Source organism: Carex rostrata, chromosome 29 (assembly GCF_964058835.1).
Source record: "Carex rostrata chromosome 29, lpCarRost1.2, whole genome shotgun sequence".
Taxonomy (NCBI): Eukaryota; Viridiplantae; Streptophyta; class Magnoliopsida; order Poales; family Cyperaceae; genus Carex; species Carex rostrata.
In genome coordinates, this window is record NC_135946.1 from 3,379,522 (window position 1) to 3,523,700 (window position 144,179).

The 144,179-nt window shown below is 33.3% G+C and overlaps 6 protein-coding genes across 15 annotated transcripts; all 6 read left to right on the forward strand.

Annotated features, from left to right (window-relative positions):
• The first annotated feature begins 5,259 nt into the window (after positions 1-5,259).
• On the forward strand, positions 5,260-13,762 carry LOC144546362 (small RNA degrading nuclease 1-like). Of its 7 annotated transcripts, XM_078294902.1 has the most exons (22): positions 5,260-5,585; positions 5,995-6,081; positions 6,447-6,515; positions 6,654-6,794; positions 6,880-6,996; positions 7,474-7,543; positions 7,901-8,001; positions 8,265-8,408; positions 8,960-9,064; positions 9,165-9,269; positions 9,378-9,563; positions 9,898-10,077; positions 10,156-10,245; positions 10,926-10,994; positions 11,103-11,243; positions 11,340-11,456; positions 11,557-11,626; positions 11,724-11,824; positions 12,050-12,178; positions 12,574-12,675; positions 12,798-12,908; positions 13,393-13,762. In XM_078294902.1, exons 1-22 carry the CDS (start codon positions 5,277-5,279, stop codon positions 13,483-13,485), a joined length of 2,637 nt encoding a protein of 878 aa, XP_078151028.1. In that variant the 5' UTR covers positions 5,260-5,276; the 3' UTR covers positions 13,486-13,762. The 7 variants fall into 7 exon arrangements, 6 of the variants coding, with proteins under 6 accessions (XP_078151028.1, XP_078151031.1, XP_078151030.1 ...); XR_013508752.1 differs by lacking the exon at positions 11,724-11,824; XM_078294905.1 differs by lacking the exon at positions 12,798-12,908.
• Positions 13,763-24,748: 10,986 nt separating this feature from the next.
• LOC144546220 (putative beta-1,4-xylosyltransferase IRX14) lies at positions 24,749-28,015 on the forward strand. The gene is made up of 4 exons (XM_078294763.1): positions 24,749-25,864; positions 26,128-26,583; positions 27,099-27,188; positions 27,769-28,015. Exons 1-3 carry the CDS (start codon positions 25,113-25,115, stop codon positions 27,160-27,162), a joined length of 1,272 nt encoding a protein of 423 aa, XP_078150889.1. The 5' UTR covers positions 24,749-25,112; the 3' UTR covers positions 27,163-27,188; positions 27,769-28,015.
• A 7,618-nt stretch (positions 28,016-35,633) lies between these two features.
• LOC144546202 (protein ROOT HAIR DEFECTIVE 3-like) lies at positions 35,634-48,229 on the forward strand. Of its 3 annotated transcripts, none has more exons than XM_078294724.1 (16): positions 35,634-35,885; positions 39,922-39,988; positions 40,156-40,255; positions 40,676-40,746; positions 40,924-40,987; positions 41,332-41,397; positions 41,504-41,548; positions 41,636-41,686; positions 41,916-41,984; positions 43,513-43,641; positions 43,754-43,819; positions 43,909-44,000; positions 44,680-44,758; positions 45,746-45,962; positions 46,292-46,389; positions 47,607-48,229. In XM_078294724.1, exons 1-16 carry the CDS (start codon positions 35,747-35,749, stop codon positions 47,955-47,957), a joined length of 1,704 nt encoding a protein of 567 aa, XP_078150850.1. In that variant the 5' UTR covers positions 35,634-35,746; the 3' UTR covers positions 47,958-48,229. The 3 variants fall into 3 exon arrangements, with proteins under 3 accessions (XP_078150850.1, XP_078150851.1, XP_078150852.1); XM_078294725.1 differs by having other exon boundaries at positions 43,912-44,000; XM_078294726.1 differs by lacking the exon at positions 47,607-48,229 and having other exon boundaries at positions 46,332-46,389.
• A 4,189-nt stretch (positions 48,230-52,418) lies between these two features.
• On the forward strand, positions 52,419-88,772 carry LOC144546203 (protein ROOT HAIR DEFECTIVE 3-like). 2 transcript variants are annotated; one of them, XM_078294729.1, is made up of 16 exons: positions 52,419-52,665; positions 54,223-54,289; positions 54,458-54,557; positions 54,981-55,051; positions 55,229-55,292; positions 55,637-55,702; positions 55,809-55,853; positions 55,940-55,990; positions 56,352-56,420; positions 57,892-58,020; positions 58,133-58,201; positions 58,291-58,382; positions 59,059-59,137; positions 60,107-60,323; positions 60,637-60,731; positions 88,640-88,772. In XM_078294729.1, the coding sequence occupies exons 1-16, from the start codon at positions 52,527-52,529 to the stop codon at positions 88,646-88,648; spliced, it is 1,362 nt and encodes a 453-aa protein (XP_078150855.1). In that variant the 5' UTR covers positions 52,419-52,526; the 3' UTR covers positions 88,649-88,772. The 2 variants fall into 2 exon arrangements, with proteins under 2 accessions (XP_078150855.1, XP_078150853.1); XM_078294727.1 differs by lacking the exon at positions 88,640-88,772 and adding an exon at positions 61,948-62,394.
• LOC144546204 (protein ROOT HAIR DEFECTIVE 3-like) lies at positions 67,507-83,074 on the forward strand. Its single transcript, XM_078294730.1, has 16 exons — positions 67,507-67,719; positions 69,052-69,118; positions 69,274-69,373; positions 69,775-69,845; positions 70,022-70,085; positions 70,430-70,495; positions 70,602-70,646; positions 70,733-70,783; positions 71,009-71,077; positions 77,714-77,842; positions 77,956-78,024; positions 78,114-78,205; positions 78,894-78,972; positions 79,924-80,134; positions 80,586-80,683; positions 82,814-83,074. Exons 1-16 carry the CDS (start codon positions 67,581-67,583, stop codon positions 82,916-82,918), a joined length of 1,455 nt encoding a protein of 484 aa, XP_078150856.1. The 5' UTR covers positions 67,507-67,580; the 3' UTR covers positions 82,919-83,074.
• A 5,024-nt stretch (positions 88,773-93,796) lies between the features above and the next one.
• LOC144546200 (protein ROOT HAIR DEFECTIVE 3-like) lies at positions 93,797-103,883 on the forward strand. The gene is made up of 16 exons (XM_078294723.1): positions 93,797-94,048; positions 95,719-95,785; positions 95,963-96,062; positions 96,485-96,555; positions 96,777-96,840; positions 97,136-97,201; positions 97,300-97,344; positions 97,431-97,481; positions 97,896-97,964; positions 99,554-99,682; positions 99,795-99,863; positions 99,953-100,047; positions 100,583-100,661; positions 101,287-101,503; positions 101,794-101,891; positions 103,123-103,883. The coding sequence occupies exons 1-16, from the start codon at positions 93,910-93,912 to the stop codon at positions 103,513-103,515; spliced, it is 1,752 nt and encodes a 583-aa protein (XP_078150849.1). The 5' UTR covers positions 93,797-93,909; the 3' UTR covers positions 103,516-103,883.
• Positions 103,884-144,179: the final 40,296 nt, after the last annotated feature.

A 144,179-nucleotide genomic window follows, 5' to 3' on the forward strand; every position in this document is an offset into this window, starting at 1 on the left:
TGCATGTTTAATTTTTATTGTTTGAATTGGTTCTAATTTAGTTGTATTAGTTGAATTGTTGCTTTGAAATGGTTTAAAATTGTTTTGAATTGTTAAATTGGTGAATTTCAACTAGTTTAATTTGTTTGAATTGCATGACTTGATTGAATTGTGTTATTTGGAATTTGGTGTGGATATGTATGAGATGTAGATGTTCTTAATTGTGATGTATGAATTGCTAACTTGTTAGGGGGTATATTGCAAAATTGCAAAATTGGTTGAATATGTCCAATTGGATATATTGGAGCCTTGACAAGTTGTATTAAATTGCTTGGATTGTATGAATCGAAATGTCTTATATGCATGGTTTATGCATATTGATATATATAAGTTGATATGGTGAATTGAAATTGAATTGTATTGCATGTTAAAGCTATGCCCTCAACTTTATTTTTTATTTTTTATTTTTTTTATTTTATTTTTTATTTTCTAAATTATTGTTGCTATATTACTAAATTAAGGGGGAGTGCATAGTTTGAGGGGGAGCACTTTAAATTAGTGCTAATTTTTCACCCTTTCGTCGATTTCCAAATGGGGGAGAAATTGGTACAAATGGATTGAAATGCAAAATCAAAATTGGATTAACTAATCTTTGAAAATTTTCGATTTATGCACTTACTCACATTGTATGTTTTTGCAAATCGCCAAAAGGGGGAGATTGTTGTTCGTACAATAATCTTTTACGTCTATTTGACTAATTTGCAAAAACATACAATTATTGAATTTTACGATTTCTTCTATTTTTGAGAATATGTAGGTCCAAGAAGAGTAAGAACTGCTGTATAATATGCTTGGACTGAAGAAATCGGGAAGACTTTTATCAAGAATACTAATTGTAAAATCAAAAGCTTGGTAAAGTATATATGAGGTTGATTAAATTGAGATAAAACGTTATGAACGTTTTATAATGATCAGAAGCTTCAAAAGAATCAAGTTATAACGTTATAACGATTATACAACCGTTGTAACATTTTTACAAACGTTATAACGGTTCACAAACGTTGTAACGTTTAACAGATACAGAACAACTGAAGAACTGCTGTTCAGTTCAAGTTATAACGTTATAACGATTATAGAACCGTTGTAACGTTTTACAAACGTTATAACGGTTCACAAACGTTGTAACGTTTAACAGATACAGAACAACTAAAGAACTGCTGTTCAGTACAAACTATAAACGGTGTAACGTTTATAAATCGTTATAACATTTTGGAAACGTTGTAACGATTATAAAACGTTATGTAACGTTTTACTAAGCTGTCAGAGAATTAAAACCCTAAAACGCATTTGAATAAAACGTTAGTAACGTTTTACAAAACGTTGGTAACGTTTTACAAAACGTTGGTAACGTTTTATATCAAACAGCTCATTTGAATAAAACGTTGGTAACGTTTTACAAAACGTTGGTAACGTTTTATATCAAACAGCTCATTTTTGAGCTGCCACTATAAATAGACTGAGGGGATCACTTTTCAAACCACCTCAGCCGACCCTAATTAATTCAAAAGTGATTTTCTGAGAGCTTAGCATACTCCATTGTTGTGAGAGCCTAAAACTTCAAAATCTCTCAAGCAACCTCAAACCTACTTCACTAATCTTGATATAGATTAGGTTAGAGTGATCTATTGAGTGTTTCTCTTATGTTTCTAGACAATCGAGACCTTGTTCTCACCTTTTTGAGTTGGCCGTTTGATTTCCCACTTGGTGTGTAAGGGCTCAACGGTTCACAAGTTGTAATCCTTTCGTATTGGGTAATAGGAAGGCGCACCTCACAAGGTTGCGAAGCCCCGGAGACGTAGGCCTTTGTTTTGCCGAACTCCGTTATCACCCCGCGTGTCAAATTTCTCTAAACTCATCTCTTTACTTTCAATTGCAATTTAATTTCAGTTTTTGAGCAATTAAAGGTGCCCCTAAGTGCAACAAGTCCATCTCTCTCTCTCTCTTTTGAAAAATACTTGGTAGAGGCTACCAAGCTCTCTCTCTCTCTCTATAGACACTTATTATAATATAACTTTACGCTTATGAAATTGATTTCAAAGAAATTTATTTAACCTTTTTATAAATAAACCCTTAAGTTTTCTAAATTGATAAATAAATCCAAAATTATTTAAAAAAATATATATTAAATTTTCGGATGTTACAAAATTACTTGATCTAATAATTATAGACTATTCAAATGTAGCGATTTTATATCAATTTTTTAAAAATACTAAAAAAAGATTTAAAAAATTAAAAAAATTGGTTTTGGTAACATTTTCATATAAATATTATGTTTAACGGTTCAGGTTGACTAGCTAGTTGAACTTTAAAAATGAAATAAAATTTTATAGCACGATTTGATCCATAATATATGCATATTACTGTAACTTCACTTGAGATTCAAAACCATTTTAATTTGTCAATATGTCCAAAAATATCAATAGAGATTCAGAACCAGCTATCAGTAACATTTTAATTTGTCAATCAAACAATTGATTGGATAATTATCTTGAAAGTGATTTAAACATGTATAGGTTGAACATTTGGTCCCCTGAATCTTTATCATTTCAAATTTTACAAGTTTAAATTGTAAATTGCATCATTTTAGTGATTTAAAATTCCATGTGCCTTATACTCCAACGAAGTGAATCCGGATCCTCTGGAGTAACTCAAATTAATCTTGATAATCTGATTATAATCCAGATCAATTTAGCCTTAGGTGAAATATACAAGGTCTTTTTAATATTCGTGTCAAGGAAGATCTAACGGTCTGAATCTAAATTCCAAATTTACGAGTGTCAAAGGGTACGATACGGGTAGGGTGGAAGCATTTTCATACTCATACCCATTAAGAATGACCTTACCTATACTCTATTCTTACCCATTAAGAATTGACCTTACCCTACTCTACTCTTACCTGTTAAAATTATCGGGTAACGAAACGGTAACGGATGAATAACGAATAATACTAGTATAATAATTAGTTTTATTATATTTTTACAAATAGAACATCAAACTCATTTATTTCACACATATATATGCAATGACATTATTAATAAAAATAAATGGACAATTAATTTTAACTAAATTATATTTTTTACAAAATGAGAGAATTCAAAAACAATAATATATCTTCCAACAAATTATAATTATTTAATTAAAGAATAAAATATGTAAATAAAAATAATATGTTCAATATTTTTATTACAACAAAAACAATACACTGTTGATAACAAAAGTACTCGCTAATTATTGCTCAAACATTATTATATTATTATATTTTATATAATTACCCTACCCTATAGGTACGAAATAGCCTTTACCCGTACCCTTACCCATTTAGCTAATGAAAAAAAATCCTTACTCAGACCCATATCCAATAAGCTAATGAAAAAAAAGAAATCTTACTTAGCCTTATCGAATACGATATGGATCGGGTAAATGATTAAAAGGGTATCATTGACACCCCTATCCAAATTTGAGTTACTTCAATTGGTATGAATTCCAATGAAGTTGGCTAACTATCAAAAGTTTATTACTACAACATATCTACTTTTGGGTGTTATGGACTTGAGGACCATCCGATCCGCTTTAAAATCTGTGCATGTGTACAAAAATTAATTCGAGAACTCATAAATATTAAAGAGCAGTGCACGGATTTTAAAGTTGATCAGATGGTCCTAGGATAGGGGTGTAAACGGAGTGGATAATGCTGATACCATATCCATGTCTATCTTTCAATGATTGGATATGAATACAGATACGGATAGTGAACAGATATCAAAATTTAAAACCAAATTAAACGGATATGAATACGAAACGAATAATAATGAATACGAATTTAAATATAGATACGAACGAATAATTATCGAATAATTGAATCATATGAACTTTAGGATAGATACAAAAATCATTGGATGTAGATTTTTGTTGTTCTATATTTCAATCTAGTTTATACTATTTAAGTAATTATATGATTTTTCATTTAATGCAAAGTTTGCACTGCAAATACCAAACGGGCAAATGAGAAAAGCAAATTTAAAGCCGATAAAGCAAGGCCCATTTTAAGATCGATGATTTGGGCCTGGAATAACCCACTCGATTAACAATTTATATTTGTATATGCATTATGTATGACAGGTTCACTTCAGTCTGAGAATTGCGCACATTTAGCCCACAATCCTTTGCGCACATTTAATCTGAGAATTGCGCACATTTAAAAATATGTAAAATTTGATCTCTAGTTTCTTTTTAAATGAAGATCATGTTTAACTGCTCGAACTTTATAAATAGAGATTTGAATATATAGCTCACTTCGATCCGTAAAATGCAAATTGCCATAACCTCACTAAAAAAAAAAAAGAATATAAAAAATGATTCATAATTTTAATAGAAATAAAATCTTAAGGATATTGGAAATTTATAGTTTTGATATATGCACCTAGTCGTACGATGAACTCTTAATTTTTGTACAACCAGGAGAAGTGTCTTGACAATCGGGCCCCACACGTCAGTATCCAGCTTTGAAAATCCGTACAGTAATTTGGAGCGATCCCATCTTCTGAAGTAACTCAATTTTGAGATTAGATCCAGATCGTCTGATCAGAACCTGGGCCGATCCGATTCAACTTGGAACGCACAGGGTTCCTTTAATATTCGTGCTGAACATATCTGGCCGTCCAGATTCTTCAAATTCCCAAATTTGGGTTATTTGAGTAAATATATTAACAGAGCAAATTTAGCTTCAAGCAGAGCATAGAACCTATGCAGCGTTCCTTTGATTCATAGTCCGTCCGCTGCGTGAAGACAAAACTCCTCTGTTAAATTATTTACCCGCTATTTACGATTTCCATCATCTGAGATAACTCATATTTTGCGTGACTTATTGGAAAATCTCAACCGTTCAAATACGCTCTGCACGAATCTCGATGATAAAATAAGTCCCTTGCGCTATCCCCGAATAGGCACCGGTCGGTCTATCAAAAAATGAGATATCTCAGAGGATCCGCACTCGTGAATTCATATCCTCTGCATTAACTCAAAAGGGAATCTTTTGAGTTAATGGAATATTGACCATCCGATATACTTTAAGATTCGTGTAGAATAAATCCGCACTAATATTAAAGGACCCCCTATATCATAAGCAGTGGTCGGATTGGCTCCGTTTAAGATCAGACGATTGAGATTCATTAACTTTTGAGTTAATACAGAGGATATGCATTCCGCACTCGTTTAGGATCCGAATTCGTTTTAATAAAATGCAAGAAATCTCTCAGCCGCCTTCTCTTCTAAACCCTTCCACCTCCACCTCCGCCACCAACAACCAAAAACCGGACCGGACACCTCCAGTCGGAATGGGGAAGCTCCTAAACGGTGCCGACAAAGAGGTGCTAGTAGACATTGTGAGGTTCACACAAAAGCAAAATTTGAAAGGAGCCGAAGGAGGTTGGAAGGATTATTTGGCGCGCCATGACAAGAAATTGGGAAGTACCGTTGGTGACCCTGCTAGAAAACCCAAGGATTTCTTACTTGCCTTTCTCCTTACCTTCCCTGCAAATTTTGTAAAGGTAACTTTTATACATGTCTTGTTTTTGAAGGTGGGTTTAAGGTTTAATGCTTAGATTAAGCTTAGTTTTAAGGTATTTTCTGAATCTAAGTGTTTTTCAGGTAATTTTTGGTTTGCTGGTAATTTCTGGTATTTACTGGTATTTCTGGGTATCTATGCTTAGATTAATCTTAGTTTTAGGTTATTTTCTATTGACTTTTAGTTTAATGAATTACCTATGGGATTGAAATAAAAATAAAAAGTTGGGTTTTCTTAAATAAGTAGCCCCCGAGAAGTTGTTTGTCATGATTCCAAATTTTTAGAAAAATTTATAGTTGTTAAGATGGTATCCTTCAATTGGTGAAAAGAAATCTTTATTGGGTGTCTGATGAATCTTTTTTGTATGGTTTATTTATTTTATTTTTTTGTAGTATTTTGTGAAGATGATAAAAAGATATAATGACTGTAAAATGTTTCTGCACTTTAACAAGTCGCACAATTTGGAGCCTCCCCAGATGGTAACAATTTATATTTTGATAGTTATTTGTATTTCCTTGATCTGTGTCTACCTTAGGTTCAGCCAAAAGCACCCAGTATTGCATAGCCTGGTACTGGTACTGCTACATATTAAAAGCGGTACATATAAAACCAAACAATTAGGTGACGTATGGGTTTATAGCAAAACTGGTACTGGTACTGGTACTGGTACATCTAGGACCAAATTTTGAGGTGACATATGGGTTTATAGCAAAACTACAAGGACAATTTCTCTTTGTAACTAGAAGTGTGAGGTCTCTCTTTTTTTTTTTTTAATTTAGATTTAGCTAAAAGTGCTATATTTAAGACTTATATTTTTGAATGAAAATTTACTTTGTAAATGTAGAGGTTGGTCCGTTTAACAGCAGAGCACCCAGATTACACAAGGAATTATGTATTTCCATCCTATAAGGAGGTTCCTCTCTCTCTCTCTCTCTCTCTATTTATTTGTTCGTTGGCTTTTGATTTCAATTTTCATTTTTTGTATAGAATCCAGAAAAAATGTTAATTTTTGTTGCTAATAAATGTATTTCCTTTGTATGTGTATGTGTAGGGGTGGGAATTCATAACACTGGAAAAACTACCTGAAAAAATGGACTCAAAATCCATGATTGCTATTCATTGTGAAACAGTACTTTGTACAGACGGTACCGAAGAACTGGTACGGGTTTGTGCTGTTGACCAAAAATTGGAGGTTTGTCGTTTTATTTAACTAGCAATCATTTTTAATATTGTTTATACATGGTTCAAAATTCTTAATCTGACTGTTATTTTTGTAGGTCATAATGGATAGACTAGTAAACCCTAGTAAATCAGTTAAAAACTACAGAACATCCATTACTGGTATTTCTGCTGAAAACTTGGATGGAGTTACATGCTCCTTAAGTAATGTACAGGTATACACTATTTGTTTTTCTTAGTAAAATTTTTGTTGTAATTGTTAGTACCAGATTCTTCTTCTCCAAACCAGAAGATAAAACTATCCATTGAGCATAAAGTACCCATTTTACCCTTTTTTAAAAAAAAAATTAAAAATATGTAGCCTGTTTAAGAAAAATTTCAATCTTGTAATTAGTCGGTTTCGGAGGGCAAATGATTCATTTGTCTTCTTTTGTGAGTTTTTGAAATTTGCAAGGGTTTATATGATATTATGAAGTTTAGAGGGGAAATATGTAATTTCAAAGTTTTTCAGGGGTATATATGAAATTTGCCCAAACTATTTAATAAAGTCCAGAACAAAGGGAAGATACAGTGATCAAGTTGAGCTTTGTCTGGTACTAAGTGGTGATATTATTTTGTTTTTGTTCATCACAAGGTAAATATACCTTGTATTTTTTTTTCCTTTTTTTTAATTTGTTGTTACTCCTGCTCAGAAATCCTTGAAAAAGATTTTGAAGAAGGGCCCCGTTTTAATCGGGCATGGACTATTCAATGATTTGAAAGGTAATAATTGCAACAATTTACTGTAACATTTATACTGAATTTATTTCATATGTGCCATGCCTTATTGCTTTACTCTGTAGATTGTGTGACCTTTCCTTTTCTTTATTGTTCTTTTACTTTTTGGAGCAAGATACAGGTTTCTGTAATATTTGCTGCTAATACCTTAGATGTTTTGAGAAAATTGTAATGATGGGATAGTTGAACTGTCTAATGGGAAATTTCTTCATTAAATGTGATAAATTTGACCTCAAAATTGAACCCATTGATGAAGTAATCCAATTGGTTAATATGAAAATTCAAGGTGAATTTAGCTTATTTTGTTCTTGATTAAAATATCTTTTTATTGATTTAATGCAGCTTTGAAAATCGATTATTCATTGGTAGTTGACACAGCTAGCATTTTTAGTTACGCTAATTTAGCAACCGGATGCACCCCTTTGTTGAACAAGTTAGGCTTGGTACGTATCAGTTCCCATCCTTCTCTCTTTTGCAAAATTGCAAAATAACCCTTCTATTATCTTAATTCTTAATACCAGACATCTCTGGGTAGGCAGTTCTGGATGGTCAAAAAGCAGTGATTTTATACCTATCTAAAAAAAATTTCCAAAAAATTTTAAATTTGGTCTCCATGCACATTTTAATATGGAGATCAGCTCTTCTATTATCTTATTCTTAATACCAGACTTCTTTTGCTCATTTCTTTTTTTATATTCTCTGGTAGGTGGTTTTGGGAGAAGTGATAGCACGCAACTGTTTAGAAGAAGCAAAAGCCGCAATGAGACTTGTTCATGCTAAACTAGAACATGGTTTTGATCATCCCATTAACATTTCATCTGATTCTACAAGTGACCACTCAAAAGTCTCGGTACTGTTCTCTTATAACTGTGATAGAACTTGTTCATGCTCTTACCAACTGGTAACAAAAGTATTCATGCATGAGTGAGGCTATGGTACTATGCATAGTGCGGGTTTTGCCATACTATGGATCAATATCTCCGTTTTTAAAGTCCAAACAATTGATCTGAGCCGTTCAACATAATCACCATATAATTTTGTACATGTAAATCAAAGTTCACAATTTTTAGAATTTTCATAGTATATTTTTAGATAGGTAGAAAATCACTTGATCTAAAGATTTAAGACCATTCAAAAGTAATGATTTTCTACATATCTTAAAAATAGTAAAACAATTATAAAAATTATAAAATTTAATATTCAAGTACATTTTCAATGGAGATCTTGTTGAACAGTTCAGATCGACTCTTTGGATTTTGAAAACAGAGATTAATTTCTACTATGCTAGCTTGTTGAACAGTTCAGATCGCATAGTACCATAGCCTCATTCTTCATGCATTATTATTTAATTTTTCTTTTGTTTTTTGAGAATCTTCACCAATGCTCTTAATAAATACTCAGGCATTGCCTGACTTGAGCTCTAAGGACCTACTTGTACATCGTGTACCAGTTTCCGTGCCTTACCTAGAGTTAACTCGCATATTTCCAGGAACTCCTGAAATTCATGTAAGTTTTTATTGCTATTATAATAACTACTCTCTTCCAACAAACCAAGTAGTTGATTGTTTCTTAACTTGTTTTTAACTCTAGCCTTTTACTTTGTCAGGACCGTATAAAAGTAAAAGGTGATTTGTATTCTACATTTGTGAAATTTAAAAATTCAAAAGAAGCAGATGGTGCATATGAAGCATTAAATGGCATGATCTCCCAGGTACGGAAATATATTATTTTGGTTATGATTTATGCTATATATATATAAATATATATATATACTTATTCAGCACACCTGTTTTATTTCTTTTTCTTTTTTTGAAAAAAGGATAATTTTGGAAGGCAGCAAAAGGTAGTTGTATTCAGACGGGAGAATGGAGAGGTTGTGAAAGTCTCAGTAGGTAAATTGGTGACAAAAAGGCTACGGGAGGATGCAAATGGAGTTGAAGAAGAGAGAAAAGATAATTCAAAGAAGCTTAAAATTTCTCATGATCCCTGCTTATCTGAAAAGGAGGTTAAAAGAATTTTTCTTTTCAATTGTAATTACTTCTTATATTCACATTATTGCAAATAATAGCCTCCTGTTTCTAATAGCAAAGCAAGTTTGAACTATTTGATGCCCATCTGTTAGAATAAGTTAGGGTTATGGGGTTTCATTTGTTTAATTTAGTGATGTTTACCTCTGGATGTTCTTTGCAAACATCCCAAAAAAGATATTAGGTTTGGTGAAATTTTCTCAACTTATATTGCAAAAGGGAGAATTATATCTATTTTTATATTGAAGATACTGTAAATGTCAATTGACTTTTACTTAAATCCATTTTTTTTATATATTTTATCAATACCAGGCCCTGGCGGAGATTGTAAGGAAGACCCAAAGGCGAGGTCTAGCGGGTAGCAAAGGAAATTGGAAAGAATTTCTGACAAGTCATGATAAAAAACTTGGTAGTAGCCTCTCTGACCCCGCAAAAAGAGACGAGAAAACTCTTACAGCTTTTCTCAGTACCTTTTCTTCCCATCTCCAAAAGGTATTTTTCATCTATAATTCTGATAATTTAATACATGCTACCTCTTACAGCTTATTTCCTTGTCATGTGCTTGTATAGTATTTTGATAAAATGAGGAAAAGACACACTCAGCTTGTGGCTTTAGAGCAGCATATCAGCAAATTTCCGGAATCAGAGTCCTCTGAACTGGTAAGTAAATTGTATCTTAGTACCAGAACCGACTGTTATGTATGACCAGTACTGTTATGCTCCCTCTTTCCGGAATTTTTTTATCTAACTCTATTTGATTCTAAATTTCATTTAGAATTAATAAGCCATATTAGGGACAGGAACAGTGTTCCCTATTTTTTTTTTCTTTTGACATCAGCAATCTTACAAAAAAAAAAATAAGGGGAATTACATGTATGCCCCTAACTTTTGAAACTACATATTTCCCCATCTATAGTTCATAACATCATACTTCGAAATATCATAATAAAAAATATGATATTATGATTTTAGAGGAGGAAATACGTAATGTTGAAAGTTTTGAGTATACATAGGCACATCTGGTGCATGTAGGTGTTAGATCAGTAAATTTTTCTTTTTTTTTTCTCTGGTCTATGCTGGCATCAGAGAAAAATAGGAGGAATAGCAATGTCCTGGTCCTTCCTAATTTCTAATGTAGGTTGATTATTCCTACAAATGGAATTGTGAAATGAAAATTTATTAAATTAATGAATTTCGCCCTAACCATACCTGTTGCATTTCAGTTGGGTTGGGTCAATCCATGTATGAAGTTCGGTCAAAATGAGAATCTGTTCAAATAAAATATGGCATGATTTAGATTTCTATATGTTTATTGAAAAAACTATCTTTTAAATAAGCAGAAGTTAGCCCGTTTGACAGCAGAGTACCCAGATTATAGAAGAAATTATGACTTCCCGTCTTATAATGAGGTTTCTTCTGTTGCTCTCTCATTTTGTATCTTTTCCTTCCCAAAAAATGTGCTATTTATTAATTCATAAATTCTTATTATGTAATACCAGCAATTCTTATTTCCTTAGGATTGGAAGGTGATGAAAGTAGGTTCAGTATCTAATATAATAGAATCAAAATCCATTGTTGCTATTGATTGTGAGATGGTTCTTTGTGAAGATGGTACTGAAGCACCGGTACGAGTTTGTGCTGTAGACCAAAATTTGATGGTATGAACCTCTCTCTCTCTCTCTCTTTCTTACTATACATTGATCATTTATCTATCTGCGGTTAAAAATTTAGAAGGAGATTTTGTTTTTTTATAGGTACTGATAGATAAATATATATGTCCTGGTAAGCCGGTTAAAGACTACCGAACACACATAACAGGTATATCAGCCGAAGATTTGGATGGAGTAACATGCACATTAGCTAAAATACAGGTATGAATTTGCCATTGTTTACATTTTATATGGTTATCTTAAGCATTTAACATTACTGTATATTTTGTTGATCATAATTGGTACTTTTTTTTTTGCTCAGAAATCATTTAGAAAGATCTTGAAGAAGGGGACTATATTAATAGGCCATAGTTTGTTTTTTGATTTACGAGGTAAAAATAAACAAATTGCTTTAACTCTGACATATCTATTATATTTCAATTAAGTAGTGTTGGCTCTGACAATTCATTATTGGGTCACTTCATGCAGCTCTGAAAATCGATTATCCACTGGTAATTGACACGACATGTATATTTAAACATGCTGATTTACCACCTGGAGTATCTCCTTCTTTGAATAATTTGTGCAAGGTACATATTTCAAACCCCCCCCCCCCCCCCCCCCCCGCCCCCCCCCTCTCGGCAAGTTGTGACTGTTCCAATTTGGGTTTAAAATTATTGTTTAAGATTAACTGTTCTAAAATGGTAGAGTTGGTTGGCTATGTGATAAAGTTGCGATGAGGTATTTTGGGAATATGGAAAGCATAATAATCAGTTTTTCATTCCGTTTGTGTTGGTATTGTTATAATTTGGCAGGCTGTGTTGAGTAGAGCAGTGAGAGAAGAAGGTGAAACACATGACTGCTTAAATGATGCAAAAGCAACAATGGAAATTGTTCTTGCAAAACTGAAACACGGTTTCAACCAACCAATTAAAGTTTCCTATGTAAGTTACAGTATTTTTACTACAAGGGAATTTCATTTATACCCCTCAAAAACCTTGAAATTACGTATTTCCCATCTAAAATTTCAAAAACTCACAAACTTACCCAATTTATTGACTTTTTTTATTAAAGCTCATTTTAAATTTACAAAGTACCCATTTTACCCTTTATTAAAAGAATAAAAAAATATGTAACCATGTTTAAGAGAAATGTTTTGTCCTTCACTATAGTCTTTGTATGTTAAGCCTTTATGTGAGACCTGTTTGTGTTGATACTCTGGCATGTATTAAACATGCCATGAAATAAGATAAATCACATAATGAGCAAATTTCATGAAATGAGATAATACCTGATATCTGACAAAACAATTTTTAACCTGATATGATGTGATAATCAGGTGTCTGAATCTGACTTGGCCAAGCTTAAGGTGCATAAGGTACCAGTAAAGGTATCTTGTGAAGAATTGAGTAGATTACTACCAGGGAAACCAAATGTTGATGTAAGTAGTTCACTTCCCTTTGTCTTAATTAATCTCTCTTTAACATTTTGTTTGAAATGCAATTGTGTAAAATTCATTTCTGCATTTGATTTCTTTCCTTTTCTTGCTAATTAAATTAACAGAAGGATGTACGAGTAAGTGGTAGTGGTAATGTATATGCTACATTAGTAGAATTTAGAAATGCAAAGGAAGCAGAGAAGGCTTTTGAAGATTTAGATGGAGATTTAAACCAGGTACTATTATAGTTCTATCATGGACTCACCTATATTATTAGGGTTTAATTGGGGGTGTTAATGGTACCTGTTTATCCGTTTACCTGACCCGTATCATATTCGATTAGATGGGTTAGGGTAAAATTTCTTTTGTTAACATAATGGGTAAGGGTACACATACAGACTATTTTGTACCAGCTACCATGTACGGTAATTATTAAAAATGAAATTATATATACTTATATGGGGATGACCCATATATATCTATTTAAAGGCACCCTTTTATCCGTTTACTCGACCCATAATGGGTAAGGCTCAAGTTACTTTTTTCGCTAACATAATGGATAAGGGTATGAAAATGCTTCCACGTGACCCATTTTGTACCCATTAACATCCCTAGGTTTAACTTGTACTGATTTCTGGTATGGCATCTGTCAAGTGGATACCTATTTATCTCCCTTACATTTTTGTCGGTGAAGAAATTTACTCTACATATTTAAAATAGGATTTATGTGGAAGATTGCAAAAACGAGTTTCGTTGAGGCTTGGAAATGGTGAGATGGTGACCTTTAATATACGCAAAATGTCACATAACTAATCGAGTTAAAGGTTTCCACCTGTCACAAACGGCTGCACCGATAACTTAAAAAGACCGCAAATTTCATTCAGGAGAAGATGAGATCTTTAATTTGTAAAAGAAACACAGGTTACTCATGGAATAGTTGTGTTTTGGATTTAAAAGCAGTAGTTTTGTGAAGAAATTTTGTTAGGAATCATTGTTGTATCCTTATTTGTTTAATGTTGAATCTGTAAAGGACGAGATTACTTATTTTTTTATATATTTATTTTGAAAGAAACCCAATATTGTTTTTTTTATATATATCCTCCATAAATTAAAAAATTCCAAACATGCCCTTTATTTATTTATTTTTAAATTCCCCCACCCATCAGAATTCCTGACTGTTGTTATGGAATTCTAATGGTTCTGGGTTTATAAACCGCTAGGAATCCTGATGGTTTGCTAGAAAAACGGCTGTTAGGCGGGAACCGAAATGAGTTTGGGTTTGAATTTAATTTGAATGGTTGAAACATTGTGCATATGAGAAAAAAAAATTCACTCAAAGTGAATTTTTTTTTTTCCCACAGAAACAGTAACAAGTCCTGTGTAGACATGTTTTTCTTTTCAACCCAAACAGAAGAGAAAAGAGTGAGTGGAAGCATTTTCCTAGCAATCCGCCTGGATTTCTGGAATTTTTTAATTTATGGAGGATATAAAAAAAAAAAAAAAAATCGGTGCTCTGCTCACTTGATCTTTTTGGTGTTGAACAAATTGACAAGTGAGGTAAACATTTGGTACAACAAATCAATATTCTTTGAATAATCATTAGTTTTACTTTATTAGATGGAATCTTGAGTCAAATATTTCTTGGCCAATTATTAGAAGGTAGAACTAGTTGTTGTTACGTCTAATTATTAAAGAAAAAGTAATATATTTGTTGAAACTTCCTAGTTTTACTTATTAGTTAAAAAATTTCTTTGTTGATACTTAAATTGGAAAGATGGAACTCCATCTCCATGTCAACTATGTATCTAAATTTGTTTTTTAATACATGAGTTCAACATATTAGTATACAATTTAAGTATTTTTGTTGCCATTTACTTTATTTAATTACAGTAAATTTGGTAAAATATCACATGCCTGGAGTCTTTAGACCCTTAATCAACAATTTATGATACATTAGAGAAACTAACGAGGCCATCTTTTGTAAATCATAAAAAATAATTAAAAAATTTGAAAAATGATAAAAATCGGTATTCTATATTTTATTATATAACAAATTTATTGAGATATTTAGATTGATATTCCTAATATGAAATATTAAAATTTGACCTGTAAGCACTTCGATCGAAAAGCATTTTAGCCAAATTATATATATATATATATATATATATATATATAGAGAGAGAGAGAGAGAGAGAGAGAGAGAGAGAGATGGGCTATGGTGCATTGCAATGCATGGAGGGGTTTGTGCATTGTACCATAAATCTAAAATTCAAAATCCAAATGACCGATCCAAACCGTTCATCTTGTTCTCCATATTAATATGTGCTCGGAGACCAAATTTTACATTTTTCTGAATTTTTTTACTATTTATTAAGTATTTTACAAAATTGTTGATCCAATTGTAACTTAACAAAACAGTAAAATCAGCAGCCACCGTTGGATCAACAATTTTGTAAAATACTTAATAAATAGTAAAAAACATTTAGAAAAATGTAAAATTTGGTCTCCAAGCATATATTAATATGGAGAACAAGATGAATGGTTTGGATCGGCCATTTGGATTTTGAATTTTAGATTTATGGTCCAATGCACAAACCCCTCCATGCATTGCAATGCACCATAGCCCATATATATATATATAGATAATGGTTAAGATCAAACTGGTAGTTCAAAGTCTGTGGAGCTATCAATTTGGTTTTTATATTTTCAAAGTCCAATTTAAACCGTTCAACAAGATTTATAAATTATGAAGATCAAATTTTTTTTTTTTTATTTTTAAATTTTTTTTTTTTTTATTAAATATTTTATAAAACTGTCATTTTCGGAACCACTTAAAAATAACAGTACCAATTAATAATTGTTATATATAAATCTAAATATGATAAGACAACTGTAATGTCATGTTAGGTAAAAGGTACGACATGATAGACAAAAAATGACAAACAGGAATAAAAACAAAAATGACCGCATGCAGGTGCCACAGAGAATCCGGAGTCAAAAGGTTGCATGGATCCTAAGCTAAGGTCTAAATTATAAGAGATAGCTGTCTCAAATTTTTGCATGAGAGGTGAGCGGTGCAATTATAAAATTAATATATTATGGATTGATGGTGTCATCCATTGACTACTAACCACGTTTTCATTCACTTGCCACCTGTTTTGCATATTGTGTGCACACTTCTAACGCGTAGCACCGACGCTTTTTCTTTTGTTTTTGTTCTCATTTTTTGTTTTAAAAATCAGAAGGAAACATATCAAAAGAAAATAGTTGAAATTGAAATATGAGCATTTGACTATACAAGTTAATTTAATTTTAAACATATAATTATTCATAGTTGAAATACACATTATTAAAATTTAAATATTTCACTATACAAATTTAAATCAGGAGCGGATGTGTCTTGGATTTTGAATTTTTATAAATAATTATAGGTCTGGATAGACTTTGTTCTCCCCGAAATTTTTTTATCCTTTTCTGAAATTTTGATTTGTAATTTGGATTAAATTATGGATTAAAATACCTACTATCTGATTAGTTAATGGGTTTGAACTCAATTAATTAATTAAATCTGATTCGCTATTTTTGTGCCCCTAACGAAAATCCTAAGTATTCAATTAGCTAATGAGTTTGAACTCAATTAACTACTTAAATAAGATTTGCTATTTTTGTACCTCTCTGACAAAATCCCGAGTATTCGATTAGCAAATGAATTTAAATCCAGTTAACTATTTATATCTGATTCGTTATTTTTGAGCTGCCTGACGAAAATTTTAAATCCGTCTCTAAATTTAAACAACAACAACAACAAAAAAAAAAATCAGGTTTAAGTATCAGACAATATAAATTTAAGCATCTAGGAATAGAGTTACAACAATAAAAAAAAAATATTAATAGTTGTTACTTGTCATTGTCCTGTGTCATTATCCTACCTTTTGCATGGTTAAAGAAAACGAAAGGTGTCAGAATCTTTCAAACAATCTAGTATTTTTCTAATAAATTTAGGCATTAAGTCAGAAAAATAACTATTCATCAGCAATCAATTTGCTCTTAATTGGAATTAAATGAACTTAAATGTGGTCTAGGCATTAAATAATTATAATATGTATGTGTTTAAAGTTTGGACCGATTCAAAATTATTTACTCTTTCATCTAACAAAAAAAAAATAGAGTTTTAATTTCTTTAAGATAAATGACTGATCAAATCAAATTGACTTAAATTTAATACGTACTTTAATCTAAATAACCGATAACGAATCCAGCTAATACGGCATCAGTATCATTTCAGCCTATATAACACTAACTCCTAAACTTATCGAATTGACTTCAAATGGTGAATCCAAATCGTTCAAACCGATATACTTTATTATAAGTTATGTGTTTACAATTTACATACAAGATTTATAATTTTTGGAATTCATTTAGTATCAAGTCAAAGTCAAATATGAGAGTTTTTATGTTAATATTAATTCATTCATTTTCAATGTTTTTGACCGCTTGACTTGATATTAAAATAGTTCGAATTTTTTTTTTTTTTTTTTGCATGTAAACACATCACACAAAAAATAAATCAATTTGAACGGTTTAAATTTGTCTTTTAAAACCTATCTAATAAGTTTTGGTGTTAGTGTCATATAACACTAATATTATACTAGTCGGAATTATGCTAATTTTTTTATAATACCATTATGTGAAGAAAATATTCCATGAATTTCTTTAATTGATAGTTTGTTTTAAAACTTGCATTCTTTTGTGCTTCAAAAAACATCATTAAATGCTTTGTTAGAGAATTTAACATGGCTTCAACTTGGCTTAGTCTGAATTCTTGAACCAACTCTTAAACCATCCATCACCTCTTACTCAAGGAAACGATATAAACAACAAAAAAGAACAATTCTTTTCTTGTCTTCTAGCGGTGCTTCAATTCGGATTCGGTTTGCCTTCAAATCCAATTGCAAATATTAATCTGTTAAAAATTAAAATCATCTTATGAACAGTAATACATTCAATAAATATCATTTTTTTTTTCAAGACATGAGATCTTAAATGTTAAACACAAAATTTAATTATATTATTGTCAATTTATCATGATTGTTAACATAAATAGTTTCACATGTAATCTAGCATTCCGTGCAGACTGCGGAGTAGGTCCGATGGCTCCAGAACCGTTTGATCTGTTTTAAGATCCGTACGCTCCGCTTTAATATTTATGCGCACAGATCTTAAAGCAGATTGGACGGTCCTGAAATACATCGGACCTACTCCGCTCTCTTAGGCACAATGTGAATAGGTAAATCTTGTTAGTGTAATAATCTAGAAGTCAATAATACGATAATTTATCACAAAGCTTTGTTCATGAATTGAATGATTAATATCATTTTGTTGCCTTGAGTATTATTGAATTTATGGATCATTTCGAGTTCATGACTGAAATTGTGAAACTCCATAATATAGATAATATATACTCTTAAAAGGTCACTGACCAAGGTAATTAGCAGGAACACTAATTACCGCGATAAGGTTAGTATGTGGATTAAAAGATTGTTAAGTTTTACAAACCACCTGACACGAGATGTCATTTTAATCACATAGATACATGTTCTAGAAACATGGTATTTGACAGACCCCGAATGAAACATTAAATAGAATTGTGTTCGTGTCATTTATGTTTTCATTCAGTGTCACGTTCTACAGTATGAGGTATTTATCGTTCCCACTGAGAAATATGTATGTGTGATTGTTATCCACCGTTGTCCGTAAAAAGCAGTCATAACGGTAGCTTTTTCATATGTATAGCTTAGCTGAGGAAGTGATAGTTTACCAAGAATACTATTTGTCCTTCGTATCTCTATACGAGCTATAGCATCACTGGGCCCCTTGATAGAGTAAGATTATCTACTAGCGGTATAATTACAAAAGTAATTATATTTGATAATCTGCTCAAGATCAAGAAAAGATTCAGTTAGCAAGGATGACACACATCTACCTTGAAACTGATCTGATAGCTATGAGACAGAAGAACAGACACAAGTAAATTGTTTACTGGATCGTGATATTGTACAGTACAGCATCATCTGTGTAATTGGATGGTCATGATGTGTTGCCAGATGCCACCCATGATTATAGAAGTTAAAACAATTTTAACTCTATTTACCAACATAACACAGATCCTATTGGGTCACACCATATAGGAGTTAATCGGAGAATCTTATTGTGATTGATTATAAATTGGTTATGATCAATAGTAAGATGGTTATAATTAATTATACGTGTTATAATTAAATTATAAATGTTATGTAAAAATAACAAGCAAAAACATTGGTTAATTTATAAACGTGTGTGACACGTTGTATAAAAGTTAACCGGTTAATTTATAAATGTGCATGACACATTGTATAAATTACCGAAACAACAACCGCAAGAAAAATATATATAATTGTTCAGAATAATTATACGAATATTATTTGTATTCGGGCCGAGGGCATTCGGGTCTTTTCAGATTCGTCTTATCCGCATGACATGTCATCGATCCTATCCAGATGACACGTCATCGATACCGAAACAAACAACCGCAGAAAAATATATATAATTGTTCAGAATAATTATACAAATATTATTTGTGTTCGGGCCGAGGGCATTCGGGTCTTTTCAGATTCGTGCTTATCCGCATGACGTGTCATCGATCCTATCTAGATGACACGTCATCGATCTTATCCACATGTCATCATCCTTATCCATTCGATGGCATATCTTGTAAATAGGCCGAACTTGGAGGGCATTTTGGTCATTTGGCAACCGACCCTAAACCCTATAAATAGGGGTGGAGGGGTAGAGAGAAAAATCGCGAATTCACTCATACCGTTTCGTGTCGAAACGGATCGGTATTTTCTCTCTTTCTCGGTTTCTCTCCCAAATAGTATTTCGGTTGAGAAAAGAAAGTTATACGTACTTGACGTATAATCTTGCGGGTTGTTGTGGAGTATATTTACGGAATCGATGAATAGTGTTTTACCGAATTTAGCGGTATGTCAGTTTTGCATATTGATGAAACTGAGTAACCGAAAATTCGTGTTTACGGGTTTTCGTCTTTTCCCCGTGAATAGTGTTTTTGCAGAATTCTGCGGTTTACAGTATTTCTGGCAGAAGAAATAAATCGCTCTCCGGTTAGTCCTGGTGGATAACCGATAGAGGCATCAGACGTCTGATGCTCCGTTCCTAGTCGATTCCTTTCCTGGTGAGGCTCTACTCGCTCGGTCTGCATTCCAACTGTGATTTGGAAACAATGTATAAATATGTTATATTAATCTATTTAATTTGTAAGTAGATTAAAGTTTTATAAATCAATCATGGAGTAGATCTGTAAAAAGGATTAAATTGGGTTTTGATGCCAAAGGAATACTGAAGGTGGACCGCCTTGGAAAGTTTCCTGACATACCCCGTTTAATCCTGAGCTTAAGTTGACCGTAGAAATTTTTGTTCTACGGTCATTCCGCAACTTAAGCCTAAAAGAGGTTTTGGTTAGCACCGCGAAACCCCAACAAATCTAAATACATAAATATCATTTGAAAGAAAACAATTTCTCAGAATCAAATGATAATTTTGAACGGCTAATTGAGTCAGAGTATTGGATCAAATTAAAAAAAAAAAACCCTCAAAATTTCCAAATTATGTTGTTGTTTTATTCTCTTGTTATATTTCCATTGCAAAAAAAAAAAAAAGGTGCCACAAATTCATATATAGTTTAAAATAGCGTGATATAAACACAACCAACCAAAAACAAAAACAAAAATGTTTTAGTGGTGGGTCTTTAGGACCATATAACAAGTTATCATGATTGTTAATGTAAATACAAATTTTAATTCTATTATTGCAATTTATCATGATTGTTAATATAAATACAAATTTTAATTCTATTATTGCAATTTATCATGATTGTTAATATAAATACAAATTTTAATTCTATTATTGCAATTTATCATGATTGTTAATATAAATACAAATTTTAATTCTATTATTGCAATTTATCATGATTGTTAATATAAATACAAATTTTAATTCTATTATTGCAATTTATCATTATTGTTAATATAAATACAAATTTTAATTCTATTATTGCAATTTATCATTATTGTTAATATAAATACAAATTTTAATTCTATTATTGCAATTTATCATGATTGTTAATATAAATACAAATTTTAATTCTATTATTGCAATTTATCATTATTGTTAATATAAATACAAATTTTAATTCTATTATTGCAATTTATCATGATTGTTAATATAAATACAAATTTTAATTCTATTATTGCAATTTATCATGATTGTTATTATAAATACAAATTTTAATTCTATTATTGTCAATTTATCATGATTGTTAATATAAATACAAATTTTAATTCTATTATTGCAATTTATCATTATTGTTAATATAAATACAAATTTTAATTCTATTATTGCAATTTATCATGATTGTTAATATAAATACAAATTTTAATTCTATTATTGCAATTTATCATTATTGTTAATATAAATACAAATTTTAATTCTATTATTGCAATTTATCATTATTGTTAATATAAATACAAATTTTAATTCTATTATTGTCAATTTATCATGATTGTTATTATAAATACAAATTTTAATTCTATTATTGTCAATTTATCATTATTGTTAATATAAATACAAATATTAATTATATTATTGTCAAGTTATCATGATTGTTAATATAAATAGTTTAAAGTAACTCTTCATGTAATCTAAATAAATAAAACAATTTTTCAGAATCAAATAATTATTTTAAACGGCTAATTGATTCAGAGACTCAGAGTATTGGATTAAATTAAAAAAAAAAAACTCAAAATTCCCAAATTATGTTCATGTTGTATTCTCTTGTTATATTTCCATTGCCAAAAAAAAAAAAAAGTGCCACAAATTAATAGGTTAAAATAGCAATGATATAAACACAAAGAACCAAAAACAAAAATGTTTGAATGGTGGGTCTTTATATTAGAAGCATAAAGCCAAGTGTGAAGTGTGTATAAGTGTTGTATTTTGTGTGTTGGCAGGGCAACAGATGTGTTCCTCATGTCTTATTTTTGGTTGGTAGAATTAGAAATCTGTCTCTTTCACTTTAGACCGTCCGATTAAAATTAAAATTAATTATTGGTCCCAACCTTTGCATGTGATCAAAACCGTCCAAGTTTAATTTGACATCTCTCTACCTATATCGACACTGCAAACGAATTCATTGTAGAAAACAGTTGTATGGAATGAAACTAATTCAATGTAGTTTTGTATTTCAATTATGTTTTATGTATTTTTTTTTAAAAGTTTAAATAGTCGATCTGTACTGCTCAATATGATCTTTAAATTAAAATGGAGTATGGCTAGTATGACATCAGTGTCATTCAGCTTATATATATAGCACCAACTTTAAAACCTATCGAATCGACTTAAAATGGTGAATTCAAACTGTTCAAACCAATCTGCTTCATTAGTTGTACGTTTACATATAACATTTGTAAATTTTCAAATTTATTTAGTTTAAGTCAAGCGGTCAAATGTGGGAGTTTATACGTTAATAATATATTCATTTTTCAATATTTTTGACCGTTTGACTTCATACTAAAATAACTTGAAAAAAATAAAAATTTTGCATGTAAATGCATCACTCATAAAATAAATTAGTTTGAACGGTTTCGATTAATCGTTTAAAATCTTTTTAATAAATTATTAAGTTGGTGTAATATAACACCGATATCATAATAGCTGGACTCAATAAAATTTATTTGGAGGCCAAATTTTTTAATTTTTTTTTATTTCTTTAGATAGATATAAAATTATATTTTTTTGTGATCTAGAATCATCTGAAAATAAAAATGATTCTGAAAATAAAAACAGATACAAAATAATCTGAAAACAGTGATTTGATCTCTGTAGCTGTGCCGACAGTAGGGATGAGTAAATTGCTCATAACTCGTGAGCCGCTCATAACTCGCTCACTAAATGCTCACTTGAACTCGCTCATTTATCCGCTCACTTAAACTCGCTCATTAACAACTCGCTCATTTATTAAATGAGCGAGCATGAGCATGCCCCAACTCGCTCATTTAAAATTTGTCACATCTAATCCCGCCGCCACATTCAATCCCAAATATTCATAGTTTATACATTTATTTATTGTTTTAAACAGACGCCTCAAAACAGTGTGCTGTTGTTAGTTTATGTTTTTGGATTTATGTTGAATTTTTATTAGTGCTGCTTTAGTTTTTGTTGATTGTTGTTTGTTGATGCTATTGTTAGTTTATGTTGTTATTATTTTATTTTTGTAATACCGTTGATTTTTTTGTTATTATTCTATTTAATTGAATTATGACAATTTATTAAATTTTAGTACTCATAACTCGTGAGCCGCTCATAACTCGCTCATTTAAAACTCGCTCATTTCCGACTCGCTCATTTATTCGCTCGCTTGAACTAGCTCATTTAACAACTCGCTCATTTATTAAATGAGCGAACACGAGCATACCCTAACTCGCTCATGCTCGCTCATTACTCACCCCTAGCCGACAGTGGATATAAATTCAATTAAAGATTTTAACATAATAATTTTGAACTCATACGTACATTAGCACAAATTATATATAACACTAGTTTAATTAAGTGTCAAGCATTCATCATTCTATGAACACTATACTCGTGCTTTATATTAATTGACCGCACCAGAAATTTGGGGACAGCCCACTGGCAATCATTTGTTTAATTTTTTTTTTATGTTAGTAGTTAATATTCCATTAAAGGTGGCAAAAAACCTAACCCCACCAACAAGGCAGTACCAATTTGTATGTCCTTGATTTGTGCTTATTACCCAACAATCACTCCCTTTCTTTGGCTCTCTCTCCTCAGGGGTGTTTATTGGTTCGCTTCGGTTCGGTTCGGTTTGATTCAGTTCAAATTGAACCGAAATAGACAAACTAAAGTTTTATTCGGTTTTTAAAAATCAGATCAAATCGAACTGAAATATAATCAAACTAAAAGTGCTTATTGGTTTGGTTTGGTTCGGTTTGGTTCCATTCGGCTCAGTTCGGTTCAGTTCAAATCAAACTAAAATTTTACTTGGTTTTCAAAAATCAAACCGAACTGAAATATAGTCAAACTGAACTAAATTTTGATTTGTTCCATTGAAGAAGAATATGATATTAATCATAAAGATAATATGTTTTTGTTAATTTTTTTGAACTTTTTAAAAGACGAATTGAAAATTTTTTTTGGGTTCAATCTAACCGGTTTTAAACCCAACCAATAATAGACAAGTTGTTATTTGGTTTATTGGCTCAGTTCGGTTCAGTTTAAATCGAACCAAAATAGACAAACTAAAATTTTATTTGGTTTCCAAAAATCAAACCGAACCGAAATATAGTCAAACTGAACTAAATTTTGATTTGTTCGATTGAAGCAAAATATGATATTTGATAAATATGTTTTTGTTAATTTTTGTGAACTTTTTAAAAGACAAATTGAAAAATTTTGTTTGGTTCAATTTAACCGGTTTTAAACCGAACCAATTAATATACATTTTTGTTATAATTTTTTATTGTTTCTAAATATTTGGTTCTCATGGGAATGAGTTTAAAACTTTAGGTCGGTTCGATTTGACCGATTTTAAAATTTCTAAACAGAACTAAACCGAACCGAACTATTAAATTAGTTTAAAAAAATAAACCGAACCGATCTATTTAACCAAAAAAACCAAACGGTTTAAAATCACCCAACATTCCAACAATCACTCCCTCTCTCCGTCTCTCTCTCTCTACATCTCCAGTCTCCACCTAATTTTCATTTCATGTAATATCTTTATTTTCTCTTTTTAATATAATATAAATTTCTTTTTCACCAACTATACTAAAAGCGCTTGATAGGTAGATCTCTCTTATCTCCACACCCTGCTCTGTCCTCTACCTTTTGTTAGCATAGCAATTAGCAATTTATCTATTAGCATCTTTTGATGCATCTCTATTTCATCTACTTCTTCTGTCTCTCTTTGTTATATTCTGACTCCTAAGCTACTTCTACTAGTAGCTCTCTCTCTCTCTATACCACCTGGGTTGATAACTCACTGTATTAGAAGACTACAACCAACTACCAGCCTGGCAGCTTGGCCTAACTTGGTAAAGACACTAAAAGTGTCCTCCTCTCCTCTCTTTCCCTTTCCCATCTCTTTCTTTTTTTGTTTTCTTGGTTTTTATAATTAACAATCAATACCAAACCTACATTGCTACATAGTAGAGATCCGATTCGGATCAGAGTAGAGGAGAAGAAGGGATCTCTAATCTCTTTACTGTTCAGCAACAAAGGTGAAATCCATAAAGGGGATTCATTCATTCATTCAATTGTACCAAATCAAGAAAGAAAGAGAGAGAGAGAGAGAAAGAGGGAGAGAGATGAAGGTGGCGGTGTTTTTGCAGCAGATGCAGAGTTATAGAGAGAGGGAGATAAAAGGGATCTCTCCTTTCTGGTTACTGATTCACTTGTTGTGTTGCACAGTCAGCACTGTCCTCGGCTTTCGGTTCTCCCGGCTTCTCTTCTTCCTTTTCTTCTCCACTTCTCCTCTTCTGTCTCCCCACCACCTCTCCACCATCACCACCACTACCACCACCACCACAATCACCACCATCACCACCACCATTTCGTCGTTAACCGCCGCCAATTCCACCGCTTCCTCTATCCCCCATTCCAATTCCCACAACACCACTACCACCCCCACACTCACTGCCTTCTCTCAACCCGTTACAACCCACCCGGTCGTTGGCCGCCATGGTATCCGGGTTCGGCCGTGGCCCCATCCCGATCCGGTAGAGATGATGCGTGCCCACCAGATAATCCGACAGGTCCAGCTCGAGCAAAGGAAGATGTTCTCTCCCACCAAAACCCCTAGACCGGTTGTTGTTGTTACGCCGACTTACTCGCGGGCCGCACAGGCGTTACACTTGACTGCCCTTGCACAAACCTTGCGGCTCGTGACGTACCGGGTCACTTGGGTCGTGGTAGAGGCTGGTGGGGTTACTGATGGGACTGCTTCCATTCTCGCAAGGTCCAGGGTCCCGTTTGTGCACGTCGGGTTCGACGAGTCAATGCCTGACAGCTTCGAGGCACGGCGATTTGTGGAGGCCAAGATGCGAGTTCATGCTCTAAGGTGATATAATTTGGTCTTAAATCTGGGTTTTACATGCTTTGATTATTGATTTTGGTTGGCAGGCATTTTAGCGAACACTTTGGTTGTGTTCTGTATTACAACTGTTGCCCTTATTTTTGGTCATTCCAGAGATCATAATATTTTATTTTGTTAATCAAATAATTATTATTTCTCAAGGAAGTAGTTATCTTTGAAATTGACACTTGTGGTCCGAATTAGGTATAATATATTTGCTCATCTATTATTCTCAAAACCTGTTGCAGATTGATTAAGGAACAAAAGATGGAGGGTATAGTCGTCTTTGCAGATGAGAGCAACACGCATGACCTCAAATTATTCGATGAGGCGCAAAAAGTGAAATCAATCGGTGCCATCCGTCTCAGTTTTCTCACTGATCCCAGAAACCCGCACCAAGAAAACAACTTACAAGCCGTACCACCGGTACAAGGTCCAGTTTGCAATTCTAAAGGCCAGGTGTCAGGGTGGCACACACTAGATGTCTCTAATGACGGTTTTAACCCTCAAATGATGGATTGGACTGGGTTTGTATTGGATTTGAAATGGTTATCCGAGAAGGATTTGGATAAGATCGATGAGAATTTGAACGGCTTGTTGGGTGATAATGGGTCGGGGATTGAACCACTAGGGAATTGTGGGGAGAAAATCTTGGTTTGGTGGATCCGGGCGGAGACGCAACCCGATACCAAATTCCCGTCAGGGTAAGTTTGTTAATCCCTTTTTAATTTGGTTCTTAATTTCTTTTACTCTTTGGAGTAAATTTCAAGTTAGAATCCAGTTATTGTAGCCTTCCTTTCAAGTAATAATTGATCACCTAAAATGCTTAATTGACGTGATAATTGATACTGATTTGTTAGGTGATCACATGGTCCTTGTTTCTTTGTTACCTAAAACCTAATTGTTCTGTCTTATGTGGGTCCTTGAAAGAAATTGCTTTAACACCCACTAATTTATGATAATTATTTCTGGCATGAGCGGTTGCTAATTAAAAATAGTTGGTAGGTTTAGATTGCTTTCTTCTTTCTCTGTTTCTCATGTAATATGGTTTAAGTATACATCAAGAGATGTTAAAATGAGAGAGAAAAACCCTGAGAACTTACCAGTACTGGTACAGACTTGATACCCTGAGAGCTTACCAGTACTGGTACTTGAACATCCAAAGAATTATATATTTAATTAATACTCAATTTTTTTTTTTTTGTCTTCTTTGAATCAGATGGGCAATTGAAAACGGAATTCCCTCAAAGAGTGAAACCAACTCAACTGCTAAAAGGAGATGAAATTAAGATACCATGCACATCGACTGGTACCTCTCCTAACTGTCCTTGCTGTTTATTTGAATTAATTTTTTTGGGTTATTCTCGGTACTGCCACTGTTTGCTTTGTTGTTTAAATACTATACCAGGCCGTACCCAGTAAGGCCCAGCTCTGGATTTCGAATAGCAATTTTTGTGCATGTATTTTTGGGCTAGTGCCTACTTCTGGTAAACAAATTTGCCTACCTGTGGGTCCACTATCTATGTGATTTATGCATATGCCAGATATAACAGAGATTGTGTTTCTGTTTAGCTCGAAAGTAAGCCACTGTACTGTACCAATTCCTTTTACATACCACTGTTTAGCTTACACACTACACCAATGCATTTACGTCCCTTGAAAATATGATAAGCAACCTTTTTAGTTTAAGTAGAAAGGTAGAATTGTTGAGAGATTGATTGGCATTTTTAGAAGTAAATTTGGAACAGTGTTTGGTATTATAACTTGTTTGTTTTTCATGTTTTGTTGGGTATTATAGGTATACTCATTTTTGTAGCTTCTATTATATGCAGTACTGTAATGTTGGTTTTCTTTTTCTGACATTTCTTTTTTATATTTTTTTCTTTCAGGAAATACTGATCCTTCATTTAGAACTTGTATTATGTTAATGCACACCAAAACCAGTTTTGGTAAATGTAGAAATCTCTGTGCAAGCATTTATTCTGTTGTATTGTATCTTGTAGAATTCTTTAAAGAGTCAATAAACCCACTTAATTTTGGGTTCTTTTTTTGGGGGCGTTAAATGCCTTGTGATGTACAATTTGTAAAATTTCACCTGTTCTTTGCCTAAATATACATAGAGCAATTATAGTAGACTAATTAGTGTTTTGTTTTATTCATTATGGTACCACAAATGCTAAGAAGTACTTTAAGATTACCAAATTTCTAGGATATTTATCTGAAGTTGTAGTTGTAATTAACAAGATCAAACCTCTGTTTTGCACTTGTTGTAGTTCATTTAAATATTCTCTTCATTTAAACTTGATTCTGAATTGTTGATAGAAGACAAAAAGCCAATAAAAATTAATTAGAGCTGAGACTAAAATCCAATACAACGGCTCCGGGGCCAACTCTTTTGTATTCTTTTCCAAAAGGGTACTTTAATTAGAGCTGGCAAAAAGCTCGTTGCTCGTAGCTCGTTCAAGCTCGGTCCAAAAACGAGCAAGCATTTTTTTTCCGCTCGTTGCCATCCGAAAGGGAAAAAAGGCACACGACTCATGGCTTGCTCGGAAGAAAGCTCGCTTGTTTTTGGCTCAATCCAAAAATGAGCGAGCCACGATTCACTTTCTTTATCTTGAATTCTATGTTAGCTCGATTGTGGCTTGCTTGCTTTAAAAATGAGTGAGGCATGAGTTACCCCTAACTCGGCTCAGCTTGTTGCCGGCCCTCATTTTAATTAATAAAGGAACCATAATAATTATCATTTTAATTAATAAAGAAAATTATCTAGAATATTGGATCGATAAAATACTACATAATACATAAAGAATATGAAAAAACTTAATGATTATGAAGTCAACTTGAGGAGGGTTCAAATGCACCCAAATGTACCCTATCTTTCAAATTCTTTTTCTCCGTTTTTAAAATCCGAATAGTCAATCCGAACAGTTAGATGCGATATATATATTAAGATGTGCTTGGAGACCAAATTTTACGTTTTCTGGAATATTTTTACTATTTATTAAGCCACTTTGAAAATCACTGATTATACATTTTCTGAACCATTGGATCAGCGATTTTCAAAGTAGTTTAATAAATAGTAAAAAAATTTCAAAAAATGTAAAATTTGGTCTCCAAGCACATCTTAATATATAGATCGCATCTAACGGTTCGGATTGACTATTCGGACTTTGAAAACAGAGAAAAATGATTTGAAAGATAGAATGCATTTGGGTGCATTTGAACCCTCCTCTATGAACTTCTTTGAAGAATGACAGATGAAAAGATTTTTTCATATTTATTAAACAATCTATGTTTTTTATTATTTTTTATACAAAATATAATTAAGATTAAAAAAATAACATAAATGATTTATGTTTTTTTAATAAAAAAAACAAATTAGGGAATCACTCATTTTTTTTTTTGAAAAAACCAATAAAAATTAATTTCAATATGAAATTTATTTAGTCGTTTTTTATCTTATATTTTTCATCCGACGCATTCATCCGATCAAAAAACTGAGACTAAAAGTGAAATTAAATACAAAAACTACTTTATAGGCCTGTATCGGCAAACAGATTCAAAAGCCGCTATGTCAAGAACCTTTACTATAGCTTAAAAAAAGGTAAACGATTCCATTGAATGTTCACCGACGCCAGTTTGAAACGCCATCGGTTGGTTACTTTACTCGATATCGGAGTGATGGCCATTGGTTCGGAAACAGATGACAATTATAGATTTTAACCGATAGAGAAGTGTTTTTATTGTAGTAGTGTTTATACATATTAGTTAATTTTATTTGTTTTATATGTTTACAGTTTGAGGGCACATAGGAAAAGCACACTCATTCGCCACTTATATAGTTGTTTATTCTATTTTTTTTTATAGTTACTAATGAAATTTGCAACTTTGTAAAAAAAATATCAATGTGTAAATACTGTTATTATTGGTAAAGAGAAAGATTTATGAGTTGTGTTGTTTTAGTGGCTTTTTGTATGTGTTTTGTATATATGAAACATTATATTTTTATTGAAATGAATTATATTTTACAAGAAAAAAACTATCTTTTTTTGTATATATTGATTTGGTTAATATTATCTTTTTTTTGTATATGCTATTTTCTTTTTGTATATATTGGTCTATATATACTCATCTGTGACCGGCGCCGTTATTATCAACGACATGCTCATGCTACTGACATGCTTTGTAATACATTTTTTTATATATTACTTTGATTAATATTAGTTTCATGTTACTGACATGCTCATGCTAAAATGCTGGGTAGGTAACTGAGGTGCAAGTGTTAAATCTGGACCGTTCTTTTTTACTTGGCACGAATCTCAAAGCAGATCCCCTACAGTTTCATAGGCACCGGATCGAATTTGGCCCAAGTGAGATTAATCTGAGCCGTCCGTATTTGTAGATTGTACCACAAATACCGGAGGGACACGGACTCTTATTGTAAACCTTAACAGATCTATCTTAATTTGTCGACAACGGAGCATATATATAAACTTTTATGTCCCCTCTTTTTGTTACATTTTTATCATTTCGAGCCCAAAAAACAAAGGAAAAACAATGAAGAAGAACAAAAGGGTTAGGATTTTAATTAATGACAAAAAATTTGCTAAACAAAATATAAATAAGTTGGGAAGGCAAAGAAAACAAAGAAAGCCTATCTGTTGGTGGACCCCTTTGTCCAATGGCCCTTGCTTCTTCATCTTTATAGGACAGAAACCCATCTATTTAAGGCCCACAGTTAGGCCCAACCAATTCGTCAGGCAGCCCAACTAAAAGCTATTATATCGGTTTTGATGTATTTTGGGTTTTGTTGGGCCAACTATTATCATTTTTAAATTCTCACTTTAATTGGGCCTTCATTAATTACATATCCTTTCCAAAATAGCAAATAATGTTACCGGACGGACAATAATTGATAGAAAGGGCTAATATTCTTTCATGGCCTTTACCCCACACAAATCTGTACTTACATTGCAACATAATAATAAGTTCTTCTGTACCAATTATTGTTAGAATTCACTCTCTATATTTTATATTCTTCAAAAAAAAAAAAAAAAAAAACTTAGGAACACTATTCTCAATCACCTTTTGTGGATCATCAAGAATCATATCGCAATCACCTTTTGTGGATCATCAAGAATCATATCGCAATTACAATTAATGGTAGAATAAATGTATAAAAGTGCTTCTCTTAATTTTTTTTTTTTTTAAAAGTTAAACAACTTGGTTCTTTTTCCTTCTATAAAAAATAGAATGCCAAGTCATTGTATATATTTTCAGGTAAGGACAACTCTAGGAAAAAAAAGTAGGGTATTTATTTTATTTTGTAAGCAAGAACCAACCAGCATGGAAGAGTGTTTCATCAACATGAACATAGATAGAAATGCTCACACCGCCACCAATTTTTTTTTTTTTTTTTTTGATTTGTACTAGTATTTTTCATTTTTCATTTTTTGTATTGTATGATGAAAAAGATTAATTTGTTCAAGTAGTAGTCATGTTTAACTATGCAATTATCAAGAATAAGGGAACTTATTTTATTATTGCTGCATATTCTACATGAAAAAAAAAACAGCCACAATAAAAACGGTACTATAAAGTAATTTAAAAGCACCTTTAGTACATAGAACATTAAGTAAAAGTTATCCGATGCATGTGCTGTAAAGTGATAGTTATGCTTTTGCCACTGAATATATAGCGGCCATTTTTATTAATATCCTTAAAAAAAAAGAAATTTTAATAATGCCCCTACATTGAATTTTTTGTTAAAAATGCCCCAACCGTCAGGCCCACGGGCGGCCCAAAACAAAAACGGACCGCCCGTCCCACTGGCGGGTCACTTCAACTAGTGGGGCGCCCCTGGCACGGGCGGTTCACTGTTCACTTTTTATATTTTTTATTTTTTAGAGATCTTAGTATTTTGATTTGAATAATTTTGTGAAAAAAAAGTTTTCTTATTTAGAGTGTATGCCAAAAAATAAAATATTTGATATATTTATGAAGTGATGTCATAAATATTTATAACTTTGATTTTTTTTTTTTTTGTGAACTTTGATTTTATTTGTCAGTTGGTGAATTTTCAAAGTTTAATGTTTGAAAAAACTTTAAACAACCATAACTTTGGCTAGGAAACTCGAATTTACGCGTTTGAGCACTTTTCGGAAAGGGGAGAACGGGACGTATTCGTTTTGCCCCGGTGGAACACCGGGCATCGTCGTATCGGAAGCATTCGAATTTCAAAAAAATATCGTTTAGGGTCTCAAAAATTCAATTTAAGTTTTCGTTCGACGGTATGCATTAAAAAACAGCGATTTTCAAACCATCTTAATAAATAGTAAAAAAATTCAAAAAAAATGTAAAATTTAATTTCCAAGCACATTTTAATATAGATTAAACATCTAACGGTTTGGATCGGCTATTTGAACTTCAAAACTAGAGAACCGCCCATCCCACGGGCGCTCCACTAGTGCTCCATTTAATTCATGAAGTAGCGTAGCCTTACTCTACATGTATATATAGAGCAAAGCTAGGGTGTGATGTGCTCACCCAGAGGGTTTGGCGAGCACAACTCCAAAAGTATATCGGATCGACTTTAAACGTCGAATCCAAACCGTTGAAATCCTTGTACTTCATGAGTGATGCATGTACATGAAATTTTTTAAAAGTTTCGAGTTTATTTTTACAAAGTCAAGCGGTCAAAGAAAGAAACTTTTTATAACTTAATTTATAAGTTGTTTTATATATTCAATTTTTATCATTTCTTTGACCGCTTGACCGTGTAGCAAATAAACTCAAAACTTTCAAAATTTTATATGTACATACATCACTCATGAAGTACATGGATTTCAACGGTTTGGATTTGGAGTTTAAAGTCGATCTAATATACTTTTGGAGTTATGCTCACCAAACCCTCTTGGTGAGCACATCACACCCTAGCTTTACTCGTATATATATGTATATTATATATATAATATATGTATATTATATATATAATATATGTATATTATATATATAATATATGTATATATATATAATATGTATATGTATATATGTATATATGTATATATGTATATGTATATATGTATATGTGTATATGTATATGTATATGTGTCTATGTGTATGTGTGTGTGTGTGTGTGTGTGTGTCTATATGTATATATATACACACACATATACATATATTATAAATAAATGAGTTTATAAAAAAAAATTGTATATATGTTTATATGTGTATATGTGTATATGTGTATATGTGTATATGTGTATAGAGTTTGGCAAAAACCCGGGTCGGGTATACCCGCCCGTACCCGCCGCCCGGGGTACCCGTGCCCGCCGCCCGGGGTACCCGTGCCCGCCGCCCGGGGTACCCGTGCCCGAGCCCGGGTATGGGTCGGATACTCGGGTACGCGGGTACGGGCAAAAACCGGATCCCATAAAAGCTTCCTGTCTATACTGGGCGGGTAGAAATTTAGCCATCAGTTTCTTTTTCATCTTATCCCAAGTTCGGATCTTTGGTTTTCCTTCTCTAACACGCCGGTTCCTCACATGTTCCCACCAGATTGAGGCATGTTTTCTCAACTTAATGGCGACTAACTTCACCTTCTATTCGTCAGACAGATTCTTCACATCAAAAACCCGCTCGACGGTATGCAACCAATCGATAAACTCATTAGGATGAGATTTACCCTCGAACTCCGGAATGTCAATCTTCACCCCAAGGTTCCGAAAGGACGGATCAGGTCCTAGCCGAATCCTCTGGTTTCGCCCCCGATTTGGATTCCCCCACGGGTTAAAACCCTCATCTTCGTCGCCTGCTTCAGAAGAGTCAATGGTGTCTGACTCCTCTCCTTCTTCTTCGTTAGTAGAGGCCTCCCGTGCCTCTGCGAGTTGGCGCTCTAACTCTCGAATTCTTCTTCCCATCGCTGCAATCTCTAGATCTCGCTGGTCTCGGTGGCCCGAGCCCGGGTATAGAGTTTTGGACCAATACCCGACCATACCCTACCCGAGTTTACCCGTACCCGACTACCCGACTACCCGTATACCCGACCACTGTTCATCCCATTTCAAAATTCAAAAAATCTGATTTTTTCCCCCCAAACCAACAAAAAAAACCAGAAAAAAACCAACAAAAAAACAAAAAACAAAAAAACCAGAAAAAAAAACAGCAAAAAAAAAAACCAACAAAAAAAAAAAAAAAAAACAGCAAAAAAAAAAAAAAAAAAATACCCGTACCCGCCCTACCTGTACCCGTACCCGCCTTACCCGTCAAGGGTACACGGGTAAGGGTATAGGACGGGTAGGGTATGGGTTTTGAAAATTATACCCGCCATACCCGTACCCGAATACCCTTGTACCCTTGTATACCCGTACCCGAGACGGGTATACCCGGGGTACCCGTACCCGCCCGAGTATAAATACACTATATGTGTATATGTGTATGTGTTTATATGTGTATATGTGTATATGTGTGTATATGTTTATAGGTGTATATGTGTATATGCGTATATGTATATGTGTATATTATACATATATTATAAAAACCATAATAAAGGCCAAGTCCTTAATTAGTGTTATATTTAGACTTGTGATATCCAATTGACAAATAAAATCAAAGTTCACCAAAAAAAAAAAAAAAAAATCAAAGTTATAAAGATTTACGACATCACTTCGTAAACATATCAAATATTTTATTTTTTGGCATACACTCTAAATAAGAAATTTTTTTTTTCACTAAATTATTCAAATCAAAATACTAAGATCTCTAAAAAAAAAAAAAAAAAAAAGGTGAACAGTGAACCGCCCGTGTCAGGGGCGCCCCACTAGGTGAAGTGACCCGCCAGTGGGACGGGCGGTCCGCTTTTGTTTTGGGCCGCCCGTGGGCCTGGCGGTTGGGGCATTTTTAACAAAAAATTTAATGTAGGGGTATTATTAAATTTATTTTTATTTTTTAAGGATATTAATAAAAATGGCCGAATATATAGTCTCCCTTTTCAGATTCTTGGGCTTATTATTGTCCTCTCACATACTTTTCCATATTCTCGTACGCAACACCAAGCTTTACAACTAGAGCCGCACTAACTGGACATGTGTCGTTCTCTCTAATGCTTTCAAACATTTTCAAAGGCTTCAAGATTTACAATAAAACCCATTCAGTCAAATTGTTCATTTAATTCTGTAGAAATAATCGAGGTCATTGAGGTCATGTTTGGTTGTGGAGTAAAGTTAAACCGGATTAAATTTCTTACTTCATGCTAAACCGGAGTAAGTTAATCATGTTTAGTGGAGTAAGCTAAACCACCTCTCTAGGTGATGTAAGTTACTTCGGTTTAGCTCAAATCTTACTTCATCTTAAACCGCCTATGTTACTCCTCGTTTGACTCCTTAAGTGTGGAGTAAGAGGTTTACTCCTCCTCTTACTCCACAACCAAACATGGCCTGAATATGTGGATCAAATTTCAAGTTGTATATATAATTCTTTGATCTGTCTAGATTTGTTGTGGTTGTCGTCTATATCTGAATATGAATCGGATATGTCTTCAATACGCACCGCGTCAACGAGCTACTGAGTTAATTATTTTACCAGCCCTAGACTATAAGACTAAAGACGTCGACAAATCCATTGTGGTAAGCATCAACAAAAGGGTCATGATAATGGAATGTTAAAATTGTTGACTTAGTCCACATGATTGGAAAACTAATAAACTTTTTCATAAAATTTAAAACATTATTATTATAATAAACTTATTAACAATGACGACTTGACTTAGCGACCTCCTCTGGTAGTCATGTATATATATATACCCTTGAGACTTAAAACAGATCTCGCTTAGTTTTTGAAGAGCTGCTATATACACAAATATATAGTAAAATGACAGAAGCATCCATGAACATCCAAATGATTGGCTCTGATGAAGTTCTTCTCGAAAACATGGTAATGAATTTCATAGACAGACATCCCGCTGATGAAAATCTTACTGTGGTTTCCATCATTGGACGCCAGAATACAGGTATATATACGTCTTTTCCTGTCCCCTTTATCATAACAATATATATATTGCTTTTGTTTATTATCACAGCAATTTTCTTGGATACGATATATTTCGCTTCATCTGGCTTCAGAGAATGAACTAATTATATCAGAAAAGAATTATCAAAAAATTTCGTTGGAGATTGATCTCTATCATTTGAGTAGTACAGAGGCAAATATATTTTTGGGAAAGGTCTCAGTTTTCCAGTGATTTCGAACCTGCCGGTTTTAGTCCTTTGTACCAATTTCTTGTACAGAAGAGAGATAGATCAGTGAGATTTTGTCTATGATCAACACTTTTATTCATTCGATTTGATTTGATTTGATTTTCTTATGTATTATAATTGGTATCTTTTCTGATATTCTTTCTGCTCTTTTAAAAGAGAATATATATTTATATTTCTCTATATGAATTTTTATGAAATTAATCGTGTTTTTTATAATATAGGTTTATACAGTTTTGAAAAAAAAATATAAAATAATATCTAAATTTTCCTTCTATAAGAATATTTTATAAAATAATAAGTGCAAAACGATTTAATTTATTTTAGAATAGATATAATTTTTTTTCGAGTAATTTCCGTGATAAAAACAGCATGCTTTTAAGGAAAAAAACAATAGCACAATATTCTTTCTTTTTATTTATAAACATAATTTCTTCTCTTACATCCATGAAAAATTCGTACAAGAATAGATGCAAAACAGAATTCTAATCAGCAGCTCTTAATTCTGATCTGTGGTTACTAAAATTGCCATAAATTATTATGGGGAACTGCAAATGACTTAAAACCTTCAACATTAAAAACTAGAGTTAAAGACCTTTAATTCCATAGTGGGTGTTCGGAAACCCCTCCTTAAGACTCCTTAGAATCACTTTAGACTCCTTAGAAGCTTAATCTATCTGAACAATTAACCTCCCCTTAGTGAGTATTAACTTTTGCTACTTTTGCCCAAATTCCTAAGATTTAAGCCCACTTGTCCCGATTCTACCGAACAAGTGTTCCTTAACTCCACTTAAAATTTAAGCTCTCATGTGGTGCTGAACACCCCCATATGTCATACACCCAGATTGACCAACATTTGCCCTTTCAAATTCGCATTATTTGTGTCAGTTCCATCTGATGCACAAACGATCAAGAAATTGGAAAAAAGTAATGGAAAGATAGATTTGGTTCTGAGATCACACAGATTCTCAATTCTTTGATAAAACTTGATACATAAAAACTAACTTCTGCCAAAAGACATCACGTCTGTTTAAATACAAACTCTAAAAACAGAAAATACATAAAAGACCATAAAAACTCTAAAATTATAAAGAAAGGTCCAAAAGTCAATGAAGGAAGACTCGGATCGCGAATCTGAGTCCGAAAATGGGCAAAACAAATTTCGGATCCGGTTTTGGGCTGTGGAGGTCCTGTCAAAATTTCAGCCCGATCCGACGGACGGATCAAAAGTTAGACCCCTTTTCGTGAAGCATGCGCAGGACCATATTGCATCATTCTCCCCTCCTAAGAAAAGATTCGTCCTCGAATCTGCCACTTCACCATCTACCTCCTCCACTTCAGATGTATCATTATCACTGTCAGTAATGTATGGGGACAAATCGGCCACATTAAAGGTCCCCGAGACATTATATTCACCCGGCAAATCAACCTTGTAAGCATTATCATTGATTCTTTCGAGCACTCAAAATGGTCCATCGGCCCGAGGTTGTAGCTTACCATATCTGCCAGTGGGAAAACGTGCCTTCCTCAGATGAATCCATACTAGATCTCCTTTTTTAAACACCACCTTATTTCGGTGCCTGTCTACCTGTTCTTTGTACTTCTTGTTTGAATTCTAGATCTGAGTTCGAACCTGTGAGTGCACTTGCTTGATGTGTTCTGCATGTTCATCTGCATCGCCACTGAATTGTTTTTCAACAGGCAATGGTGTGAGCTCGATAGGAGTGATTGGATTGAATCCATACACAACCTCAAAGGGGCTTTTTCCTGTAGTTCGGCTTTGCGATCGGTTGTATGCAAATTCGGCTTGTGGTAAAGTGAGATCCCATTGGCGCGGACTGTCACCTACCAGGCTCCTCAATAGGTTTCCCAGACTTCGATTGACCACCTCCGTTTGCCCATCAGTTTGGGGGTGATGAAAAGAGCTAAACTGCAGTTGAGTGCCCAGCTTCCGCCAGAGAGTGCGCCAGAAATGACTTACAAACTTGACATCTCGATCCGAGGTGACGGTTTTGGGCACACCATGTAGTCTGACAATTTCCTGCAAAAACAAACGTGCTACCTGCGAAACATCAAAAGTTTTGTTGCATGCAATAAAATGCGCCATCTTTGAGAACCGATCCACCACCACCATAATAGAATCCTTGTTTCTCTGGGTTCTGGGTAACCCGAGAACAAAGTCGAGACTGACATCTTCCCATGGAGCCACTGGAACGGGTAGAGGTTGATACAAGCCCGCATTGGTTCCTCGTGTTTTAGCCAACCGACATGTTCTGCACCTCCCCATGAATCGAGCTACATCTCGCTCCATCCTAGGCCAATAAAATTGGTCTTGCAACCACGCCAATGTTTTGTCCACCCCAAAATGTCCCGCAAGTCTTCCAGCATGTCCCTCCGTGACAACTGCTTCCCTCAGAGAACACTTAGGAATGCACAGCCGGTTACCTTTAAAAAGAAAGCCTGCTTGTCGGATAATACTGTTGCAGGTACACCACATCAGATAATTCTGGTTTCAACCCAGCTAGATACCGAGCGAAAATCTGTTCATCCTCCTCAACCACATCACATCGCATCCGCAACATATCAAACTCATTAGTATACTGCTCCACTGTAAGGGTTTTCTGCTTAAGATTGTGATATTCAATAAAAGCTTCCTGTCTATACTGGGCGGGTAGAAATTTAGCCATCAGTTTCTTTTTCATCTTATCCGAAGTTCGGATCTTTGGTTTTCCTTCTCTAACACGCCGGTTCCTCACATGTTCCCACCAGATTGAGGCATGTTTTCTCAACTTAATGGCGACTAACTTCACCTTCTATTCGTCAGACATATTCTTCACATCAAAAACCCGCTTGACGGTATGCAACCAATCGATAAACTCATCAGGATGAGATTTACCCTCGAACTCCGGAATGTCAATCTTCACCCCAAGGTTCTGAAAGGACGGATCAGGTCCTAGCCGAATCCTCTGGTTTCGCCCCCGATTTGGATTCCCCCACGGGTTAAAACCCTCATCTTCGTCGCCTGCTTCAGAAGAGTCAATGGTGTCTGACTCCTCTCCTTCTTCTTCGTTAGTAGAGGCCTCCCGTGCCTCTGCGAGTTGGCGCTCTAACTCTCGAATTCTTCTTCCCATCGCTGCAATCTCTAGATCTCGCTGGTCTCGGTGGCGCGGTTCTTCTTCTCCCCGACCTCGGCCACGACCTCTACCACGACCACGAGTCGCATCCGCCATCTGGGCTCTGATACCAACTGATGCACGAACGATCAAGAAATTGGAAAAAAGTAATGGAAAGATAGATTTGGTTCTGAGATCACACAGATTCTCAATTCTTTGATAAATCTTGATACATAAAAACTAACTTCTGCCAAAAGACATCACGTCTGTTTAAATACAAACCCTAAAAACAGAAAATACATAAAAAATACATAAAAGACCATAAAAACTCTAAAATTATAAAGAAAGGCCCAAAATTCCATGAAGGAAGACTCGGATCGCGAATCTGAGCCCGAAAATGGGCGAAATGAATTTTAGATCCGGTTTTGGGCTGTGGAGGTCTTGTCAAAATTTCAGCCCGATCCGACGGACGGATCAAAAGTTAGACCCATTTTCGTGAAGCATGCGCAGGACCATATTGCATCACCATCAGTGTCTGTGCGAAATCCGACACTAATGACACTAAAAAACGGACACTGGTTGCAAATTCTGTACAAGTGGAAGATCGCTGGCTTTTTCTTAAAAACTAATTAAGGTGTAGCTGATATATGGGCATGAATACTCCTTTTTGTTGAAACAGGGAAAAGTCACTTGCTTAACTGCCTCTTTGGGACAGACTTCAATGTTTTGGATCCCCAAGAAAACTAGTACTTCTTTTTCTTTTTTCTTTTTCATTTCAAGTAAGAGTAAAAAATAAAATTACACAGCAGATACAATTTTCTGATGGAACATATGGCAGTTTTGTCTAATGCAACAATTTGATTCAGCTTTTTTTATTTTTATTTTTATATATTTTTAAAATTTTTCAAATTAGTGGACAAACTACAAGGGGTATATGGATAGCACAGTGCCCAACCAATCCTTCCATCGTTGTAATTGATATAGAAGGTTCCGATTCAAGCACCAATGCACAGGTGCTCTTGTTAATTTACTTTTCCGAACTTCATTCCGTAACTAATATTGTTGGTTTTCAGTCTTTTTATTCTGTGTGTCCAATATATACATGTACACAAACAAATAAACAGTAGAAGTAGAGAGCTACATTCTTTTACATGTACATATAAGATTTACAATTCAACAAGAATGTCACTTAAATACCCAGTTACCTAACTAAATATAAGTATGATCTTACAAAAATTAAGTCAGATATATGAAATATTAGAACGGTTTAAATTTTAAGAAAGGAAAAAAAATTCAAAAAGAAACAATTGAAACAACAACAGGATAATAGCAAGAAGCTAGTTGAGGTTTCAGAATTGCATAACAGGTAAAATTATAAGTCACTCTTGACTTAAATTCTTTTTAGTAATGGCTAATAGAACTTCCTTTTATAGAATGGAACATCATTCGCGAAACGAGCTGCTTTATTTGCTTTGACTATATCAGATGTTTTATTGCTGAACATGTAAGTTGGAAATTTTTCTTTTCGAGTCGCAATCCACTACCGTAGAATTTAATAGCAGCGGGTCCCATTAGTTTATTGACATGAAACTCCCTCCTTTTATATAGTGTTATTCATAGCCTCGTAGGTCACTAGTATAGCATTGTCTTACAACCAATTTCTTAATATATATTAATGCAGGGAAGCTAGGGGGCTTGACCAATATGAGGCTGGTAGTTTGCCTCTACTTCAGACGATATTCGGGGTAATCCGTCCGATGATATAAAAATTACATTTTCTTATCATCACTGGCACAAAGTAGAAAAATGAGGTCTTTTGGTATCTATTATGATATTACAGTTATGAGAACTGATTAATCTCATGAACCCACCAACATAGAAAAACAAAACTAAAGAGTCCTTGACTAAATGTTCAAATTTCATAAATTTTATTTGCAATATATATATGCGGGATTCTGAGCCTATCTGACATGGAAGAAAATCAATCCATTTGTGTGTAGCTTCTACTGAAACTAACGGACTTTTGTAATTATTTGCATCATTGATTCTTCACTTCTGTGGTTTTCTAATTTTGTACATTATATTTCAGGAGAAAATATCACTTTCACCGCGCAGAACTAGGGTAGAGGTGACCCTTCGGGACTGCAGAAATCTGGTAACTTTTTTTTTCAAGTCATTTCTGCTAGGGAAAGTACACTGAAAGTAAGCGTAAACTATTTTTTATGAATTAACCTAACTAAATATATTTTTCAATGTCACAGACAAACGACGTAGATAGAGTGAGAGCGGAGGAGATCATAAGAGAGGTATGATCAACAGTTTCACACAAGCCTATTTTTTTGCATCAGCTTTTACATAGGATTTCATATATTGTGAATTACTTCCTGTAATAGTGTTGGAATTCCGGTCCAGCTACAAACGGAAGACTCGAAGACTATATTGAGGTGCGATATTACAATTGATAAAATTTTCCGTGCATCTCTAAATCGAAGTTGTGCTGTATTTCTAAGGAAAACATGAGCTTCAACCCACCTGTGTACCTCTCAACCATCTACCCTTTTGTTTATTAACTACACTTATATATCCATGCGTGTTTTGTTGCTCGCACATGACCTACCTACCTCCAGCGCAATCAATCTTTTTAACAAACTAATTTCGATGGATTTATTGCAGGTATCTGTTGTAACGTTTCCAAATGCAACGGACAGCAGACAAGCTATTCAGAATGAGTTTCAAAGCAAGGTACAGTACAATATGCAGTTGGAAATTAATTACTTGATTGTGGAATCATGAGAGGATTATGTAAACTTTTAATTAGGTAGAACCCAATCCTTTAGGCCCTATTTATGTCCATCATAAGATACTTCTAGAATATGCATGCATCTTCTACACAAGCTAGCATATTCTTGAATATATATAACCTAGTATATTCAAGATATATCTAGAATATTCATACACCTATAGAAACTACTATACTCTGGAACACTCTAGAGAATTCAAGAACATTCTAGCATACTCTAGTATACTCTAGAATAATCTAGAGTATTTTAGACTAACTTGGTGTTGCAACTTTCAACACTCCCCCTCAGCACCAACTTGGTGTTGTATTGATCTTCGGTACTATGCATTTATCTGGGTTGTCATGCTTTTTGTTGCCTCTTTTAATTTTTTGAGCTTGAAGTTGCTCATATGTCTATGGTCGGTCTTCCAAAATAGTCATCTCCAGAAGAGAAGGTTAGAATCTTCTTCTCATGTTGCCTTAGCACAAGTCGTTGTTGAGTTTTCTTCTATCCATGGAACACCTAACGAGCTGCAACTCCTTGCACGGACTCCCGTCATGCAGCCTTCTCCACAATAGCGACACTACTCTATGTCTTCTCGTCATCATCCCTCTCCTTGGTGATGGCTCTATCTTAGTGCTCTCTTATGGCTTCTCCTCATCAGCAACCACACAACTCACAACTCTGGTCTCCTTCTCGACCAGTTCTTCAACTAGTTCTTTGAAGAACCATGACTCGAAGTCAATCTTCTCCTCCACAGGCTCACCAACATCTTTGACGTCCTCTACGTCGGACATTGAATGTATCGCAACAGCAACCATTGTGTCCCACTCTTCTTCACTTGGGATCTCCGCTGGTGCATTCTCCTTCATGGTCACCATAAATTTTCCTTCATTATTCTTGAACTGACACTCTCTCGCATAGTGCCTTCGTCGTCCGAAATTGTAATTCTCCACACTTCTACTCTCATATTCACTACTTCCAACTCCTTTGCCCCCCTTGACCTCTGGGAGCTCCCATAGAACACGTGCACCTCTTGAATCATTCACGAAAAACGTTCTCTATCTCAGGTTGTTATCGATATCGGTCCCTGCTTGACTCTCCACATTGACCACTATATAGTAGTGCCTTCTCCTCTTCATGCTTCTCTATCAAACCTACTAGCTGCATGGCAAGAGTTTCCTGACTAGCCAACAAATTCTCCAATTCTAGCAGGGTCGGTTGCGTCACCCATTCTAGCAGGGTCGGTTGCCTCATGCCATTCTATGCTCGTCAGTTTTCGCATTGGCTTCTAGCTGCTCAATCTCCATACACAAGTTCTTTACTTTAAATTACTCACTTTAGGTTTTAAGTGTTCAAAAATTTTTCTGGGTGCCAATATGGTACAGGTCATATAAATGCATTGAGTGATCCTGCCAGAAAGCTTGATCAAGAAAATTCATCATGTGAATCTATGTTACCAATCAATTGCCTTCTCTTTTTTTATTTAGGTAGCTCAATTGCGGGAGAAGCTTACTAGGCTCACACCAACACAGTGTAGAAACACATTTCTTAATAATGTGCTAACAATTTGGTCTGACATCAGTAGCAACAGAAATCTCGACATTCCTTCTTTTAATGTAATGAGCTACAACTTGCCGTGTGATTTCTCTTCTAAGCTAAGATTTCATCCTTGGTTTACCCTTTTTTATGTCGCAATTTAATTGGAAGTTCAATTTGTAAAAAATTTAGGAAACGCTGTCCAAACACAGGTGCAATACAATAATGCAGGAACTGAGGCCACTTGATTCAAATGAGGTAAATTTATCTGCACTGATGATGCTTGTCAACAAATATAACTAAACCGATGTTCCTACTGTGAATTTATGATCTCAATTGTACTGCAGCAGTTTTCTCAATTGAGGGATATGGAAGATACTACCTCTTCAGAGTCGTTTCAAACATCACTGGCTGAGTTTCTTACTTCTACATTGGAACGGTAAGACTTAAACAGACTACAGAACTATTATAAGTTTGGAAACCCTTACATATAAATGTTATATCAATTTCTGCTTTTTTTATTTGGATTGGGAAAAAGAAAATTGGAGACAAATAATTGTACTAATGGAACATTACAAGAGTTACAATAATACAAATGTCCATGAATAATAGTAATAACAATAACAGTGTTTTGAGGAATGAAATAATATATTCAGTAAGCAAATATTTGACTGTAAAAGATAAAGACTTTACTGTTTACAAAAAAAAATAGCTCATGATAGTCAATATGGATCAGAGCAACACTGGGGAGACCACCACCAGCAAAGTTCTTTAGTTTCCTAATAAATGTTAAACTGAATCACAACAACCATCAACAAGAAAAATAAATTGAGTAATAATATGCAATAGAAAAGATTAGAAAGTGTATCTTATCTTCAAACTGCCATTTTTTAACAACAATAAAATAAAATATTAGTGCAAAAGCTCCAGAAGAACTAGAAATGTGAGGTCGAACGTTTACTTTATATCAAGAAAAAATATTCAATTGTTATAAGGTCAAGTATCTAGTCTAAAGTCTTAGTTAATACTTAATGCTAGCAAAAATGTTCAAATCTTTAATATGTTGATCAGAAGTCTGGTAAGTTCTAAATTTAATAAACATGCTCCTATGCTCCTAGGTTTCATGAAAGTGCAGATGGAACTATTCCAAAGGTTCGGGATGAATTCAAAGCCAGATTACAGCAAGAAATAATTAATGTGAGAACTATAAACACATTATTTTTTTTTAATATAATGCGCTTGCTTGGGTATTTCATGCTTGTTTGTCAATTATTCTCACTTTCTGTGCTCCAAGTCAAATTTAGTTAAGGCCTAAAAACACTCTCAAGGTATTATGAGCACTTGTCAAATATTTAAATTGTTGTGAATTCTGGTAGGGTTTATGTTTACAATTTAATTTCAATCAATCAATTAATCTCTATTCATATCAACATTCATGTCTAAAATTAAATCGAAGATAGACATATATTACCACTCTTTTGATGAAGCAACACAGTAGAAGCCCTTCGAAACTCTTAGCAATATTCTCCTCTCTTCACTCACATCTCAAATGTGCGCATCAATAGTAATTGCGCTACTACCTGTATATATCCATAAAAACAAGTTGAAGACAGTTGTGAGTCGATGTGCTAGCACCAACTGATAGTCCCCCTTTTCTCTCCTTTCTCTCTGTTTTGTGGAAATATAACACTATGCATGTATGCAAATAGGTATATACAAATCCGCACTTCTGCACATGTATATAACCCTATAGGTCAGTTTCGCAACATTTCAGCCGAACCTATTTAGTGCACTTTTTCAGCCACAACCTATTCAGTCCCAACATTTCAAAATAAAGAGAGTGCAGAAACATTGACCCATAATCCATTCGGCTCAATATGGTTCAATCCATATTTAATCTCAAAAATTAACATATGAATTTCGGCCCATAGGATATTTCTAACATAAATAGCAGATAGCAGCTTCATAGAACCCAAATATAATATATCTATTAAAAATTGAGCCTAAATCAAGGCTAATTTCTTCTATGAAGAGTTCCTAAAACTGTTGTAAAGATATTTCAGTACTAAAACAAAAATAAATTTTCTACTTTTTTAATTTTTTTTTAATTTTGTTACTTCTGTCAAAGTTGTTTCTTCTGCAAAATAAAGACCTATATATATATTCTCTTCAATTAACATTCAGAAACTGGAAGAAAAATTTTCAAGTATCTTGCGGACCGAAACAAGCAAGAAAGTTGAAGAAAAGAAGAAACTAATTTCCAGCAACTTGAGGGTAATGAAGAAAGGCATTGTTTCAAGTATTTTCACACTCACATTTAACTTGGAAGCATTCAAAAGCAATATTGATGTTGACAGTGTTGTCGAAGCTCATGTGGGAGAGTTCGAACAAATATTCGGAGGTAATTAATTTTGTAGTACTACATTAAATACATTTCGAGTAACACTTTGTTACATAGGATTCTCAATGAAATATTAGATATTTCTGTGAGAATGGCTATCAAATTGCTTTCAAATGTGCGGATATATGGAAATAAATATGCTGTTATACCAATGGAATAACAGCAGATTTATTTCCGTCGATATATATATATATATATATATATATATTTCCATTAATTGGAATGCCGTGGTGGCCCCCAAGCAGCTGTTTGTGCATATATATCTCTCTTTGGCTAAATATATTGGCTGCTTCCACAAATGGTCGTACCATGAAATTCATTTGTTTCAGGTTGCCGTGAAGAATACAGTCTATCTGTTTCATTGTGCAGAGCAAAAGTAATTGATAGTCTAAAGGACCATGCAGAACGAGAGATAATGGAAATTAAGGTATACAATCTATTTCATAGAACTAAGATATATATATTTTGGTTGAGTACAAAAAGGCCAGTTTAATACGTAGTTCTTTTTTCCCTCCTTTTCACGCCGAGAAGATTTGTGGATATCTCAAAAATCTTGATTGACAAAGACTTTGTCAAAATGTCCCCAACTTAATCCTCACTATTCACAGACATCAATTCGATATTATCTTGTCCTTCATATACTTCCAATTAAAATGAAATACCAAATACATTTGTGTTCTTTTCATGATGGACTGGATTTTTGCGAGTTTGCCAAATTATTTGTAGCTTCATCCTAAGTAAAATAAATTTCTTTATATAACTACCGAATTTCAATCTTTAGGTCCAAAAAAAGACCTTTAGGATTCCCTACATAAATTACTATTTTGACCATCTCCCTTCCTACAAATTAAGTTCATAATATAACACTATTAAATTAATTAATTTCTTTTCACTAGACATATTTAAGTATTTTCATATCTTTGACTGACGTACCTCAATTCTTTGAGGTTCCCTGGACAATATTGGATTCTTAAGTGGTTTGAAAATATTCATCAAAAAAATTAATTCCTTTACCTATATAAATTTTGGTGTAAAGGTTTCAGTTCAAAGGCAATATTAGTCCTACACACCAAATTTCAACTATGCCACCATGCAATATATATTTTTTTTATTTCTATATTTATATTATTGATCTTGTTTAATATACTCACATTCTCTATTTAATCCCTTCCCCCCCTAACCCGCTCGTTTATAACAGAAAAACCACAAATACTTTGTTTCCTACGAATAAAGTTTTTAATTTAATACTATTAACTTAATTAATATCTTTTCACTGAATACTGCTTTTTGATTTCTACAAGTGTTTTGAAGTAAGCACTCAAAAATGATAATTAATATTTGATAATTTTCATATCTTTGACTGACGTACCTCAATTCTTTGAGGTTCAACGGACAATGGATACTTGAGTGGTTTGAAAATATTAATCAAATAATTCCTTTGTCAGTTCAAAATCAATAGTCATACACGCCAAATTTCGACTGAAGTGGTTGCTGATTATATTACCTTATGTAGCTTTAATTTCTTTGAACAAATTTCCTCACAACTTCAACTATAAATGCCACCATGCAATATTATGTTTTATTTGTACGTTTATACTGTTGATCTTCTATTTAATCCCCTTCCCCCTCATACACCCATAACAGGAATTCCACAAAATTATAGTTTCCATTGGAAAAGGTGTATTAATTTTCGTTGGAGTAGGCTTATCAGGATATATGCTCCGCTGTGGAGTGAGCATTATACTAGCATCATTTCGCCCTGCACTTGCCGCTTGGAGTCAAGCAGCCCGGTCAAAGATTCCTACTATTTTGGAATACATTTTACAGAAAATAATCACCCCGGCTGCAAAGATTTGTGCGAAACATATGATGAAACATCGGAAGGTGATTGTTGCGCATCTGGGGAAACAAATGTTTAATCTTTCCATGGCGATGGTTGTCTTCTTGCTTAAAATTATATCGGACCAACCTCATTGTTATGGGTTCAAGGATTGATTGTTGCCCCTTTGATTGCATGTTAGGATAAATTTCTCTACATGTTTTCCATGTTGGCTACTTTATTTCGATTTTGTGAAAGAACTGAGACAAGGACGTCATTGAGAACTGTTCTCACAATTATATCAAATTGCAATGAAATCTGCAATTTTACAAAGAACATGGAAACTTATTGTTGGAAAAGTTCATATTTTATTGATTTGAGTGCCATATGAAATCCTAATTATGAAGATTTTTCTCTACAAAGTTTTCTTAATGTATTTGTTATGTTATGACTCAAATTACTTTTGGATCCATTAGTATTTATTTTGTTTAATTTGTTGTTATATGCTAAAACTTTGTATAGAGAGATTAAGTAAATTTAGTTTGCATCAAAATTCTCTAATTTGTTTTTATTCGTTCTCCCTGTAGAAACCCCTAAACATAACAGCTCTAAAAAACTCACCAAATCATCCAAATCATCAAAATACCACAAAAATCCTTGAATGGAAGTTCCAGTTCAGAAAGAAATTACAATTACAAGAATACTCTGACCCAATTGTACAAAATGTACAGGAAGAAAAAGACTTAACACGCTTTGTATTACATTTTTTTTATTTTAATTTTAAGAGAAATGTTCTGATACCCCGAGTCATCATACCTGAGCGCGTCCCCCAAGTAGTTTAATAGAAAAGCCTTCCAATATTGTCTAACTTTCATTTCCAGCGCTAATATCCAAATATTTAAAGTTATGTTTATAACATTTTAAAATGTTACTCGTAAGCATATAAGCTTCTATGTGAAAGCATTTCTAGATAATTTTAATTCTAAACTACTTTTGTCTTCAAGACAAAAAATGAAAGATTATTTTCACCCACTCTTTATTTTACCGACGATCCGTGATGAATTTTACGAATCTAAAAATACGAATGTTTTCTATTCAATTTTATTATTCAAATAAAATCCATGAAGAAATACTTTTGAGTAATTTTAAAGTTATTTGTTTTTTTTAAAGTAAAACTCATGAGCACTTTTAATTTTCAAGTTTTTAAATTTCAATCTACAACCATTTAAAATTTTCAAGGCTTTGTACATGAGGTTTATGTGCTTTGTAAATGATCTTAGTAAATGCAATGTTATGATTGAGGTCTATATGCTTTGAAGTGTTATTGTTGAGGTTTAAATTCTTTGTACATGAGTTTATATGTTTTATTCTAGAGATTTAAAGTGTTATTAATGAGGTTTATATGCTTGTAAACAGAGATTTAAATTATTTTGAAGCAAAATAAAAAAAACTAAAAGTCACAGATATTTAAAGCGGTAAAAAAAATTACGACACAAATATAACTCGAAAGTTATTCTTCATTGGTCTCATTTGAAAGAGAAAATTTGATAAAAAACGTTCATATTTTTAGAGTCGCAAAATTCATCACGGATTGTCGAGAAAATGAATGAGAATAATCAGAGAAAAAATAAAAAAATGGGTGAAATGAATCTTTCTGTTTTTGGCTTGAAAACAAAAGTAGTTAGGAGTGAAAACTATATAGATTTAGAATTTTAATGTAGATAGAGTTCTAAATGCTTGTGAGTAGCATTGTAAAATGTTATAAATAAAGCTTTAAATGTTTGAATATTAGTACTGAAAATGAAACTTAGATAACAATGAAAGTTTTTTCTGTTAAACTACATGGGGGACGCACTCGGAGATTTTGTTTGAGGTACAATTATCAGGCTCCTAATTTTAAGTAATGACAACAAATTTGCTAACAAAATATAAATAAGTTGGGAAGGAAAAGAAAACAAAGAAAGCCTATCTGTTGGGGGATCCCTTTGTCCAATGACCCTGTTTCTTCATCTTTATAGGACCGAAATCCATCTTTTTAAGGCCCACAGTTGGGCCTAACCAATTCGTCTGACAGCCCAACTAAAACCTATTATATCGACTTTGATGTATTTTGGGTTTTGTTGGGCCAACTATTATCATTTTTAAATTCTCACTTTAATTGGGCCTTCATTACATAACTCCTTTCCAAAATAACAAATAATGTTACCGGACGGACAATAATTGATAGAAAGAGCTAATATTCTTTCATGGCCTTTACCCCACACAAATCTGTACTTACATTGCAACATAATAATTAGTTCTTGTGTACCAATTATTGTTAGAATTCACTCTCTATATTTTATATTCTTCAAAAAAAAAAAAAAATTAGGAACACTATTATCAATCACCTTTTGCGGATCATCAAAAATCATATTGCAATTACAATTAATGGTAGAATAAATGTATAAAATTGCTTGTCTCATATTTTTTTTTTAATTTTAAAAAAAGCTAAACAACTTGATTTTTTTTTCTTCTATAAAAAATAGAATGCCAAGTCTCTACCTGCCCAATTGTATTTTCAGGTAAGGACAACTCTGCAAAATAAGGTAGGGTACTTATTTTATTTTGTAAGCAAGAACCAACCAGCATGGAAGAGTGTTTCATCAACATGAACATAGATAGAAATGCTCACACAGCCACCAATTTTGTTTTTCATTTTTTTTTGTATTTTTTGTATTGTATGATGAAAAAGATTAATTTGTTCAAGTAGTTGTCATGTTTAACTATGCAATTATCAAGAATAAGGGAACTTATTTCATTATTGCTGTATATTTTACTTAAAAAAACAGCCACAATAAAAAAAAAAAAAAGAAAAGAGAAGTTTACTAGACAAATAATTAACACGCTTTTAACTAAAGTATAAAGTTTGAATTCACTTTATGAAAAATGGAGAAAAAGTATTTCATTAAAAAGTTTCAATTTGATCCTTTTAAGAACAATTGGTCAATTGAAAAAGATCATTAAAAACTAGACTTAAAGACTTTAATTCCATATAATTTTTCAAGTGGTTGTCATGTTTAACTATGCAAGTATAAAGCATAAGAGAACTTATTTTGTTATTGCTGTATATTTTACTTCAAAAAAAAAACAGCCACAATAGAAACGGTACTATAAAGTAATTTAAAAGCACCTTTAATACATAAAACATTAAGGCCCATCTTTTTTAAGTAATAGTTATCGGCTGCATGTGTTGTAAAGTGATAGTTATGCTTTTGCCACTGATGTCTGATGAGTCTCCTTTTCCAGATTCTTTCACTTATTATTGTCCTCTCTTCCATACTTTTCCATATTCTCGTACACAACACCAAGCTTTACAACTAGAGCCGCACTAACTGGAGATATGTAGTTCTCTCTAATGCTTTCAATCATTTTCAAAGGCTTCAAGATTTAGTGCCGAAGTTACCATGCATATTTGAAAAGTGGTCTCAGTGGTTCCAGTAAAAGTGGTGTCGGTGGTTCCGATAAAAGAGGTTAGTGTGGGGATTTTATCAGAGATCACATCTTAAATGATTCAAAATTTAGATTAACACTTGATAGGTTTACAAACTTATAATTAATAACCACTTTATAGACTTGTGGAGCAAAGTTTACAGATGGAAGTGCCAAAGTCTCTAGCTTTATGAAGTCGCTATCGATCTTCTAGAAGTGATCCCAGTCAAAGAAGTTATTTTCAAAATTGAGTCTTGGGGTCAATTAGTCCTGTATTTTTTCATGAAATCAATTTTGAAGATTACGAATTCTATAAAAAAATTTTCTGCCTGTAACACCGCACTCTCGATTAAGAGAGAGAAAGATATGTAAAGAGTAGGAGTGGCAACGAGATAGCTTATCACGAGCTGGGTTCAGCTCGTGATCAGCTTGCCACAACAACTGAGCGAGCCGAGTGAGCTGAGATTAAGGAACTAAGCTAGAATCTTAGCTCATAATCAATCCGAGCTGGACAGAGCTCATAATTGAGATTAAGGGGCCAGATGGACCGAGTTGGCTCGTTTAGCTTGCTGAACTTTATTTGGGATACTACCTTACAAATTAAAAAAAATATATAATAAAACCCGTCAAACAAAACACTAGATGTTCATTTCCACGTGCAGTTAATAGAATGAAACAAGCTCATAAAACATAGCAATTAGTAGAATAACAAAAATGAATAAATATTGAATAAAAATAACAATTCATAAACCCTAACTGTTCATCCAACGGATCAGATCAAAATGTAAAATCTATCTATCTATCTATCAAGCGAGTTAGGCACAGCTCAAACTCATTTAATCTAGACCGAGCTATTAATGAGCTAGCTTGTTAACAAATGGGGCAAGTAATGATCAAGTTGTTACCAAACGAGTCACGAGCAGATCCCGATCGATGCACGAGCTACTTAGTTAATTATTTTACCAGCCCTAGACTAAAGACCTCGAAAAATCTCGTGGTAATACCGTCCGGATAAATTTGTTCAAACTTAACTATCACAAGCATCAACAAAAGGGTTATCATGGAATGTTATAATTCTTGACTTAGTCCACATGATTGGAAAACTAATAAAATTTTTCATAAAATTTAAAACAATATTATTATAATAAACTTATTAACAATGACGACTTGACTTAGCGACCTCCTCTGGTAGTCATGTATATATATATGCCCTTGAGACTTAAAACAGATCTCGCTTAGTTTTTGAAGAGTTGCTATATATACAAATATATAGTAAAATGACAGAAGTATCCATGAACATCCAAATGATTGGCTCTGATGAAGTTCTTCTCGAAAACATGGTGACGAATTTCATAGACAGACGTCCCGCTGATGAAAATCTTACTGTGGTTTCCATCATTGGACGCCAGAATACAGGTATATATATATATATATATATGTTTCTTCCCTGTACCCTTTATCATAACAATATATATATTGCTTTTGTTTATTATCACAGCAATTTTCTTGGATACTATATATTTCGCTTCATCTGGCTTCAGAGAATGAACTAATTATATCAGAAAAGAATTATCAAAAAATTTCGTTGGAGATTGATCTCTATCATTTGAGTAGTACAGAGGCAAATATATTTTTGGGAAAGGTCTCAGTTTTCATAGGTTTATATTTCTGGGAAAGGTCTCAGTTTTCCAGTGATTTCGAACCTGCCGGTTTTAGTCCTTTGTACCAATTTCTTGTACAGAAAAGAGATAGATCAGTGAGATTTTGTCTATGATCAACACTTTTATTCATTCGATTTGATTTTCTTTTATTATTTATTATAATTGGTATCTTTTCTGATTTTCTTTCTGCTCTTTTAAAAGAGAATATATATTTATATTTCTCTATATGATTTTTTATGAAATTAATCGTGTTTTTTATAATATAGGTTTATACAGTTTTGAAAAAAAAATATAATAATATATAAATTTTCCTTCTATAAGAATATTTTATAAAATAATAAGTGCAAAACGATTTAATTTATTTTAGAATAGATATAATTTTTTTTTGAGTAATTTCCGTGATAAAAACAGCATGCTTTTAAGGAAAAGAAACAATAGCACAATATTCTTTCTTTTTATTTATAAACATAATTTCTTCTCTTACATCCATGAAAAATTCGTACAAGAATAGATGCAAAACAGAATTCTAATCAGCAGCTCTTAATTCTGATCCGTGGTTACTAAAATTGCCATAAATTATTATGGGGAACTGCAAATGACTTAAAATCTTCAACATTAAAAACTAGACTTAAAGACCTTTAATTCCATAGTGGGTGTTCGGAAACCCCTCCTTAAGACTCCTTAGAATCACTTTAGACTCCTTAGAAGCTTAATCTGTCTGAACAATTAACCTCTCCTTAGTGAGGATTAACTTTTGCTACTTTTGCCCAAATTCCTAAGATTTAAGCCCACTTGTCCCAATTTTTAAGACACCATTAGCATCTTTTTTGTATACTTAACACGTTTTTTTTTAATCCGATTCTACCGAACAAGTGTTCCTTAACTCCACTTAAAATTTAAGCTCTCATGTGGTGCTGAACACCCCCATATGTCATACACCCAGATTGACCAACATTTGCCCTTTCAAATTCGCATTTAATATCGCCTCAAAATCTGATTGTGTTTGAGTTTAGTCTTTAACAGTCCGAGGAATAATCCTTATTCCTATGTATTTTTGACAGTTTTCTAAGTTCTAGTTTTTGGGAATGTAATGTTTCAATAAAAGGGCATATCCTTACTGTGATTTCATTTATCAATGTAATTGTGATTTTTGACACTGATGTTCAACATTATTAGTGTCAGTTCCATCAGTGTCGGTGCGAAATCCGACACTAATGACACTAAAAAACGGACACTGGTTGCAAATTCTGTACAAGTGGAAGATCGCTGGCTTTTTCTTAAAAACTAATTAACTGCCTTTTTGTTGAAACAGGGAAAAGTCACTTGCTTAACTGCCTCTTTGGGACAAACTTCAATGTTTTGGATCCCCAAGAAAACTAGTACTTCTTTTTCTTTTTTCTTTTTCATTTCAAGTAAGAGTAAAAAATAAAATTACACAGCAGATACAATTTTCTGATGGAACATATGGCAGTTTTGTCTAATGCAACAATTTGATTCAGCTTTTTTTATTTTTATTTTTATATATTTTTTTTAATTTTTCAAATTAGTGGACAAACTACAAGGGGTATATGGATAGCACAGTGCCCAACCAATCCTTCCATCGTTGTAATTGATATAGAAGGTTCCGATTCAAGCACCAATGCACAGGTTCTCTTGTTAATTTACTTTTCCGAACTTCATTCCGTAACTAATATTGTTGGTTTTCAGTCTTTTTATTCTGTGTGTCCAATATATACATGTACACAAACAAATAAACAGTAGAAGTAGAGAGCTACATTCTTTTACATGTACATATAAGATTTACAATTCAACAAGAATGTCACTTAAATACCCAGTTAACTAACAACTAAATATAAGTATGATCTTACAAAAATTAAGTCAGATATATGAAATGTTAGAACGGTTTAAATTTTAAGAAAGGAAAAAAAATTCAAAAAGAAACAATTGAAACAACAACAGGATAATAGCAAGAAGCTAGTTAAGGTTTCACAATTGCATAACAGGTAAAATTATAAGTCACTCTTGACTTAAATTCTTTTGAGTAATGGCTAATAGAACTTCCTTTTATAGAATGGAACATCATTCGCGAACCGAGCTGCTTTATTTGCTTTGACTATATCAGATGTTTTATTGCTGAACATGTAAGTTGGAAATTTTTCTTTTCGAGTCGCAATCCACTACCGTAGAATTTAATAGCAGCGGGTCCCATTAGTTTATTGACATGAAACTCCCTCCTTTTATATAGTGTTATTCATAGCCTCGTAGGTCACTAGTATAGCATTGTCTTACAACCAATTTCTGAATATATATTAATGCAGGGAAGCTAGGGGGCTTGGCCAATATGAGGGTGGTAGTTTGCCTCTACTTCAGACGATATTCGGGGTAATCCGTCCGATGATATAAAAATTACATTTTCTTATCATCACTGGCACAAAGTAGAAAAATGAGGTCTTTTAGTATCTACCATGATATTACAGTTATGAGAACTGATTAATCTCATGAACCCACCAACATAGAAAAACAAAACTAAAGAGTCCTTGACTAAATGTTCAAATTTCATAAATTTTATTTGCAATATATATATGCGGGATTCTGAGCCTATCTGACATGGAAGAAAATCAATCCATTTGTGTGTAGCTTCTACTGAAACTAACGGACTTTTGTAATTATTTGCATCATTGATTCTTCGCTTCTGTGGTTTTCTAATTTTGTACATTATATTTCAGGAGAAAATATCACTTTCACCGCGCAGAACTAGGGTAGAGGTGACCCTTCGGGACTGCAGAAATCTGGTAACTTTTTTTTTCAAGTCATTTCTGCTAGGGAAAGTACACTGAAAGTAAGTGTAAACTATTTTTTATGAATTAACCTAACTAAATATATTTTTCCATGTCACAGACAAACGACGTAGATAGAGTGAGAGCGGAGGAGATCATAAGAGAGGTATGATCAACAGTTTCACACAAGCCTATTTTTTGCATCAGCTTTTACATAGGATTTCATATATTGTGAATTACTTCCTGTAATAGTGTTGGAATTCCGGTCCAGCTTCAAACGGAAGACTCGAAGACTATATTGAGGTGCGATATTACAATTGATAAAATTTTCCGTACATCTCTAAATCAAAGTTGAGCTGTATTTATAAGGAAAACATGAGCTTCAACCCACCTGTGAACCTCTCAACCATCTACCCTTTTGTTTATTAACTACACTTATTCATATGTTAAATAAAAATACATTTTGATTACCACTAAAAATTTAACCGTTTTATATAAAATCTACATGTGTATTATTATACTTAATTACTAAAATAATTAATATATTTTTTACTTAAGATAGATATTGGTAGTTAACAAATAAGAATTAATGTAGTGAATAATTAATATATTCTCCAGCGCAATCAGTCTTTTTAACAAACTGATTTCGATTAATTTATTGCAGGTATCTGTTGTAACGTTTCCAAATGCAACGGACAGCGGACAAGCTATTCAGAATGAGTTTCAAAGCAAGGTACAGTACAATATGCTGTTGAAAATTAATTACTTGATTGTGAAATCATGAGAGGATTATGTAAACTTTTAATTAGGTACAACCAAAGCCTTTAGGTCCTATTTATGCCCATCATAAGATACTTCTAGAATATGCATGGATCTCCTACACAAGCTAGCATATTCTAGAATATATATAGCCTAATATATTCAAGATATATCTAGAATATTCATACACCTATAGAAACTACTATACTATAGAACACTCTAGAGAATTCAAGAACATTCTAGCATACTCTAGTATACTCTAGAATAATCTGGAGTATTTTAGACTAACTTGGTGTTGCAACTTTCAAGACTCCCCCTCAGCAACAACTTGGTGTTGTATTGATCTTCGGTACTTTGCGTTTATCTGGGTCGTCATGCTTTTTGTTGCCTCTTTTAATTTTTTGAGCATGAAGTTGCTCATATGTCTACGGTCGATCTTCCGAAAGAGAAGGTTAGAATCTTCTTCAGATGTTGCCTTGGCACAAGTCGTCGTCGAGTTTTCTACTCCCAACGGAACACCTAACGAGCGAACTCCTATCATGAAGTCTTATCCAAAATAGTGACACTCCTCTATGTCCTCTCGTCATCACCCTTCTGCTTGGTGATAGCCTCTAGCTTAGTGCTCTCTTATGGCTTCTCCTCATCAACCACCACACAACTCACAACTCTGGTCTCCTTCTCAACCGGTTCTTCAAATGGTTCTTCGATGAACCATGACTCAAAGTTGATCTCCTCCTCCACAAGCCCACCAACATCTTCGATGTTCTCTATGCCGGCCATTGACTATATCGCAACAGCTGCCATTGCATCCCACTCTTCTTCACTTGTGACCTCTACTGGTGCCTTCTACTTCACAGTCACCATGAATCTTCCTTCATTTTTCTTGAACTGACAGTCTCTCGCATAGTGCCCTCGTCGTCCACAATTGTAGCACTCCACACTTCTACTCTGATATTCAGTACTTTCGGCTCATTTGCCCTGTTGACCTATAGGAGCTCCCATAGAACATGTGTCCCTCTTGAATTATTCACGAAAAACGTTCTCCATTTCGGTCTCTGCTTGACTCTCCACGTTGAAACTATATAGTAGTGCCTTTTCCTCTTCGTACTTCACTATCAAACCTATTAGCTGCTTGGCAAGAGTTTTCTGACTGGCCAAGAAATTCTCCAATTCTAGCAGAGTTGGTTACGTCGCTTATCTTTGAATGGTTGTGATGAAGGCACTGTACTCTTGCCTCAAGCCATTCTATGGTCGCCAATTTTCGCATTGGCTTCTAGCTGCTCAATCTCGCCAATTTACTTTAGGATTTTGGTGTTCAAAAACTTTTTGGGGGTGCCAACACGGTACAGGTCATATAAATGCATTGACTGATTCTGCCAGAAAGCTGTAAATTCATCATGTGAATCTATGTTACAAATCAATTGTCTTTTCTTTTTTTTATTTAGGTAGCTCAATTGCGGGAGAAGCTTACTGGGCTCACACCTACACAATCTAGAGCCACATTTCTTAATAATGTGCGAACAATTTGGCCTGCAATCAGAAGCAACGAAAATCTCAATATTCCTTCTTTTAATGTAATGAACTACAACTTGCCGTGTGATTTCTCTTCTAAACTAAGATTTCATCCTTGGTTTACCTTTTTTTCTGTCGCAATTTAATTGGAAGTTCAATTTGTACAAAATTTAGGAAACGCTGTCCACACACAGATGCAAGACAATAATGCAGCAGGAACTGAGTTTACTTGATTCAAATGTGGTAAATTTATCTGCACTGACGAGGCTTGTCAACAAATATAACTAAACCGATGTTCCAGTTGTGAATTTCTGATCTCAATTGTACTGCAGGGGTTTTCTCAATTGAGGGATATGGAAGATACTACCTCTTCAGAGTCATTTCAAAGATCACTGGCTGCGTTTCTTACTTCTACATTGGAACGGTAAGACTTAAACAGACTACAGAACTATTTTAAGTTCTGGAAACCTATAACTTGCATAAAAATGTTAAATCAATTTCTGCTTGTTTTTATTTGGATTGGGAAAAACAAAATTGGAGACATAAATAATTGTACTAACGGAACATTACAAGAGTTACAATAATACAAATGTCCATGAATAATAGCAATAACAATAACAGTGTTTTGAGGAATTCATGAAATAATATATTCAATATTTGACTGTAAAAGATAAAGACTTTACTGTTTACCAAAAAATAGCTCATGATAGTCAATATGGATCAGAGCAACACCGGGGAGACCACCACTAGCAAAGTTCTTTAGTTTTCTAACACATGTTAAATTGAATCACAGCAACCATCAACAACAAAAATAAATTGAGTAATAAAATGCAATATAAAAGATTAGAAAGTGTATCTTATCTTCAAACTGCCAGTTTCTAACAACAATAAAATAAAATGTTAGTGCAAAAGCTCCAGAAGAACTAGAAATGTAAGGACTGAACATTTACTTTATATCAAGAAAAAATATTCAATTTATATAAGGTCGACAATCTAGTCTAAAGTCTTAGTGAATACTAGCAAAAATGTTAAAATCTTTGATATGTTGATCAGAAGTCTGGTATGTTCTAAATTTAATAAACATGCTGCTATGCTCCTAGGTTTGATGAAAGAGCAGAAGGATTTATTCCAGAGGTTCGGGATGAATTCAAAGCCATATTACAGGAAGAAATAATTGAAGTGAGAACTACAAACACATTATTGTTTTTTAATTATTCTGACTTTCTGTGTTCCAAGTCAAATTTAGTTAAGGCCTAAAAACACTCTCAAGGTATTATGAGCACTTGTTAAATTGTTGTGAATTATGGTAGGTTCTATGTTTACAATTTAATTTCAATCAATCAAATAAACTCTATTCATATCAACATTCATGTCTAAAATTAAATCAAAGATAGACATATATTACCACTAGCTTGATGAAGCAATACAGTAGAAGCCCTTCGCAACTCTTAGCAATATTCTCCTCTCTCTTCACTCACATCTCAAATGTGCGCATCAATAGTAATTGCGCTACTACCTGTATATATCCATAAAAACAAGTTGAAGACAGTTGTGAGTCGATGTGCTAGCACCAACTGATAGTCCCCCTTTTCTCTCCTTTCTCTGTTTTGTGGAAATATAACACTATGCATGTATGCAAATAGGTATATACAAATCCGCACTTCTGCACATGTATATAACCCTATAGGTCAGTTTCGCAACATTTCAGCCGAACCTATTTAGTGCACTTTTTCAGCCACAACCTATTCAGTCCCAACATTTCAGAATAAAGAGAGTGCAGAAACATTGACCCATAATCCATTCGGCTCAATATGGTTCAATTCATATTTAATCTCAAAAATTAACATATGAATTTCGGCCCAAAATAATTCGGCCCATAGGATATTTCTAACATAAATAGCAGATAGCAGCATCATAGAACCCAAATATAATATATCTATTAAAAATTGAGCCTAAATCAAGGCCAATTTCTTCTATGAAGTTCCTAAAACTGTTGTAAAGATATTTCAGTACTAAAGACAAAAAAAAAAAAAAATTTCTACTTTTTTAATTTTTTTTAATTTTGTTACTTCTGTCAAAGTTGTTTCTTCTGCAAAATAAAGACCTATATATATATATATATATATATTCTCTTCAATTAACATTCAGAAACTGGAAGAAAAATTTTCAAGTATCTTGTGGACCGAAACAAGCAAGAAAGTTGAAGAAAAGAAGAAACTAATTTCCAGCAACTTGAGGGCAATGAAGAAAGGCATTGTTTCAAGTATTTTCACACTCACATTTAACTTGGAAGCATTCGAAAGCAATATTGATGTTGACAGTGTTGTCGAAGCTCATGTGGGAGAGTTCGAACAAATATTCGGAGGTAATTAATTTTGTAGTACTACATAAAATACATTTTGAGTAACACTTTGTTACATAGGATTCTCAATGAAATATTAGATATTTCTGTGAGAATGGCTATCAAATTGCTTTCAAATGTGCGGATATATGGAACTAAATATGCTGTTATACCAATGGAATAACAGCAGATTTATTTCTGTGGATATATATTTATATATTTCCATTGGAATGCCGTGGTGGCCCCCAAGCAGCTGTTTGTGCATATATATCTCTCTTTGGCAAAATTTATTGGCTGCTTCCACAAATGGTCGTACCATGAAATTCATTTGTTTCAGGTTGCCGTGAAGAATACAGAAAATTTGTTCCATTCTGCCAAGATAAAGTTGATACTCTAAAGGACCATGCAGAACGAGAGAAAATGAAAATTAAGGTATACAATCTATTTCATAGAACTAAGATATATATATTTTGGTTGAGTACAAAAAGGCCAGTTTAATACGTAGTTCTTTTTTTCCTCCTTTTCACGCCGAGAAGATTTGTGGATATCTCAAAAATCTTGATTGACAAAGACTTTGTCAAAATGTCCCCAACTTAATCCTCACTATTCACAGACATCAATTCGATATTATCTTGTCCTTCATATACTTCCAATTAAAATGAAATACCAAATACATTTGTGTTCTTTTCATGATGGACTGGATTTTTGCGAGTTTGCCAAATTATTTGTAGCTTCATCCTAAGTAAAATAAATTTCTTTATATAACTACCGAATTTCAATCTTTAGGTCCAAAAAAAGACCTTTAGGATTCCCTACATAAATTACTATTTTGACCATCTCCCTTCCTACAAATTAAGTTCATAATATAACACTATTAAATTAATTAATTTCTTTTCACTAGACATATTTAAGTATTTTCATATCTTTGACTGACGTACCTCAATTCTTTGAGGTTCCCTGGACAATATTGGATTCTTAAGTGGTTTGAAAATATTCATCAAAAAAATTAATTCCTTTACCTATATAAATTTTGGTGTAAAGGTTTCAGTTCAAAAGCAATATTAGTCCTACACACCAAATTTCAACTATGCCACCATGCAATATATTTTGTTTTATTTCTATATTTATATTATTGATCTTGTTTAATATACTCACATTCTCTATTTAATCCCTTCCCCCCCTAACCCGCTCGTTTATAACAGAAAAACCACAAATACTTTGTTTCCTACGAATAAAGTTTTTAATTTAATACTATTAACTTAATTAATATCTTTTCACTGAATACTGCTTTTTGATTTCTACAAGTGTTTTGAAGTAAGCACTCAAAAAAGATAATTAATATTTCATAATTTTCATATCTTTGACTGACGTACCTCAATTCTTTGAGGTTCAACGGACAATGGATACTTGAGTGGTTTGAAAATATTAATCAAATAATTCCTTTGTCAGTTCAAAATCAATAGTCATACACGCCAAATTTCGACTGAAGTGGTTGCTGATTATATTACCTTATGTAGCTTTAATTTCTTTGAACAAATTTCCTCACAACTTCAACTATAAATGCCACCATGCAATATTATGTTTTATTTGTACGTTTATACTGTTGATCTTCTATTTAATCCCCTTCCCCCTCATACACCCATAACAGGAATTCCACAAAATTATAGTTTCCATTGGAAAAGGTGTATTAATTTTGGTTGGAGGAGGCGCATCGGTATTCTGTGGAGTGAGCATTATACTAGCATCATTTCGCCCTGCATTTGCCGCTTGGAGTCAAGCAGCCCGGTCAAAGATTCCTACTATTTTGGAATACATGTTACAGAATATAATAACCCCGGCTGCAAAGATTTGTGTGCAACATATGATGGAACATCGGAAGGTGATTGTTGCGCAACTGGGGAAACAAATGTTTAATCTTTCCATGGCGATGGTTGCCGTCTTGCTTAAAAATATATCGGACCAATCGCATTATTATGGGTTCAGGGATTGACTGTTGCCCCTTTGATTGTTTGGATAAATTTATCTACATGTTTTCCATGTTGACTAATTTACTTTCGATTTTCTGAAAGAACTGAGACAAGGATGTTGTTGAGAACTGTTCTCACAATTATATCAAATTGCAGTGACATCTGCAATTCTGCAAAGAACTTGGAAACTTATTGTTGGAAAAGTTCATATTTTATCAAGGTTCTAAATAGCGATTATAGCGGCATAGCGGGGAGACCAAAAAAAAAAGCTATTGCGAATAGCGTAGCTATAGCGGAAGCTATCACACATAGCGATTTTTCCTTTTAAAACTTTATATTCTATATTTCTACTAATTATCAACATAATCAATATTAGAAAATTGATGTAACAACTAAATGACAACTAATCTAAGTCTATACTTTTTATCAATTACGCAAATAAGAATGAAAAAAATCTAAAAAGTAACATTATTTAATAGTTTATACTTCATGGTATTACATATTATAATAGACAAAGAGCAATTAATTTTATAAGGTAAATGAAGTCAATATACATATTTAAATATTTTATAATTATAATAATAATCAAAATCAGCCTTCAATTGAAACGAACGATAATAATTTTACAAACGAATACTATAAAAAGAGTAATCAAAATGAATAATTAGTATTTGAATATTTCTCGATATAGAATGATAGAATAAATCACAAATAAAAATAGAAGCATATAGTTTGGTTTAGTATACTTATCGTAGAAGACCATGTAGCATTAGAAATAAGAATAGAAGTACAGAAGTCCATATAAATTACAAAAAAAAAATCATGTAGCATAGCGGTAGCTATAGCGGGTCTCATATAGCGGTAATAGCGGTCAGCTATTATAGCTATAGCGGTCGTAGCTGAGTTAGCGCAATTTTATCTCATATCTTAGCGTTTATGGTCCGGAAAAGCTATAGCGCCGTTATAGCTAGCTATTTAGAAGCCTGTATTTTATTGATTTGAGTGCCATATGAAATCCTAATTATGAAAATTTTTCTCTACAAAGTTTTCTTAATGTATTTGTTATGTTATGACTCAAATTACTTTTGGATCCATTAGTATTTCTTTTGTTTAATTTGTTGTTATATGCTAAGACTTTGTATAGAGAGATTAAGTAAATTTAGTTTGCATCAAAATTCTCTCATTTGTTTTTCTTCGTTCTCCCTGTAGAAACCCCTAAACATAACAGCTCTAAAAAACTCACCAAATCATCCAAATCATCAAAATACCACAAAAATCCTAGAATGGAAGTTCCACTTCAGAAAGAAATTACAATTACAAGAATACTCTGACCCAATTGTACAAAATGTACAGGAAGAAAAAGACTTAACACGCTTTGTATTACATTTTTTTTATTTTAATTTTAAGAGAAATGTTCTGATACCCCGAGTCATCATACCTGAGCGCGTCCCCCCAAGTAGTTTAATAGAAAAGCCTTCCAATATTGTTTAACTTTCATTTCCAGCGCTAATATCCAAATATTTAAAGTTATGTTTATAACATTTTAAAATGTTACTCGTAAGCATACAAGCTTCTATGTGAAAGCATTTCTAGATAATTTTAATTCTAAACTACTTTTGTCTTCAAGACAAAAAATGAAAGATTATTTTCACCCACTCTTTATTTTTCCAATGATCCGTGATGAATTTTACGAATCTAAAAATACGAATGTTTTCTATTCAATTTTATTATTCAAATAAATTCCATGAAGAAATACTTTTGAGTAATTTTAAAGTTATTTGTTTTTTTTTAAAGTAAAACTCATGAGCACTTTTAATTTTCAAGTTTTTAAATTTCAATCTACAACCATTTAAAATTTTCAAGGCTTTGTACATGAGATTTATGTGTTTTGTAAATGATCTTAGTAAATGCAATGTTATGATTGAGGTTTATATGCTTTGAAGTGTTATTGTTGATGTTTAAATTCTTTGTACATGAGTTTATATGTCTTATTCTAGAGATTTAAAGTGTTATTAATGAGGTTTATATGCTTGTACGTGAGGTTTATATGCTTGTAAACAGAGATTTAAATTATTTTGAAGCAAAATAAAAAAACTAAAAGTCATAGAGATTTAAAGCGGTAAAAAAAATTACGACACAAATATAACTCGAAAGTTATTCTTCATTGGTCTCATTTGAAAGAGAAAATTTGATAAAAAACGTTCATATTTTTAGAGTCGCAAAATTCATCACGGATTGTCGAGAAAATGAATGAGAATAATTAGAGAAAAAATAAAAAAATGGGTGAAATGAATCTTTCCGTTTTTGGCTTGAAAACAAAAGTAGTTAGGAGTGAAAACTATACAGATTTAGAATTTTAATGTTTGCAGATAGAGTTTTAAATGTTTGTGAGTAGTATTGTAAAATGTTATAAATAAAACTTTAAATGTTTGGATATTAGTGCTGGAAATGAAAGTTAGATAACATTAGAAGTTTTTTCTGTTAAACTACTTGGGGGACGCACTTGGGTATTTTGTTTGGGGTACAATTATCAGGCTCCTAATTTTAATTAATTACAACAAATTTGCTAAACAAAATATAAATAAGTTGGGAAGGAAAAGAAAACAAAGAAAGCCTATCTGTTGGGGGATCCCTTTGTCCAATGACAGCCCAACTAAAACCTATTATATCGACTTTGATGTATTTTGGGTTTTGTTGGGCCAACTATTATCATTTTTAAATTATCTCTTTAATTGGGCCTTCATTAATTACATAACTCCTTTCCAAAATAACAAATAATGTTACCGGACGGACAATAATTGATAGAAAGAGCTAATATTCTTTCATGGCCTTTACCCCACACAAATCTGTACTTACATTGCAACATAATAATTAGTTCTTGTGTACCAATTATTGTTAGAATTCACTCTCTATATTTTATATTCTTCAAAAAAAAAAAAAAATTAGGAACACTATTATCAATCACCTTTTGCGGATCATCAAAAATCATATTGCAATTACAATTAATGGTAGAATAAATGTATAAAATTGCTTGTGTCTCATAATTTTTTTTTAATTTTTAAAAAAGCTAAACAACTTGATTTTTTTTTCTTCTATAAAAAATAGAATGCCAAGTCTCTACTTGCCCAATTGTATTTTCAGGTAAGGACAACTCTGCAAAAAAGGTAGGGTACTTAATTATTTTATTTTGTAAGCAAGAACCAACCAGCATGGAAGAGTGTTTCATCAACATGAACATAGATAGAAATGCTCACACAGCCACCAATTTTGTTTTTTGATTTGTACTAGTATTTTTCATTTTTTTTGTATTTTTTGTATTTTTTGTATTGTGAAAAAGATTAATTTGTTCAAGTAGTTGTCATGTTTAACTATGCAATTATCAAGAATAAGGGAACTTATTTCATTATTGCTGTATATTTTACTTAAAAAAACAGCTACAATAAAAAAAACAAGAAAAGAGAAGTTTACTAGACAAATAATTAACACGCTTTTAACTAAAGTATAAAGTTTGAACTCACTTTATGAAAAAATGGAGAAAAAGTATTTCATTAAAAAGTTTCAATTTGATCCTTTTAAGAACAATTGGTCAATTGAAAAAGATCATTAAAAACTAGACTTAAAGACTTTAATTCCATATAATTTTTCAAGTGGTTGTCATGTTTAACTATGCAAGTATAAAGCATAAGAGAACTTATTTTGTTATTGCTGTATATTTTACTTAAAAAAAAAAACAGCCACAATAGAAACGGTACTATAAAGTAATTTAAAAGCACCTTTAGTACATTAAGGCCCATCATTTTAAGTAATAGTTATCCGTTGCATGTGCTGTAAAGTGATCAGTCTCCTTTTCCAGATTCTTTCACTTATTATTGTCCTCTCTTCCATACTTTTCCATATTCTCGTACACAACACCAAGCTTTACAACTAGAGCCGCACTAACTGGAGATATGTAGTTCTCTCTAATGCTTTCAATCATTTTCAAAGGCTTCAAGATTTACAAACTTAGTGCCGAAGTTACCATGCATATTTGAAAAGTGGTCTCAGTGGTTCCAGTAAAAGTGGTCTCGGTGGTTCCGATAAAAGCGGTTAGTGTGGGGATTTTATCGGTGATCACATCTTAAATGATTCAAAATTTAGATTAATACTTGATAGGTTTACAAACTTATAATTAATAACCACTTTATAGACTTGTGGAGCAAAGTTTACAGATGGAAGTGCCAAAGTCTCTAGCTTTATGAAGTCGCTAGCGATCTTCTAGAAGTGATCCCAGTCAAAGAAGTTATTTTGAAAATTGAGTTTTGGGGTCAATTAGTCCTGTATTTTTCATGAAATCAATTTTGAAGACTACGAATTTTATAAATTTTTTTTCTGCTTGTAACACCACACTCTCGATTAAGAGAGAGAAAGATATGTAAAGAGTAGGGGTGGCAACGAGCTAGCTTATCACGAGCTGGGTTCAGCTCATGATCAGCTTGCCACAACAACTAAGCGAGCCGAGTGAGCTGAGATTAAGGGACTAAGCTAGAATCTTAGGTCATAATCAATCCGAGCTGGACAGAGCTCATAATTGAGATTAAGGGGCCAGATGGACCGAGTTGGCTTGTTTAGCTTGTTGAACTTTATTTAGGATACTACCTTACAAATTAAAAAATATATATAATAAAACCCATCAAACAAAACACTAGATGTTAATTTCCACGTTCAGTTAATAGAATGAAACAAGCTCATAAAACATAGCAATTAGTAGAATAACAAAAATGAATAAATATTGAATAAAAACAACAATTCATAAACCCTAACTGTTCATCCAACGGATCAGATCAAAATGTAAAATCTATCTATCAAGCGAGTTAGGCACAGCTCAAACTCATTTAATCTAGACCGAGCTATTAATGAGCTAGCTTGTTAACAACTGGGGCAAGTAATGATCAAGTTGTTACCAAACGAGTCACGAGCAGATCCCGATCGATGCACGAGCTACTTAGTTAATTATTTTACCAGCCCTAGACTAAAGACCTCGAAAAATCTCTTGTGGTAATACCATCCGGATAAATTTGTTCAAACTTAACTATCACAAGCATCAACAAAAGGGTTATCATGGAATGTTATAATTCTTGACTTAGTCCACATGATTGGAAAACTAATAAACTTTTTCATAAAATTTAAAACAATATTATTATAATAAACTTATAAACAATGACGACTTGACTTAGCGACCTCCTCTGGTAGTCATGTATATATATATACCCTTGAGACTTAAAACAGATCTCACTTAGTTTTTGAAGAGTTGCTATATACACAAATATATAGTAAAATGACAGAAGCATCCATGAACATCCAAATGGTTGACTCTGATGAAGTTCTTCTCGAAAACATGGTGATGAATTTCATAGACAGAGTTCCCGCTCATAAAAAACTTACTGTGGTTTCCATCATTGGACGCCAGAATACAGGTATATATACATGTCTTTTCCTGTCCCCTTTATCATAACAATATATATATTGCTTTTGTTTATTATCACAGCAATTTTCTTTGATACAATATATTTCGCTTCATCTGGCTTCAGAGAATGAACTAATTATATCAGAAAAGAATTATCAAAAAATTTCGTTGGAGATTGATCTCTATCATTTGAGTAGTACAGAGGCAAATATATTTTTGGGAAAGGTCTCAGTTTTCATAGGTTTATATTTCTGGGAAAGGTCTCAGTTTTCCAGTGATTTCGAACCTGCCGGTTTTAGTCCTTTGTACCAATTTCTTGTACAGAAGAGAGATAGATCAGTGAGATTTTGTCTATGATCAACACTTTTATTCATTCGATTTGATTTTCTTTTCTTAATTATTATAATTGGTATCTTTTCTGATTTTCTTTCTGCTCTTTTAAAAGAGAATATATATTTATATTTCTCTATATGAATTTTTATGAAATTAATCGTGTTCTTCTCTTACATCCATGAAAAATTCGTACAAGAATAGATGCAAAACAGAATTCTAATCAGCAGCTCTTAATTCTGATCCGTGGTTACTAAAATTGCCATAAATTATTATGGGGAACTGCAAATGACTTAAAACCTTCAACATTAAAAACTAGACTTAAAGACCTTTAATTCCATAGTGGGTGTTCGGAAACCCCTCCTTAAGACTCCTTAGAAGCTTAATCTGTCCGAACAATTAACCTCTCCTTAGTGAGGATTAACTTTTGCTATTTTTGCCCAAATTTCTAAGATTTAAGCCCACGTGTCCCAATTTTTAAGACACCATTAGCATCTTTTTTGTATACTTAGCACCTTTTTTTTTAATCTGATTCTACCGAACAAGTGTTCCTTAACTCCACTTAAAATTTAAGCTCTCATGTGGTGCTGAACACCCCCATATGTCATACACCCAGATTGACCAACATTTGGCCTTTCAAATTCGCATTTAATATCGCCTCAAAATCTGATTGTGTTTGAGTTTAGTCTTTAACAGTCCGACGAATAATCCTTATTCCTATGTATTTTTGACAGTTTTCTAAGTTCTAGTTTTTGGGAATGTAATGTTTCAATAAAAAGGGCATATCCTTACTGTGATTTCATTTATCAATGTAATTGTGATTTTTGACACTGATGTTCAACATTATTAGTGTCAGTTCCATCAGTGTCGGTGCGAAATCCGACACTAATGACAATGAAAAACGGACAATGGTTGCAAATTATGTACAAGTGGAAGATCGCTGGCTTTTTCTTAAAAACTAATTAAGGTGTAGCTGATATATGGGCATGAATACTCCTTTTTGTTGAAACAGGGAAAAGTCACTTGCTTAACTGCCTCTTTGGGACAGACTTCAATGTTTTGGATCCCCAAGAAAACTAGTACTTCTTTATCTTTTTCTTTTTCATTTCAAGTAAGAGTAAAAAATAAAATTACACAGCAGATACAATTTTCTGATGGAACATATGGCAGTTTTGTCTAATGCAACAATTTGATTCAGCTTTTTTACTTTTTATTTTTTACCTTTTGAAATTAGTGGACAAACTACAAGGGGTATATGGATAGCACAGTGCCCAACCAATCCTTCCATCGTTGTAATTGATATAGAAGGTTCCGATTCAAGCACCAATGCACAGGTGCTCTTGTTAATTTACTTTTCCGAACTTTATTCCATAACTAATATTCTGTGTGTCCAATATATACATGTACACAAACAAATAAACAGTAGAAGTAGAGAGCTACATTCTTTTACATGTACATATAAGATTTACAATTCAACAAGAATGTCACTTAAATACCCAGTTAACTAACAACTAAATATAAGTATGATCTTACAAAAATTAAGTCAGATATATGAAATGTTAGAACGGTTTAAATTTTAAGAAAGGAAAAAAAATTCAAAAAGAAACAATTGAAACAACAACAGGATAATAGCAAGAAGCTAGTTAAGGTTTCACAATTGCATAACAGGTAAAATTATAAGTCACTCTTGACTTAAATTCTTTTGACTAATGGCTAATAGAACTTCCTTTTATAGAATGGAACATCATTCGCGAACCGAGCTGCTTTATTCGCTTTGACTATATCAGATGTTTTATTGCTGAACATGTAAGTTGGAAATTTTTCTTTTCAAGTCGCAATCCACTAACGTAGAATTTAATAGCAGCGGGTCCCATTAGTTTATTACATGAAACTCCCTCCTTTTATATAGTGTTATTCATAGCCTCGTAGGTCACTAGTATAGCATTGTCTTACAACCAATTTCTGAATATATATTAATGCAGGGAAGCTAGGGGGCTTGGCCAATATGAGGGTGGTAGTTTGCCTCTACTTCAGATGATATTCGGGGTAATCCGTCCGATGATATAAAAATTACATTTTCTTATCATCACTGGCACAAAGTAGAAAAATGAGGTCTTTTAGTATCTATTATGATATTACAGTTATGATAAGTGATTAATCTCATGAACCCACCAACATAGAAAAACAAAACTAAAGAGTCCTTGACTAAATGTTCAAATTTCATAAATTTTATTTGCAATATATATATGCGGGATTCTGAGCCTATCTGACATGGAAGAAAATCAATCCATTTGTGTGTAGCTTCTACTGAAACTAACGGACTTTTGTAATTATTTGCATCATTGATTCTTCGCTTCTGTGGTTTTCTAATTTTGTACATTATATTTCAGGAGAAAATATCACTTTCACCGCGCAGAACTAGGGTAGAGGTGACCCTTCGGGACTGCAGAAATCTCGTAACTTTTTTTTTCAAGTCATTTCTGCTAGGGAAAGTACACTGAAAGTAAGCGTAAACTATTTTTTATGAATTAATCTAACTAAATATATTTTTCCATGTCACAGACAAACGACGTAGATAGAGTGAGAGCGGAGGAGATCATAAGAGAGGTATGATCAACAGTTTCACACAAGCCTATTTTTTACATCAGCTTTTACATAGGATTTCATATATTGTGAATTACTTGCTGTAATAGTGTTGGGATTCCGGTCCAGCTACAAACGGAAGACTCGAAGACTATATTGAGGTGCGATATTACAATTGATAAAATTTTCCGTGCATCTCTAAATCAAAGTTGAGCTGTATTTCTAAGGAAAACATGAGCTTCAACCCACCTGTGTACCTCTCAACCATCTACCCTTTTGTTTATTAACTACACTTATCCATGCGTGTTTTGTTGCTCGCACATGACCTACCTACCTCCAGCGCAATCAATCTTTTTAACAAACTAATTTCGATGGATTTATTGCAGGTATCTGTTGTAACGTTTCCAAATGCAACGGACAGCGGACAAGCTATTCAGAATGAGTTTCAAAACAAGGTACAGTACAATATGCTGTTGAAAATCATGAGAGGATTATGTAAACTTTTAATTAGGTACAACGAATGCCTTTAGGTCCCATTTATGCCCATCATAAGATACTTCTAGAATATGCATGCATCTCCTACACAAGCTAGCATATTCTAGAATATATATAACCTAGTATATTCAAGATATATGTAAAATATTCATACACCTATAAAAACTACTATACTCTAGAACACTCTAGAGAATTCATGAACATTCTAGCGTACACTAGTATACTCTAGAATAATCTAGACTATTTTAGACTAGACGTTGCAACTTTCAACACTCCCCCTCAGAACCAACTTGGTGTTGTATTGATCTTCGGTACCCTACGTTTATCTAGGTCATCGTGCTTCTTACTGCCTCTTTTAATTTTGTGAGCTTGAAGTTGCTCAGATGTCTACGGTCAATCTTCCAAAATAGTCATCTCCGAAAGAGAAGGTTAGAATCTTCTTCTCATGTTGCCTTGGCACAAGTCGTCGTCAAGTTTTCTACTCTCAACGGAACACCTAACGAGCGAACTCCTATCATGCAGTCTTATCCAAAATAGTGGCACTCCTCTATGTCCTCTCGTCATCACCCCCCTGCTTGGTGATGGCCTCTAGCTTAGTGCTCTCTATGGCTTCTCCTCATCAACCACCACACAACTCACAACTCTAGTCTCCTTCTCGACCCGTTCTTCAATTGGTTCTTTGAAGAACCATGACTCAAAGTTGATCTCCTCCTCCACAAGCTCACCAACATCTTTGATGTCCTCTATGCCACTGCATCCCACTCTTCTTCACTTGAGATCTCTGCTGGTGCCTTCTCCTTCGCGGCCACCATGAATCTTCCTTCATTTTTCTTGAACTGACAGTCTCTCGCATAGTCATCCACAATTGTAGCACTCCACATTTCTACTCTGATATCAATACTTTCGGCTCATTTGCCCCCTTGACTTCTAGGAGCTCCCATAGAACATGTGCCCCTCTTGAATCATTCACGAAAAATGTTCTCCATTTCACGAAAAATGTCTCTCCACGTTAACCACTATATAGTAGTGCCTTTTCCTCTTCGTGCTTCACTATCAAACCTATTAGCTGCTTGGCAAGAGTTTCCTGACTGGCCAACAAATTCTCCAATTCTAGCAGAGTTGGTTACGTCGCTCATCTTTGAATAGTTGTGATGAAGGCGCTGTACTCTGGCCTCATGCCATTCTATGGTCGCCAATTTTCACATTAGCTACTAGCTGCTCAATCTCCCTACACAAGTTCTTTACATTAAAAAAATACTCACTTTACTTTAGGATTTTAGTGTTAAAAAACTTTTTTGGGGTGCCAACACGGTACAGGTCATATAAATGCATTGAGTGATCCTGCCATATGATGCACGAACGATCAAGAAATTGGAATGGAAAGATAGAATTGGTTCTGAGATCACACAGATTCTCAATTCTTTGATTAAATTGATACAAAAAATAACTAACTTGTCCCAAGAGCCATCACGTCTGTTTTAATACCAACCCTAAAAATAGAAAATTCATAAAAGATACATAACAAACCCTAAAATTGCTAAAATTATAAAAAAGGTCCAAAAGTCTATGAAGGAAGGCTCGGATCGCTAATCTGAGCCCACGAAATGCGAAACAAATCATAGATTGGTTTTGCATCCGGTTTTGGGCTATGGAGTTCCTGTCAAAATTTCAGCCCGATCCGACGGACGGATCAAAAGCTACGCCCCTTTTTGTGAAGCATGCGCATATTGCATCATTCTCCCCTCCTAAGAAAAGATTCGTCCTCGAATCTGCCACTGCACCATCTACTTCCTCCACTTCAGATGTGTCATTATCACTGTCAGTAATGTATGGGGACAAATCGGCCACATTAAAGGTCCCCGAAACATTATAGTCACCCGGCAAATCAACCTTGTAAGCATTATCATTGATTCTTTCTAGCACTCGAAATGGTCCATCGGCCCGAGGTTGTAGCTTACCATATCTGCCAGTGGGAAAACGTGCCTTCCTCAGATGAATCCATACCAGATCTCCTTTTTTAAACACCACCTTCTTTCGGCGCCTGTCTACCCGTTCTTTGTACTTCTTGTTTGATTTCTCGATCTGAGTTCGAACCTGTGAGTGCACTTGCTTGATGTGTTCTGCATGTTCATCTGCATTGCCACTGAATTGTTTTTCAACAGGCAATGGTGTGAGCTCGATAGGAGTGATTGGATTGAATCCATACACAACCTCAAAGGGGCTTTTTCCTGTTGTTCTGCTCTGCGATCGGTTGTATGCAAATTCGGCTTGTGGTAAAGTGAGATCCCATTGGCGCGGACTGTCACCTACCAGGCTCCTCAATAGGTTTCCCAGACTTCGATTGACCACCTCTGTTTGCCCATCAGTTTGGGGGTGGTGAGAAGAGCTAAACTGCAGTTGAGTGCCCAGCTTCCGCCAGAGAGTGCGCCAGAAATGACTTACAAACTTGACATCTCGATCCGAGGTTACGGTTTTGGGCACACCATGTAATCTGACAATTTCCTGCAAAAACAAACGTGCTACCTGCGAAGCATCAAAAGTTTTGTTGCATGCAACAAAATGCGCCATCTTTGAGAACCGATCCACCACCACCATGATAGAATCCTTGTTTCTTTGGGTTCTGGGTAACCCGAGAACAAAGTCGAGACTGACATCTTCCCATGGAGCCACTGGAACAGGTAGAGGTTGATATAAGCCTGCATTGGTTCCCCGTGTTTTAGCCATCCGACATGTTCTGCACCTCCCCATGAATCGAGCTACATCCCGCTCCATCCTAGGCCAATAAAATTGGTCTTGCAACCACGCCAATGTTTTGTCAACCCCAAAATGTCCTGCAAGTCCTCCAGCATGTCCCTCCGTGATAATAGCCTCCCTCAGAGAACACTTAGGAATACACAGCCGGTTACCTTTAAAAAGAAAACCTTCTTGTCGGATAAACTGCTGAAAGGGATGTGATTCGCACTTCTGCCATATATCTGCAAAATCAGGATCATCTCCGTACAACTCCTTGAATTCATCAAACCCGATCACTTGAACCCGCATTGTGGATATCAAAGAGTACCTCCGACTCAGCGCATCTGCTACTGTGTTCAACACGCCAGCCTTGTGTTTAATGGAGAAACTGAAAGCTTGCAAAAACTCAACCCATTTGGCATGCCTCGGCTTCAGCTTGTGTTGTCCGTTAATGTATTTCAATGCTTCATGATCAGAGTACAGAACGAACTCTTTAGAGATGAGGTAGTGACGCCAATACTCGAGGCTCCGTACTATGGCATAAAATTCTTTGTCATAAGTTGAGTACTTGAGTTTAACCTCATTCAATTTCTCGCTGAAAAATGCCACCGGCCTACCCTTCTGGCTCAATACGCCTCCAATCCCCACATTAGATGCGTCACAGTGAACCTCAAAAACTTCTTCGAAATCTGGTAAAACCAAAACGGGTGCTTCAGTTACTTTCTTCTTTAATAATTGAAACGCATCCTCAGCCTCCTTGGACCAGGTGTACTTGCCTCCCTTTATACAGTCGGTGATAGGAGCAATAACAGTGCTGAAATTACGGATGAACCTCCGATAGAATGAGGCGAGACCGTGAAAACTCCGGATTTCATGGATGTTTGTCGGTGTTGACCACCCTATGATTGCATCCACCTTGTTCGGATCCATCCGAATGCCTTCCTTAGACACTATGTAGCCAAGGAATGTCACCTCGCTAGTGAAAAAGTGGCACTTCTTGGTGTTGGTATACAACTGCTGCACTCGCAAGACCTCAAAGACTTGTCGCAGATGTCGCAAATGCTGGTCCTCGGAGGAACTGTACACCAAAATGTCGTCAAAATAAACAACCACAAATTGACCAATGAAGGCACGAAAAACCTGATTCATCAGGCGCATGAATGTGCTCGGCGCATTAGACAACCCGAACGGCATCACCTTCCACTCGTAGAGGCCATCTCGAGTTTTGAAGGCGGTCTTCCATTCATCTCCGGGTCGAATCCGGATCTGATGATACCCACTCCGCAAGTCAATCTTGGAAAAGACTGTTGCTCCATGCAATTGGTCAATCAGATCATCAAATCGAGGTATTGGAAAGCGGTACTTGATGGTAATTTTGTTAACGGCTCTACTGTCAATGCACATCCTCCATGTACCATCTTTTTTTGGAACCAATAACGCTGGTACCGCACACGGACTCATACTCTCCCGCACATAACCCTTTTCCAATAACTCGCGCACTTGCCTCTGTAACTCCTCGTGCTCTTTTGGACTCATGCGATAGGCGGCTTTATGAGGAATAGCAGCCCCTGGCACCAAGTCAATGCAATGTTGGATATCTCTCATAGGTGGTAACCCGGATGGCAATTCTGTTGGTGCCACGTCAGCAAATTCTTCCACTAATGACACGGCTTGTGGAGGTAGTTCTGGACCACCACCATTAGTCTCCGTTACCACCAAGGCAAACACCTCCACCTTCTTGTCCACTTCCTTCTGGAATTCTGACCGAGAGAGTAGATGATTTCTGTTCTCTTTCCGCAAATCTGAGGGACCGAGGGTAATGGATACACCATCTTTCTGAAAGGTGTAGGTGTTCTTGAACCCATCATGCTTTGTTCTTCTGTCAAACTGCCACGGTCTCCCCAATAAAATGTGACAAGCGTCCATAGGGACCACATCGCACCATACCTCATCAGTATACCTCTTCCCGATTGAGAATTTCACAAGACACCGCTTTGACACTTTCACCTCACTGCCCTTCTTGAACCAAGACAGTTTGTAGGGTTGTGGATGATCTTCGGTGTTTAACCCCAACTTCTCCACCATCGTGTTGGACACTACATTTTCACAACTGCCTCCATCTATAATCACATTACAAACCTTACCTCCACTGGTACATTTGGTATGGAATATATTATGCCTTAGCCATAACTCATCTTCATTGGCAGCAACACTCAATGCTCTTCTGACTACCAACAATTCACCCGAATCAGCATAGGTGATCTCCTCATTTTCTAATGGAGGGTTGTCATCGCCATCCCCGTAATCATCATATACTGGGTCCACGTCTTCTTCAACTAGCGTGACAATTTGTCTGTTGGGACAGTCAGCAATAAGGTGTCCTAGACCCTGACACTTGAAACATCGCCTGTTCGCCATGGATCCCCCCTTACTATATTGTCCCTTCTCTGGGTAAATTTTGGGATTTTGGGTCTGGATTGTTTTAGATGTAGGGTTAGGGTTTGAAGGAGATGCTCTTCTATCGGTCTCAATCCCTGAAGAGCGATTCTGAAACTTGTAACTACTGACCCTTCTCTTTTGCTGTGATTCAACCTTTACGGCAAGCCTACATACATCATCATACGAATAATACTGTTGCAGGTACACCACATCAGATAATTCTGGTTTCAACCCGGCTAGATACCGAGCGACAATCTGTTCATCCTCCTCAACCACATCACATCGCATCCGCAACATATCAAACTCATTAGTATACTGCTCCACTGTAAGGGTTTTCTGCTTAAGATTGTGATATTCAATAAAAGCTTCCTGTCTATACTGGGCGGGTAGAAATTTAGCCATCAGTTTCTTTTTCATCTTATCCCAAGTTCGGATCTTTGGTTTTCCTTCTCTAACACGCCGGTTTCTCACATGTTCCCACCAGATTGAGGCATGTTTTCTCAACTTAATGGCTACTAACTTCACCTTTTGTTCGTCTGACAGATTCTTCACATCAAAAACCCGCTCGACTGTATGCAACCAATCGATAAACTCATCAGGATGAGATTTACCTTCGAACTCCGGAATGTCAATCTTCACCCCAAGGTTCTGAAAGGCCTGATCAGGCCCTGGCCGAATTCTCTGGTTTCGCCCCCGATTTGGATTCCCCCACGGGTTGAAACCCTCATCTTCGTCGCCTGCTTCAGAAGAGTCAATGGTGTCTGACTCCTCTCCTTCTTCTTCGTTAGTAGAGGCCTCCCGTGCCTCTGCGAGTTGGCGCTCTAATTCTCTAATTCTTCTTCCCATCGCTGCAAGTTCTAGATCTCGCTGGTCTCGGTGGCGCGGTTCTTCTTCTCCCCGACCTCGGCCACGACCCCTACCACAACCACGATTCGCATCCGCCATCTGGGCTCTGATACCAACTGATGCACGAACGATCAAGAAATTGGAATGGAAAGATAGAATTGGTTCTGAGATCACACAGATTCTCAATTCTTTGATTAAACTGATACAAAAAATAACTAACTTGTCCCAAGAGCCATCACGTCTGTTTTAATACCAACCCTAAAAATAAAAAATTCATAAAAGATACATAACAAACCCTAAAATTGCTAAAATTATAAAAAAGGTCCAAAAGTCTATGAAGGAAGGCTCGGATCGCTAATCTGAGCCCACGAAATGCGAAACGAATCATAGATTGGTTTTGCATCCGGTTTTGGGCTATGGAGTTCCTGTCAAAATTTCAGCCCGATCCGACGGACGGATCAAAAGCTACGCCCCTTTTTGTGAAGCATGCGCATATTGCATCACCATAAAGCTTGATCAAGTAAATTCATCATGTGAATCTACGTTACCAATCAATTGTCTTTTCATTTTTTATTTAGGTAGCTCAATTGCGGGAGAATCTTACTGGGCTCACACCTACACAGTCTAGAGCCACATTTCTTAATAATGTGCGAACAATTTGGCCTGCAATCAGAAGCAACAGAAATCTCTACATTCCTTCTTTTAATGTAATGAACTACAAATTGCCGTGTGATTTCTCTTCTAAACTAAGATTTCATCCTTGGTTTACCCTTTTGTTATGTCGCAATTTAATTGGAAATTCAATTTGTACAAAATTTAGGAAACACTGTCCACGCACAGATGCAAGACAATAATGCAGCAGGAACTGAGTTTACTTGATTCAAATGTGGTAAATTTATCTGTAGTGACGATGCTTGTCAACAAATATAACTAAACCGATGTTCCTATTGTGAATTTCTGATCTCAATTGTACTGCAGGAGTTTTGTCAATTGAGGGATATGAAAGATACTACCTCTTTAGTGTCATTTCAAAGATCACTGGCTGCGTTTCTTACTTCTACATTGGAACGGTAAGACTTAAACAGACTACAGAACTATTTTAAGTTCTGGAAACCTATAACTTGCATAAAAATGTTATATCAATTTCGGCTTGTTTTTATTTGGATTGGGAAAAACAAAATTGGAGGCACAAATAATTGTACTAATGGAACATTACAAGAGTTACAATAATAAAAATGTCCATGAATAATAGGAATAACAATAACAGTGTTTTGAGGAATTCTTGGAATAATATATTCAGTAAGAAAATATTTGACTGTAACAGATAAAGAATTTACTGTTTACCAAAAAATAGCTCATAGTCAATATGGATCAGAGCAACACCGGGGAGACCACCACTAGCAAAGTTCTTTAGTTTTCTAACAAATGTTAAATTGAATCACAACAACCATCAACAAGAAAAATAAATTGAGTAATAAAATGCAATAGAAAAGATTAGAAAGTGTATCTTATCTTCAAACTGCCATTTTTTCACAACAATAAAATAAAATGTTAGTGCAAAAGCTCCAGAAGAACTAGAAATGTGAGGATCGAACATTTACTTTATATCAAGAAAAAATATTCAATTGTTATAAGGTCAAGCATCTAGTCTAAAGTCTTAGTTAATACTTAATGCTCGCAAAAATGTTCAAATCTTTGATATGTTGATCAGAAGTCTGGTAAGTTCTAAATTTAATAAACATGCTCCTATGCTCCTAGGTTTCATGAAAGTGCAGATGGAACTATTCCAAAGGTTCGGGATGAATTCAAAGCCAGATTACAGCAAGAAATAATTAATGTGAGAACTACAAACACATTATTTTTTTTTAATATAATGCGCTTGCTTGGATATTTCATTCTTGTTTGTCAATTATTCTCACTTTCTCTGCTCCAAGTCAAATTTAGTTAAGGCCTAAAAACACTCTCAAGGTATTATGAGCACTTGTCAAATATTTAAATTGTTGTGAATTCTGGTAGGGTTTATGTTTACAATTTAATTTCAATCAATCAATTAATCTCTATTCATATCAACATTCATGTCTAAAATTAAATCGAAGATAGACATATATTACCACTAGTTTGATGAAGCAACACAGTAGAAGCCCTTCGCAACTCTTAGCAATATTCTCCTCTCTCTTCACTCACATCTCAAATGTGCGCATCAATAGTAATTGCGCTACTACCTGTATATATCCATAAAAACAAGTTGAAGACAGTTGTGAGTCGATGTGCTAGCACCAACTGATAGCCCCCCTTTTCTCTCCTTTCTCTCTGTTTTGTGGAAATATAACACTATGCATGTATGCAAATAGGTATATACAAATCCGCACTTCTGCACATGTATATAACCCTATAGGTCAGTTTCGCAACATTTCAGCCGAACCTATTTAGTGCACTTTTTCAGCCACAACCTATTCAGTCCCAACATTTCAGAATAAAGAGATCGCAGAAACATTGACCCATAATCCATTCGGCCCAATATGGTTCAATCCATATTTAATCTCAAAAATTAACATATGAATTTCGGCCCAACATAATTTGGCCCATAGGACATTTCTAACATAAATAGCAGATAGCAGTATCATGGAACCGAAATATAATATATCTATTAAAAATTGACCCAAAATCAAGGTCGATTTCTTCTATGAAGTTCCTAAAACTGTTGTAAAGAAATTTCAGTACTAAAGGCAAAAAAAAAAAAGCATTTCTACTTTTTTTATTTAATTTTGTTACTTCAATTAACATTCAGAAACTGGAAGTAAAATTTTTAAGTATCTTGCGGACCGAAACAAGCAAGAAAGTTGAAGAAAAGAAGGAACAAATTTCCAGCCACTTGAGGGCAATGAAGAAAGACATTGTTTCAAGTACGCTCACATGTAACTTGGAAGCATTCGAAAGAAATATTGATGTTGACAGTATTGTTAATGCTCATATGAGAGAGTTTGATCAAATATTCAGAGGTAATTAATTTTGTAGTACTGCAGAAAATACATTTTGATTAACATTTGGTTGCATAGGATTCTCAATGAAATATTAGATATTACTGTGAAAATGGTTATCTAATTGCTTTCAAATGTGCGGATATATGGAAATAAAAATGCTGTTATACCAATGGAATAACATGTTCCTGCTATTCCAATTCCAACCATTCAAAGTTTTTCATGCATGAATCTCAACGAAGTTGAATGGTTAGGATCGGAATAACAGGAACCTGTTATTCCATTAGAATAACAGTAGATTTATTTATGCGGATATATATATATACACATTTATCTTAGTTCTATGAAGTAGCGTAACCTTAGTTCTAACCGTTAAATCGGATATATGTATATTCACATTTATCTTTCTCTTTGACTTAATTTATTGAGTACTTCCACAAATGGTAAAACCATGAAATTCATTTTGTTTCAGGTTGCCGTGAAGAATACAAAATATTTGTTTCAATCTACAGAAAAAAAGTTGTTCATACTCTAAAGGACTATGCAGAACGAGAGATAATGGGAATAAAGGTATACAATCTATTTCATAGAACTAAGATATATATATTTTGGTTGAGTACAAAAAGGCCAGTTTAATACGTAGTTCTTTTTTTCATACTTTTCACGCCGAGAAGATTTGTGGATATCTCAAAAATCTTGATTGACAAAGACTTTGTAGAAAATATCCCCAACTTAATCCCCACTATTCACATGTATCAATTCGATATTCTCTTCTCCTTCACATGCTTCCAATTAAAAAGAAATACCACATACATCTGTGTTCCTTTCATGATGGACCTGATTTTTGCGAGTTTGCCAACATGCTGTCCAAATTAATTGTAGCTGCATCTTGAGTAAAATAAAATTCTTTACATAACTACCTTAACCAAATCTCATGACACACATGCATGCCGCTGCAGCCGAATATTCTGCCTGTCGAAAGTGTCTCGATTGGATGCTTCTTTGGAAGACAAGTGAAAGATATATTTCCATATAAAATACAAATCTCAAGATGCTTTTTTATCATTCTTGTCTCCACCCCAATCACTATCCGAACCGAATAATAAAAACTCAAAAATTGACAGCAAATGAGCCATAAAATAAACCAAGGGATAGAGTACCTTCTATGTAACGGAGAATCCGTTTGATGGCTTTCCATGTGTTACCCTCGGCTCCTCCATATACCAACTTATTAGTCCACGCAAATTGTTATAGTTCATTTCTTCTTTCTCATATTATTACCTTGTGCATGACCTCAGCCTTTTTTGTGACCATAGCTGTGATTTCGACCTCATTGACCTCTACATATCTCTTTTTCTATTGTTATCTTCCCTTGCAATGGTTCTTTTATTCCCTTGCTCGTGATCCTGCAAGCAATTTGAGATATACTCGATGTTCATCTCGTCCAAATTTTTTTATTCTACAATTGCACACAACACATTTTCGAAATCATCGATCAGAGACCATAGTATTTTCTGAACCACCCTCTTCCACCAGTTAGTCTCAACACTTTTTTTTTAATTGATTAACAAACGATTTGTACTCTCGTCATGTAGTCAAATATGTCGTTTGTCTCCTTCATTTTCATTGCATCAATCCTTCCATAAAGCAGTTGTGGATGCACCTGTTTACCTTGCTCTGTACCTTTATATGCCTTCTCGAGGATATCCCAACCCACTTTGAATATTTTGCACCAGCTTTCTTTTTCAATGTCGGATTCATCAACCGCTTCATAAAGAAGATAAAGTGCGGTTTTATTCTTCTCATTCGACTTCTTTAAGGTCTTCAAGTGATTGATGGTCAAATTATCCATCATATCATGCTCGTTGTAGCCGTTCTTGACTACTCATGAGTATTGCGTACTGAGTAAATCCTTCATTTGCATGCACCAATTATTTTTTGAGTAAAGTTAAAGGTCAAGCCACCCAACTATTTGATACTCTTGTTATTAAAACAAATGATTTTTCCAATCTAGATTTCAAACTCATGACCTCTCATATATAGACCATGTGTGTTTGCCAATAGAGCAAATGCTAGTTCTTTACATGTACCAATTGTCATAGTTATTCTTTGTATGACAAGGTAATGACACTCGCCCGAGTGATGCCAAATCAGGGCACAACATGGCTCTGATGCCACATTGAAATAAGTTAAATTTTGGAGGAGTTTAGAGAGATAAGTTCAACACAAAGTTCTACAATTTCTCATTCAAACAATGAGTTTTCTCTATATCAAATACAAAATAGCTCTCTCATGTATATATAGATCTAATATAACTTTTATACTTCCCAACAAAATATTATATGATCATTATTAAACCCACTTTTTTTCCAAAGCGACACATAAAACACTGAATATCAATTTTTAGTTCCAACAAAAAAACTTTTGAGGTTCACTAGACAATATTGGATTCTTAAGTAGTTTAAACATATTCATCAAAAGAATTCCTTTACCTATATAAATTTTAGTGGAAAGTTTTCAGTTCAAAAGCAATATTAGTACTAAAGGCCAAATTTCAATTATGCCACCGTGCAATATTATTTTATTTGTATATTTATATTGTTGATCTTGTTTAATATGCTAACATTCTCTATTTAATCCCTCCTCTCCCCCCCCCCCCCCCCACCCACCCACCCACCCGAACCCGCTCCTTCATAACAGGAAAACCACAAATTCGTTGTTTCCCTTGGAATGAGTCTATCAGCGGTCATTGGAGCAATCCCAATGGTGGCCATTGGAGCAATCAGGATGTCAAGGCGAAGATAATTATTATGTTGTCACTTTGTTAATTTTTTTTTTTTTTTTGGTTGCTTGAATTCATAGAATGAATATGGCTCTGACTTTGCTAGAAATAAGATAAATTTTGGTGGAATTTGATAGGATGGAAATCAATGCTAATAATATTTATAACCTTAATGTCTACTCTATTGTCGATTCACAAGCATACGAGTCTATCATATATTATAGATTGGGGTATCGATCTACAGGGATGGCGTATTAAGAGATCTAAGATGTAAATTAAGTTCTAGGTTATCAGTTCCTTTAGGTTAGTTGATTGTGTTTTGGTTGATTGATTGTTGGTTGCTCGGTTATAATATTGAATTACAACATAGAAGTAGTAGTAGATTAAGTGTTTAGAAGATAAGCTTATAGGGAATCAGATATTTAATCATTCAAACTTGTTTAATCTAGGTTTTGGTTGTCATAACAATCGTGCATGGTATGTCACCAACCACATGCTACTGCTAATACCTATAAATTGTAAAGTTATTCAATAGCATGCGGCTCTATCACCATCTGTACACGACTGGGTAAACCGTACAAAGTTTGGTTTCTACTCTAGTTGGAATCGCATACGGTTTGGTCTTAACCGCACACGCCTTGCACTGGTATCAATGCAATCTGAGAACTGCTAATCCTGTTTTAGTGTTGAGCACTGGGTCGGTATCACAACACCCTACTATTTTGATAGAAAATACCGTTTATAGGTATCGCCATGGAAATAACAAAACAGGATATTAGTTCTTTTTCTTCTTCTTTATCATATTTTAAAGGGGATAATTAATCGGTTTCTTCGCTTTTTCGTCCACAAATAAGACTTCTCTTGCAAAATAGAAGGATATATGAAATTTGAATGATTGTTCGATATGATTTGATCAGTCGGTGAATGCTCAACAATTTCCCCGTTACTAGAAGTATTCAATAATTTATATCTTAGTTCATTATTATCTTTTGTATTAGTTTTTGAGGGGTCAGAAATAGAAATATATCTTTCTTCAAAAGAAAAAGAATCAACATTCATTTGATCTTGATCCTTGTGTACCGGAAAAGACACTCTATCGGAGTCAAATTTTCTTCATTTCGGGCGGCTCTCTCTTTTAAGGTCCCTCCGTCATTCTAGAAGGAGGTCAGATGAGTAAGTCCTGGTTCGGATACTTAGTATAATTGCATGAAGATTAATGATAAGTCATAATTACTAATATTTCACAATACCAATAATCAAGACTACTTCACTACTAGTCATGGAATGCGACGTTCGTCTGCTAAACCACACCCTAATAGGTCCCTTACTGTAGTTCGAATACAAGCGGTCAACTGGTCAGTCATATTCTACTTGTATCTAAGATACTTATATTCTTAGAATATTGGTTAACCCCACAATGGTATGGATGGAGCGTACGTCTCCATGCATACGAGGTCACTTTAAGCACACAATAAATAATAACATAGGGCATAAATCTCAGAAAGAATTCAGATCATAGTGTAATGATAATAATAAATGAACAACTAGATTAAACTCATAAGAATTCAAGATTACATGTCTTCACCCTAGAAAATGGCTACTTAGCTGCTCATGGCGGGTTCAACAACAAAAGAGACAAAAGACATAAAGAAAGAGAGCAATAAAGAGAGATGGAGGGAGAACACCTATGTTGCCTCTTCTCTCATGCACGCCGTCTTCAAGTCTTGTCTCTTCCTCCTCTTGTAATGGAGACCTTGCTATTCCTATTGATTTTTCCTTTGCATAGCTTGGAATAGAGTGAATCCCTAGTTCTAAGTGCTCTCTAATGTAAAATGTGTCTTAAGATGTTTAGAGATTTGAGAGAGAGATTTTTCCCTTGCGTCCATATGCTTATATAGGCCTTGATTGAAAAGTTAGATCTGTAACTGCTGTTCTGGTAGTTTATGCGTGCGGATGCTTGAGTCGCATGCGGTTTGGATGTACACTGCACGGATGGCATAACTATCTGTGGTAGCACTTATGGGTCACTTACGGATGAAGGAATCCGTGCGGCTGAGGCTGAATGTCAGAATTGCATCGTTAATGGCTCTTTTAGTACCAATATTATTGAAAATCTGCAATTCTCTGAAATCAAGTGAAATAAAAAAAAGTAATCTGATTCTCTAAAAAATAGGCAATTGCAACTCGATAAATGGTAATAATTTAGGCAAAGTGATAAGAAAAATAACGACTTATTTCACCCTTATCAGAATTAAGAGAGACAAGTTGAGAAGAAACTGTATCTTGCATGCATGTTTATTTTTGCAGTTTTTTTTCACCAAATTTTAGGATTTATAACCCTGTTTTTTACTTGACCATGAATAGGATTTGTGATTTTAAACTTAATTGCTTGAAATTGCGAATTTGTCAAGATGTTTTACGAGGTTATGAAAAATAAAGTCTTGCATAATTGGACTTAATTGTTTGAAAATGCATAAAGTATAAAATCATGTTTAAATTTTTTTTATTTTTTATTTTTTTTATTTTTTTTTTGTGTCAAAAATTGGCAAAAATAAAACCCTTGAAATTTTAACAAGTTTTTAGGAATACCCTTGGAATAATTTGAAATAACCACATAATTTGGCGAAAAACTTTGTGGAAATAAAGGTTTAAGAAATTGGAAATTTAGGGATTTAAATTTATTTTTTTGAAAATGCAACTTGTTTGGAAAAAATAAATTTAGAAAGATCGGGATATCCATAGGTATGAATTAATGCCTAAGGATGTGTGTATTCATGATATTTTTGCAAAAAAATATTGAAAAATAGTTAAGTTGAAAATTTTTAGAAAAGAAAAACTTCATTTGCTTATGTTACGGCGACATGACGTACTTATAGCAATGAGTCATAGACACTTTGCTCCGCTAGTTTGCCCGATAAAGTGACCGGGTTTGCACTAACCATATAGGTTCGTGTCATGGAAGGGTTGAACCAAGAGCATGCAAATGCACTTTTGAATTAAAACGGTTGGGTATGGATTAGCTACCTATAACTAGCCGGTTTTGTTCTAAGGATAAAGATTTATAGTGTCAACAAAAGAAAAATAAAATTTTGCATATATCAACACACGAAGTCCGCGACTTTCTAACCTAAGTTTGATTCAAGCTTGGGGGATTTTTAAAAGAATTTCCGCAAATAAGAATGCATTTTTTGTAACAAATTTGGATATCCGAAGTTTACAAATTCTAAACCTTTAGGGAAATAAAAGTTAGAGTAATTGAATTGTGGGGTGAAGCATGATAAGCCAAGGGTTGCACTTTAAATTTGTACAAAATTTACGTTGAGATTTTTAAATTTTGGCAAGATCATACAAATTTTTCGATTGAAAAACATACTTGATATAGGGTTAAATTAGAGTTCCAAGTTTAGATGTTGCTTGAGGGCAAGCAATGTTCAAGCTTGGGGGAATTTGATAAGCCAAAATTGTATCTATTTAAACCTAGGGTTAGGTATGTACATTAAGCCAAGTTTTGGTTAAATTAGTTTAAATTAGGTTTAATTAGGTTAGAAATGTCCAAAAGTTCAAGTTACTGCCCTAGTTATGTTTGTTTTACAGGTAATCAAGTGTTTGGACCTTAACGAAGTAAAACGGGTGAGTTAGCACGAAGAAATGAGCTTCTGCCAACATTTATTATGGCCCGAAATGGAGTTATTGCGGCCCGCAACCAAACAAGTCAGAGCCTCTTCATTACAGCACAGTTATTGCGGCCCGCAACGCACTGTAGCAGTCAGCAAAAAATAGAGTCTGAACTTAAAACGGCCATAACTTTTGACTCGTAACTCCGATTTAGGCTTGTGACCACTTTTTGGAAAGCTAACGAGAAGATCTACAACCTGAGAATATAAAAGGAATGTATTGCGACCCGCAAGGACTTTTATTGCGGCCCGCAAGGACCTCTTCAGAATTTTTCTGCACAGTCTGTTAACTGCTACAGTACATTGCAGCCCGCAATGAATATATTGCGGCCCGCAATTAGGTCGGTTCAGAGTCCGAATTTGCTATTTTTGGTTGGTTATTTCTAGATTTTAGAGGGGGCTATAAATAGGAACCTGTAGAACAGATTGGGGGACGTTTTTTAGACAGAATTTCGGGGGTTTTAACAAGGAAAAACAAGGAAAAGCAAGGAAGAGAGAAGAAGGAAGGATAGAGCAAAATCGATCAACCGGTTTTATTGTTTTCTTTCTTTTGGAACTCTTTTATTCTTTTGATTTCATTTGTGCCTTAGCCATGACTGGCTAAGGGCTTTTCTAGGGTAGATTAGGGTTGTACTTGAAACTTTTGTTATGATTTAGTTGGTTTTATTTTATATATTCTTGTTCTTTATTATGATCTATTCTTTATTTTAATTGATTGTGAGGACTTAATCGAAATCACATGAAACCCTAGGATTTGGTATTTGCAATTGAGAAATTGAATATTAGGTCCAGACCATAAGGAATAGGGTATTTGATAGGCTAAGTACCGAGAGGTGACGCTTGTCTTATACGGGCTGTACCTAATAGTTTAGAGAATTGTGCCAAGTACCGAGAGGTGAAAGATAGTTTTCTAGATTTATTGGGACAGTAAGAACTTAATGACTTTAGATTAGGGTAGCCAAGTACCGAGAGGTGACGTTTATTCTAATTTAAAGATGGTATTAATATAGAGATATCCCTTTGTACCTACAACACCCAACTGTGCCTTCATAACTAAAAGAACAAATTTAATAAACCAATTAATCTTAACACTAGTGGATAGGAACCCTAAGAAACCCTAATTTCTCATACTTGTTAAAAACTTAGATTTTGCTTTAAGACTTTAGTTTAATTCAATTTAATCACAACCAAACCATCCTAAAAACAAACAAATTCCTTTTATTTTTTTTTACTAAATTAAATTGATTAGGTTAGACTTGAAATTCCGACTTGTCCCTGTGGAGACGATCCCTAAGTACTCCTCGATAAGGTTGTACACTTGCAACCAAATTGAGTGCAATTTAGGATTTATTACTTGTATTGCATAATTCACATCACAAGTTTACCACCAAGTTTTGCAATTTCATTATTCAAGCAATGATTTTCTCTATATCAAATACAAAATAACTCTCTCATGTATATATAGATCTAAGATAACTTCTAAACATTCTAACAAAATATTAACTGACCATTACAGTCCCTTTCTTTTCTGAGCAACACATAGATTACCAAATTTCAATTTTTAGTTCCAAAAAAAACTTCAGGATTACCTTCATAAATTGCACTTTTGACCTGACTTCCTTCTTCCTACCAATTAAGTTTTTAATTTAATACTATTAACTTAATTAATATCTTTTCACCACCCACTGGTTTTTGATTTCTACAAGTGTTTTCAAGTATGCACTCAAAACAGATAATTTATGATATGATTTCAGAATATATTCACATATTTAATCATTTTCAAATGTTTGACTGACGTACCTCAATTCTTTGAGGTTTACTGGACAATGGATTCTTGAGTGGTTTGAAAATATTAATCAAAATAATTCCTCTGCCTATATAAATAATTCCATTGTCAGTTCAAAACCAATAGTCATACACGCCAAATTTCGACTGAAGTGGTTGCTGATTATATTACCTTATGTAGCTTTCTTTGAACTAAATTTCCTCACAACTTCAACTATAAATTTCTTTGAACGCAAAATTATGTTTATTTGTACGTTTATCCTGTCGATCATACACCCATAACAGGAATTCTAAAAAATTATAGTTTCCATTGGAAAAGGTGTATTAATTTGCATTGGACTAGGCTCATCAGGATATCTGCTCAGCTGCGGAGAGAACATTATACTAGCATCATTTCGCCCCGCACTTGCTGCTTGGAGTCAATATTGCTTGTTGAGATCTGCAATGGCTTGTTGTTAATATCGCCCCGCACTTGCTGCGGAGCGAACAATTTTGCTTGTTACCATCTGCTTGGAGGCAACAAGCCGATCTAGATGCAAAAGGCTTGTTGCCATCATTTCTGATCGAGTCACGAGTTAGGTCTAGATCGGCTTGTTGCCATCTGAAAGGGTAAAAGGCACGTGACTCATCGCTTGCTCGGAAAAAAGCTTGCTCATTTTTGACTTGGTCCAAAAATGAACGAGCCACGAGCAACTTTTTTTAGTTCGAACTCTATGTGAGCTCGAATGTGGCTTGCTTGCTTTAAAACGAGCGAACCACGAGTTACCCCTAACTTAGCACAGCTTGTTGCCAGCCCTAATTTTAATTAATAAAGGAACCATAATAATTATCATATAGTCTCCATTAAATACTTTAAAATATGCCAGCTCCTTTTACGTGCAAACATACTGTGAATATTCAGGCCTGTAATTATAAAAGAAAATTATCTACAATATTGGATCGATAACATACTATATAATACATAAAAAATATGAAAAAACATAATGATTATGAACTATTTTGAAGAATAACAGATAAAAAGATATTCTCAAATTTATTAAACAATCTATGTTTCTTATTATTTTTTATACAAAATATAGTTAAGATTAAAAAACAATAACATAAATGATTTAAGTTTTTCTTTAATAAAAAAGAACAAATAAGGGAATCACTCCTTTAATTTTATTTTTTGAAAAAGAGGAAGGTTCAAATGCCTCAATTTTTTGTGCCTCCATCATGCTTTTATTTTTTTTAAAACTTTAATAACTTAAAATTTAAAATTTAAAAATCAAAATAAAACCGTTAGATGTGATCTATGTTATTTTTTCTATGTGCTCATAAAAAATTATCACATTTCAATTTTGTTTTCATGTGAATCAATAAGTTGAAAAATCAACGTTTAGAAATTATCCACATTAGTACGTTTTTACAAGCACTTGATGACAACCAAAATAAAATTGAAATGCCATAATTTTTTACATGTGCATAGATAAAATAATGTAGATCATATCTAGCGATTTTATTTTAACTTTTAAGTTTTAAATTTTGAATTATTAAAATTTTAAAAAATGGAGGCATAATGAAAGCATTTGAACCCTCCTCTTTGAAAAAACCAATAAAACTAATTTCAATTTGAAATTTATTTAGTGTTTCTTTTATCTTATATTTTTCATCTGACGCATTCCTCCAATCAGAAAACTGAGACTAAAAGCGAAAGTAAATACAAAAACTATTTCACAGGCCTAGATCGGCAAACAGATTCAAAAGTTGCTTTGTTAAGAACGTTTGCTATCGCTTAAAAAAAATGATGCCATTGAATGTGCAACGACGCCAGTTTGTAACACCGTTATTTAAGAAACGCTATCCGTTATTTAAGAAACGCCATCGGATCCGAGCGGATGACAAAGGTGAACACTTTCGCTATCGGGGCGATAGCCATCAGTTCGAAAACAAATTACGATTATATATAGATTTCAACCGATAGAGAAGTATTTTTTTTGTAGTAGTATCTATACATATTAGTTAATTTTATTTTTTTTATATGTTTACAGTTTGAGAGTACATAGGAAAAACACACTCATGCGCCACTTATATATATGGTTGTTTATTCTATTTTTTTTTTCATAGTTACTAATGAAGTTTGCAACTTCGTAAAAAAAAATCAAGTACCTTTGTGTTGTAAATACTAAATACTGTTATTATTGGTAATGAGCAAGATTTATGAGTTGTGTTGTTTTAGTGGTTTTTTGTATGTGCTTTGTATATATGAAACATTATATTTTTATTGAAATGAATTAAATTTTAGAAGAAAAAAACTATCTTTTTTGTATATGCTATTTTCTTTTTGTATATATTGCATGATCTATACTCATCTGCGACCGGCGCCGTTATTATCAGCGACATGCTCATGCTACAGACATGCTTTGTAATACATTTTTTTATATATTACTTTGATTAATATTAGTTTCATGTTACTGACATGCTCATGCTAAATTTGTAAACCTGGGAGAGATCAATCTTAATTTGTAGACAACGGAGCATATAGATAAAGTTTTATGTCCCTTATTTTTTGTTACATTTTATCACCTCGAAGCCAAAAACCAAGAAGAAAAAAAAAAAAAAAAACAACGATGAAGAAGAAGATAAGAAAAACAACAAAGGAAAAATAATTCTAAACAAAATATAACAAGTTGCGTAGGAAAAAAAAACAAAGAAAGCCTATCTGTTGGTGGACCCCTTTGTCCAATGACCCTGCTTCTTCATCTTTATAGGACCGAAACCCATCTAATTAAGGCCCACAGTTGGGCCCAACCAATTCGTCAGGCAGCCCAACTAAAACCTATTATATCGGCCCAATATATTTTGGGATTTGTTGGACCAACTGTTATCATTTTTAAATTCTCACTTTAATAGGGGTATGGCTAGAATTTTAACACAGCCTACATTGCATAACTCCTTTCAAAAATAACAAATAATGCTACTAGACAATAATTGATACAAAGAGCTAGTGTGTTGAAAAAACCTGGGAGTCCAGACCCAAACCGTTGACCGGATTCGGACTGATTTGATTCTTGCTAGACCTCCGGATCAAACTGGACTAACCCAAGGGACGGGTCTAGCAAGGGTTTGAGCTGGATTTTTCCACTAGACTCACCCAAATCCGTCCCACACTAACCCGAGACCCGCTTAGACCCGCCTAGATCTGGACCGGACAAACCCAAGACCCGCCTAGACCCGGACCGAACTAAAAAAAAACATATCTGTTTCGGCCAAAAACAGTTTTGTTTCGTCCATGAACAATCCACTATTTTTTTTTTTTTAAAAATGATCCGGACTAGATTTGGACCAGGACCCGGACCCGTCCCGGACCGACCTATGTGAATTTTGAACTATTGGATTAGCACAGGTTTGGACCAAGTCCTCCAAATTAGATGCGCCGGACCCGACCCGTGCTAACCCTTAGACCCGCCGGACCCCATGACCGTGGGAACCGTGGTCCGGCCGAGTCTGAACCGACCCTACCCGACCCGACCCGTTTTCAATTTACTACAAAGAGCTAATTTTCTTTCATGGCCTTTACCACACACAAATCTGTACTTACAATGCAACATACAATAAGTTATTGTGTACCAATTATTGTGCTTGTGTACCAATTATTGTTTTAAGTAAAGGTAGGAGGTCAAACCACTCAACTAATTAATACCCTTGTTATTATAACAAAGGACTTCTCCCATCCGCATTTTAAACCCATAACCTCTCACATAGAGACCATGTGCCTTTACACCATTAGACCAAAAGCTAGTTCTCTGTACAAATTATTGTTAGAATTCACTATCTATATTTTATATTCTTCAAAAAAAATAAAATAGGAACACTATTATCAATCACCTTTTGCGGATCATCAAGAATCATATCGCAATTAGAATTAATGTTATAATAAATGTATAAAAGTGCTTATGTCTCATAATAAGGAAACTTATTTTGTTATTGCTGTATATTTTACTTAAAAAGAAACAGCCACAATAAAAACGGTACTATAAAGTAATTTAAAAGAACCTTTAGTACATAGAACATTAAGGCCCATATTTTTAAGTAATAGTTATCCGCTGCATGTGCTGTAAAGTGATAGTTATGCTTTTGCCACTGATGACTCTCCTTTTCCAGATTCTTTCACTTATTATTGTCCTCTCTCCCATACTTTTCCATATTCTCGTACACAGCACCAAGATTTACAACTAGAGCCGCACTAACTGGACATGTGTAGTTCTCTCTAATGCTTTCAAACATTTTCAAAGGCTTCAAGATTTACAAACTTAGTGCCGAAGTTACAATGCATATTTGAGAAGTGGTCTCAGTGGTTCCGAGATCACATCTTAAATAATTCAAAATTTAGATTATTACTTGATAGGTTTACAAACTTATAATTAATAACCACTTTACAGACTTGCGCAGCAAAGTTTACAGACAGAAGTGCCAAAGTCTCTAGCTTTATAAAGTCGCTAGCGACTTTCTAGAAGTGGTCCCAGTCAAAGAAATTATTATGGAAATTGAATTTTGGGGGTCAATTAGCCGCTTCCTATATTTTTCATGAAATCAATTTTGAAAATTACGAATTCCATAAAAAAAATTTGTCCATAACACCCCACTCTCGATTTAGAGAGAGTTTTAAGAGATGTAAAGAGTAGGGGTTCAAACGATCGAGTTGGCTCATCACGAGCTGGGTCCAAGTCATGATTGGCTTGCCACAACAGTTGAGTAAGATGAGTGAGCTGAAATTAAGAGACCGAGCTAGAATCTTAGCTCATAATTAGACCGAGATGGACGGAGCTTATAATTGAGATTAAGGGGCGAGCTGGACCGAGTTGGCTCGTTTAGCTTGCTGAGCTTTATTTGGGATACTATCTTACAAATTAAAAAAATAGTAATCAAACCCATCAAACAAAGCACTAGATGTTCATTTCCAGTTAATAGAATGAAACAAGCTCATAAAACATAGCAATTAGTGGAATAACAAAAATGAATAAATATTGACTAAAAACAACAATTCATAAACCCTAACCGTTCATTCAACAGATCAGATCAAAAGGTAAAATCTATCTGTCGAACGAGCTAAGCGCAGCTCAAACTCGTTTAATCTAGACCGAGCCATTAATGAGTTAGCTCGTCAACAGCTCGAGAAAGTAATGATCGAGCTGTTACCAAACAAGTCACGAGCAGATCCCGATCGATGCACGAGCTACTGAGTTAATTAGTTTGCCAGCTCTAGACTAAAGACGTCGAAAAATCTCTTGTGGTAATACCGTCCGGATAAATTTGTTCAAAATTAACTATCATAAGCATCAACAAAAGGGTCATGATAATTGAATGTTAAAATTGTTGACTTAGTCCACATGATTGGAAAACTAATAAACTTTTCCATAAAATTAAAAAAAATATTATTATAATAAACTTATTAACAATGACGACTTGACTTAGCGACCTCCTCTGGTAGTCATGTATATATATATACCCTTGAGACTTAAAACAGATCTCGCTTAGTTTTTGAAGAGTTGCTATATACACAAATATATAGTAAAATGACAGAAGCATCCATGAACATCCAAATGATTGGCTCTGATGAAGTTCTTCTCGAAAACATGGTAATGAATTTCATAGACAGACTTCCCGCTGATGAAAATCTTACTGTGGTTTCCATCATTGGACGCCAGAATACAGGTATATATATATATGTTTTTTCCCTGTACCCTTTATCATAACAATATATATATTACTTTTGTTTATTATCACAGCCATTTTCTTGGATATGATATATTTCCCTTCATCTGTCTTGAGAAAATGAACTAATTATATCAGAAAAGAATTATCAAATAATTTCGTTGGAGATTGATCTCTATCATTTGAGTAGTACAGAGGCAAATATATTTTTGGGAAAGGTCTCAGTTTTCCGGTGATTTCGAACCTGCCTGTTTTAGTCCTTTGTACCTTTCTTGTACAGAAGAGAGAGAGAGATCAGTGAGATTTTGTCTAGGATTAACACTTTTATTCATTTGATTTTATTTGATTTTCTTATTTATTATAATTGGTATCTTTTCTGATTTTCTTTCTTCTCTTTAAAAGAGAATATATATATTTATATTTCTCTATATGAATTTTTATGAAATTAATCGTTTTTTTATAATATAGGTTTATACAGTTTTGAAAAATATATAATAATATCAAAATTTTGCCTTCTATAAGAATATTTTATAAAATAATAAGTGCAAAACGATTTAATTTATTTTAGAATAGATATAATTTTTTTTTGAGTCATTTCCGTGATAAAAACAGCATGCTTTTAAGGAAAAGAAACAATAGCACAATATTCTTTCTTTTTATTTATAAACATATTTTCTTCTCTTACATCCATGAAAAATTCTTACAAGAATAGATGCAAAACAGAATTCTAATCAGTAGCTCTTAATTCTGATCCTTATTTACTAAAATTGCCATAAATTGTTATGGGGAACTGCAAATGACTTAAAACCTTCAACATTAAAAACTAGACTTAAAGATCTTTAATTCCATTAGGTCATACACCCAGATGGACGAACGTTTTCCCTTACAAATTCGCATTTAAAATCGACTGAAAATCTGATTGTGTTTGAGTTTATTCTTTAACAGTCCGAGGAATGTAATGTTTATTCTTTAATTCCTATGTATTTTTGACAGTTTTCTAAGTTCTAGTTTTTGGGAATGTAATGTTTCAATAAAAAAGGTATATCCTTACTGTGATTTCATCTATCAATGTAATTGTGATTTTCAACACTGATGTTCAACATTACTAGTGTCAGTTCTATCAGTATCGGTGCAAAGTCCCACACTAGTGACACTATAAAACGGACACTGGTTGCATATTCTGTACAAGTGGAAGATCACGGGCTCTTTCTTAAAAAAGAATAAGAAGAAAGAAATGTTTTGTATTTGAGTCGAGAGAACTAATTAAGGTGTGTTGGTTATTTTTCTTACGGCCAGTAACTCAATCACAGAGAAGGGAAAAATACAGAACTTAGAACAGAGGAGATTTTTTTTTGTGATGCTTAAACTTACGCATCATTTTCTGGGTTTTCTCATTAATAGAAGCAAATACAAAATCATAACTGCACACTAACATTACAGCCCACGTTGTAAAAATAAAACTAATCACATAAACTTTACTTAAATAACTGCTACCCTATTTTTAGCCACACACTGGACTAAAACTGACAGCCTCTAATTACGGACTCAAATAAAAACAACTTTGCTAAAATTAGACAAATCAACCACTGGACACGATCCTCTAACAACAAGATTAACTCATCAAGGTGGAGCTGATATATGGGCATGAATACTCCTTTTTGTTGAAACAGGGAAAAGTTACTTGCTTAACAGCCTCTTTGGGACAGACTTCAATGTATTGGATCCCCAACAAAACCAGTACTTCTCTGATTCTATGCCTTTTCTTTTTCTTTTTCTTTTTCTTTTCAAGTAAGAGTAAAAAATAAAATTACACAGAAGGTACCATTTTCTGATGGAACATATGGCAGTTTTGTCTAATGCAACAATTTGATTCAGCTTTTTTTATTTTTTCTATTTTTAACCTTTTGAAATTAGTGGACAAACTACAACGGGTATCTCGATAGCACAGTGCCCAACCAATCCTTCCATCGTTGTAATTGATATAGAAGGTTCCGATTCAAGCACCAATGCACAGGTGCTCCTGTTAATTACTTTTCTAAACTTCATTCCGTAACTAATATTATTGTTTTTCAGGCTTTTTATTCTGTGTCTCCAATATATACCTGTACACAAACAAATCCACGGTAGAAGTATAGAGCTACATTATTTTACATTTACATATAAGATTTACAATTTAACAAAATGTCACTTAAATAAACAGTTACCTAACAACTAAATATAAGTATGATCTTACACAAATTAAGTCGGATATATGAAATGTTAGAACGGTTTAAATTTTAAGAAAGGTAAAAAACTTTCAAAAAGAAATAATTGAAACAACAACAGTATAATAGCAAGAAGCTAGTTAAGGTTTCACAATTGCATAACAGGTGAAATTATTAGTCACTCTTGACTTAAATTCTTTTAAGTAACTGCTAATAGAACTTCCATTTATAGAATGGAACATCATTCGCTAACCGAGCTGCTTTATTTGCTTTGACTATATCAGATGTTTTATTGCTGAACATGTAAGTTGAAAATTTTCTTTTAGAGTCGCAATCCGATACCATAGAATTTAATAGCAGTGGGTCCCCATTAGTTTATTGCCATGCAATCTTCACTCATCAGCCTTTAAAGATTTTGGAGCAGTTGATTTGAACTCCTCCTTTTATATAGTGTGATTCATAGCCTGGTTGGTCACTAGTATAGCATTGTCTTATAACCAATTTTTGCATATATATTAATGCAGGGAAGCTAGGGGGCTTGGCCAATATGAGGGTGGTAGTTTGCCTCTACTTCAGACGATATTCGGGGTAATCCGTCGGATGATATAAAAATTACATTTCTTATCATCACTGGCACAAAGTAGAAAATTGTGGTCTTTTAGTATCTACTATGATATTACAGTTATGAGAACTAACTAATCTCATGAACCCACCAACATAGAAAAACTAAACGAAAGAGTCCTTGATTCAGAGCCTATTTGACATGGAAGAAAATGATCAATCCATTTGTCTGTAGCTTGTACTGAAACTGATGAGTTTTGTATTATTTGCAACATTGATTTTTTACTTCTGTGGTTTTCTAATTTTGTACATTATATTTCAGGAGAGAATATCACTTTCACAGCGTAAAACTAGGGTAGAGATGACCCTTCGCGACTGCAGAAATCTAGTAATTTTTTTTTCAAGTCATTTCTACTAGGAAAAATACACTGATCGTAAGCGTCAACTATTTTTAACCCAACTAAATATTTTTTGTCCATGTCACAGACAAACGAGAAAGATAAAGAGAGAGCGGAGAAGATCATAAAAGAGGTATCATCAAGAGTTTCACACAAGCCTATTTTTTCCATCAGATTTTACATAGGTTTTCATATATTGTGAATTACTTCCTGTAATAGTGTTGGAATTCCGGTCCAGCTTCAAACGGAAGACTCGAAGACTATATTGAGGTGCGATATTACAATTGATAAAATTTTCTGTGCATCTGTAAATCAAAGTTGAGCTGTATTTCTAAGGAAAACATGAGCTTCAACGCCCACCTGTGTACCTCTCAACCATCTACCCTTTTGTTTATTAACTACACTTATGCATATGTTAAATAAAAATACATTTTGATTACCACTAAACATTTAACCATTTTATATAAAATCTACATGTGTATTAAACAATTAATATTTTTTTACTTAAGATAGGTATTGGTAGGTAACAAATAACAATGTAGTGAATAGTAAAGATATGCAATTTGAGATGGACTCTATTTATAATTTAGTGGAATAAGTTGTTTACAAATGATTGATTAAGTTGTTTACAAAAGATATGCATCAATCTTGTTAACAAACTGACTTTCGATTGATTTATTGCAGGTATCTGTTGTAAGGTTTCCAAATGCAACGGACAGCGGACAAGCTATTCAGAATGAGTTTCAAAGCAAGGTACAGTACAATATGCAGTGGGAAATTAATTACTCGATTGTGGAATCATGAGAGGATTATGTAAACCTTTTATTTGAAAGGAGAGTATAAGGATTTGATTTATATTTTCTTTCAATATCAACTACAACCAAAGCCCTTAGGTCCTATTTATACCCATTATAAGATACTTCTAGAATATGCATGCATCTCCTACCCAAGCTAGCATATTCTTGAATATATATAAACCTAGTATATTTAAGATATATCTAGAATATTCATACACCTATACATACTACTATACTGTAGAACATTCTAGAGAATTCAAGAACATTCTAGTGTACTCTACTATACTCTAGAATAACCTAGAGCATTTTAGACTAACTTGGTGTTCCAACTTTCAACACTCCTCCTCAGCACCAACTTGGTGTAGTATTGATCTTCGGTACTCTACGTATATCTGGGTCATCATGCTTCTTACTGCCTCTTGTAGTTTTCTGAGCTTGATGTTGCTCAGATGTCTACGGTTGATCTTCCAAAATAGTCATCTCTAGAAGAGAATATTAGAATATTCTTCTCATGTTGCCTTTGCACAATTCGTCGTCAAGTTTTCTTGACTCAATGGAACACCTAACAAGCTACAACTCCTTGCACAAACTCTCATCATGCAGTCTTCTCCATAGTACTGACACTCTATATCATCTCGTCATCATTCCCCTCCTTGGTGATGACCTCTAGCTTAGTTCTCATTTTATGGCTTCTCCTCATTAGCGACCTCACAACTCACAACTCTGGTCTCCATTTCGACCGATTCTTCAACTGGTTCTTAAACTAGTTCTTTGAACAACCATGGCTCGAAGTAGATATCCTCCTCCATAGGTTCACCAACATCTTCGATGTCCTCTACACCAGACATCAAATGTATCGCAATAGTTGCCACTGCGTTCCACTCTTCTTCACTTGGGACCTCTGTTGGTGCCTTCTCCTTCATGGTCACCATGAATTTTCCTTCATTATTCTTGAACTTACACTCTCTCGCATAGTGCCCTCGTCGTCTGCAATTGTAGAACTCCACACTTCTACTATGATATTCACTACTAGCTCCTTTGCCCCCCCACCCCAACATCTAGGAGCTTCCATAGAACTCGCACCTCTTGAATCATTCACAAAAAACATCGATATTGGTCCCTGCTTAACTCTAGACATTGACCACTATATAGTAGTGCCTTCTCCTCTTTGCACTTCACTATTAAACCTACTAGCTACTTGGAAAGAGATTCTTGACTGGCCAACAAATTCTCCAATTCTAGCAGGGTTGGTTGCGTCACCCATCCTTGAGTGGCTGTGATGAAGGCGATGTACTCTGGCCTCATGCCATTCTATGCTCGCCAGTTTTCACATTGGCTTCTAGTTGCTCAATCTCCCAACACAAATTCTTTACTTTAAGAAAATACTCACTTTACTTTAGGTTTTAAGTGTTCAAAAACTTTTTGGGGTGCCAACATGGTACAGGCCATATAAATTCATTGAGTGATCCTGCCAGAAGCTTGATCAAGAAAATTCATCATGTGAATCTATGTTACCAATCAATTGCCTTTTCTTTTTTTGTTCAGGTAAATCAATTGCGGGAGAAGCTTACTACGCTCACACCAACACAGTCTAGAGACACATTTCTTAAAAATGTGCTAACAATTTGGCCCAAAATCAGAAGCAACAAAATTCTCGACATTCCTTCTTTTAATGTAATGAGCTACAACTTGCCGTGTGATTTCTCTTCTAAACTAAGATTTCCTCCTCGGTTTACCCTTTTTTCTGTCGCAATTTAATTGGAAGTTCAATTTGTGCAAAATTTAGGAAACACTGTCCACACACAGGTGCAATACAATAATGCAGCAGGAACTGAGTTCACTTGATTCAAATGAGGTAAATTTATCTGTAGTGATGACACTTGTCAACAAATATAACTAAACCAATGTTCCTATTGTGAATTTCTGATCTCAATTGTACTGCAGGGGTTTTCTCAATTGAGGGATATGGAAGAGACTACCTCTTCAGTGTCGACGTTTCAGAAAATACTGGCTGAGTTTCTTACTTCTACATCCGAACGGTAAGACTTATACAGACTACAGATCTACTTTAACTTCATTTGGGAAAACTATAACTTGTAGATAAATGTTATGTTACTTTGTTTTTTTTTTTTATTTGGATTGGGAAAAACAAAATTGGAGCCACACATAATTGTACTAATGAAACATTACAAGAGTTACAATAATACAAATGCCATGAATAATAGTAATAACAATAAAAGTGATGTTTGGAATTCATGGAATAATATATTCAGTAAGGAAACATTTGACTATAAAAGATAAGACTTTACTGTTTACAAAAAAGAGAGCTCATGATAGTCAATATGGATGATAGCAACACCAGGTACACCGCCACCAACAAAGTTCTTTAAATCGAATCACAAGAACTATCAACAAGAAAATAAAATAAAATGTTAGTGCAAAAGCACTAGAAGAACTAGAAATGTGAGGATCGAACATTTAATAGTGAATACTAGCAAAAATGTTCAAATCTATGATATGTTGATCAGAAGTTTGGTAAGTTCTAAATTTTATAAAATGTTCCTATGCTCCTAGGTTTGATGAAAGTGCAGATGGATCTATTCCAAAGGTTCGGGATTGCTTCAAAGACAGCTTACAGCAAGAAATAATTAAAGTGAGAACTACAAACACATTATTTTTATTAATATCATGCGCTTGCTTGTTTTATGCTTCTTTGTTCAATTATTCTGACTTTCTGTGCTCCAAGTCAAATTTAGTTAAGGCCTAAAAACACTCTCAAGGTATTATTAGCACTTGTCAAACATTTAAATTGTTGTGAATTCTGGTAGGGTGTATGCTTACAATTTAATTTCAATCAATCAATTAATCTCTACTCATATCAAGATTCATGTCTAAAATTAATCAAAGATAGACATATATTACCACTAGTTTGATGAAGCAACACAGTAGAAGCCCTTCGCCACTCTAGCCATATTATCCTCTCTTCATTCACTTGTCATATGTGCACATCAATAGTGGCGCTACTACCTGTATATATCCATAGAAACAAGTTGAAGACAGTTGTGAGTCGATGTGCTAGCACCGACTGATAGCCCCTTTTCTCTCCTTTCTCTCTGCACATGGAAATATATGACTATGCATGTAAGCAAATAGGTATATACAAATCCGCAATGCTGCACATGTATTTAATCTGTTTTATTTTGTTACTTCTGTCAAAGTTGTTTCCTCTGCAAAATAAAGACCTATATATATATATATTCTCTTCAATTAACATTCAGAAACTGGAAGAAAAATTCTCAAGTATCTTGTGGATTGAAACAAGCAAGGAAGTTGAACAAAAGAAGAAACTAATATCCAGCGACTTGAGGGCAATGAAGAAAGCCATTGTTTCAAGTATTTTCACGTTCACATTTAACTTGGAAGCATTCGAAAGCAATATTGATGTTGACAGTATTGTTGAAGCTCATGTGGGAGAGTTCGAGCAAATATTCCGAGGTAATTAATTTTGTAGTAATGCATAAAATACATTTTGAGTAACACTTGGTTACATAGGATTCTCAATAAAATATTAGATATTTCTGTGAAAATGGTTATCGAATTGCTTTCAAATGTGCGGATATATGGAAATAACAGCAGATTTATTTCCGCGGATATATATATATTTCCAATGGAATGCCGTGGTGGCCCCCAAGCAGCTGTTTGCTTGGTGCATATACATCTCTCTTTGACTAAATTTGTTGGCTACTTCTACAAATGGTCAAACCATGAAATTCATTTTGTTTCAGGTTGCCGTGAAGAATACAATCTATCTGTTTCATTCTGCAGAGCAAGTGTAGTTGATACTCTAAAGGACTATGCAGAACGAGAGATAATGGAAATTAAGGTATACAATCTATTTCATAGAACTAAGATATATATATATTTTTTAGTTGAGTACAAAAAGGCCAGTTTAATACGTAGTTCGTTTTTTCATCCTTTTCACGCTGAGAAGATTTGTGGATATCTCAAAAATTTTGATTGACAAAGACTTTGTCAAAATGTCCCGAACTTAATCCTCACTATTCACATACATCAATTCGATATTATCTTGTCCTTCATATACTTCCAATTAAAATGAAATACCAAATACATTTTTGTTCCTTTCATGATGGACTGGATTTTTGCGAGTTTGACAAATTAATTGTAGTTTCATCATAAGTAAAATAAATTTCTTTATATAACTACCGAATTTCAATATTTAGGTCCAAAAAAAAAAACTTTAGGATTCCCAACATAAATTACTATTTTGACCATCTTCCTTCCTACAATTTAAGTTCATAATATAACACTATAAACTTAATTAATTTCTTTTTACTGCACATATTTAAGTATTTTCATATCTTTGACTGACGTACCTCGATTCTTTGAGGTTCACTGGACAATATTGGATTCTTAAGTGGTTTGAAAATATTCATAAAAAAAAATTCCTTTACCTATATAAATTTTAGTGTAAAGGTTTCAGTTTAAAAGCAATATATTATTAGTCCTACACGCCAAATTTGAACTATGCCACCATGCAATATTATCTTGTTTTATTTCTATATTTATATTGTTGATCTTGTTTAATATACTAATCCCTCCTCACACCCCCCCCCCCCCCCCCCCCCCCCCCCGCCTCTTAACCCGCTCGTTCATAACAGCAGAACCACAAATACTTTGTTTCCTACGAATAAAGTTTTTAATTTAATACTATTAATTTAATTAATATCTTTTCACTGGTTTTTTATTTCTACAAGTGTTTTCAAGTAAGCACTCAAAAAAGATAATTAATATTTGATCATTTTCATATCTTTGACTGACGTTCCTCAATTCTTTGAGGTTCAACGGACAATGGATTCTTGAGTGGTTTGAAAATATTAATTAAATAATTCCTTTGTCAGTTCAAAACCAATAGTCATCTATGCCAAATTTCGACTGAAGTGGTTGCCAATTATATTACCTTATGTAGCTTTCTTTGAACTCAATTTCCTCACAATTTGAACTATAAATGCCACCATGCAATATTATGTTTTATTTGTACGTTTATACTGTTGATCTTCTATTTAATCCCCTTCCTCCTCATACACCCATAACAGGAATTCCACAAAATTATAGTTTCCATTGGAAAAGTATTAGTTTGCATTGCACTAGGCTCATCAGGATATCTGCTCAACTGCGGAGCCAAAATTATACTAGCATCATTTCGCCCTGAACTTGCTGCTTGGAGTCAAGCAACCTGGTCAAAGATTCCTACTATTTTGGAATACATGTTACTGAATATAATCATCCCGGCTACAAATATTTGCGTGCAACATATGAAGGAACATCAGAAGATGAATGTTAGGCATCTGGGGAAAGAGATGTTCAATCTTCTTGAGAAACAGATAGTTGCGTATCTGGGGAAACAGATTGTTGGGCAACTGGCGGTGTTTGCCATCTTGCTTCAAATTATACCGGGCCAACCTCATTCTTATGGGTTCAGGGATTGATTGTTTGGATAAATTTATCTACATGTTTTCCATGCTGACGAATTTACTTTCGATTTTCTGAAAGAACTGAGACAAGGACGTTGTAGAGAACTGTTCTCACAATTATATCAAATTGCAGTGACATCTGCAATTCTGCAAGGAATTAACTTGGAAACTTTTTGTTGGAAAAGTTCATATTTATTAATTTGAGTGTCATATGAAATCATAATTATGAAGATTTCTCTTTACAAAGTTTTCTTAATGTATTTGTTATGTTATGACTCAAATTGCTTTTGGATCCATTAGTATTTATTTTGTTTAATTTGTTGCTATATGCTAAGACTCTTTGTATAGAGAGATTAAGTAAATTTAGTTTGCATCAAAATTGTCTCTAATTTGTTTTTCTTCGTTCTCCCTGTAGAAACCCCTAAACATAAAAACTCTAACAAATTCACCAAATCATCCAAATCATCAAAATACCACAAAATCCTAGAATGAAAGTTCCAGTTCAGAAAGAAATTACAATTACAAGAATACTCTGACCCAATTGTACAAAATGTATAGGAAGAAAAAGACTTAACAGAATTCTCAGGGTAGTATTATCTCTACTATAAATGTACATGCTAAATTTATAAATTTTTGAATTTCATTTCATGTGAAATCAAGTGGTCACCAGATAATGAAAAATGGATGCATTGAACTTAACTTAAAAACCTTAATTTTTTTAACACAAGACTTCATAAAAAATATAATTATTTTTTTTTTTTAAATATTGCATGTAAATACATCACTCACATGGTAGATTCGTTTGAATGGGTTGGATTTGTTCTTGGAAGCCTATTTGATGGATTTTGCAGACAGTGTCACTATGGCTGAAATAACACCGATTTTCTGGTAGATAGACTCAAAATTATGTATAAATTTAATTTTCTAAAGTCAAACTAATACCTAGAGAAGAATATTTTGAATTTTGGAATATACGTCTTCATATAAATAAAAAAAGAATAGATATTTTTCGAAATCATTAACTGATATCTGAGGTCGTGCCATCACCAGTCACTGAAGGTCTTTTTCCAAAAAAAAAAATAAATAATGAAAAGTCAGCGACCGATATATGAACAAATAGTCAGGTGCCATTACTGTGGATTCAAATCAACTGAAATCCCAGATGCATGAACAGTAACTCTGAAATTTCTGGAATTCCGAATCCAACCATTGAACTGTTTCGAGATGCGAGCACAGAAAAATCAGCTATTCTGAGATACGTGCACAGAAAAAGTTGGACGGTTGGATTTGAAATTCCAGGAATTTCAGCGGTACTGTTCATGTATTTGAATTTCAGCTGATTTGAATCCCATTGCTGTGCCCATTTTTCTCCCTTCAAATCAAAATTAAAAACACATGCCCCCTTTTTTCCCCTCCAAATCAATACCCTTCTTTCCCAAATCCACCTCTGTACAATGCCACTCCTCCATTTCGGAGAAGCTTCGACCACTGCCTCTCTCTCTCCCTGCACAAACAATTCACTCACACTCTGGGCGAACACCAAGTGGTTAATTCGAAATCCACTTGGGTCAACCCCATCAAATCCAAACCCAAAACCAACTTAGTTCTAGCATTCCTACTTAATCTGGTACAGACTGCCACTGTTGCTCTCTCCTCCGCGACAGCTGTCCCATTGATCGTCTTTTCCCACTGCTATTGTTTAAGTTGATCATCTCCCTCAGTCAAGGCAAGTCTCCTTTCTCTCTCTCTCTCTCCCTCGCTGCTAGGGTCCATGCTGGTATTACTATTACCAACAAGAGTATCCGCGAGGATACCAACACTGTTAAGCATTTTTTATCCTCGGCAATACTCACAATTCTTGTTGATTAATTAAGTTCTATGTATTTATATTTATAGTGCTCGTGTACCTATTATTGTTAGAATTCACTCTCTATATTTTATATTCTTAAAAAAACTATTAAGAAAACCTTTGGTAATCACTTTTTGGGGATCATCAACAGAATCATATAGCAATTATAATTAATGGTAGAATAAATGTATGAAAGTACATGTGTCTCACAAAATTTTGTTTATTTTTTGAAAAGCTAAATAACTTGAACTTTTTATATTTTAACAAAAAATAGAATGCTAAGTCTCTACTTGCCCAATTGTATTTTCAGGTAAGGACAACTCTGGAAAAAAAAAGTCGGATACTTTCGAAATTGAGTTCCCTGGATGATCGGTGAATAAGCAAGAACAAACCAGCATGGAAGAGTGCTTCATCAACATGAACATAGATAGAAATGTTCACACAGCCACCAAAAAGTTTGGTACATTGAACAAGATCTGAGGTATACAATTATATAATATTAACAATATATATTTCACGACTAAACATAATATTGAAATTTGAACTGGTGGGTTCTTTTCGCTAGTCCCACAATGAAATCAAATAAGAAGTGATCCTTATCACAATCTGTATATATTCTACCTGAAGTCTTCCATGACACTCCACACTTTCTCATACAAAAATCAACATGCTTCTAAGAAATAATTGCTTCTGGATCTTTTCGCTATAAAATTTAGAATGGATGGTCTAGGAATTCAATATGAGCCAGGTTCTCATTGTCTAGAAAGCTATCCTAATCTTTTATATATTTTTTACATTACTAGTACTTCTTGTTTTTATTATTCTTTACTATGTTAAAATATAAATTGTAGATGATTTTTTATGTTTTGAAAATTATACATCTATAAGATCTATGTAAAAGAATCACTAATTTTTTTATAATTTTGAAAAAAAATCTGGATAACTTTACTTTTTTTTTCAACGTGGGATTACAACAAAAAAAAATGATATAAATCACATTTTGATGATTTTGTTTGAATACATGAGTATTAGATCTTGACTTATATATTATAGTTTTAATAATAGTTGTAGGGGAGACATTTGAATCCTCCAACTAAAATAAAAAAAATTTAATTTTTAATTTATATATTGTGTGTTTTTAATTTTGTGCAATTTAAAAATTAGTTATTAATTCATTGAGCAATTTGAAAAATTAACGGTTTAGATTTATTTGAGTTGTCTATTAAAATGGTGATATTTTTACGAGATATATAAAGAAATATAAGAAATAGGAGACAAATATTAATTGTGTTGTCGTAAAATTTGCTACTTTTGAATTAAAAATTTAGATACATGCCCAAATTAAAATTTCGAATATAATATATACCACTCCTATTCTTACTAATCTAATTAGAGAACTTATTTTGCAGTTCTTGATGATCCTCTATTACTTTCAAATGCAGACAAGCAAAGTTTCCATTTTCTAAGGCGAGCTCCCCTTGGATATTTTCTATTTTTCTTTTCTTATAATGAAATGCTTCTGCTTGAACGACTTTAAGAAATCATCTGAAAGTTATAATTTTTTGCACGACAGCAAATTTTTTTTTTTTTTTTTGGACCACAGAATGATGAAGGATTGAGAACTAATATTTTTTAGAAAACCTGCTTGTCTGCTTCAAAATTGGATCATCAACTCAGCGTAGAAGACTGCTTCATCAACAGAAACATACGGAGAAATTAATGCTCTCACAGCCACCAAATAAAATTGATTTGTACTAAGTTGTATTTTTTTTTCTTTATTTCTTGTATATGTGATGAAAACTATTTATTTGTTCAAGTAGTTGTCATGTCTGCTCATTTTTGTACTTCTTTGATCTATGCATTAATTTGTTATTGCTGTACATTGAACTTAACAAAAATAGCCACAATAAAAACGTTACTATATAATGTAATTTGAAATGAATTTTACTAATTAAAGAAAACAAAGGACTAAATGAGGTTCTCTTAAAATATTTGATGCATTGAACAAGGCTCATTAGGTCAATCTCTTGTAATCCTCCATTTGAATCTGATTGCAAAATTCTCCTTTTCAAAGCAATATTAATATTATGAAGTCCATAAGTTATGGAAATTGTACAAAGTATAAAAGTTGTAACAAAGTTTAAAGATAAAAAGGATATTAACAGGCAAGTGCAAAATTAAGTCCCTAATCACCTAGACTCCCCCCCCCCCCCCCCCCCCCCCCCCCCCCCCCCCCCCCCACATGCTAATGGTTTAGGATGATATTAAATATAATTCTTTCACAAATATATGGAAATAGAACCTTATTTTTTTTTTAAATTGAAGTTAGAAAGGGCATGTGTCATCTTCTGACTCTATATGCATGATCCCAACTAAAACAAAAGAAACAACAACTAATCACAAAATTTATGAGGCAAATAGTAGACAACAAATGCATGATTTCTTTGTTAGGTCAGGCTTCCCAATTAGGTGACCCCATTCCACTTTATAAACCCAAATACCAATTAGGTGACCCCATTCCAATTTATAAAGCCAAATAATTAATGCCATCGCTATATAAAATTTTATTTTCCAAGAAAGACTAAATTTTCTAACCAACATGAAACTAAATATTATAAACCCATAGCTCTGCAAATAGTATATGAAACTACATATTAATATTAAATAATATTATTTTCGAAGAAAGACTATATTTTCTTGTGATATTGGAGTAAATCAAAAACAACAGAGAGTTGTTTGAAATGGCGTAAATCAGTAAGTATTAGTTTAATTTGTATTGGCCAAATTATTCAATTATAGAAAAATCAGAGTTCTTTCTATTCTTGCAGTTGACTTAATATTTTGAAAACTTCATCCCATTGGATTGTTTATTATTGATCGGTGTCATGTCATTCCTATTTTCATCATCTAATTTTGGATACTCCAATATCGATCTCCATTACACAAAATGAATAATGTCATATCTTTTGTACTTTTTGGTTATTTCCTAGAATAGATATTGAGTTAATAAGTATTTTATAAAGTGAACAAAAAATCATCCAATTACTAATCACAAGAAAAATAGCCGGTTTCTAATTTATCTATAATTCATAACGCAACTACTATTTTCGATCATATCACTACAGAACTCAGTTTTGTAGCTACAAATTCAGTAATACAAAACAAAAAAGGGATACATGACATCCAAAGTATATAATTCAGTTCGTCAAAAAAGTATTACAAATATTAAATAATGCATAATTACATTTTTGGAAAATAGAAATGCATGCAATCCAAATAATTATAAATTGACATCCCGGCTCTCTTTCACGCTTGATTTGTTGTCTCACCTATAGGGAGCTTGTAGTGCTAGAGTGGGCACGTGTTGTTACTGCTGAGCCACAACACGATGCAATTTCTGCGAAAGAGTTGGTTGCAAGGCAGCTTTGTTATTTCTGCGGCTGCCTCATCTTGCATAACCATCTCGTCCATACAGATCACTATTCTGCCACATTATCATCCAACGTTAGGACAAAAGTCAAGGACTCGAGCGCATCCTGGGCTGCAGGGGTGCCACCACTCTGAGTCACGTCATCGGTGTTAGGCACCTGTGATGCTGGATAAACAATCCGAATCTCAACCTCATCTGACGGATCTGGTTGCACCCGATCAACATATGAAAGCGGAGTTGGATCACTATACCGATAACCTTGCAAAACTGACATGTAGGCCAGATGTTGCCTGGGTGTTATGTTGACCCGGCATTTCCAAGACGTGTAGGCACGATTTTGCCATGTAAGTCTGTTGGTCCTACGTTGCCAATTTGGAAATGAGGAAATATTTAGTGCATTTTAAAGAGAACATGAGATCCTTTCCTTATATATGAAATCTCAAGTTAGAAATGTAATTTTACTGTACAATTTTTACCAAGGAGTATAGAAAATTGATTAAGTTCAGAACACATGAAATTCTTATTTAACAAGGAGTATAGAAAATATGAAATTTTACAAATATAGATGTAACTAGTAATTTTTTTTTTTTAGTTTCATGCATATTCACCTTTTGAGTGCTTACTTTCCAATATTCAGCGTTATTAAATAGCCTTCTTTTCATAGAATTGAAAAATAACTTTTCTTTATTAACATTTTTTAATTCTCTCAGCTCTCAAAATTATAAAATATGCACTTAATATAGTACCCTCATCGTCTTTATATTTAAGAAATTAAACACCAGTAACTATATGATTCTGTAGATTTCCATCATTTTTGTTTATATGTATGGAAATATATATACATCACTATCATTTCCAGCTCATAGAATTCTAAAATAGACTAGATTATATATTTAGCACATTACAATGTTATTACTAATCTTTCTAAAATACAAAGAAAGTTAACTAAAATGTTTCTTTTTTTATTCCATTTCAAATGATTTTTTTTACATTAAAAAAACTTCACTACATAGAAGTATGCAATTTTGCTAATTATTTTGCATGGTCTTTAATATTTGTCCGGCTAGTTCAATATAGTTCAATATAACACTGACATGTAGGTCTGATGTTACCTATGTTGGCAAGGCGTACCCAAGATGGTATGTAGGTACGATTTTGCCATGTTAAGAGATGGGTTAACTTCTTTTTTAACACGTTATTATTCATGATATTTTGTACATACTTTCAGTGAGGATTTTTATTATCGTAGGAAATTTAGGAATATTTTTCAAGCCATTACCATCATATTGAACTTTGTTTAAATTTAACTATATATGGCCTTTCAATATAACCTTCCAATTTATCATGAGTTAGATTGTAATATAGCTAGACATTGGAACAAATCCGGCCCATCACTACTTTGTTCTAAATTATAGTAAAAGTCAAAGTAGAGAATCATACTTTTCTAATGATTTGTCATGCAATTCAACTGCGATGTCCAACTTTGATGGAAGTTTGAAAGACATGCAAAATATATTTTAAGATTCCTTTATTTCATACTTATTTACAAACATTGTGTATCATTTCTTATTTTATTTAACTTTTTTTTTCAATGAAAGAGAATACTACTTTTTACGTTTGTTATTTTGAGATATTGGTGAAAACTAAAGTATGAAAGAATATACTAAATTTATATATTAAGATTTTAAACTTCTATGTTGAGAATTATAGGAAGAAGAGTATACAATTTATGGAAGAAGAGGATAAGTTGATTTGGTGTTGGGAGAGTAATGAAAAATTCTCCTCAAAGTCGTTTTATTAGGCAGTAATGCGAGATGGAATGTTAACTTGGTCATTCACAACAATATCTCACTCTGTTAAAATTTTCTTGTACGTGTAACTAAATGATAGGCTTCTTAAATATGGGATCTTAAGCTGAAAGAGTTTTGCTTGTTTTTTTAAAACATGTGTTATGTGTAACAGTATTTAAAATGAAACTAATATTCACTTATTTTTTTAGTACTCTAATTGAAAACCGTTGTGGAAAAGATTGGCAATACACAAGGGTGCGAACCTGATAAGAATAAAAACGATGTATGTGATACATTTTCCATGTTAGAAGATAATGGTAGAAGGGCGATGGTAGATGGAAATATCTGAAATGTATTCTTAGCATTAACATGCTGAAACCTTTGGAAAAACTGAAATAAAAATATTTTTGAAGGCAAGTTGGCGTACACAACAATCCTAACAGAGGTATCTGTTCAGGAGCGATTGATTTGGATGAATAATTGCTAGAAATATTTCTTTTTATAAACAAGTTGTAATAAGATTTATTTATTTATTTCTTTATTTTTACTCTTGTAATGTAATTTAACTTGCCAGCCACTGTCAAAAGTTTCAAAAAAACAAAAACGGTACTTTTCACTGACCTATCCACATATTACTTTCTTCATTGCTGTCTAATTAGAATAATGAAAAACAGTACCAATTTAAGCACAACTGGACTGCTGCATTGATCTTTCATTTAAATTTTACAAAATAGTAAAAAAATTCAAAAATAATTTAAAATTGAATCTCCAAGCACATGTTAATATGAATGAGTAGAACTAAGGTGTTCTTAGGTTCACCAAGCCCCTTGGTGAACTCAAGTCTAAAACCCGTCAAATCGGTTTCAAATGATGAATCTGAATTGTTGAGACCTGCCTATCTTGTGAGTGATGCGTCTACATGTGAAATTTTTAAACATTCGAATTAAATTAGTATAAAATTTAGCGGTCAAAATTATAAGCTTAATAAATTAATTTGATGTATTCAATTTTTGAACGTTTTTTACCGCTTGACTTTATACTAAATTAATTGAAATGTTTAAAATTTTCATATAGACACATCACTCGTAAGGTAGGCGGGTTTCAATAGTTCGGATTCGCCATTTGAAGTTGATTTGATGGGTTTTAGACTTGTGTTCACCAAGGGACTTGGTGAACCTAAGAACACCTTAGTTCTACTCATTCATATTAACATGTGCTTGGAGATTCAATTTTAAATTATTTTTGAATTTTTTTACTATTTTGTAAAATTTAAATGAAAGATCAATGCAGCAGTCCAGTTGTGTTAATACCCTAGTTCTACTCAATATGAAAATCATATTAAGCGGTTGGGATCAACTATTTAAACATTGTAAAGGGAAAAAAAATGTGAGATATAATTTGAGCACAAAAGCAATAGAACATTTAACCCTACTCTTTTGTGAATTGTTATGATTGTTGACTGAATTTATAAATCATTATTGTTTTAGAAAATTAGTTATCAATAAGTTTGTTGTCATTACATGATTATTTTCCAGTCCTAATGTAATATTAACAATTTTATATAGAGATGTAAAAAAATCACGTCTTTATCGAATACATCATGATACAATTCTTATTTGTCATAGCACGATGATATATATATCGGCTATCTTCGGCAGAGGAGCTTAACGCGCCTTACTGTTCCTTAGACCTCTAAGCTTCCCGAAGAATCTATCTAAGATGAGATTTATTGATCTCCTTAGCGATCAAATGTTAAGTCCGTTTCCTATCCTTCCTTAAAAATTACCCTCTGCGTATCTTAGAGACCAAGATTGTATCTTGTAAGACAAGTTTGCCTCAAAAAATGATCTCCTTCGGGACTTCTTTATTTTTTTTATCATTTTGTATTGTTCACATCTATCTCACAGGAACTAGACGCGGGAAAAAAAAAAAAAAGACTCCTCTCAAGCGTAGATTGACGACCATCTAGCGACCGATGCTCCAATCCGATAGTTCCATGGTTTCGCACCGAAATACTCTCTTCATTGGCATCCATCTCTTCTCCTATTTCCGTAAATTGCACAAGGTTCGCTCTTATTTGTTCTTTTAGTGGAATTTTATTCATCTAGGAACGGAAATTTATGTCTGAAATCTTAATATTGTTGATGAAATTTATGTCTGAAACCTCGCCATCTTGTCTTGAGCCATCACGAGTGGAGAACGAGAATAGAGGTTGGAGCTGACGGAGCAGATTGAGGCGCGTGGAGGAGAGAGGAGGAGATGGAGGTCAGCGGAGATGGAGGCGCGCGGTGGAGAGAGGAGATGGAGGCGCGCGGGACTTGGCACCAGAACCCTAGCATCAGGGTGGAGAGCTGCGTTTTGATTTGGCGGAGGAGGTGGCATGCGTTTTACATTTCATTAGCTGCGTTTTTAATTTTCAGCGACATTAAAAAAAAAAAAACTTTCAGCGAGCAGTGTCATTCCGGTCCCTGATAGTTGTGGTCGCCTGACGAAATGAAATTTCTTTTTTTTTATTTGAAAAATAGATTATTTGCGACCGGCACTAACGCCGGTCGTTGATACCGGTCGCAGAAAATCTGTTTTTCTATAGTGTAATATTAAAATATTCATATCTTTAATTACATCAATTCAGCTGTTAGCACAAAACGATCACAAAAGTTTATATACTCGAATAATTTCTTTTCATTTGTATGTCTCTACTAATACCATACTTACTTCGTAACATCATTTTTTTTAACAACGAACAATATTCACTTCCTGAGATTATCAGTATTTATTTCCAGGAATTATCAACATTTTTTTCTTGCAAAATGTCCAGTTCACTTAACTTTAATTAACATTTCATGTCTTGATATTTTTTATTACCATAGAAGTACACAATCTCAAAATGAATCTAAACAAAAATCTGAGATAGATTCAGGGATTAAGATATTGCACATGAATAATTACAATATTACATTAATGAATCTAAGTATTTTGTACTAAGGTCTCAAAATGCATATTACAATATTTCTATTACACGTGATTTAAAATCTAATTTTTATTATGATTTATAATCAACATTTATATTGCACTGATCTCAGTGACTACTTTGAAAATTCAGTTTTAACCCTTGAAAAATCATTCTCAATATATACCATGTTCAATTTAACAATTCTAGTGTACTTGTATATTCAATATACTTTGACAATTAATTGTTTCCAATGTATACACTATTCTATCAATTCCTTACAATCTATATTTAATAAGACGAACCATAATATGATCTAGCATATAATATTTTTTCATATAAATGTACCTATATCATTGATTCTTATAATCAATCGTCAGTACTACACTTTCACATTCATTTCACTAATTCATTAACAATAGTCTCATATTTATAACAATTTACGTTTACCATATGTAACCACCATTAAATTGTTTACAATCAGTAAGTCCTTACAACATTCAGTTTACCTTTTGTATCATTTCACTTTCTATATTAGTTCACTTTTCATATCAAGGATAATGTAAATTGACCAAAAAGGGGATTCATAATAGTACTAACAATTCGTGCGAACTAGATCCACACTAATATTAAAGAACTTGTATGTTATAGGCAGAGGCCGGATTTACTCCGTTTAAAATCAAACGGTTGAGATTCATTAACTCAAAAGATTCCCTTTTGAGTTAATGCAGAGGATACGCATTCCATCTTGAGGGGGATGTCGAGTTAATTATAGTATCTTATAAAAACCTATTTGTAAAGATGCATTAATAAAAAAGAGGAATCTCACCATGAGAGAAATAACCCAAATTTTACCTCAATTATTACAAATAGTTTAAATATAGAACACTTATTTTGAGCATATTAAATGTTTAAATTTATAATACAAGCCATAAATAGTGATTTTTCAATTTTAATAGTCAGATCAGAAAATTTTACTATCGTTAAAATTGTTGGAAATAAAAAGGAAAGAAAAATGCTTGGCTTTTTTCAAATTCGAAATTGGATAACTCTTTTTATATTTGCGACAAATTTTTCTACCATTCTCATAGATCTGTTACGCTGTTGCTCCCTAATACAATGATGGTGGGTCTAACCTTTCTCTTGTTTATTCTTTCATCACCCAATTTTTATATAGTGCGCGCAAACATTTAGGTTACCTTCTATGGTATTGCTGTCTAGCTTTTTAGGGCACATCTTATTTTTATGTTGGGTAACAACTATTATGGTGTTGAATTTGTTTTTGAAGAAAATTTCATTTGTTCACCATATAAGAAACCCTTTTAATTCTATCCGTACCTTATACCGAAAATCAATTGTAGATTCTTTCCATTTCTTCACCATATAAGACGATCTTACTAATTTTCTGCCTTTTAATTTGACGATAGCTGATAGCTCATGTATATGGAGAAACAATTATTCACCATTGAACTATTTCTGTTTCACAAATATCTTCTCTAAAATAGGTGTGACAAGTTTATAATTCTCGCTGATCTTCAACAATTGATTAAAAATTTCCCCGATCGGCACAAGCTACGCTCTTATTCCGTTACAAAAGGTTGCTGTGTGTCTAACCTTAATTTCTCATGTTTTTTGTTAGCTATACGAGTTTGTTTAACCTGTTAGCCTTAATTTGTTATCCTTAATTTCACATATTTTCTCATGGTGGTGTGTCTAGTCTTAACACAACAGAACTAGATGTTATTTATTTTGATACAAATTAGATTTTAAATCATGTGCAATATAAATCTTGATTATAAATTGTAAACTATGTCCAAAAAGGGTAACATATATAATTAAATTTACTTGTCCACACAATTTATAAAGAGTTTTAAATTATGTGTTAAACATAAATTTGAAAAAAATTATATATGCTGATGCAACATTCAATTTATTACATTAATAGCAATTATTATTGACAGTTTAATTATATGTGATGTGTTCGTTTGTGTACATAAATAAAGTACCTTTTAATTTTTATCAAGTACTTTATTTATGATATTGTCTATTGGGAAAGTCTTCTCATAGAGGTGTAATTGATACAAAATCTTCAGGGAATATGGGGAGACGAAGGGCGATTCCAACCGGCGAAGGCTGGATGACGGTGGTACGGCAACACAGCAACAAACCGGCTAAGAACTCCTATCAACCACCCACGTGCCACGACAGTAACAACGAAAGGTATGTGGGGAATTTAAATCTAAAAGGAAGTTTTCTAATTTATTTCATGAAAATTATAACCCCTTTATTAATTATAAAGCAGAGGGAGGGAACGGCAGGTGTTGCAATTAATGTCGACAGCAAACTGGTCGGAGCTCCCCAATGACGTGCTTGGGTATCTAATTGGCTTCTTACCCTTACTTGATTATTACCGATTCGGCGCTGTATGCCGGAATTGGTGCATGGTGGCAAGAGAAAAACATCATTGTCCATCTCAGCAACTGCCATTGTTGGTGCTGGGTGAAGATATTGCCACCAAAAAGCGTATTTTCTTCAACCTTTCTGATAACAAACATTACTACATAGACATACCCGAGCTGCACGGGCAATTCGTGTGTGGTTCTTCATTTGGTTGGCTCTTCACCATAGACAGTGCATTGAACATCCGTATGCTGAATCCATTTACCCGGAGAAGTTACGACCTACCTCCTCTTGATTTTGGCCATGTAGATTTCCCTATGAAATGTGAGCAACAATATAATGGTTGGTGAACACTGTTATATTGGATCATGATCCCAATGAGAGGTCAAATTTTACGGTGATGCTAATATGTGGCAATGATAACAAGGTAGACTTTTGGAGACAGGGTGATCCAACTTGGACATCAGTTATATTGCCCTATTGTTACGTTACCAACATAACATTTTTTAAGGGACAATTCTATGCTGTTGGATTTGCTGGTGGACATCAACTTGAAATTTTTATTGTTGATGTTGGCCCAGATTCAAAACACATACCACTTCAGCATAATGTTCCAATGATTGGATTTTCTTACAGTTATCTGGTGGACCTCAATGGAGAATTGTTGCTCTTACAGTGGAAGATGGACGAGGAGGTTGTAGTCAATGTTGTCATCCACAAGCTTGATTTTGATGAGGGAACTTATTCTGAGTGTAAGCATATTAATAACCATGCATTCTTCATTGGTCAGAATTCGTCCATCATTATTGATCCAAGCCGATTTTCTGGATGCACCCAAAATACTATCTACTTCACACATCAATTTTTGAACCATTACAGGGTTGGATGGAATTGTATAGTGAATTTTCTGGTTACACAAAACTCAACTCGATATTATTCATTCAAAAATTCCCTCTCTGAATATGCTGCCCCAATCTGGCTAGCTCCTAATCCTTGACACAGAGTTGACACGTTTGAGAATTGAGAGTATCTTCGTATTGTTTACCATTGTTGATTTTTATTGTTAGAAATGTATTACAGAGAAGTTATTTGCATAAAAACCATTGGATTCTGATTAGTTGTGTCAATGCCGTAACCATTTTTGCTGGGACAATTGTTTCTAACTTGTTATCATTTGCATGAAAATCTTATTACATAAGATATTTAGACACAGTTCCTCTTTATTATGTCGGAGTTGTTATTTTGATATATATATATATATTTTTTAAAGACTTGGTAGCAGCTACCATTGTACAATGAATAGAAATTTAAAGCACTCATAAACTACAATGGATCATATACTCATTGGTCATTGCAAATATTAGATATATGTTGGATGCTCACTGCAAATATAATATCAAAGAATATACATAGTAGGATCAGTGACAAAAACACCGACATACAAAATAAATATAAATTCAGAAATGAAATCACGAATACTGCATTTATATAGGAATTACGATTTGGTGCACATTACTCAGATCCAAAATACCTTAGAATAATAGACAAACTTTACATATTAGGATGCCACAAAATCTTTTAGCAGAAGGTTCAAAGTGTCATCTAAAGGGCATGCATTGCATTGTACACACCTCATAAAAATGTATCGTGCCGTGCCGTCCCGTGATTAGTCATGCCATGACTTGGGTCACGTGTTGTGTCATGTCGTGACAAAATTTGTAAGGATGGTCACGACACATGAATGGTCACGGCATGGTTGTCAAGCCATAACCAGGGCACACCGCACATGTGACGTTTCTAAACATGACCGGTCACGTTTGGTCATGTTTAGTCATGTTTAGTCATGTTTCGTCCTAATTATATGTGACTCACGTGACCACGTGTCGTATCGTGACTAGATCTTTCGTGTGTCGTATCGTGCCGTAACCAAATCTTTCCCATGACATGTCGTGTAATGCCAAATTTTCAAAAGAAGATCATGGCGCGCGAATGATCACAGCACGGGACACGTGAGTCACAGTATGGATCGGTACACAAATTGTGTCGTGACATTACATATCCGGTCATACAATGGGAAAGAATGTATAACAGATATCTTCCAGTTCCTGTAGTCAAGACATATGGTGTCTGGAAGCTTGAGTTTGAGGAGGGAATTTATTTTAAGTGTGAGCATATTAATAATCATGCATCATTAATTGGTCATAAATTTCCCGTGGTAATTGATCCTAGCCAATTTTCAGAACTTACCCAAAATTCTATCTACTTCACACTCAGTGTTTCCAGATTTGAATGGGTTCGATGGAATGGTATAGAAATCTATAACCTTGTTACAAAAAAATTGGCTAGATGTTATTCATTCAAAAATTCCCCCTCTGAATATGTTGCCCCAATCTGGCTAGCTCCTAATCCTTGACACAGAGTTGACATGTTTGAGAATTGAGAGTAACTTCGTATTGTTTATCAATATTGGTTTTTATTTTTATAAATGTTGTACAGAGAAGTTGTTTGCATAAAAACCGTTGGATTCCGATTAGTTGTGTCAATGCCGTAACCTGTTTTGCTGGTACAATTGTTTCTAACTTGTTATGTTATCCTTTACATAATAGTCATATTAGTTAAGATATTTAGACACACTTTCTATGTAATATATCGGAATGCAATTTTGATTTGTGACGTAGCCGATTTACAAGGACACGGGACTTAAAAAAAATAGAAATTTCAAGTCCTCACAAACGACAATGGATCATATAGTACTCATTTCAAATATTATACATATGGTGGACGCCTATTGCAAATATCGAATAATTTTATAAGTGTCAGTGACAAAACATAGAAATAAAAATGAAATCCCAATCATCGAGCTCATTACTGACTCACAAAATATGTTAAAATAATGGACGGACTTCGAAAGTTAGTGTGGTGACTTCTCTTTAGCACTTTATTTCCAACAAAATATTTTAGCTAGTAAATTGAGGCATTTTATTTGCAAAAAAAACATTTATTATAAGGTGAATACAAGTACAATATGTAATACACTTATATAATTATATAAGAATTACTTTCTTAAAGTATGAAATTCATTCCATGTTCAGTTATGGCTGGATTATTGTAGCTTAACTAAATATTATTTTGAGAGAAAAGTAATGGAACTTTGATTTATATAGTAATTATTACAATATATGCATCTATATGTAAACTTATTATGTTACATATGCATGAATAAGGGGCGTTTCTATTGGATGAAGATTGATGGTGGGGCTTTGGGGTGTAACTTGAGAAAGAGCTTACTATTAAAAATTAGCTTGGGATTAGCTGTAATTTCATGGTAAAAATGATGTAAGGATATATGAGTAATTTCTAGAGACAACTTAAAAGATTCTATTTCAACAGGTATGATATAAATTGGACTTTAAGTAATTATAAATTGACATGAGGTAATACTAGTTACAGCATAATTATTTATTACCAATTGCATCATAGATATATCTTATATTTACATATAATTCTTGTCTTTTGAAACAGATAGTTCCATTAGAGTGATTCAATTATATGTAGCTTCAATTATTATCAATGGATAAATAACTTTATATTAAGAATAATTCCTAAATTATCATGTATCCTATCCATTTTTCTCACATGTACTAGACGATATGAGTGCTACTTTCTTGCTTTTATGAAAGCCTGCGATGTTAAGTTTTTAACTCCGATTCTTAATTCTTTTTATACGTAGCTATCAAACTTGGCATATAAATTTAGTAAATTGTATGACACGCTTGCGGAATGGTGAATTTGATTCAAGTCTCATCATGCCCTACATTATCAGGTGCGGGGTTATTGGACTTGTTTGATATTACATTTTTAAGAATTAAATTATTATTCCTTTGTCATGTCGAATGATTGTTTGCTGCATTATTTGAGATGTGTGAATCATGTGCATATCCCAATCAAATTATAACTGAATTTTGTGTGATATTGTTGACCTATCATTTTGTACGGTTTATCGTGTGTATGATTCTCCTATTCTGAATTATGATTGAGTCACCACAAATTTATGTTTATGGAAATCTGTTGAGCTCTGCAAAGTCTAGGAGCTATAGACTAGACTTTGGTTATGGAATCCTTATGCACATATGGTGAACGGCCCTCGCTAATCCCAGTACCGGTTGGGAGGGGGGATCTGATTCTGATTATGATTCTGACGGTGACTATGGGTGACTATAAATAGACGTCTGATTGATGTCATATCCAGCCTGGGACCGGAATGACAGGTTTCTTCAATGTGTTGAGAATTACCGATTCCGAGTTTATTGCATATGAAATATTATCTGACTATGAACCAGACTTTAATTAACGGTATAAGCCTAAGCACATCAGATGAGGGTCAATGGATGGTACTGAGTACCGGCAGGTGTGGGTTTAGCTTGGCCACCTATGTGACAAGTTGGTGGGTCATCTGTTTGTGCTACCAGACCTAATAATCTGAGTTTAAGCCAAATATATCTCTATTGAGCTTCATTTGAAATTCTATGAGTTGAGATTCGATTGACTATTGTGATTGAGCATATGCATTCATTTAATATATATAAACTAAACTGTTAATATTAAGTTGCGAGGATTTAATTCTGGATATGGATTGATTGCAAGTCTAGTGGTCTGATTGTGGCAAATTCGCACTGGGAGATAATATTTATATTATTTCTCACCCCCACCCTTTGGGTTATTTTCAGGTTTATTACACGGATACGAAGATATGGTTTTGGATTGCATCTGACAGCATAACCACATAATACTGAGGTTTTGGGTTGTTGTAACTAACAGGATGCGGGAGGCATTTCTAAAACATAGATTGCCGTATTATGTCAGATAATTTCATAAATATTGGAATGTGGTTAATATATAATGGTGTTATTGGTAATGCATATAAAAGATCCACTGTTTTGCGTATATGTTTTAATAAATATACGCAGCAGGCTGTTATACCTATATTTTGGGGTGTGACAAGACCTCATGGGGAGAAGGGTATAAACTGCATATTTTGGATTGTCTGTATGGGGAAGTAAAAACAAGGTTTGAATAGGCCTTTTTGTTGGTTGGGCCCCCTTTTTTCAACTACAAAGCCTTATCCTAAGATTCTCTCTGACCTTTCATGCGTGGTTGCTAACATATCACAACCTTTATTATTATTTTGGGGTCAAATTATTAAAATTTGATTCATACTATATATATATTGCTTCTAGAATTTGTTTATTGTTTTGACCCAAATAGTTGGGTTTCACTACAAGAAAACACCCTTTTCCCGGCGCTTACAAACGCCGCCAAAAACACTAAAAAACGCCACTAAAGGCTTTTACCGGCGCTTGGACAAGTGCCAGTAATACTGGCGTCGGCAAAAGCCTATGCCGGCGCTTGCAGGACCTTTTGCCGGCGTTTACGAAGCGCCACCCGAAATACAGCTTTCCCGGCGTTTGTATGGTTTTTCCCGGCGTTTGGAGGCTTTTCCCGGCGCTTGCGAAGCGCCGCCCGAAGTATGGCTTTCCTGGCGTTTATATAGTTTTTCCCGACGTTTGGAAGTTTTTCCCGGCGCTTGTGAAGCGCCGCCAAAAGACTTACCATTTTTTTAAAAATAGCCTTTCCCGGCGCTTCTGAAACGCCGCCAAAAGTCATGGGTAATAAAAAAAAAATTTTAATTTCAAAAATTCGCTATAAATCATAGAAAATTCTAAAAATGAAATTTTTTGTTCTGGGATGCTCATTGGAGTGTTGTCTATATGCATGTGCAATGGTTTGACTCAGTTCAACTTGAAACCATAATTTCTATCTCAAAAAAAGTTTACAACTTACAAATAAGCCTCACTTTACCTACCCCAACTTACAAATTTTACACTAAATAAGTTACTTTACCCCAACTTACAAATTTCTATCCCACGCCGGCTGTTAATAGAACAATGAAAAAATTATAAACAACAATATAGTCTCACTGCTGAGAAATGTTTACCCCAATCCAAAATTTAGTCCACAAAAGCAATCGAGCAATTAACTAGTTCAATCCTCATTTATAGGGACCTAGTAATTCAATTTACATTCTTTGAAGTCTAAAGTAAGAACTAGAGATATGAAGCATAGACAATTTTTATTTGTTTACCACTTCTAGTAGATCCTTCTCGAAGCCCTTGGATCTCTGAACCAAAGCACCTGGCAAAAGGAATGGTTGTTGAGTCAAGATTTTTTCTTTCTTTTGTAATAAGACCCTACGAGGAAAAACAGTAATATAAATACATTTTTTTCTACAAAAAAAAAAAATTGAAATTGTTACCATACGTAATCATATTGTTGCATGTACTGACAAGATGGCCTTTGTTGGTGGGTCTAACTTTTTGATTGAATATTTGGCAATTATGGTTTAAAATTGACACAGTGTACGACTAAAAGTTAAAAGTTTTGCAAGTGTACCAGTAGAAAGAGTAACTGACTGGAATAGTTGTTTAGTATTTTTTTTCACATTATTCATTAATCACTGAAATATATATGGATGGGGCATTTCACTATATCGGTGCGTTGTACAGTTATGTTAAATTTAACAAAGAATATAACAGACAGTGTACCTTTATAATGGAAGAAAAAATGAGATGAAAAGCACGTGGCAAATACTATACTTTACCAGTAACATTCAAGTATAAATTGGCTTCTTGTTGGATGTTATCTCTGTTTAAAATGGGAAAAAAAGAGAGACAATTATAAGGGAGAAAAATAAGGTAATAATTGGAGCAAAGGAAATTGCCATATGGCTAATGAATAAAAATTGAAATTTAATATGGAGATGCATGTGTTCAGCTCAGGTTTGGAGGACTGTCCTGACGCGAATCGATGTTACCACACCGGCGCACGAATGTATTAGTCAGTTCAGTACGGTAATGTAGGATATGTAATATGGAAAAGAGCGGTCATTCCTGGTACTTACAGCACATCAAAAGCTTCGGGAAACATGGAACACAGACAGAAGCTCATTATGTTGGCAACAGCAAATTATTTTCACCTGAAAAATAAATGGCTGAAGAGAAGAGATTTACAATTTCTTTAGCTGAGTTATTTAGTAGTTACCTTCCATGTACTGGTACGGACCAATTACACACATTTTTTTTCGCTTCCTAAGCTTAATTTAGATCATAAGTTACCTTCCATGTACTGGTACGGACCAATTACACACATTTTTTTTCACTTCCTAAGCTTAATCTAGATCATAAGTAATACACAAAAGAGAAATTATTTCATTTGAATTAAAATGACACTTGTGCCCTTACACTTATGATTATTAGTTATGTGATAATTTCTCTCATATTAACAAAAATAAAAATTTGATACCGAGCCATCGATCGTACCAGTAAATAGAAAATGAATAAAACAAAATACAAAAAAAAAAAATTGACCTCTCGGACCTCCTCTGGCTTCTTGCCTGACAACATTGTGCTCACCAGCATATGCAATGAATGTGATGCAGTCTAACAAATAAAGCAGTAAAATATATTGAAAATTTAGTGTAAGTATGTAGTAATCTCAGTAAAATACCTGACAAATTGGTACCTTAAAATTTAGGAGCATTAAGAATTGTTCAATGTAACGCAAGTGATGTTAATTAGTATGTACCATTTGAGAAGATTCAATGGAGACATCAAGGCTGTGATTCTGCTCGACAGATAGAGCCTCTGACGACTGGGACAGAAAGAGGGAGTTCATAGAAGGTTCTGAATTCTTGCGCACAAATACTTTGTTGTGGAAGAGGATGAACATGTAGAGGTTCCATTGCTATTGTTTAAAGAAGAAAAAGACGAATTTGACCTTGTCCAGTGAGATTTGCCTCTCCTCTCACTATGCGATTTTAATGCTAGTATGCAGTTAACTACTCAACCAGCTTTTCGTCCATAAAAGCAAAGCCAAGAAAGAGTTAAAAAATGTTACCACATAACTAAGATCTTACTATAGAGAGAGAGAGAGAGAGAGAGAGAGAGATAGAGAACTAAAATATTTTCAAGATTAGAGGCCTCAAAAGTAGGAAGATGCAAATCTCCAAGGGCAACAAGGAAATTTCTAAGATTCTCAAAGTCCTGATATGCACAGAGAGCAGCCCCGTCAGGAGGAGGGGTAAAATCGGAAGGTGCTTCTACAACCTACAATGGAATACAAATAAATTATCATTTTAGGTGGTTTTGTATTAACCTATCTATCCGCTTTGTTTGTTCAGCATTAATCATCGTCAGAGTTATATTACAGTAAATGGTACATCATAATAAAACTAAAATCAAGAAGTAAAATGACAATGACATATTGTAAGAAAATTGCAAATGAATAACAAGCACACAACTCCATGCAGCAGCTTTGGTGAGTAGTGTCAGAATTCAGAACCTATGCAAGGTGAACAGTAAATTCAAATGAGAGAGCTCTCTTCGGAAACATATATTATACAAAAAATTACAATCAGACTAATACCAGAAATATGAGAACCATATAAAAATGTACCAGCTTCAAATCAGGTCAGCCTGGTATTATACAGTACGTTATGATACTAGCCAAATGAAACTTCATTTTGGTTTTCTATTTTGTGTGCTAGAGAAACAAGAAATGTATCAAAATTAAACAAAAATAATGAGCAAATTTTTGGGAATGGATTTGCATGGTACAGCCTCAGGATTCGCCAAGTCTAGTAGAAGCAAACACCAAACAGTGCTAAATGGGATATGCCCAAGATCATTGTCTGCATGCCACAAGGCATGTACATGTCAAATGCATTCTCTACAGCTTGAGACCATACACTACCTTGTACCAGCTGACAGTACCAGTCTAAAGGATCAAAACCCATCTTTGGCACCAAATTAATTATGTTATCAATTGCTTAAATTTGGATCCTCAGTTGTGACAGAAGAGGGGATCAAGCTTCAAACTTTGTACCTTTCCATGTTGTCTTTAGAAGAGAGTACTAGCACTGGACACCTCTAGACAGAGGAAAGGATATTTTTGCCAATTCAATGTATAAAATAATTAACAAAAGAGTTAAATAGATAAAAGGGGATAGAAGAAATAATGTAAAGTTTTTACGGGGATATTGGATATTATGTTATTTTGATGGGAAAATTTGTCTATTTAAAATTGTATATAGACACACTACACATTTCCCCTTTTTTTGAGTGAAGGTGCTGACTTATCTATCAAATAGATTATAATTTCCTCTATAAAATCAACATGAAACTACATACTAAATTGATTCTACTGGACCAGCAGGAAGTATACAATCTCTTTTCAATCTAGAATTGAGTTTGTACTTTAGTTCAAATGCCATTGAAGCCTCAAACTTTTACAATTCTAATCTCAATCAACCAATTAAACACAAGCAAAACAATTAACTAGTATCTACAGGTAACACTGGCTCTAATTTCAACCATGAATTAAAACCAAAAGAAACCAACACATAAGCTTGATTATAATACGGATTTAATACTACAAATTCCATCAAATTGGACCATTAGTGGAGAAAGGTTGCTGTAGCTTCCTGTTGTCAAGAGAAATCAGAAAAACGTCTAAATTGGATGAAAAAACAGATTGAAAATTAGAAAGAGAGAAGAATTATAAAAGGAATACTGCTAGCTCGCCTTTCTCAAATTGAAAAACATCTGAATTGAAGAAATGATATTATTGCTGGGATATGAATAGCACAAAGCATACTATTGGTTTTTTCTATAGAGATATGTTCGAAATTTCTATTTTCTTCAGGTTAATTTGGTTTCTTTTTACTGGGTAGGTAATCTTTTTATTTCTCAAACGTAAGTGGATTCTGTAATTAATTTTTCATTAATGCAATGCACACGGGATTCTCATAAACCCTTTCTTACGAGTAAACGAAACTCAATAAAATACTAATTAATAATGAAAAGGACAATTTAATTACTTACAGTGGCTGGGCGAAGTCGCCGAGAATAGCGGCAGGGGCGGAGTCGCGGAGAAGAGCGGCAGAAGCGGAGTCGCATAGTCGCGGAGAAGAGCGGCAGTAGCCGGGGAGTCCCGGAGGAGTACGATCGAGTTCGATCGATCAACTGCTTTGTTGTTTTGAGGTAAACTTTTGACGGGAGTAAATAAAGCAATTAATAAACTTTTCGCGCTGGAGAAATAAGAGGCGAAATAAATTTCAATCGCGCCGCGAAAACCTAGGCAGGCGCTTTCTATCGCGCCGAGGTACTAGCGCCGGCCGATCTAAGACGTATACCGGCATTTCCTCTCGCGCCGACCCTCTTAGCGCCGTTAATTGCATAATTTCTTGTAGTGTTTGGGGGTCTAAAGTATATATATGGTTGCACTAATCTAACATTTGATTAGACATAATTTTAATTATGCACCAGAATAAGTTTTTGCTTTGACTTTAAATTTTATAAATTTTAAATTAGTATTTTAGAAATATCAACTTGTAAACAACAATTTTAAATATGAAGAAATAAAATTTATCATGCCATAGAGAAAAAAACAAAACAAAGCATTTTTATAATTAGCTCTAACTTAAAAAAAAATTAATTGAATTCTTGAAGATTTTTCATACAATTTCGATTTCCCTCACTTCAGTTTATAATCTAGTTTTAAAAATATATAATTCCCTTAATTCAAATTTAAATATTTCGAGACGAGCTAATTTATACCCACATAAATAATTTGTGTAAGAGATTATCTCTCAAATATTGAAATTTATTTAAGCTAGGGTCGTAAATTTGACCCAAATTGATTTCTAACACGAACAAATGCACAACAATTGTAGATGCATTCAAGCAGAATTTAATGCATATATTTAATAGATTTGTTTGATTTAGCATGAATAAATCTGTTGAAATCAGGCGGAAACAAGTTATTGCGGAAAATTCATTAATTTAAGTTGATTTTTTCCTATTTCAAGCGAATTTTCATGCTAAAAAACTACAGTTTTTTAGAGAATTTTCAAACATTTCTGAGTCAGGTTTAAAACAGAAAACACATTTTTTCAACGTATAATTATCTTGTTGTTAACTTTTCCAGGTTTTATACTCTAATTTTTAAGATCTAACAAAATTCACAAACATTTAGTGCACTTTAAGTTTGTTATAGCAAAATTTTCTTTTTATGCATAGGAAGCGTCTAATTGTCCACAGCCTTTTGTCCACCATTTGTCCACAGCTTTGACTTGCGTGAATACTGTAAAATTACTTCTACATGCTGTATAATTATACAATATATCACATAAAATATATCAGTTAATCACAAAACATCCAGCAACTATTTGAAGTGGTCCCATGATAGTTAGAAAAAGATTGCAACGAGAAAAGAAATGTACTTCCATACTGTACTTTCGGAAATTGCAGTTATAGGAAGTTATTGGCAGTTAGAGTTAGTTATTAGCAGTTAGAGTTAGTTATTAGCGTCTGCACTGAGTTGAATCTTGTATACTGTAAAATTGAATCTTGTATACAGTAAAATTTTCGATCAAATCTTGTATACTGTAAAATTGAATCTTGTATACAGTAAAAATTTTAATTGAGTCTTGTATACTGTAAAATTGAATCGTTTATACTATAAAATTTTCAAATAATACTGTAAATTTTCAATTGAATCTTGTATACTGTAAAATTTCTAAATCTAAAACATAAAATAATACCATGTATACTGTAAGATAAAATGTAAAAAATGCTACATTTCAGCTTAAACTACAACCTGCAAAGAATCATGTATACTGTAAAATTTCAAAATATAAACCATAAAATAATACCATATATACTGTAAAATTTCTAAATCTATACATACATCCATCATCTGTTCAACAAAAATCTGTTCACTACACAAAAAATTTGTTCACCACACACAAAATCTGTTCACCACAATGTTTGACTCTGCTGATTCTTCAATTTCTACATCTCCCACAACATCGTGTTTGACATTTAAATCGATTTCTATAACCCTAATTTCTGTAACACTATTCACGCTTGAATTTTCACTTGCCAAATCTTCATTCAAATCAAAAGCCATTGGGGCAAAACTGTAAAAATCAATACTAAAGAATGTTAGACACAAAAAAAAAGTATAATGATGTACATCAAAATGTATTCATAACACTGTATTTGTATATCTTATATACTGTAAATTACTTAATATAAAATGTAACATACACATATCATAATAAATAATACAAAGTGCAGAGTTTGGCTAATATAACATTAGTGTCAGTTTAGCATATATAACACCAACTCTAAAACCTATCAAATCGACTTCGAACGATTAATCCAAACCGTTCAAACTGATTTATACTATGAGTGATGCGTTTACATGCAAACTTTTTATATTTTCGAGTTATTTTAGTATCAAATCAAGCGGTAAAAATATTAAAAAATTAATGTATTAAAATTAACTTAAAAACTCACACATTTGACCGCTTGACTTGATACTAAATAAATTTAAAAAGCTATAAATTTTGCATGTAAATGCACAACTAATAAAGTAGATTGGTTTGAACGGTTTGGATTCACCGTTTGAAGTTGATTTGATTGGTTTTAGAGTTGGTGTTATATAGGTTGAAATGACACTGATGTTATACTAGCCAAACTCCAAAGTGCATATCAAAACATTACTTATATACTGTAAAATTTGTCACCTATACTGTAAACCAGACCCATTTGTAACATAAAATTATATATATAACATTTAAAAAATAACAATATATATCATGTAAAGCAAACTTGCGCCAACCATGTAAAATTCCTAATTCAAAACTGTAACTTATATAAAACAATCTAATAATAATTTTCAAACATAAAGAAAAAGTGTCATTTCACTTACACTAATCCTATAAAATTCATCATTCAATGCTGTAACTTAAATAACAAATCTTATGAAAATGTCATTCAAATTTTCAAACATCCAGAAACTTTCATAACAGATTGCAAAATGCACAATTTCACAAAACTAACAGTACAATATGAAAACATTTCAATATGCATCAATACTATAAAATTCATCATTCAATGCTATAATTTAAATAACAAATCTTACAAAAAATGTACTTCACATTTTCAAACATCCAGAAACTTTCGTAACAGTTTGATATCCTGTAAAATGAGACAAATATATTGTAATTCATATATATATGTACTGTAAAAAACAGACAATACAAAATCATACAAAATTACGACATACGAATAATATTTAGATAAAAATTCAATCAGAATGATAAATCTGTTACTGCATACAATGAGAAAAACAAATTCAACAGAAAAACTCACTAGATTTGAATATCGCCGTCTTCTATCCGAGCAGCTAGACGAGCCTTGACGGCGGCAAAGCACGCCACCTCATCTAGCCGATGTGAGACGGAGTACTTACGGTTGATTCATTGAGCAGCTAGACGAGCCTCAAAAGCGAGTCGTTCTCCCACAATAATCGTCTCTGACAAGTTTGTTTTTATTGATCGTAGATTTCAATTTTTTACAAGATAGATCGATCACCGATTAGCAGCGATGAATAAAAAAAACTGAAACCTAAAATCAGTCGTAGCACAAATTGACGAGTTAAAAGTAAGACGCGATCGTAATTTCATAGAAAAGTAAGATGAATTCTTATAGTGACAAATTGAAATCTACCATTGCAGCGAGTAAGGGGTTGAAATTGATATGATACAGGAGTGAAGTTGTTGTGATAGATATGTTATAGGGTTGTAATTGATATGTCATAGCGAATTGATATTTCTCACTATAGGAATTTCATAAAAATAAAAAAAAATATTTCCACATATCGATGAAGTCATAGCACAAATTGAAACCTACCGTCGCGACCGTGTTGCGGCCATCACTATGGACTTAAGGTGATATGCACAGAGGAGCAGAAGAGAAGAGACAGAGAGAGAGGAGGGGCTGCTAGAGGAAAAAAAGCTAGGGTGAGGCAGAAGAGATCTAATTTCAAAATTGAGAAATCGATTAGATCAGAAATTTATAAAAGGGAGGCCAAACCGTTAGAGTTGGAGTTTGTAAGAAAGTGGATAAGGCTGTGGATAAGGTTGTGGACAGATGGTGGATAAAACATGATGGACAAGAACCTTTTTCTCTTATGCATAATCTTGTTGTCAAGTTTTTCAAAATTTATACTCTAATTTGAAGAACTAACAATTCAAAATTTCATGTGTTTTTTTGTGGCTTTAGGTTTACCAGAAAGTTTTCAAATATTTTTATATCAAGTTATCAAATTCTTTTTGAATTTTGATTTTTTTTTTGGTTAGTTTCATTTTACGTAAAAATTGACAAAATTATTCTAAAGAAACATGACCTTTTTTGTATAATTTGCAAACTTTATATGATAAATCAAAACAAGTGGCAAGTTAAAACATAGAGAAAATGTTAAATCTTTTGCATAGTGAAATGATATATATATATTTAAATATGAGATGGGCTACGGTGAGTTGCGAAGTAAAACGCGTTTCTACTTCACGCCGTATTTTTATTTTGAAAGTCCAAACGACCGAGCCGAACCGTTAGATATTTAATCCATATTGAAATGTGCTTGGAGACCAAATTTTATATTTTTTGGAATTTTTTTACTATTTATTAAGCATTTTTGAAAGTTGCTGTTTTGCTGTGAATAGTAAAAAACAGTAAAAAAATTTGGACCATCAGATCAGCGACTTTCAAAATTGCTTAATAAATAGTAAAAAATTCCAAAAAATATAAAATTTGGTCTCCAAGCACATTTCAATATGGAGAACAAGATGAACGGTTCGGATCGACATTTTGAACTTTAAAATCACAAAATATGACCGTGAAGTAAAATAGTTACTTTACTTCGCAACTCACCGTAGCCTAGCTCATTTAAATATTATATTGACAGACCTAACATTTGAATTTTTCCAATCAAGTAAAATGTCATTTCCATCACCTGATGTGAAATATTAAACATGATATGATGTGTTGTTTTAGACAGTCCACAGTAAATAGTAGTTGAGATGATGTATTTAATAAGCTAATCATTTTTCAATAATATCTTGTGTGCTGATCTCATCAAGATAACATAGATATTGACTCAAAGTTGTGTTCTTTGTTTTTTTTTTCTTCTATTTTACTTAATTTGAAATCAATTTGAACACTTTTAGTTATTTCAATTGGAAGAAGTATTGATTTAAAAATTTGGATTCTACAAAACATTTGTTGACCTTTAGTTCTGAAGGCCTATTAAGAGCCCAAAATGTTTCCAAACAAATAGCTGTTACATGGCCCAAAAATAGTACTCTTTGCTTCATTGTTTTAGGTTTATATCTCGATATAGCGAGGACTACGTCCGTATGCGGGAATACCAGATACAGAAGTATAAGTAGTGTAAGGGATAGGAAAAACTTCAGCTCTTTGCTATGGAACCTAAGTTGTTGTTTTAGTATAGTAGTACTGTAGTAGGTGATGACATTGACAGATACTTTGGACAATGTTAGCTAATATCAGTTTTTATGTGTATAACTATAGGCATGGAGAACTTAAGCTAAAACAACTTAAATTATTTTGAGAGTTTTGAAGAAAATATTTATTTGTCCAAAATTTACTTGACTGTAAAATTTGTTATAAAAATTATCATTATCTCAATCGTCCATAAGAGAGGAGAGGAGGTCAATTTATGTGAAATAATAAAATAAATTTTTGAAGCGAAGTCCAAAGAATAATCCTAATGGTCACAAAGAAAGAAACTTTAGTTGTTCAAGCAATCAACATGAGGAAATGTAATAAAGGGAATGGGAACTAAAATCAACATACTCTAATTTAGAGGTGTGCTTCTTTATTCATTATTATATGATCATACATGTTTTGAACTGTTGATGAAGCCTGAAAAGAAAACATAAATTCAACATATAAAAATGTCTTTAATATCGGACAAGATGCTAAGATATACCCGTTCATGACCCCTTATAAAATTTAATCGACTTAAATGAACCGCAATTACTTAATAAGAATGAATAAATGCTCTAAATTAGATCAATTTGAAAAAAGGTTTGAAGTAGATGACCTTGATGAACATGATATTCATCAATGGCAAGAATGTCAAACATCGCTATAAAAAATATTCTTTGGTGAGGAAACTTACTGGCAATAGACTTAGATGGTTTTTAGAAAGTGATATGAATACCAAATTATTTCATTTTATCTGCCTCCATTATGAGAAGGAAGAAAATTAATTTTTGATCAATGATCGTAAGAACCCATATCACAGACTACTACAAAAATCTGATCAAGTTTCACACATTTAATGTAGGCCATCATGAGCAGTGTCATAACATAATTTTCAGATTCAAAGCCTTCCTTTATCACACAAGAGTGAACTTGCTGGCCAAGTGGCAGCTGTTTTAGATTTGCACATAGCTTTATCACTGCCGCATAACTTTCAAGGGTTGGTTTTGCACCATTATTTCTCTACTCATCGAAGAGTTTTAAGTGCTTCAGATTCAAGACAATTAAGCACAAGGTTGCCTAACATGGTATTCCATGTGACACAATCTTTCTCAGGCATTAAATCAAATACTCTCCTTACGTCATCAATAAAACCGCATTTCATGTACATTCCAACTAGGGAAATTGCCACGCAAATAAATTTATCTAACCCATTCATTACACAAAAACAGTGAAACTGTTTGCCAAGATTGAAGTCTAATAAGGCCCCACACGAGGGTCTTTCCGATTGTCTGGCCTGTAAAAACAGTACCAATGCTTCTCTAAACTAGCATGCTATCAATATAAAACATGAAAGCACACAGCCCCAGCTCACACAGGAATCAGGATACACAAAAAGGCAATCAATATTGCTAACATTGCCTACCAAGTCACTAACATATCACACACAAACCACTACCTGATGAGATAAATTCACTTCTAAACTCAACAACAACAAAAAAAAAATCTGCTATGGGACCCACCCTCGCATCTTACTCCCTGTTGGCTGCTCTTTCCTTGCTGCATTCCCATTAGCCAGTGCTTTGTTGGTACTACTGGCACCACCTGGTCAACCTTGCGAGTCCCCTTGTCAGGTCTTTTCTCCTCGTCTTGTAAACATATTTGTAACAGGTTTCAGCTCAAAAAATAAGTTTTTATTTCAAATATATCAAGAGTGAGGCTATGGTACTATCTACCTTTTGAAAAGTTTCCTTCTATCTTCTTACAAACAGATGAATCTTATATTTCTTTTCCACCTTTTGAAATTGAAATGGAGCTTGTTAACGAGGCCATATTGGCAAAATATATATATATATATATATATATATATATATATATATACTTACCTTTCTGTTGAAGATGTACATTCTCCTTGTTTTGACCTTGATGTACATTCTCCCTGCTCTGACCTTAATGTCGGTGTTATAATTCACGAAACTGTTCATTTACTGATCCAAAATTAAGTTATAAGATAGATGTCACTCAATGAAATTTCAAATATTGTATATGTACTTTCAAAGCATACATGTATTATGTTTATCAAATCTATTATCCTTTTCAATTGAAGGACGTTAATGTGAACAGTTGCAAATAGTTTAAAGGTGGTTACTTTTTTCCACATAACAGGGTTCGAAGTTATTAATTACTACAACAATCTAAGGTGAAGCAAAATTGACCGAGCAAATTATAGTTTGAACTTTAGAAGAGATACTTTATCTCGGGGCAAAATCACATCACTAAGAATCTAATTTTAAGATGCATGCCGAGTAATTTAAATGAAGAACACTACCCTTTTTGTGGGAGAAGGTTTATTCATTTGATGAAGCAACTATGTAATTCATATTTTAGCAAATTTTTAAATTGATCCATATAGACTATTCAAAATTTATAATTTCTAATATATAACAAAATTAAATTGATGAATTGTAACTATTTATAGATTATATATTAGTACATTTTGACACGCTTACCATATATTTTCTTGTAGTTCCAAGCTAGACATGTTTCCTTCCCAATTCCAACTTATTTGCTCCAACATATCATCGGATATATCTACTTTGATAGAATACCGGATGCCTTGAGGCCTGTAAAAGTGTGCAAGGTCCAACATTGTTAGCGACGACTAAATATGAACAAACCATTCTAGTGTATAACAGGTCCCAAATACTCGTAGAGATGCATATATACCAATATTTCATTTTTCATTATCAACATAAGTTGTATTAACTATTCAATAAAAAAATGAAAAATTCTAGACGCTAGTTAATCATTCAATAAAAAAAATAAAGAATCCTACCCGCTAGTTCGTCTGTGGGAAACCAACCAAGGTGTCTCTCTTTTATGTCTTGTTCTTCCACTGAGATCTCTTCACCTTGAAATCTTCAAATATGTACATATATACGCATCAATAAATAATTAGCCACTAAATGATATACACATGTGTACATATATGCACAGCAATTAAAAAAATATTTCTGTTAATCTTAAAGAGGATTATTAATTAGCCACTAAATGATATTAGAAATCATTAAATAATTAGAGACAACATATCAAATTTCATCAACTACTAAAAGAGACTGGGACAGAATACACATTTAGAAGGCGAAGCCTCCAACATGGATGAATATACATTAACCAAGCATCAGATCACAAAATGTACTGGTAACAACTGTACAAAGCACCAGAAAACTGGTACTGTACTGATAGCAGTCACATTTCAAGCATACACAAGGGAGTTTATCAAGGATAAAAACATAATTTGACAATGACGGCTACAATAAAGAACCTCGATAATTAGTGTTTCATTGAAAGGTAACACAGAAAATAGACAACCAAATAAGGATTATTGAATTACAAAAAATTTGTTTTCTCTAACTGGTTGACAAGAGAGTGGGTTGCCTTCTCCACCTCGCTTCTAACCAGTCTCAAGATTCTCAAGCATACGAATGGATTTCTGACACCACCAAGTTAAAACTTATAATAACAAAAATATAGAGGAAAAATGGAATGGTCCAAATCTTCTACGGGTTTGAAGAGGAGAAAATAGCAAGAGTGAATGAGATATTTTGAAAGAGAAGGAAGAGAGTAATAACGAGAGAAGTTAAAACAGAGACATATATAAAGAGAGAAACATAGAAGACATAATTTAAGTTGGTGGGGTCTGCGTGTCAATGAGAGTGCATATGTTAGGAGTGGGGTCACTTGTTAGAATATGGAGAGAGAGGCTCCGGATTTCAAATTCAAAATTAGAGTGGATTTGATTTCTTATAATGAGTTATCAACAAATAAAAAAATAAAAAAAAAGGAGAGGAAGATTTAATGAGTTATCAACAAATAAAAAAAAAAAAGGAAAATTTTTATTCATACTCATTTTCAGTTTGGAATTTCATAATTTCTTCAATTATAATTTTACAATTTTTAAACGTCTAGTCTAATGTTGTAACTTAAATTATTTCTGCGTGCTCAATGGTTGTAAAGTGATAATTAATTTATGTAATTTCATATATATAATAAATTATGAGGGAAGCTACGTTGGTATACATAGAACAGATTTGTCTACAGATTCATATTTTTTGTTTTCAAAATTCAAACAGTATATCTAAACCATTAAATATGATCTTCATATCCAAATGTATTTGTTGGCCAAATATAATTTTTTTTTTTTGTTAGATAGATAGAAAATCAGTACTTTTAATATCATTAGTGGTTTTTTTATCTATAAAAATAGTTGAAATATAAGCAAAAACAAGAGTAAAATTTGACCAATAAGTACATTTTCAAATGAAAATTATGTTGAATTGTTCAACTTAATGTTCTAAATTTATAGTTATAGCTACGCTATAGTTTTTCAGACCATAAAAGTTATGCTATGAGATGAAAGTTCACTCATTTGGCTAGGACTACCATAGTTGTAATATCATACTGTTATTACCGCTATGCACTGTAAGCTATTATATGGCTTCTTTTTTTATTTATTTTTTTGCAATTTTCATGAATTTCTATGCTCCTGTTCATAGTTGTGATATATTTTAAGGAATTTTATTGCTCAAATTAAATTAAGAAATTTAGTGATATATTTTATTACAAAAATTATTCAAATTATAAAAATAGACATTATGTTACACTTATTTTGAATTTAATTTGAGCAATAAAATATATCACTAAAAAAATTTAGAATGATGTTACTTGTCTTAATATTAATATTCAAGTTCCAATAATAGTGATGTTTATCACTGTAAAACTTAGTTAAAAAAAATCAATATTATTGTAATCTATTTTATTTTCTTAATTTAATTCGAAAAATAAAAGAAACCACTAAAAAATAATATAACGATAAAAACATTTAGGGATGATATTAATTTTCTTAATACTCAAATCCTAGCTCCCCCTCACCTGAATTGCACAAGAAAAAAAAAATTGAAGATTGGTGGTAATCTTGGGTCAATTTTCCTCTAAACTTGAACCAATTGACAAATCTTACATTAAAGTGCTAATTCGCATTATTTTAATGTGGGCACAGATAAACTGATAGTGGTAGTTTAATTGGTGATACATATCAAGTCTTCATATAATAAAATATGGCTCTCCTTGGGTGTGCGGAAAGAATACCGCCTTTAATATCCTTGACTGTGTGTCTTGTATCGATTGAGGTGGGACCTGTTTTTAATATTGGTAAAGTCACAAAATCCACAATTGATCACAAAAATAGGAAAAGATGGTTGCATATCCGAAGTTGATATAGATTTACTAAAAAGAGAAGAATAGGTGTGGTATGTATTGTCGTTTGTGTGGTGGGTTATCCAATTCCTCTTTTATAATCAATTTTACTCATTTGTTATTGATCATGTATATAAACTATCTACTCATTTACGTAAATATATGTAGGAGGCTTATATGAATATTTGAATGTTACAATTTATGAGAAAACATTGCCAGTTCATATATAAATTGATAGCAATGTAGCAATGTAACATTAAAATAGTCTAAAACAATAAGCAACTTTAGACTATTTTCTTACACTATCAACTTAAAAGAGAAAAAAAAAGAAATCACATTATGTTTTTTTGGCTTCATGTCTTTTCAACTTATAAATAATGCAACAAGTACAAAGCTTAGATAGTAAAGGTGATATGAACCAGTGGGCATCATTTATGGGATTTATGACAAACAGCTGAATATGTTCATTTATTAAATGGAATGAGTCAAAGTGATCATATATCGTCAAGGTGAAGAGATCGAGGCATTTAATTGGAAAATAAAATTTCTAGTGTCCTCATCTAAATTTCTAAAATAGTCAATTTTTCCATAAAAATATCATAATATCTAATATTCCACGACAACTTCAAATTATATCTAATACCTCCATTGATATATTTAAGCTTTAATTTAATTATTAGTATCACACTTATCATCAAACTTATTATTACGCAGAAGTCTTGTTGAAACTCACAAGTTATTATTGCGCGCGGTTTGTATGAATAATTAATGAATGCTATCTCTGAATATTAAAAAGTTAAATTTTTGAAGTCACAGTAGAGACTCTCCGGCTAGGATAGCTCTCTCATTTAATTCAGTCCAAAAATAAAATGTGATCTTCTCAAGTTTCAACGAACTGGAAGACTACGGGCATTACATTTCAGAAAGAAAAAAAATTAGAAGATACTGACAACTTTCTGTATTTTTTGGATAGCTATTGAAAATAGCTTCCTTCTTCCTTCTCCTATTTTATTTATTGGTATTTTCCATAGTTAATTCGTTATGAAAATACTACAGCTAGCTATATTTGTAAATATTAATGCTTTATATTAGGATATAGAAAACATAATAGCTATGATTTACCCTTTCGTCTACTAAAACAAACGATTGATAGGATATAGAAAGCATAATATAACTAACGTTATTTGAAAGATCATGTAAAATAATATCTTAGTAAGGTAACTAAAGTTTTGGAAGTATATCACTTTGATTGGCTCTCTTGATCAGATGGGTTGGTGTGAATGCATAAATGAGATACTCTGAAAAAAAGAAATGCAAATGGAGAATAGTCTCTCAAGCCTCCTCGTAAATATAAGCATGCATTTAAATCGAATAACTCATCTCAATTCCAGTGACAAGACGAGAGAGAGGGAGAGGACTTGACACTGACAGGTTTTTTTGAGTTGAATTCTGGGGCAACCGATCTCATTTATGACTCACTAATTTTAAGAGCATATTGTCCTTTAATAGTTTCACCATCTCTATATTCAACACACCTAATTAATTGTGCAACAACCAACGCCTCTTCAAAACAAATTTGACTCATTAATTCTACAATTCAATTTTAGTCAAGAACATATATTACTTCTACAAATTTGAAATTCATTTGTACTAACTTTTTTTTACCGAAAGTCAAAAATAATTTCCACAAATTACAACAAGTAGCCTATGGTAAAAGAATGAGATAGAAGTATTGACAATTGAATAGGATCATTAACAATCAGGTGATCTAGATTGACTAAAAATGACAAGTGGCCATATAAAATTGTTTATTTTTTTAGGTGTGCCCGAATTAATGTTTAGAAGTTCTATAATTCGATGATGATCTAAATATCCAAATTGGTTATCTTCCTTTTCTCCGAGTATTCACTCCATTTCATAAAACAATGGAGGTATCCTTTTTAGTGACGTAATCTATATTTATTATAAATATTAGAAAAAAATTATAATTTTTCTGAGAAAAACATAGAAATTTAAGTATATTCTAAGAAACAAATTTAGGGTGAGACATGATTCTATACTTTTTTTTAATATCAGATATAATTCTTTTCAAAAATACAGAAATAGCACCATATTCTGACTCTGTGCTCTGTTATTGCCAAATATGCATGATACCAACTAAAACAATATAAGACTAATCACAAAATTTATGAGGCATATAGAAGACAACAAATACATGATTTATTTGTTAGATGAGTCTTTCCAATTACATGACCCTGTGACACTTTATAAACCCTAATTACGTCACCCCTTACATTAAATTTTACTAATAGAGCTCAAGTGAATATAGTATATGGAACTATATATTAATATTAGATAATATTATTTTCCAACAAAAGCTAAATTTGCTTGTAGTATTACAGTAAATAAAAAACAAAAGAGAGTTATTTGAAATGGTGTAAATTATTGGAGTAAGTATTAGTTTAATTTATATTGTTCAAATTATTCAATAGAAAATCAGAGTTCTTTTTATTTTTACAGTTGAGGTAGTGTTTTAAAAAAATGTGATATCATACATCCCAACACTAGAGGAATAATAATTAACGCTGTTATAATGTTAGGATTTTTTAGAATATATAAAGATTATTAATATTTACATTACTCATTATCTTCGTAATGCAGCCCACAGGCCCTAATATTCATATTTTTTTTTATAGAATTTATTATTAACATGTGATTTTTTTTTATAGAATCTATACTACAATGCCTAATCAGCATTTAGAAATGCAACTATGCAATGTAGCTTTGTAGTCTCCGGGGCATCTCAATATTAGTAGTAGAGCCTCAAAGCTTATATGGCATGCTATATATGGCATTCTCTTTATCAAATCAGATCAGATCGTGTAACTGAACAACAATACAAATATAGTAATAGTTTTGAATAATGTATCGATAATATTCAGCAATTGTTGTTTTCCCACCAACACAAATACACAACCGATTCCCACCAATTAACATGATCCTTATATTAAAATATGGTTGGAGTTGGAACCATATTTTATGTATTTTTTTTTTTTTTGGAAACTTTTTACTATTACTTTAGATATTTGAAAAATTGTTGTTTTCGGAGAAAACAAACCTATCTAAAAATATGGTTAAACATTTTAAAAAATATATAAAATTTGATCTCCAAACATTTTTTAATATAGATATCATATTGATTGGTTCGAATTAACCATTTCGATTTACTACTCTACCTACACAAATTAAATGTGTAGACATACAACTAATAAGATCTATTTAAACTGGAATAATAAAAAGGATAAATAAAAATAATAGCTGAGACGGATGGGCAGAATTAAAAATAAAAATTGTGGAACTCAATAAATACAATATTAAAAAATTCTATACGAATTTAATTTGCTAGTCTAATGCTATGGATGGTGAAATACAAGTATTTTTAATAAAATCATGTGTATATTTTCTTTCAAAACTCTATTTAAAAGCATGAATATATTATGTTTATCAAATCTAATACTTTTTTCAATTGAAACTAACTTCACATGAATTAATTATTCATTTAACTCCATGCTAAACTAAATAAAAAAATAAAACAATATTTCTCAGATCTTTTATAAATTGAAAATTTTTATATACAACTACATTTTCATATAGAAATTGTGTTCAATGGTTTAGCTCGACTGTTTAGATTTTTAAAATAAAATTATTATTTCACAGTATAGACTAATCGGTACTTTGCATAATAACATAGCATTACTCATAAATATACACCCGATAAATTTTGTCTTCAATTTTGATAATTGTTTATCAGTTCCTATTTCTTATTAATATTGTTTTCCTCATGGAATTAAATTAAGGCTGAAATTATAATATACGATTCAAATTTAGGAAGTCATAAAGAGCTGGAGAGTTCCAATAAAGCGATAGATTTGACCTCTCAAGAAAACAGTTAAAACTTAGTGAGTTCCAATAATATTAGTCTGCAGCGCCGCACAAATGACAATAAAACTATGCATTATTAATGACTTAATAGTATGGTCAATAATTTGTTGTTATTTTATTAAATTTCCCTCAGTGTTTTCAAATTAATATTCTGATCAATTGCATATTCATTAGATGAATATTTGTAGACATTTTTACATTATGAAAAATATAACTTTTAGTGCTACATTTATGACTAATACCAGCATCGATACTCACTTTTAGTTTTGATTTTTGTCAAAATAAAATAAAATATTGTGTATATTTAGTTAAGTACACTTTTGTTTGCAGGGTGCAGGTGGTTGATAAAAAAATAATTCTAATTTACTAATTTCATCATTTTAGTGTAATTAAATGTGTTATGTTCAATTCTAGTTTTGATTTTATAATTGAGAATTACAAATATTGTCTAGTGGATAATACACCACAAAATATACAATGAAGCTGGAGAGTGGACCTCTCATGAAAAACAAATATAAAATTTATGAGTTCCAATTAAGTCAGACAACACCCAACCATAAATAATAAATGCATATATCTGTTATAAAAAGGCAGAAGCGTTTGCTGAACACTTCAGAAACTATTATACCGGCATATATAATAAAGAAGTTTGTTGAAAGTTGCAGCACTAATATTATTATTATGGAGAGCTTACTAGATTATTCTAGATTATTTCAGAATAGTTTAAAATAAAAATAGTCTAGATTTTTCAAGAGTAGACTAGAGTATGCTAGAATATTGATATATGTATAGGCGTTTGAAGCTTGTATAGGTGATGATGCATGTTTAATCAAGATTTACGCTTCCATTTCAATATGCCCCTAAACTGCATATATATCATTTCAATTTAATTAATCACTGAGTTGTTCCACAAGGAAAATTATTTCTAATACAGCATCTATATCATGTCATGTAGCAGCCCTTCGGCCTTCTCGTTTTCTCTGGTTTGGTACCAGTCACCCATGAAATGTATTTTACTGTATACAAATTATGCATTTTAATAAATGATCAGGTCTTACCCCTATAACTCTGTTCTATACTTGGTACTATGGAATGTAGGTCTTATGGAATATCAAGAGTTTATGCATTTTTAATTAAAGTTTGAGCAATAATTAGATGCACTTTTTCTATTTAGTAGTTTGTATCTTCTGTTATAAGAAAAATGTTAAAAATGTTATTTTTATTTGCATGTCGTTTTTTAGTTAAATAATTGAATTTGTTCAAATAGATATTTGTATTTTTTAATTTTCTTGGTTTATAAAAAGTAATTTAGTTTTAATTGATTGCACATGTTTTTTTTTATATTTTAGTAGTAATGCAATTACATATGTGTGAAATAAATAAGTTTTTGATGTTCTATTTGTAAAACATAATAAAACTTATTATAATATTAGTATTATTATTTAATCATTTGTTAGGTAAGGGTAGTGTATGAGTAAGGTCAATTTTATCAATTCAAAAAGATATGGTGCACTTAAAAAGATCCGATGTATATATACAAGTAGATAATATTAGCAAATTATAATTCATGACTTTCACATAATATGATCCGGTCGGTTCTTTTCCTTGGTCCAACAAATGAAATCAAGTAAGGAGATATGCTTATCACAATCTTTAAATATCCTACTTGAATTAAGACACTCAACAATTTCTCATGCAAATATCATTATCTTTGGAATCTTTTTTTAACATAATTTGGCATGAACGGTCTAGGAATTCAATATGAACCAGGTTCTTGTAAACTTCCTTAGACATATACAATTAATGGGGATCTAAACTTTCTTAGGCATATAAATTTGAAATTTGAACTACAACATGGATATACCCTCTTCATCCTCCTCTTCCTCTTAATCTCTTGTATCTGTAACTGCAAAATGTCAATATATATGTTACATCCTCGATAAGAAACACTCAACCTCACTGCAACAAAGTTGGTAACTTACTGAATCATGGTGGATTGGCGATAGTCAATGACATGTTCTCTCCATGTATTTGCTCCTCTGCTGCACACATTTAAGTTTATTAGTTACTAAATTAGCACTTGCAGCAAACGCACATGCAGGCACCTCTATGAGGGGTTTTTCCAATTATAATTGTCAAATAACGAAGGTTTTTGTGTTTGTTTCTTTGGAATGGATTTTGTTTTTGCTTTTGACAGTAGGGAAGCACAACCTTGTAATTTGGCGAAAGGCAATTGTAGGGTCAAAGTTTGAACCTCTAGTTTGTATATTTTTTATTCTCTTCTTAAATAATAAAGAGTAATTAGTTTGTTGTGGCCATAAATTAGGCTGAGCTTCTTATTGGTTATGTTGTACCGATTCTAGAGGCCTGAGCTTCTTATTATGATACTAGGAATTATGTTTTAAATCGTCAACATAGAACCAATATGTAAAGTGAACAAAAAGCAAACAAAAACAGTCCCGCTTAACTACATTAAATTGATGAATTGTAAATATTTATAGATTATTTGCACATTTTGACACGCTTACCATATTTTCTTGTAGTTCCAAGCTAGACATGTTTCCTTCCCAATTCCAACTTATTTGCTCCAACATATCATAGGATATATCTACTTAATTTGATAGAATACCAGATGCCTCGAGACCTGTAAAACTGTGCAAGGTCCAACAGTGTTAACAACGAATAAATATGAAGAAACTATTCTAGTGTATTACAGGTCCCAAATACTCGTAGAGATGCATATTCACCGATATTTCATTTTTCATTATCAACATAAGTTGAATTAATTATTCAATAAAAAAATGAAGAATCCTAGACGCTAGTTAATCATTCAATAAAAAAATAAAGAATCTTACCCGCTTGTTCGTCTGGGGGAAATGTAGGGGAAAACAGTATAATGTAGAGGTGAGCCAAACAAATGAAATACTAATGCTAGAAATAGTAGATCTTAATAGTAGATCCAAACAAATCCAGAAGTACTAATGCTAGAAATGTAGGGGAAACAACTATCGATTCAAAAGATTTGGTACTGAACCATATTATAAACCTAAAACTATAAATAAATCAAAATTTCTTCAGGAAGAAAACAGTGAGCCTTGATCAGAACACATACCTTGATTATTTTCCTTTATTTCAGGTAGTTTGATGATTTCCAGAGGTGAGCCTTGATAGGAACCAGTGAATCGCTTCTTCTCTTTTCACTGGAGAAAAAGAGGGCTTATGTTTCGAAGCTGAAGAGGAGAAACGGAAAAGAATATATAATATTCAAATAAGGGTGAAAGGGTTCTTTAATTTCTTTAATAAGGGAAAAGAATATATAACATTCTAAGTTCTAACTTTTTTTTCTTAAGAGGTCGAGTCAGTCAGTTCTAATTTCTCGGGAAGGATAAACGATGCACAGCTTTTGAAGATTCCTGGTAATCTTGGGTCCATTTTCCTCTAAACTTGATATCAAGTCTTCATATAATAAAATATGGCTCTCCTTGGGTGTGCTGAAAGAATACCGCCTTTAATATCCTTTTTTTATATCAGATGTCAGATGGACAATAAGTTTCCGTCTCAAATCCAGTTTTGCTTAGTGACAACTATAAATAATAAATAATAAATGCATCATATACTTTATAAAAAAAAACGCTGCATCGAAGCACAC

What these genes read in the sequence shown, in the direction of transcription:
- LOC144546202 (XM_078294724.1), top strand. Translation starts at nt 35,747, where the DNA reads ATGACAGAAGCATCCATGAACATCCAAATGATTGGCTCTGATGAAGTT. An exon ending in GATGTTTTATTGCTGAACAT is followed by an intron (nt 40,747 to 40,923) that starts GTAAGTTGGAAA and finishes ATATTAATGCAG; the next exon opens with GGAAGCTAGGGGGCTTGACC. An exon ending in GGCCACTTGATTCAAATGAG is followed by an intron (nt 43,820 to 43,908) that starts GTAAATTTATCT and finishes ATTGTACTGCAG; the next exon opens with CAGTTTTCTCAATTGAGGGA.
- LOC144546200 (XM_078294723.1), top strand. Translation starts at nt 93,910, where the DNA reads ATGACAGAAGCATCCATGAACATCCAAATGATTGGCTCTGATGAAGTT. An exon ending in GATGTTTTATTGCTGAACAT is followed by an intron (nt 96,556 to 96,776) that starts GTAAGTTGAAAA and finishes ATATTAATGCAG; the next exon opens with GGAAGCTAGGGGGCTTGGCC. An exon ending in TACAGCAAGAAATAATTAAA is followed by an intron (nt 100,662 to 101,286) that starts GTGAGAACTACA and finishes ATTAACATTCAG; the next exon opens with AAACTGGAAGAAAAATTCTC.
- LOC144546204 (XM_078294730.1), top strand. Translation starts at nt 67,581, where the DNA reads ATGACAGAAGCATCCATGAACATCCAAATGGTTGACTCTGATGAAGTT. An exon ending in TCTACATTCCTTCTTTTAAT is followed by an intron (nt 77,843 to 77,955) that starts GTAATGAACTAC and finishes TACAAAATTTAG; the next exon opens with GAAACACTGTCCACGCACAG. An exon ending in GAGAGATAATGGGAATAAAG is followed by an intron (nt 80,684 to 82,813) that starts GTATACAATCTA and finishes CCTTCATAACAG; the next exon opens with GAAAACCACAAATTCGTTGT.
- LOC144546203 (XM_078294727.1), top strand. Translation starts at nt 52,527, where the DNA reads ATGACAGAAGTATCCATGAACATCCAAATGATTGGCTCTGATGAAGTT. An exon ending in TCAATATTCCTTCTTTTAAT is followed by an intron (nt 58,021 to 58,132) that starts GTAATGAACTAC and finishes TACAAAATTTAG; the next exon opens with GAAACGCTGTCCACACACAG. An exon ending in TACAGGAAGAAATAATTGAA is followed by an intron (nt 59,138 to 60,106) that starts GTGAGAACTACA and finishes ATTAACATTCAG; the next exon opens with AAACTGGAAGAAAAATTTTC.
- LOC144546362 (XM_078294902.1), top strand. Translation starts at nt 5,277, where the DNA reads ATGCAAGAAATCTCTCAGCCGCCTTCTCTTCTAAACCCTTCCACCTCC. An exon ending in TGTTGAACAAGTTAGGCTTG is followed by an intron (nt 8,002 to 8,264) that starts GTACGTATCAGT and finishes ATTCTCTGGTAG; the next exon opens with GTGGTTTTGGGAGAAGTGAT. An exon ending in AACCAATTAAAGTTTCCTAT is followed by an intron (nt 12,179 to 12,573) that starts GTAAGTTACAGT and finishes TGTGATAATCAG; the next exon opens with GTGTCTGAATCTGACTTGGC.
- LOC144546220 (XM_078294763.1), top strand. Translation starts at nt 25,113, where the DNA reads ATGAAGGTGGCGGTGTTTTTGCAGCAGATGCAGAGTTATAGAGAGAGG. An exon ending in ATGCGAGTTCATGCTCTAAG is followed by an intron (nt 25,865 to 26,127) that starts GTGATATAATTT and finishes AACCTGTTGCAG; the next exon opens with ATTGATTAAGGAACAAAAGA. An exon ending in GATACCAAATTCCCGTCAGG is followed by an intron (nt 26,584 to 27,098) that starts GTAAGTTTGTTA and finishes TCTTTGAATCAG; the next exon opens with ATGGGCAATTGAAAACGGAA.